Source organism: Ursus arctos, unplaced genomic scaffold, assembly GCF_023065955.2.
Source record: "Ursus arctos isolate Adak ecotype North America unplaced genomic scaffold, UrsArc2.0 scaffold_4, whole genome shotgun sequence".
In the NCBI taxonomy this organism is placed as follows: domain Eukaryota; kingdom Metazoa; phylum Chordata; class Mammalia; order Carnivora; family Ursidae; genus Ursus; species Ursus arctos.
The window spans coordinates 24,600,074-24,723,458 of NW_026623056.1; the positions used below are offsets into that span (position 1 = coordinate 24,600,074).

The 123,385-nt window shown below is 47.8% G+C and overlaps 2 long non-coding RNA genes across 2 annotated transcripts; one reads left to right on the forward strand and one right to left on the reverse strand.

The window, feature by feature from the left end:
* The first annotated feature begins 50,268 nt into the window (after window positions 1-50,268).
* LOC130542658 (uncharacterized) lies at window positions 50,269-61,102 on the forward strand. The gene is made up of 3 exons (XR_008957365.1): window positions 50,269-50,899; window positions 51,008-51,067; window positions 59,065-61,102. It is a non-coding gene; the product is annotated as an uncharacterized LOC130542658 (long non-coding RNA).
* Window positions 61,103-106,723: 45,621 nt separating this feature from the next.
* Window positions 106,724-110,768, reverse strand: LOC130542611 (uncharacterized). Its single transcript, XR_008957283.1, has 3 exons — window positions 110,073-110,768; window positions 108,187-108,308; window positions 106,724-107,122 (listed from the first exon to the last, which is right to left on the reverse strand). It is a non-coding gene; the product is annotated as an uncharacterized LOC130542611 (long non-coding RNA).
* Window positions 110,769-123,385: the final 12,617 nt, after the last annotated feature.

The following is a 123,385-nucleotide window of genomic DNA, read 5'->3' on the forward strand; positions in this document are numbered from 1 at the left end:
GTACACACTGTTAACTTCTTAGTTTTGATAACTGTACCGTGGATTTGCAAGGTGCTAACGTTAGGGAAGCCAGGTGGAGGGCATACAGGACCTCTCTGTAGCATCCTCGCAACCCTTCCGTAACTGTAAAATTCGTTGAAAATAAAAACAAATCATTTGAGATAGGACAGGGGACAGTCCCCAGGTGCTGACCGTGGGGATGGCTGATGTAGGCACATTCGAGAGATATTTAGGAGGTAGAGTGAGGAAAATGGAACCAAATTTGACCACAAGTAGGAGGATGAAGGAGAGGGGTGCTCTGGCCAACAAGGGGCTATGAGGCACGACTCCCTGGGATGGAGAACAGAGAAAGACAGGAGAGCAGACATGCACATGGTGACTTTGAGGTGTTTGTGGGAGACTCGGGTGGAGATGGTCACAGGAACGCTTGGTATGTAGGTCTGGGGCTCAGAAAAGGAGTCAACGCTAAATATAGAGATTTAGGAATCAACAAGAAACAAATGAGCACAACCTGACCAAGAAAGTAATTGAAATAATTGAAGGCAGATGAAATTGTCCTGAAGATGGTGTCTAGCGTGATAAATAAGAAATGGATGGAGGGCGGGATGTTAAAGAAGGAGTTAGACAGAGAAAGAATAAATTGAAAAGAATACCCAAAGAGGAAGAAGGACCACTAGCCAAGTATGATGTGGAAGGCAAGGGAGGAAGAATTTTCAAGAACAAGTTCAACCTTCAGAAAGCTCAAGCAAGATAAGAACAGCAGTGACTGGGTTGTTGACAGCTTTGGTGAGTTCAATCTTTATCTCTCCATGAAATGTTTTGGATAGTGCAGAAACAACATGGAACAATTGGTGAATATTTTTAAGTGCTACTTTGATTAAATAAGTCCTGAATATCAACCAGCCTGACATTATGGAGAAAATATGTGTGATCTTGAGTGTTGGGCAGGCTGAAGTTCAAGTCGTGGCTCTGTCACTTGCTGAGTGACCTTGAGCAAGTTACTTAATGTCTTGAAACTCAGATTTTCCACCTGTAAAATGAAGATGGTAATACGCATCTTTCCCTTTAAGGATTACAGACAGTGCGTGTATGCTCCCACTGTGGTATTTGGCACACAGTGGGTGTTCAACAAATGGCAGGCATTATTATGGGCCCTGTGGTCCTATTCCGGGCTCTGACACATCCTGTGCATCCATGTACTGGGTCTCTAACTACAATGTACTGAAACAAATTGGTCTTTATGACTCTCTCCCAAGCCCAGCCTCTATCAGGCTGTCACCTTCTTAAGGGTGTCTTGTTCAGCTTAGTTTCCCTATCAGCCAACACAGAGCAGACATCCCAGATGGGACCTTCATTCTGCAGGATCAGAAGGAAGCCTGAGAGGTGGACCCGGCCCTAGATATGCCATGGGAAGATTTGCTCTACTGAGATGGCATTGGAAGATAGATACGTACTCACATGGGTCTGCAGGGAGCTGAAGATCATTTTTCAAGCTGTGCCAGCAACCTAATTCTGGAAATCTCCACGAAAGGATGGTGAATCAGGAAAACTGATGAGGATACTTGGCACTAACAAGTTGACTGAGTCATCCAAATTCACACAATATGATTCTATAATTATAGAAAGTAAATCTTTCTGAATAAATAAAAAAAGAAGAAAAGAAAAAGAAGGGGGAAAAAGACATGGAAATCAGGATAAATAGTCTTTAAGAATTGTGGGCAGGTATAAAAAGGAATCTGGAGGAGTAGGGGCTTGAACATCTATGTATGAGAATCTTCAAGTCATTCAAATTGTTCCATGAGAAATATCTCTGAAGCCAAGGGCATTCTAGGTTACCAACAAGTGAGAGTTCAGGATGGCTCATATGCCCATTACATTAATTTCCTAGGGCTTCCAGAACAAATTACCACAAGCTGGGTGGCCTAAAACAACAGAAACTTATTGTCTCACAGTTTTGGAGGCCGGAAGTCTGACATTAAGGTGTCAACAGGATTGATTCCTTCTTGGGGTCTCAAAGAAAAAAATCTGTTCTATGTCTCCCTCCTAGTTTCCGGTAGCTGCTGGCAATCCTTGGCATTCCTTGGCTTTTAGAAGCATTGCTCCAATCTCTACCTCTGTCTTTACATTGGCATATTTCCCTGTGTGTCTCTATGTCCAAATTTTCCTCTTCTTATAAGGACACCCCCCCCCCATGACCCCATCTTAACCTGATTACATCTGCAAGGACCCTATTTCTAAACAAGGTCACATTCACAACTACCAGGGGTGAGGACTTCAACATATCTTTTTGGGGGACACCATTCACCCTGTAAAACTTGCGGGCTGCTCTGCTGCCCTCCCACCCTTGCACACTGTTCCCTAGCCTCTGAGAGCTCTTTGCAGTTCTTTACCTGCTCCATGTTCTCACACCTGTACGACTGCACACGTGCTGGACCTTCAGCCGGGAACATTTTTCTCCACCCCTTCTCTTCCACACGAGCGACTCCCATTATCTTTCAAAACTCAAGGACAGTTTTCCTCTCCTGTGAAGCTTTTCCTCCTTCTGAGCATCTCTCAGAATCAGTTGCTGGATTTTTTGGTGCTCTCTCCAAACCCCTCTGCGTGTCTTGACTGTGACATTGAGCAAAGGTAGACTGTGAGTGACTACTGGCGTGTCTGCTCTTCCCACTAGACGGCAGGTTCTGTGAGGACAGGGACCATAAGTTTTTATCTTTGTAGACGCTGTGGCTGTCACACAGTGGATATCCAGCTATGTAAGGTCAGCCCCTGATAGCCAGCTTTACTCGGTGCTCTGGGGCTTTCTCCGGGTCTGATTGAACAGGACAGCCTGGCCAAGCTAAATGAGCCATTCCTTCTAGCCCAAACCAGCACTTTCCATGGGGTCAAGTGTAGGCTGCCAGTGAATTTCCAACCTGATTTCCTCTGCTTCCAGTCTCCCTGGGAGGTCTTCATGCTGGACCCAGCAGGCCCTGCCCGGTGAGAGCTGGCGAACTGGGCCAGTCACTCCCCCAGTTGCTCTAATGGGGACTGCAAACAGAGGCGGTTGGCCCATGGGTCCCAGTGCCACAATGCAGCATTCAGTGGCCACTGTGGGCTGCCTGTATGTGTGTGTGTGGGCAGCTTGCGGTCCAAGGCCCAGCAAAGTGCCATAAAAATGTCGGGCCTGTGCAAAGGCCAGAGTTCTTTGGGCGTTTTTCTCTCCTTGCTAGCGGTTTTCTTCTTAGTCATCTGTCTCCTTAAAATAGACCCTTCCATTTCTCCCTCTGGGGCTCCTGCTCTCTAATGCTCTTACTGACAAGCACAGCAAAGCAGAGGTCAGAAGAGAAACTGCATAGATATAAATGGCATTTCAGAGCCAAAGAGTTCTCTAGAAAGAACATGTGTCTAGTCCAATCCTTCTTGCCATAGATGGGGAAACTGAGGCCTGAAATGAGAAGAGACTTGCCAAACATCACACAAAAAGCTGTCCAGAGGGAAAAGGATAGAGCCTGATTCACTGACCCCAGCCCAGGGCTCTTTGCCCTCGACCACACTGTCTCCACCTGTCTCCTCCAGGAATGAAGAGTCAAGTTGTGATGCCATTCTATGACAGAACGTGCTATGGAAAGAGTTCACTTGAACCCCTCCTCTGCCTCTGTCCACTTAAAAGGGCACTAACTATTCAAAGAGGCACTGTCCCCATTCAAAGGGACTTCTGCCCAGGACCGAGACAGAGTGGAGACAGTGTTTGCAGTTCAGGGCGGTGGCCATCAGCACAGCATGAACATTGGAGACCACATCTCATGGAGAATTATAGAGGTAAAAATGGATTTGGATGCTGACACCAAATTTAAATGGAGCCAATTTAAACCTCTCATTAAAACAAAAACTGGTTCATTCTTCACCATTCATTTATAAGGCCCAAGTGTTCACTTCAATTAGTGTCTTAAAAATAAAGGGCAGGGGAAGGATACTTAGATTCCTTTGAAACACAAGTCAACAAGAACCAAATTAAACACCAGCTCTCTCAATCTTGGGTGTTGATTCTGTCACCACCTTTCTTTAGCCATTCCCCCCCCCCCAGTCCCCAACACCAGCCCCAGGGCAGCGATAAACAGAAGTTCACATTCCTCAGTCCAGCCGCAAGGGCCCCACCCCGGTCTGCCAGCCACCTGCCCTTATCTGCTTCGACTTCCCTTCTCGCTTCTTGCCTTATTGACACGAATTCCTTCAGCACGCACTGCACCTGCACTGCCCCTTTTTTCTTTGCTTGGAATTCCCTCTCCTCTCTTCCTCCCCCCTCCTCCATCCCCATTGCTTTTGTGTCCAGCTGCCTGAGTTCCAAATCCACTCTCAAGGTCATAAAACAGCACTGCATCTCCCCAGTCTACCGTTTCCTCCAATGAACGTCCAAGGCACTGGATTTGCCTCCCCCGTGGGATGCGCGGATTCCAGCTCCACGGTGGTCGCCCTGTCCACTCCCATGTCCTTCTCTTCACTGCCTAACAACCCTGTACTGAAAGCCTTCATGTGCCAGCCATGCCCCCAGGAGCTCACCCCTTGATGTGGAAGACAGAAGACAGAATTAGAACAGAATAGCCACAACCATGAGATTTTTTTTTTTAAGATTTTATTTATTTATTTGACAGAGATAGAGACAGCCAGCGAGAGAGGGAACACAAGCAGGGGGAGTGGGAGAGGAAGAAACAGGCTCATAGCGGAGGAGCCTGATGTGGGGCTCGATCCCATAACGCCGGGATCACGCCCTGAGCAGAAGGCAGGCGCTTAACCGCTGTGCCACCCAGGCGCCCCTACCATGAGATTTGATATTTATTCTGAAGACAATGGGCAGTCCCTGAAGGCTCTTAAAGAGGCAAAGGGCTGATAGGAACAGATCCACATGGGAAGACTGTTCTTGGAGCGATGCAGAGGACACATTCGGTGAGGGTGGGAGTGTGGGTGTGATGCTAGCGATGGTACCAAAGTGAAGGTTAAAAGGCTAATTAAAAGGTTATTGCAAGAATTCCAGCAAAATATTAAAGCATGCCCCAAGGGAGGAACAGAAGGCATACAGAGGAGGAGAAATGTAGGCTGGAGCTGCCAGGAAGTTGTGGTTGTAGTCAGGGACTCTGTACGTCTAAGACCCCAAGATTTCTAGCTGCGGCTCTTGTGTGGAGGGTGAGGTCAGCCGCCGGTACAGGAACTGTGGGAGCAGGACCGGGTCTGAGGGAAGGGCTGAGAAGGAGACTGGGGGTGAGACATCTGGATGGAGACGGAGACAGTGACATGTATGGATGTGGAGCTGAGGTCCCCAGTAGGCTATGGATACTTATGGGCATATTTTCCCTTCTGGCCCTTGGAGCCAGGCGTGGGGACTGAGAATTACTCCTGTCTGTCTTTCTTTCTCTCTCTCTCTCTTTCCTTCCTTCCTTCCTTCCTTCCTTCCTTCCTTCCTTCCTTCCTTCCCTCCCTCTCTTCCTCCTTTCTTTCTTTCTTTCTTTCTTTCTTTCTTTCTTTCTTTCTTTCTTTCTTTCTTTCTTACAGTAGATTTTCATTTGCTCTGTGAATCAGTGAAGGATTCGAGCCCCCAAATAGATGACATTAGTAAAAAGAAGGCAGCCACATTTACGGGATAGAGTAATGAGTAGGAGTATACTTGTCCCCACGGCCACCCACAGCAGCTGTCTTCCCCTGAGCTGGAGAGGCCCATATTCAGGACACAGGACCACGTGTTGTCAAGTGTTCCCATCAGGCATCCCCACGAGTCTGTGGAAGAAGAATTGGTGGGTGTATTTTGGGTCATGCCTTTGGACAAGTCACTTTCCTTGGCCAGATTTTGGTTTCCTCTACTGTGAACTGGGGAAGATTGGATTGCAGGATCTGGAAAGTCATCTTCACATTGAAGATGCCTCACCCCAGAGATACTGTGAGAAAACACTGATGTAAAGAATGTAAAGAATTATAATCGTGCCTGACATGCCTCATGGCTCACTAAACCAGAAAAGGATGGCAAAAATGACTGTCAAACGTCGCTTACTTAAGACAACCAAGTCTTGGGAGAATGACTCACTGCAGTCTGCTTCTTCTAGAAGAACAGCAGTTAGCATTTGCTTTCCTCCACAAACAGGAGAGGAAGGGACGTCCTCACGTTGGGGATGTCTACGCCTGCAACCGTGACCCATGAACCGTGTCCGCATTTCCTGTAACAACTCACTTGGAGCAGAAAATGCAGAGCTTTTGTAATTGTCGATGCTGGAGGAAGGGGACGGGGATATGGAAAGACTGGAGCTTCAGACAGGGTGGGGTCTTGGTGACAACACCAAATTGATTCCCGGATTCCACCATGAGTGCATATGTCCTCGTGGGGAGACCACGGGACTGAATGCCAGGCATGATTTGGTTTGCAGCCTGGCTCTGCTACCTACTCACGATAGGACATGGGAGAGCCGCTCAAGCCCTCTTTGAGGGTATCTCCTTACCGGTAGAGTGAGAATAGTGACACCAACCCTGGGGAGTGATTATAAGGATGAAATGAGAAAATGTAGGACCTGGCACCAAGGATGAGGTCAGGGATGTTTAGATGCCTCTAGAGTTTTCGAAACATTCATTAATCACCTTCCACTTTTTCAAACCAAGTCCAGGTTGCCAGTGGGAGGATGGGGAGGTGCGGGCAGCTTGGGGTCCTGTGGCTATGGCAGGGGAGGAGGGGATCCCCTTCCTTCCTCTGCACGCAGAAGGGAGTAGGCTTGCTTCCTGCAGTCTTGGGGAGTCCTTTCATATGCCTAGGCTAGTGGATTAGGCAAATGCAGGCCACATTTTGCAAAATAGCATATGTGTCTGGGCTTGTCGAATGAAACTTTTGTAGGAGTGCTTAGCTGGTGAGATGTCGGTGATCTGATGTGCACACTTTTCAACCACAGGTCAATCTGTGGGCAAGAATTAATCCCCACTGCCTGCTCCTTCTTAGCTTCCCGGGGGTGGGGTACCACTTCGAATGACCTGGGGGTTGAACGAAATCCAAGATCTGTTTTCTGTTGTGGAGCATAGCAGGGAGGTGTCTGTGTTGAACTCAAGCCCCCCTGGCATCACCTCAGACTTCTTCCAGTGCCACCAGCAGTTGGGGTGGAGGTGTCAGAATGTGTGTTTGGGGGGCGGAGGCGTGAGGGCAGCTGGGGACTTTGTGTTACTCCAGAGCATGAAAGGACAGGCTGCATCCGGGTTATTCAGGTCAGCATTCATCCACTTATCACCTACTTTGGGTGCTAGACACAGGCAGAGCTGGGGGAGAGGCCATGGGGGTGCTGTGGGGTTTGGCTTCAAGGCACAGAGGCGACCAAGAAAGAGGGGCTCTGTGTGGCTACACTACAGAGCAAAATACAAGCACCCGAAAAGAAGTTTATCCTGCCAATTCTTGCCTGCCCTCCAGGCCACTGGCCCTCACTCTTTCAGCCTCAGGCTTTTAAAGACATTCTAGTCACTTTTCTGGAATATTCCATATGCAAGTCACCTTCGTCTGAAAGGGAAAACAAAGTAAGAGAGATGCCTGAGAGATAAGCAGAGGATAGTCATGCCTTTATTCCTTCTCTCAGAAGCGATTTAGGGGGCTTTGGCACCCCTGAACCTGTCTACTTCTTTGATTTGTCCTTGGCTTTTGTGACCTGGCATGGAGGACGCCTCAGCTGGAGGCTGGCAAATGAAGGATGAATGAATGAATGAATGAATGATACAAAGATGAGCATATCATGGTCCTGCTGCAGAGACACTGGGGGGCAAAAGTCAGAGTCCTCAATCACACAGTCAGCCACCTGCTTGAGCAGTCGGATCGAGGTTTATGCTTCCGAGCGCTGTATTGGCTCTACTCAGAATGAGTCCCATAGTGAGTGAGCCCAGCATCCTATGTGGTGAGACTGGAACCCCAATTATTGAGCTTGCGCTTATCTGGTGGCAAAAATTACCAACAGCACAAACATACCTGCCTTGTAGGTCTCATCGAAGGGTCAGCTGAGAACTGAATGTGCAGACCAGGACGGCCATCTCTGAACTGTTTATCACAGCATTTAAGACCGCACGCTGCCTCCTGCCTCTCCTTTCCTGCTGCTTTTTTTTTTTTTCCTTTTCATCCTGATAAGTGCTCTCTTTAATCCCCATCACCTATTTCCCCCATCCCCACCCCCTTCCTTCTGGTAGCCATCAGCTTGTTCTCTATAGTTAAGAGTCTGTTTCCTGGTTTGCCTCTCTCTCTCTCTTATTTCCCTTTGCTTATTTGTTTTGTTTCTTAAATTCCACATGAGTGAAATCACGTGGTATTTGTCTTTCTTTGACCGACTTATTTCACTTAGCATTATACCCTCTAGCTCCATCTGTGTCATTGCAAAAAGCAAGATTTCATTCTTTTTCGGGGCCAAATAATATTCCATGGTGTGTACATATCACATCTTTTGTATCCATTTATCTATCAGTGGACACTGGGCTGCTTCCATATCTTGGTTATTGTAAATAATGCTGCAGTGAACATAAGGGTGCACGCATCCCTTTGAATTAATGTTTTTGGATTTGGGGCGTAAATACCCAGTAGTGTGATGACTGTATCATAAAGTAGCTCTATTTTTAATTTTCTGGGGAATCTCTGTACTGTTTTCCACAGTGGTCGCACCAGTTTACACTCCCACCAACAGTGCATGAGGGTTCCCCTTTCTCCACATCCTCGCCAACACTTGTTGTTTCTTAGGTTTTTCATTTTAGCCATTCTGACTGGTGTGAGGTGCCTTTCCTGTTTCTTGCCCCATGCTCACTTTGCTCGCCTGCCCTGCAGACCTGCTCCTCGCACACATCCTACCTGATGTCATCATGCTCTTCCCAGCCTCCCACGTATCTCCACCTCCTTGACTTGGCTCATGGCTCTCTGCCTGTTCAAACTTTAGCCTCCTACAGAAGTCCTCACCAGTGAAGTTCTCCCCAACCCCTCCACATGAGATGAATCTTCCTGCTCCGTGTTATGGAGGGTGGTGATGGCTCTTCTGTGAAGGAGAACCTTTGATGTGGGGTAGGGCCCACGAGCCCGTGCTGAGACAGCGCCTGGCGTGGTGGAAAGAGCAGGCTTCTGTGGGGGGCAGCTGATTTGCTGGAGGGCGAGGGGCCTGGGCAAATTATTGAGATGGAAACAAGGTGATGTTAATTCAGAAGCCGGCTCTCTGTGGAGGGAAGCTGCAGGCCAGGATGACGTGAGAGATCTGAGTGCGACAGTGTCCTACTGCCACCTTCCTGCGTGCTTGTCCCCAACTTGCTGCTCATACTGATGGTGAGCTGGGGTTGATTTTCTTCCACAATAGCCAGTGAAGGCTGTGTGGGGCTTGCACAGTACAAGGGGTTGGCCACTCATCTCTTGTTCCCCCCAGCAACATCCACAAGGCAATGTGTGCCCAAATCTCAACACCCTGGCCCAGATATCCAAGTTTGGCTGCAACTGCTCCTTGGCTGGGCCTGGGCCGAGGAGTGGACATGCTTGTGGTGTATGTCGGTGACCACTGGCCAAAGAGTGCACATCCTAGTGGCATGACCCACACTGGAAAGGATGGACCTGGGGAAAGACCTGTACAGACCCTGGAAGGGCTGAGTGGTGTTTTGGCAGAGAATTAGGGTCTCGAATAGGGAGTGCAGGCTCCTTGTAGCCATGGCCCTTGACCTCTGGGACTCCTGCCCTAGGAGATGGGGGCAGCCCTGTAAAGTATAGGACCCTTTGTATAGGTCTGAGGGTGGAATTGCTAGACTCTAGCAGCCTAAGGTGCTAAGTTCCACAGCTGGGCAGGTGAGGCCAGTGAGCCAGGAACGTGGGCCTCCGTCTGATGCTACCTCACTTGCCCAAGGGCAGACAGTGACATTCAGGGGGTACATGTCTGCCCCTCCATGTGGCTCTCTAATAACAGGTGCCTGGGCTTTTTATACTTATTATACTTTTATACTGGCTTTTTATACTCTCACTGGCAACTAGCACTATCCTTCAAGGCCTAAGTATTCAAGGGGTACCTTTAAAAACAGCTTTTGTAAATGCTATGAAAACAACACTGGACTCAGAATAGGACACTCGGGTTCTCTTCCGGCTCTCCCACAACTCACTCTACAGGCTAGACTTATCAGCTCCCTCCTCAGGCCTTACACTTCCCCATCTGTAAAATAAGGGGGTTGGCCCGAACCATTCTCTATCTCCCATTCAGATCGGAAGGGCTGTGATTTCTGACTTCCGAAAGCTCTATTTTTCCTTATCTGACAATCTTTCTCAATCCTGGTTCTCCTTAAAATCACCTAGGAAGCTTTAAAAAAAATACCAGTGCCCAAGCCAGCCCTGCCCCTAGAGGTTCTGATTCAGTTGTTCTGGGGTGGGGCCCAGGCCAAAGCTCCCCCAGAAGATTCGGATGTGCAGCCAAGGTTGCAAACCACTGTTGGAGTTGGACGGGAGTCTCCCCCGCCCACCACCCACACACAGACGAGGAAGAATGTGTCAGGACAGATGCTTGACACAAAAGCAGAGCAGCTGTGAGCAAGGCTAGACGGCCAAGCACAGGCTGGGGGGCTCTCATGGTCATTCCCCAGGAAGACGTGGATAGCTAGAGCCGATGCGCCGGCCTCGCGCTCCTCACCTCCCATCCGTCTTCCCATCCTCCAGCTGAGAGCAGAGGGGGGAGGAGGAGAAGGAGCAGGCAGCTGTCTAATCTAGGGAGATTTTCTCATGGGTGGGGGGAGGCTGCCTCTTGGCTCCCGCCTCCGTCCTCCCGCACAGCTGGAGCTGGAGCAGCCGGAGTGAGAGCCAGGGCTCCAGTCCCAGCTGCTGGCGCTTGTTCTCAGGCTGCGTCCCTGACAGCTGCACACCTCCTGACGTACTGCGGGTGTGCACGTCCACGGGTGAGCGTGTACTCGCCAGCAGGAAAAACAAGACGAAGAGGTGGAATGTAGACCCAGGAGATTACCATTCTTGCTAAGCCTCAAGACGCCCCTTAAGCTTTTCCTGGCCCCCCACTCCCCCTCCAGTCTGTGCAATAGCCCCTCCTCATTGCTCCCCTAAGCCCCGGGTGCTCCCCCTCATTGAGATGTCGTGACAGAAGCAGCTTCAGAAATCACAATCGCTATCATTTATTACGAGTGGCATTGTCCTGGGACGCCTGGGTGGCTCAGGCAGTGAAGCGTCGGCTCTGGGCTCCGGTCATGATCCCAGGGTCCTGGGATCAAGTCCCGCATTGGGCTCCTAGCTCAGCGGGGAGGCTCCTTCTCCCTCTGCCTGCCGCTCCCCCTGTTTGTGCTCTCGCTCTCTCTGACAAATAAATAAATAAAATCTTCCAAAAAAAAAAAAAAGAAAGAGTGGCATTGTCCTAAGTGTCTTATGTCAATGATTCTATTTAACCCTGAAAACAACCCTATGAAGCAAGCAGTTATTATTCCTATCACACAGATGAGCAAACCAAGGAACAGAGAAGTTAATATTCACTCCACAATTGCACAGCTGCCAAGATTTAAAGTCAAAAAGTCTGAGGCCAAAATTTGAGCTCTTTGCCATGTGGCTGTTTCGCTTCCGGTTGGTAATTGATTATGGATGAAGGTCTGTTTAAATAAATGATCTCTTCCAGCTCTGATGCTCTAACAGTGGTATCGCCCACAGTGACATACACTTTATACTTTGATTTTTTGTTGAGTTTGGGGTTCTTCTTAGACTACATAGGCTGACCTTATAAGCCACAGACTCAGAACCACCTGTCATGGCCTCGGTAGAGCTCTGCTTCTAGTAGGACTGTAGGAGAAGCACCTTGAGAGGAGAATGGTCTAGGGCAGCACTGCTCGCACTGGAGCTCAAGGGTGGTGTGGAAGGTAAGGACCTGGACCCTCCCACTTGCAAAGACTTCGGCTCCCTGGAAGCCTGGGTGTGCTGACTGGGTCGTTTTCCCCACAGCAGGGTTAGTTGTGTAGTGCTCCACACGCCGTTGACCTCAGTGATGATTCATGGTGCGCATTTCCAAGATGGCAGGCCAGGACCTGAGTGCAGCTTGTGACCTGCTTCCTGCAAAGCCTTTTGTTGCGGTGTGGTTTTTTTTTTTTTTTTGCTGAGTTTACTTATCTAGTACATGCATGACTGTGGGGAGGGAGCGATCTGCTGAGAGGGGAGTGACGATGAGAAGAGCCAGGATCGTCACCTCATCAGTCCATGTTCCAAAGCAGGGAGTTATCAGATGACAAAGGGTAAACCATTCGCGGCACAATGGCACAGTGCCTCCCCAGCAAGCTCATCTTGTGCTTTTAACGAACTGAAGTCCCTCCTCCTCTTTCTTTAACCATATTTTATTCCCATCTGGTTAGTACTGGTTGTATGGACAAGTCTTTCCATTTTCTCTTACTAGGTTTAAAATTTTCATTTACTGACACACACACAAAATTAAAGTTCTTTACCGGAGAGAGTTGAATCCTGCTTTAGGAAAGTGTTTTTCATGGTGTAAGGCGGTGCTTCTCAAACTTGAATGTACGTAACCGTCTACTGGATGTCTTGTTAAAAATGCAGATTCTGGCTCCAAAGGTCTGAGTGGGGGTCTGGGATTTGCCATTTATTTCTTTGTTTGTTTGATAACAATGTTTTATTTATTTATTTATTTATTTTTTATTATGTTCAGTTAGCCACTGTGTAGTACATCGTTAGTTTCTGATGTAGTGTTCAATGATTCATTAGTTACCATTTTTAACAAGCTTCCAGATAACGCCAGTGCTGCTGGTTCCCAGACCACGTTTTTGTTTTTCTTAGAGAAGGAGGGGAGGCAGAAGGAGAGAGAATTCTAAGCAGGCTCCACGTTCAGCACGGAGCCCGATGCGGGGCTCCATCTCACGACCCTGGGATCATGACCTGAGCTGAAACCAAGAGTCAGACACTCAACTGAATCACCCAGGCTCACCACACTTTCTTTTTTTTAACTATGATATGTATAAAGCACTTCTTTCTTCCAGCTTTATTGATATAAATTGACATATGGCATTGTATAAGTTTAAGGTGTACAATGTGATGATTTGATATATGCATAAGTTGCAAAATGATTGCCACAATAAGGCTAGTTAGCACCTCCATCACCTCACGTAGCTACCTTTTCGTTTTATTATTGTGTGTGTGTGTGGTGAGAACTTCTAAATTCTACTCGGTTAGCAACTTCCAAGTGTACGATACAGTATTGTTCACTGTACTTACCAGGCTGCACATTCGATTCTCAGAACCTACTCATCTTATAATGAAAGTTTGTACCCTTTGACCACCTGTCACCCATTCCCCGCCCACTCCACCCCTGTTAACCATCCATCCATTGTCTGTACCTATGAGTTTGGTTTTTTTAGATTCCACATGTAGGACAAACATTTACAGTATTTGTATTTCTCTGTCTGACTTATGTCACATAGCATAATGCCCTCAAGTTTCACTGTTGTAGAAAATGTCAGGATTTCCATCTTTTTTTAATGATGGGATAATTTTCCATGATATTATCACTCTCACATTTTCTTTATCCGTTCATCTGCCGAGGGACAGTTAGGTTGTTTCGTGTCTTGGCTGTTGTAAGTAACGCTGCAGTGAGCATGGAGGTGCAGACAGAGCTCCTCGAGAGAGTGATTTCATTTGCTTTGGATATATACCCAGAAATGGGATTGCTGGATCAAACCCAGACCACACTTTGAGATGCAAGATTGTGTGTATAGGAATCCCATGGGCATCTTGTTAAGATGCAGATTTTAGTATAGCAGGTCTAAGGTGAAGCCTGAGATTCCGCATTTCTAACAGGCTCTCAGATACGACCCCCCTTTGAGTAGTAAGCACGCGAAGTCCCAGGAACAGAGGGAAGATGAGGGTACCAGGGCACAGCGAGGAAGGGGCGGCTGGTGCGAGATGAGGCTAGAGAAGGGGACGGGGCCATGTGATGCAGAGCTTTGATAGCCATGGCATAGGGCTGTCGCTTCTATTTGTCAGGAAAAGCGGTTGGAGAGTTTTGAGTGGAGGAGAAAGTCTGATTTTCACTGTAAAAGAAGAATAGAGGGGGGTGAGGGAGGAAGGAGAGTAAAAATAGGAAGGAAAAGGAAAGAAGTGGCTATTGAAGTATTAGGGGAGAGGAAAGGGTGGCTGGATTTAGGACTAGCATCCGGGGTGGAGACATGTATATACAGAACTCCCCTGTTTTCACGTTCGGAACCCCTTGAGACTAGGGACTGTGTCATAACCAGTCTCTGTCCTTCCTTTTCCATTCAGCCTTCATAAAAGGTAATACCCCTGCTGTTCTATCGAAACTGACTTCCCAGAGGCCACTGGTGACCTTTGTTGAGTAAAATAATTCCATTTTCAAACTCGCTTCCCGCCCCTATTCAACATTGTACTGGAAGTCCTAACCAGTTCAATAAGGTATGGAAAGGGGGCAAAAAAAAAAAAAAGGCATACGTATTGGAAAGAAAGAAGTAAAACTGTCTTTTGTGAACAAGGTAAACATATGTAGAAAATCCTAAGCAGTCTTCAAAAGAGCTGTTAGAACCAATAAATGAATTTAGCAAGGTCATAGGATATAAGATTAATATACAGAAATCAACTGTAGTTCTATATGCAAGCAAAAGAAAAATCCAAAAAATAAAACTCTAACAATTGTATTCATTGTGGTATAAAAAAACATAGGAATAAATTTATTAAAGATCTTTAAGGCCTGTACACTGAAAACTATGAAAGAGTGCTGAGAAATTAAGAAGATTCCACTAAGCAGAGAAATATGCCATGTTCATGGTTTGGAAGTCTCAATATTGCTAATTAGAAAGAATAATTCCCCCTAAATGAATCTATAGATTCAGTGAAATCCCAGTAAACATCCCAGGAGACTCTTTTGTTGAAACTGATAAACCAATCTTAAAATTTGTTCGGAATACAAATGACCTAGATTAAACAAAATGTTTTTAAAAATTTTTTTAAATTGTGGCAAAATACGCATAACAAAATTCACCATCTTAACAATTTAAGTGTGCAGCTCAGTAGTGTTAAGTATATTCGTACTGTTATATAACCAATTTCCATAACTCTCTTCATTTTGCAAGACTGAAACCCTAGGCCCATCAAACCCCAACTCCCCATCCTCCCTCTCCCCCAGCTTCTGGCGAACACTGTTCTACTTCCTGTCTCTCTGAATTGGACTTCCCTATGTACCTCATGTAAGTGGAATCACACAGTAATTGTCTTTTTGTGACTGGCTTATTTCACTTAAAGGAATGTCCTGAAGATTGCGTTAGAATCTCCTTTTTTTTTTTTTAAGATTTTATTTATTTATTTGATAGAGAGAGAGAGAGACAACCAGTGAGAGAGGGAACACAAGCGGGGGAGTGGGAGAGGAAGAAGCAGGCTCCCAGCGGAGGAGCCTGATGTGGGGCTCGATCCCAGAGCACCGGGATCACGCCCTGAGCCAAAGGCAGACGCTTAACGCCTGCGCCACCCAGGTGCCCCAGAATCTCCTTTTTTAAGGCTGAGTAATATTCCATTACATCTGTATGCCACATTTTCTTTACCCATTCATTAATCAATAGACACTTAGTTTGCTAACCTTTCGGTCATTGTGAATAATGCTGCTATGAACACGGGTGTACAAATGTCTTTTCAAGATCCTACTTTCAGTTTTTTTGAGTATGTAGCCAGAAGCCTCAGTGCTGGATCATCTCTATCTTAATTTTTTGAGGAAAAATCATTCTGTTTCCTCCATAGCATTTGCACCATTTTACATTCCCACTAACGGTATACAGGGTTTCAAGTTCTCTGCGTCCTGGCCAACGCGTCATTGTCTGTTTTGTTTTGTATTGTTTTCATTCTAGTCATCTTAGTGTGAGGTGGTATCTCATTGTGGTTTTGATTTGTCTTTCTCTGATGTTGAACATCTTTTCACGTGTTTATGGGTCATTGTATAGTTTCTTTGGAGAAATGTCTGTTCAAGTCCTTTGTCACAACCCCATTTTTTAAAAGAACACAAAAACCCTTATACTGCACAGCTTTAAGACTTACTATGAAGTTGCAGTAACACAGAGTGGTATTAGATAACAATTCACATAGAGGTGCATGGAACAGGCTTGAGAGTCCAGAAATAGGCCCTTGCTTAAAAGGTCAATTGATTTTGATAAAGGAACCAGGATCATTGAGCAGGAAAAAATGAGTCTCTGGAAGTGCTCTTAACGTAAGTGAGTAGTCCTTTAAAAAAAAAAGATATTAACCTTGATCTTTCCTTATACCACGCACAAAAATTAATTCAAAGAGGATCACAGACCCAAATGTGAGAGCTGAAACCATAAAACATCTAGAAGGAGAGACAGAAGAAAATCTTTGTGACGTTGGGTTAAGCAAAAACTCCTTAGATGGGACACAAGGAATACAAATCACAAAAGGTACTGATTCATTGGACTTCTTCAAAATTTTAAAATTTGCTTGGCCGAAGAAAATGTGAAGGCAGACTCCAGATTGGGAGAAAATATTTGCAAACTATCTGATGTGTTCAGAATGTATAAAGAATTCTTATTACTCAATTAGAAGAAGATAAACAACCCATGTAAAAAATTGGCAAAATATTTGAACAACGACTTCAGCAAGGAAGATGTGTGAATTGCCTAGGAGTACATGAAAAATGCTCAACCTCACTGGTCATCAAATACAGATTAAGTCACAATGAGATACCATCCTATGCCCCCCAGAATAGTTTAAAAAGCCCAATCCCAAGTGTTGATGAAGATGTAGAGAAAATGGAATCTTCATAGTTGCTGGTGGAAATGTGAAGTGGTATAGCCTCTCCGCAGAATAATTTGACTGTTTCTTTTAAAAGTAAACACATGCTTGCCATGCAACCCAGCACTTCCACTCCTAGGTATTTACTCAGGAGAAATGGAAATACGTGTCCTGAAGAGCTGTCAGTGCGCATCCATTGCAGCATTATTCGTGATAATCCCAGGCTGGAAACGGTGCGAATGTCTGACGACTGGCGAATGGAGGAACAGAATGTCGTATATTCTTATAGTGCCTGGTTTCTCTCACCAACATTTTCACCGTTCACCCATGTCATTGCATGTGTCAGGAGTTCCTTTCTTTGTATTGCTTGGTGCTATGCATCGTATGGATACAGCACAGCCTGTCTATCTGTGCCTTTGTTGAAGAGCACGGGGGTTGCGTCCAGTTCAGCAATACTTGAATAAGGCTGCCACAAACTCTCTTTATAATTTTGGGGGGAACATTTTTTATAGTACAAGTTTCAGGGAGCATATTTTTCTTGGGCAAATATCTAGACGTGGCATTCCTTGGTCGTAAGATAGATATTTAACTATAAGAATCTGTCACAGAGTGCTCCAAAGCAGTGGTACCATTGAACCTCCCCCTCCCCCATGAGCAGTGTGTGTGTGAGCCCCTTCCCCCACATTCCCACCAGCATTCGGTGTGGTCGGTCATTTTGAATATAGCCATTCTAGAGAGCTTAAGGTGTCCTCTCATTGGAGTTTTAATAGGCATTTCCCTGATAACTAACAGCGTTGAACGCTCTTTCATCCGCTTAGTGGGCATTCATGTGTCTTCTTTTGCAAAATGGCTGTTCAAGTCTTTTGCTCGTTGTTTTATTGGATCATTTGTCTTTGTGGCTTTCATTGGTTGGATGGCCTTGTTGATTTTTAAATTTTAAAATTTCTCCTTTTAGTCCCCTCCTTTCCAACTTACTACAGCTGGGCTGGTTCAGGCCCTTCCCAAGGCTCCACTAAACCGTTACAGGAGAGTTGTGACTAGTGTTTCTGACACGGGTTCTGCCCCCCTCTCTATTATGTCTTTGATGAAAGGAGGAAAAATCCCTATGAAACAGTCCATGTCGCACCTCCGTTCCCATAACCTATAGGAAAAGATCAGGCACCTTAGAATGATGATAAGGCCCTTAGGATGCGTCCAGGCTGACTTCTCAGCCCACCCCTCCCTGCCAGTCTCCTAATTTGCAGACTAGTAGTGCTAATCACTTGTAATGGCTGCCATGCAGCTTCTCCTTGCTGGGCCTTTGCTCGTGCTGTCCCCTTAACTAGAATCCCCTCCCCACTTCTTCTCGCACCTGCTCTTTTCTCCTAAGAGTCAGGTCGAACGGCAGCTCTCCTGGGAAGCCTCCTGTAAACCCCGGACTGAGGTCCCTCCTCTGCGCTCCCATAGCAACAGGGAGCACATCCAGCGGGGTGGCGCCCAGGCTGTGTGGACACCCGCAGCTTCTGCCACCCCTCTTCTCTGTTCCTCAGTGATTGGGAGGCTGTTCTTGTTATCTCTGAACTCACAACCCCAACCCGTGACAGAAGCTCAGCAAATGCCTGCTGATGGGGGGAAATCAACGGCAATTCATTTATTTCCTAGACAGTGATATCAGGAAAAAGATACACTTTTAACTAAAAAAAGAAAGAGAAAGAAGTGTGTGTATGGAGGCGTAGGCTGGAAGGAGGGGGATCTGAATGGCAGACACCCTCGCTGCTGAGAAGGGCAGAGATGCTGTGCCCACCCTAGGACTGGTGCCGCCTGCCTCACGCTGGAGGGGCTGAAGGTGGCCTGTTCACCTCTGAAAGGAACCTCAGACACTCCACCCCAGGCTGAAGGGTGGCTTGTCAGCCCCAGAGGCCAGGAGGCATCGCATGGGGCGAGGCAGAGGCTTAGAGGGTAAGCCGTAGGTCTGCAGAAAGTTCTGCTTTCCTCCCTTTCCTCTCATCCCTGTGGGCCTTTGTTACTGCCTGCCCCAGCTGTGGGGCCAGGCCTTCCCCTGGGGGCCTGTTCCAGGAGGAATGTAGCTGCCCTGCCGGCTTCAGCGGCTCATTGACTTGGAGTGGGAAGAGGAGCCGCCAAGGCTTTCAGGCCGGAGTGAAGCTTACGGGGTCCCTCCCCTAGGTTCTCGGTTCTTCTCTTCAGCAACTCATCCCGTGGGCTTTGTGTGTCTGCCCGAGGTCCTCCAGGGGTGGGAAGCCCCACCTTCTAGCATGTCCCTTCCACCTGGGGGCGGCCCTGACTAGGAAGGACCCTCCATTTGGAACTCCAGGTGCTTCTCCTGGACTCATCCCCCCCCCCCCCACCGCAGTGCACCCTGGGTCTTCCCAACCACACGCTCCCAGGTATGGGAGGCCAGCTCTCCTGTTCCCCAAGTCTTTTCTTGTCCAGGCCAAAGGTCTTCCAGTCCCACAGATTTCCTCCATGTGACATGATTGCAGGTTCCCTCAGCAACCGCCCTGCGGTTACCATGCCATCTGCAAGCGTTCCTTGGTGTCCAGGGGATCAGGGTCAGACACTGTCCTCACCCTCCCAAGTCCAGCCATCTCACCGAATCAGCTTTTCTGCTTCGGTTTGGTTTTGTTTCCCTTCAGTTGGCCCCGCTCTTGGCAAATAGACACAGGCTATGAGCGTGCTCAGCTGCAGCAGCAGCAGAAAGGGCCACGTCCCACTCAGCTCTGTCGCCCCCGGGGCACCCACGATAGTCCTTGGGAATGGGTGGGGGCTAAGGAAATGTTTGTGGAAGTGCACTGAACTGAGAGAACTGGATGGAAGCTCAGAAGAGACTATCATCACACAGACTATAGTCTATGCAATTGACCAGGTGGGTTTTTTGTCAGGCCCCAGCTCTTGTCACCAACACGGTCACTCCCGAGGTGGAGGAAGGAAGGCAGAGAAGGTCCCTTCAGCTGAGGCACGTCTGTGGAGTGCCCGCTATGGGCCACTTCCTATGCATAGCTTTTCACCATGCTTTCCTGAAGGACAGCTCAGGACCTGCATCTTGCCTTCTTTTTTATTTTTTTTTAAGATTGATTTATTTATTTGAGAGAGAGAGCGCGAGCACACATGGGGGGAGGAGCAGAGCAAGAGAGAGAATCCCACCCAGACTCCACACTGAAGTGAGGAGCTCAACTCAGGGATGGATCTCACGACCCTGAGATCACAACCTGAGTTGAAACCAAGAGTCAGATGCTCAACCGGCCGCACCACCAGGTACCGCACACCTTGCCTTCTTTATCTCCTTCTCGAAACATCTCTCAGGAAAAAAAAAAAAAGTTTAAGTAAATCGGTTTGGAGAACCCATTCTTGGATTTGGGATTCACGCGTATATTGATAGCCCCTCAGAAAGGCAAGGGGTCGGCATCTGCCTCCCTAAGAGGACGAATCCTTTCCCAAGAGATCTGTGGCTTGTCTGACACAGTCCGCAAAACCACCAGTCCAGCACCCCCTGCTCTGGGCTCCAGACCTTGACTTTCTCTTCAAAATAAACTGCCAGGAAGACTAGCAATCCATGGCAGGCCCTCACAACTCGTGGAGGGGAGGAAAGCCTGGCTGTCCCAGTACACGTCCTGAGTCTGAGGTCAGCCACGGGGACTGGGCTTCTGGCATTTACCATCAATCTCCCTGGAGACCTCAGGCCTGGCTGTCCGGAAAGCCCCACATGGCAATCCCCGGATACTGATTAAGGGCACTTGGGTTTCTGGAAGCACTCCAGATCTGAAGAAGGAAAAAAACAAAAAAGAAAAAACAAAAAACATCTCAATGCCAGGAGGAAAACTTCAGAGTCAAAATACTCCTTTATCCACTTACTTTTTAGTCTTTTAAGTTTTGTGGCAAACATGACCTCCTATTTCTGCAAGAGTAACAAAACCTCAAATGCTAAAGGTCCTTGCTCTGAACATCTTTCTTTTCTTTTCTTCTTTTCTTTTTCTTTTTTCTTTTTTCTTTTTTCTTTTTTTCTTCTAGCTTTATGGGGCACTGGGGAAAGTTACTGGGTTTGTATACAGTAGGGCACTGGAGGAAAATCTCTCCAGAAGCCTCACTAAAATGTAACACGGTTGTAAGACAAAAAGCCCATGTGATTTCACGCAGGCCTTCGATGCTAAGGTTTGATTCCAATCCATTCCCTCACCAGAAAGGGATCTTCCTCAGTTTCACAGATCTGGGCAAGTGGGGGACCCCGGGGTCTGCACCGACCAGAATCACTCGGCAGAGAAAAATGCCCTTTGTGACATTCAGGTTACATTTGTCTGGGGTTCCCACACATGTCCCTGGAATCTGGAAGATTAACAGTGAAAATGACCTATTTTAACAGGTGCACACTTGTGTGTAAGTGGAATTTAGCCGAGCGTGGAATTATTTTAACATGGAAATAAGTTGTGGACATTCAGAACATCCCTCTTTTGACCACACAGGAATCAGACACATGGTCAACATTTGAGAGTTTCTCAGGACTGGAAACGGATGTATTGCTTGGATTTTTCCAGAGGAAGCTGCAATATCACAGGGAAATAAACACTAATGTCTACAAAACATGACCGTTCGGACTCAAATTCCTTCTTTAAAGCATGTCCGTTTCCTCAGAGGAGCAGAGAGCAAAAGTTGAAGTTATTAAAACTGTTTAGGGAAGATCATTTCAATGATACCAAACAGTAACAGGTGACAGAGATACACATTTGTCAGCACCGTGCTTTTAAAAGGTGTGGTGGTCAGAGAAAAAAAAGCCCTTTGTGGGTCCAAAGACCATGGTTTCACACTTGTGAGATGCCTGACCTAAGGCAAGACACCGGGCTGCCCTGTGCCTTGACTCTTTGTCCTGTAGAATGGGGGTGGGGAGACTGCCTGCAGCCCCGCTCACGGGTCTTCGGACAGAACAAATGAGCTGACGAACGCAAGGGTGCTCTGTGCGTGTCAGGCACCGTCCACGCGGGTGAGGGCTGTCGTGGCCGCTGGGTCTGTCGCAGCCGCTGGGTCTGTCGCAGCTGTGAACGTGACTTGAAGCTGCAGCGGAAGGAGACAGAGCCGCACAGAAGAAAGCCTGGAGTTCCAGCGGGGTCTCCAGGAGACAATAATTTTTTTTTCAGGGTGACAGCTGTTCTTTTCTGCGACTTGACTTTCCCAAGAATCTGCTCAGGGAATTAGGGTATGGGAACCATCAGAGTAATCACGGCGTGGGTGGAGACACATTTCCTTAATGGGTAAAAAAGTGAAACCTGCCTTTTCAAGAGAGCTGGATGATACCTTTCAAAAGGAGCTTAAAGCGCCCTAAAGGCATGATTTCAACGTCCCCACCTTGCAGAGGAGGAGAATGGACCCGTGCCCCATCTCCCGCACAGGGCTGTGTGTATGGGCGTGTTCAGGTGTGTTTGCACACACACATATATATGCACACACCCATATACACATTTTCTAGGAGCGGGGAAATGTGGTGACCATGTGTCCAGGTTTTCTTTGTCTCTTCTGGTCTCTCTCTCCCTCTCACACGCACACACGCACACGCACACTCCCACACCCCATCTGAGGCTTTGGATAAGGTGGTATCATTCAGAGAGAGCGCTAAGTGTACATATGGAAAGTGGGTATTTGAAGATAGGCTTTAGAAAGGAGTGAGCCATGTTCGAGCAGGGATAATACTTCTGTTTATTTAATGCCTACTGTGTGCTAGGCATAGGAAAAACCAGGTCATCGTGGAACCTTTACAGCAACCCTGGGAGGGAGGTATGTCTCCGTGTGCAAATGAGAAAGCAGAGACTCAGAGAGGCCCCCTGACATGTCCGAGGTCACACAGCCAGCAAGTGGCGACATTGGTAAAGGGCTCTGTTCTGTCTCCTGCAGAATCTGGCCGCTCCCTGGCTGGCCCTGGGTGACAGAGGGAACGGGGGCCAGTGCATGAGTCAGGGATCCCCAGCTGTTCACAAAGAACGAGAAACTGGTTTCTGAGCCCTTATGCCTTTTTGGTTTGTGCTGAGTATGTGCAGTTTTCGTGGGTCTCCTGAATCGGTCGTCTCTCCAAGTCTGTGTTCTGGTTCTCAGGACGACTCAGCCTCCAGTGCCGCACCAGCAACTCGCCAGCCCCTCCGCCTTGTCCCCGCCCTGGCGTGCCAGGTTCCCAGGCTGTGTGCAGGGCCCACAGCAGGGGAATGGCAAAAGGGGCCTCGCTCAGGGGTGAAGCCTGTCGGTCAGGCCCTCAGTCCCTGCAGCAGGGGGCTCCCGGGGTCCTGGCTCTGGCCCCCTGGGGGACACAGGGCCTGCCTAGGCAGAGCGGGCTGCTGAGAGGTCCTCCCGCGGCCTTGTTTACCGTTGCCGAGACTCCCGGGCCTGGCCCTGTCAGCCCAGGCCTGCCCGCAGCCCTGGGAAGTGACGGGGAGGGGGTGGTTTCGGTAGCTGATGAAAGCCACAAAACCAGAACCCAGCACACATGAAAAGGAGGAGAGAAGAAGAGGCACGGGCCCACTGCGGGTGGCAGGCCTGATGGGGCTTGTCCCTCCCTTGCGGAGATGGAGACAAAGAGGGCGTCAGCCCCCAGAATGAGTGAGTGCACCCCTGCAGGGCTGCTCGGAGCAGAGCTCCCAGGCCAGAATCGGTCTGCAAGAAGCATGCCTTTGGCTGTGGGTTCCCAGCCATGTCCCCTGGCAGAGCGGGCTGTTCGCGTCAGCATTCGGGAGTCCCGGGCGCAGAGGAACCGTGAACACTGTGAGCTGAGAGGGAGCTCCATCAATTCCTGTCTAGACTGCAGTTTTGGAATCCAGGCTCCCAAGATGAAAGGGTACATTATGAAGACAGGGCATACAGCGACGATGCCAACAAGACCCACATTCACCTCAAACTATTTACACCTTTCGGCCTCCCTCAGCTCATTGCCTGGCCCACGGCAGGCCACTTCCAAGGTCTGACAGAGCCACTTAATACACCATCCCCGCATGTAGCCCATCACATTTATTTCCACTTTTGCGGGGTCCCGCACCTCACGCTGATTCACCCCCTCCCAACTCCCCTCAAAATTTTCCCTCTTGACTTGGGACCTTAACGACACCAGGAATGCCAAGTAAGGGGCGGTGTTCGTCATAGGCAGGCAGTGAAACCTGGCTGGGGTGAGAGGGTCACCACGTGTCTATTACTAATTCCGTCTCCACCACACCCTTGGTCCCATGCCCGGCACCTTTGTGCGGCGATTACTCAAGGATGTGGGAAGCCACCCGAGAAAGCCTCGGGTTCTCAGAACGGCCAGGCCAGGCTCCTTGGCAACCAGGGCTCACCATCTGCCCAGTCACCCAGGCAGAGCACAGAGGTCAGAGAACTGCCAGGGCAGCCGGTTCCGGCGTTGAAAACCAGCTGTGGGGTTTCAGTCAATCCCGGGGATCGGGTTCTGTCTCTCACCTGGTCTGGTCCAGCAGTCCCCACTGTCCATGGGGTCCCTCGCTGCTTACGGCCTGAGAGCAAGAGGCTGGCTCAAGTCACTTTGTCTTTTGAGGACCCCCCCCCCATCTTTATGAATGAAGATTGGACTGGAAGGATCTTTCAAGATCCCTTCCAGCACAGCCTGCTGGAAAAATAGGCTGTGTGGACTCTGAAATCAGAAACGGGCATGTGCATACCCTGCTCTGCTGTGGGACCACAGACAGGCTCCTCACCTCGCCCACCCTCCACTCCCCACGTGTAGACTAGAGATGAATGACGCCTATGGGCGCATAGGTGTCGCTATTCCTGGCCTGCAGCGGTGCTCACAGCCGCTAACATTCATCGTCTGCTTCCTGAGAGCCAGGCTCTTCTCTCAGTGGTCGGACACACTGACTCAGCTACTGTGGAAGCGAACCTCTGCAGACACAAGCCTGAGGGGCTTGCTTCTTCCCCAAGGCTACGCAGTTACCAGGTACAATGTCTAGGATTCGAACCCAACAGTCAGACCCTAGCTATTACTCTCTCTCCAAGAGGAACCTCGTAAATGTCAGTTTCTTTTCCTTTTCCTTCCCTCCTTTAGCTCTATACATTCTTCAATTTGTGTCCAAAAGTAACGTCCACCTATTCTTCATGTTTTCCCTAGTAACCTCATCCCACACATTCGCCTATGGCTCCTGCTGTTCCCCCCAACCCTCTTTACTTCCGCATCTAGTAGTGTTCCTCTGAGCGGGAACAGCTTGTGCAAATGTCCTGAGGCAGGAGAGAGCCAGGAGGGAAGACTAAGAGAAGGAAGAGGCCAGTGGCTGCCTTAGGGGTGGTCAAGCTTCCTAAGCTGATGGGGCCCAGATACTCTGAGCTTTGAGGACCACATGAAGGAGGTTTTTGGGGTTTTTTTTGTTTTTTGGTTTGTTTTTTTTGTTGTTGTTTGTTTTTTTTTTTTGTTTGTTTGTTTTTTTGTATGCTGTGAGAAATGAGAAACTTTTGAAGCATTTAAAACCAAGGAGTGACATGATCCAGGCTATTTTTTTGAAATGTAATTTTCATCTTGCCAGAAATCTACCCAAGAGCCATCAGTGCCTTCCTATGCCTCTGAGCCCAAGTTTCTCTGCCTCCCATTCCAGATCTCTGCTGAGCATCCAGTGGGGCATGTGTCTGGGTTGGGGTGAGGTGAGGGACTTCCTGGATGGGTGGGAGGTCAAGGTGGTCTGTAAAACCCTTCCATCTGGGCAAGCGCATGGGGCTAAGTCCATCTCAGGCTTCTTTCTCCTCTGGTGCTCAGCCCCTCACCTGTTCTCACCCTCAGGTGGTTGTCCTCCTCCTCCCACAAACCTCCGAACGTTCTTTCCAGCTAAACTTGGAAAGTGTTTTCAACCCATCCTGATGAATTCTGGCCTTCACATCTTCAGAGATCTCTATATTCAACCATCCAGTGCTAACAAAGATGTTTCCTGAATACCTGCTAAGTGCTGGGCACGGTGCTAGACTCTAGAAGGACACATAGTCCTGACTTGAAGACGTGCGCGGTCTGGTGTGTGTGTGGGGGGGGGGGGGTTTAAACTGAGTCAGCAGCTAACACTTCAGAGAGAGGAGGATGCACAGTGGGTGGGAGCTGGCCTTCCACCTGGCAGAGAGATGCAGATCAGCACGGCTGGTCATGCTGGTGTGGGGTGGGGGCATTCGACTGGGCCTCGCAGGCACATCTGGACACTCACACATGAGAGGAAGGACCCTGCAGATGGCGGGAACAGCAGGGCAAAGGCAGGAGGCAGGGCAAGCACTGGTAAGGTGCAGGGAGCTGTGTGAGCATGGAGGGCTCCTGCGAGGAGCCTAAGGGCACTGGGCAGAGTCCTGGAGGGGACGGCACCACTCCTGCTTCAGGCAGAGCTCTCCCGTGGCCTCTAAGCTTCTAAGCCCCTACAAGACAGGGCCTAGCCACCCCTCCTCTTATAAACAGGATCAGCACCTGGAACTGTGATCTGAACAGCACAGATGTTCAGAGATGATGAGAGACTCTCATGGGCTCTGCCTCGTGGGCCCTGTGGGAGGAGAAAGGACATGGGCCAAGAGGTGGTGGCTGGGCCCTTACCTGTTCATCCTCTCTGCCTTGGCCCAGGCCATTCCCACCATCTGTGGTTCTTCACATCCATTCTTCCAAATTCCCACGGTCCAGTTCCAGGGGCTACCCTGCCCTACACCTTCTCAGAATCCCCACCTGGAAGGCACCGCCTCCTCTTTGGAACTTTGGAATTTCTTCAGCACTGTCCCTGCCTCTTCTGCACCCCTGAACACCCCCCCAACACCACACACACACACACACACACACGCATACACACATGCACACACACACACTGTTGTCCATGTATGGCCATTCCTGTCCTTGGGAGCGACAGGTGCTTGAGGCATCCCTGGTGCCTCTTCTCTCCTGACATCCTCCAAGACCCGAACACCACAATCATCATGAATCACTGGCACAAGACACGTGTGCTGCTGAGATAGTGGCTTTAACAAGAGGCCTGACCCCTCCCTGAGCCCCAGGAGCCGCATGCCAGGGGGTGGGGGTGGGGTGGTGCAGCCCTGGGTGGGGCCTGGGACAGCCTCTGGCGTTACCTGGAGCTGCACTCATCTGACTCAGGGCCTACTTGGCAGCCGCCTCCTCTGCCCTCAAGAAATGTCTGTGACTTGATGGCTGAGGGCTGATAAGGGGGGCCGGGGGAGGCTCTGGTCACCTGACTCCTGCCACAATCAAACCTGCAATCTCTCCTCTGAGTCACTCAGGGAGGCACCCCTTCTGCCTTGTGGTTTTTTTTTTTTTTTTTAACCTCTCCCCACGTGCAGTAAAAGCAGCAGGAGCCAAAATACATAGAAGCCAGGGAGCTGGGAGAACTCAGTGGGGCCGTGGGCACGGGGCAAGCGCTTTCTCTATGGGATTTTGGGATATTTGCTTTTTTTCTCTTTGGGGCAGAATCTCCTCACTCCCAATGGGGTGACATGAGTCATATAAACCCATCTCTTTCTGCTGACTTACAAGCACCTCAGCTCCTTCTTTCCTTCCGTCTTGAAATCAGGGCACGTTATCACGGCTTTACAAGACATTTATTGCCCATCTCTGTGCCCAGTGGGGTTTTAGGGTTTACAGAAGAATTACAGCCCCGACCCGCGCGCGGCTCCAGGCACATCAAGGTGCTCAGTGCTTGGAACGGGCTGGCAGCCGCCCTGCAAGGCCGCCCGCCGTGTCTTCCTGTACTCTGCCCACCCATGCCCACCGCCCACCAGGGTTCTGCTCACGCTATTCCCTCCACCTGGCTTCCCCTTCCAGCCTATTTGCTTATGCATCTCTGCTTACCTTTTAAGTCCTAGCCCTAGGTTGGCAGTTCCCAGGACACTGTAACTGCTTCCCCCAGCTAGAATCCCTGCCCCCCCCCACCCCGTGCCTCGCTCTCATCACTGACCTCTGTGCCCCGCCCCTCTTAAGGTACAGGTGGCTTTAGCCAGTGGGGGCGGCTGTCGCCAGGGCTCTCTCCCACACAGAGGATGTGTCAGTGCTGTGCACACAGAGACAAATACCCAGAGGCCAAGGGCCCAGGGTCCTGGTCTAGACGGAAACTGGAGAAGCTTGGGTGACCTTGGGCCCAGGGTCTTCCTCCTCAGCCTCTCTGCAGAATGAAGAGCTTGCCCAGAGCGGGGCTCCCGGTCCCCAACTCCTGGGGCACCTGTCCAAAACACAGACTGCTGGGTTTCTTCCCCAGACTGGTGAAATTGGACTCCCAGAGGGTGTAGCAGAGAATCTGTATTTTTAGAAAGCTTCCCAGGCAGCTCGTACACAGCTCGTCTCGTGCCTGTCTCAAGACTAGGGTTGGAACCACTTGCCCCAGAGGATTGCTGACACGCGACAATCCTGTGTTTTCTTGAATGATTAATTTTTCTCTTCGTTTCGTGTTCCTTGGATTAAACTACAGCAAAACCACCACCAGGAGAACAGTCTGGTGCTTGAATGGGAAAGCTCTGGGTCATGACTGTGCTTTCATGTCTCTCAAAGGGCTGCTGATTTTTGTAGAAATTCCAGGTGTTTGAAAACACGTGACTCCCAGCAACCCCTCTGTCTGTGTCGGCTCAGGCTGCCATAACAGACTGGCTGGCTTCCTCCCTGTCGTGCATTTATTTCTCACAGCTCTGGAGACTGGGGCGTCTGAGATCCAGGTCCCTGAAGATTCAGCTCCTGTTGAGGACCCTCTTCCTGGCCTGCAGATGGCCACCTTCTGGCCGTGTTCTCACATGGCGGAGACAGAGCACCCTCGTATCTCTTCCTCTTACAAAGGCACCAGCCCAATCAGAGTAGGGACCCACCCTGTTGACCTCATTTAAACTTGATCACCTCTTGGGGCACCTGGGTGGCTCAGTCTGTTAAGCGTCTGCCTTCGGCTCAGGTCATGATCTCAGGGTCCTGGGATCCAGCCCTCCTCCCATCAGGCTCCCTGCTCAGTGGGGAGCTTGCTTCTCCCTCTCCCTCTGGTCCTCACCCCCGCTTGTGCTCTCTACCAAATAAATAAATAAAATCTTAAAAAATATATATATAAACGTTATCACCTCCTCACAGGCCCTTATCTCCACACATAGTCACATCGGGGGTTAGGGCTTTAACAGACGAATTGGGGCAGGGAAAGGGCACAAGCATCGTGTCCATGATACCATCTCTGGCTGATGCTTTACAGACAGCTGAGCTGACCGACAAGGCGAATTAGTGCTAGATAAATTCTAGTGCCAATCTTGCCCAAAGAGTTCTCGAGAAATGGCTGCCACTGCCTCCATTTTATGGGTAATTCAGCACTAACAATTTAGAAAGGCCACGGTTGCTTCCTCCCTTGTGGTGGTGTGGGTTCCACTTGATATCAGTGTGCCCCCCCTTCTAGAATTCTGCTGGACACGTGTCAGGGTGGTTCCGGCCGTCTGAACACCCCTTGAACCACCCACTTCTCAAGCAGGATTGCCAACATGTCTACCAGTTCTTTGAACACCTTCATGTCCTCTTAATGGCAATGTCTTTTCAACCTCAGGCAGCTCACGTGGGTTTCTGCTGCTTGCAATTCGGAATTTCGATGGATACGTACATCACACAAGGAATGATTAAGGAATTGTGTGTGTTTGATCTGAAGCAGGGAGGCCTCAGGAGTTGCTGTTTATCTACAGATATCTGAAGGACTGTCATATCGAAGAGAAACAGACTGCTTCTGTGTGGCTCCAGAAAGCAAAACGCGACCCATGAAGAAAGCTTCATGGGGAGAAATATTTCCGCTCAATCCAAGGCAGGACCTTCTGAGCTAGTTCTCAGAAAGTTGAGGCCCAGGGACAAAGTGGGCTTGCTCCCCGTCACAGTTGGGGTTTGTGGAGGCTGGACCTTTTTGTCAGGGATGCCATTTAGAAAGGATCTATCTACTAGTTAAGTTGCCCCTGCTTCTAAGATAGTCTCCATTTTTAATTGCATTTCAGTCCAATCCAGGTGCCATTTTAGTAATCACTCTGCCATAGGAGGAAAGGGAAGGTAAGGAAAAGACAGGAAGAGAACCATCCAGCCTCATGCTTATTAAATTTGTATAATCTCAATTTTCATGATGATAAGAAGAAAAAGTAAACCATGTGCAACGACAAAAACGCGGTTACTATAGAAAAGTCTGAAGTAGAAAAGATATATCCCCTATCTCCCACCACACATTTTGGGTGTCTATTTCTACTTCTGTTTTATCAAGATATACATAATTGAATATATTGAAATACGTTCACATGGCTCACAATACTGAAGTACGTTCACATGGCACAGAATACTGAAGTACGTTCACATGGCACACAATACTGAAGTACGTTCACATGGCACACAATACTGAAGTACGTTCACATGGCTCACAATACTGAAGTACGTTCACATGGCACACAATACTGAAGTACGTTCACATGGCACACAATACTGAAGTACGTTCACATGGCTCACAATACTGAAGTACGTTCACATGGCACACAATACTGAAGTACGTTCACATGGCTCACAATACTGAAGTACGTTCACATGGCTCACAATACTGAAGTACGTTCACATGGCACACAATACTGAAGTACGTTCACATGGCACACAATACTGAAGTACGTTCACATGGCACACAATACTGAAGTACGTTCACATGGCACACAATACTGAAGTACGTTCACATGGCACACAATACTGAAGTACGTTCACATGGCTCACAATACTGAAGTACGTTCACATGGCACACAATACTGAAGTACGTTCACATGGCACACAATACTGAAGTACGTTCACATGGCACACAATACTGAAGTACGTTCACATGGCTCACAATACTGAAGTACGTTCACATGGCACACAATACTGAAGTACGTTCACATGGCACACAATACTGAAGTACGTTCACATGGCTCACAATACTGAAGTACGTTCACATGGCACACAATACTGAAGTACGTTCACATGGCACACAATATTGAAATATATTCACACGCCACACAATTCGTCCATTTCAAATGTACAACTGAATGGTTTTTAGCATATTCTCAGAGTTGTGCAACCACCACCACAATCCAATTTACAATGTTTTCCAACCCTACCCCCCAAACCCTCTACCCTTTAGCTGTGAACCCATTATTTCCTCCACTTCCTCATACTCCCTCAGCTCAGGGAAACCACTAATCTATTTTCTATCTCTATAAATTTGTTTATTCTGGAATTTTCTGTAAATAGAATATTATATAAACATAACACGTGGCCTTTTGCGATCAGCTTTTTTCACTTAGCTTAATGTTTTCACGGTTCATCCATGTTGTAACACGTGTCATTACTTTAATCATCTCTATTGCTGAAAAATAGTCCAGTGTATGAGAATGCCACATTTTCTATCCAGACTTCAGCTGGTGGATATTTGGGTTGTTTCCCCTTTTTGCCTATGATGTATAAGGCTACATGGATATTTACATACACATTTTTGTATGGGCATATGTTTTCATTTCTCTTGGGTACATACCTAGAAATAGAATTTTTTAGGTCCTATGGTAGCTATATTTAAACCTCTCGAGGAATTTCCAGACTGTTTTCCAACATAGTTGTACCATTTACATTCTACCAGCAGTGGATGAGAATTCCAACTTCTCCACAACCTCACCAACACTTACTATTATCAGTCCTTTTTATTCTAGCCATCCTAGGGGCTATAAAGACGCATCTCATGGGGTGCCTGGCTGGCTCAGTCGGTAGGACATGCGACTCTTGACCTTGAGGTTGTAGGTTCGTGGCCCATGTTGAGTGGAGCGGTTAGTTACAAATCTTTTTTTTTAAAAGCATCTTGTGATTTTTATTTGCGTTTCCTGATGGCTAATTTTTTACCTTTTCATGTGCTTATTGGCCATTGTGTATAGTTTTGGAGAAATACGCAGATCTTTTACCCAATTCTCAATTATGTTATTTACCTTCTTATTATTGCGCTTTAAGAATTCTTTATATATTCTAGATATACATCCCATATCAGATATATGAATTGCAAAATTTTCCTCCCATTCTTTTGGTTGTCTTTTTACCTTTTTGATGGTGTCCTTTGAAGTACAAAATATTTTTAATGTTGATGGAGTCCAACTTAATCTATTTTTTTCTTTTGCTGCCGATGCTTTTGGTGTCATATCTAAGAAACCATTGCCTAATCCAAGCTCATGAAGATTTACCCCTATATTTTCTTCTCAGAGTTTTATAGTTTTCACTTTACATTCAAGTCTGTGATCCATTTGGAGTTAATTTTTGTATATGGTATGAGAAATGGGTTCAATTTTCCCACTTACATGTGGATATCCAGTTGTTGAAAATATTATTCTTTTCTCATTGAATTGTTTTGGCACCTGTGTCCAAAGTCAATTGACCATAAATGTGAGGGTTTACTTCTGGACTCTCAATTCTATTCCTTTGATCCATAAGTCTGTCCTTATACCAGTACCACACTGTCTTGGTAGCTGTAGTTTTGTGGTAATCTTTGAAATCAGGAAATGTGAGTCCTCTAATATCTTTCTTTTTCAAGATTGTCTTGACTGCTCTGTCCCTCAAATTTCCATATGAATTTTAGGATCAGCTTATCAATTTCCGCAAAGAATCCAGCTTGGATTTTGAGGGAGTGCATTGAATCAGATCGTTTGGGGGCATATTGTTGTCTCAACAGTAGTAAGTCTTCTGATCTGTGAACATGGGATATCTTTCCATTCATTTACTCTTAAGGTCTTTCAACAATTTTTTTTATAATTTTCAGAATATAAGTTTAGGATTTCTTTTATTAAATCTATTCCTACATATACTATTATTATTATTTTGATGATATTATAATTAAAATGTATTTTAAATTTCATTTCACTGAACTCACTTTTTCTAATAGCTTTTTAGTGATTTCTTAAAATTTTTCCTATGCCAAATCATGTCATCTTCAAATATCTCCAATCTCAGTGCCTTTTATTTTGTTTTCTTGCCTAATTGCCCTGACTAGAACCTCTAATATAATGCCGAGTAGAAGTGGCAAGAGTGGATATCCTTGTCTTCTTCCTGATCTTAGAGGAAAATGATCATTCTTTTACCATTAAGTATAATGTTAGCTGTGAGTTTGTTTTTTTATTTGTTTGTGTGTTTGTTTCATTTTATAGATACCTTTTATGAAATTTGAATTTTATGAAATTTATGAAATAGAAGCCCCCTTCTATTCCTGGGTTTGTTAGGTGTTTGACCATTAATGGTGGGGTGTTAGATTTTGTTGAATGTTTTTTCTGCACCTACTGAGGTGGTTATGTAATTTTTAAAATCTGTTTATGTGGTCCATTACATTAAATGTTTTTTGGACTCTAAATCAACCTTGCATTCCTGGGGTAAGGTAAGTCCCACTTAGTCACGGCATGCAATACTTTTTATAGTTGCTAGATTTGATCTGCTAGTATTTTATTGAGGATTTCTATGTCATAAGAGATACTGGTCTGTAGTTTTCTTTTCTTGCAATTTCTTCATCTCGGTTTGTATCAGAATAGTCCTGACCTCACAAAATTAGTTGGGAAGTTTTCCCTCCTTGTGTTTTCTAGGGCTGCCATAACGAATTACCATAAACTAATCATTTAAAACAACATAGAGTTATTCGTTCACAGTTCCGGAGACCAGAAGTCTGAAATCAAAATGTCAACAGGGTTGTTTCCTTCTAGATGCTCTCAGAGAAAACCCATCTCATGTCCTTCTCATAGCTTCTGACAATTCTTGGTGTTTTCTTGGCTTATAGAAGTATCATTCCAACCTCAGCCTCCGTCTTTAAATGGCCTTCCCCTCCATGCATCTCTGTGTCTTCTTTTTTCCCCTTCTTTTATAAGAATTTTATAAGAACTACTCTAAATCCAGGATGATCTCATCTCAAGATCTTTAACATAATTGTATCTGCAAAGACCCTATTTCCAAACAAAGTCACAGCTACCATACTTTATGGGGCCACTGTTCACCTGTCCCACTGACTACCAATCCTTGCAAGGTCATGTACTCACTCATCTGCTCACTCCTTCAACTGTTACACCAAAGATCACAGGAGGAAATGGGGATATTGTGATAAATTGGCTGGAGTCCTTCCCCTAAAGAGCAGAACTATCTAGCAGGGTATTCCAGAGCACAAAGAACCAAAATATAAAGAAGGGGATGGTAAGAGCCATATGATTTGGACGCAGAAGGACTAGTGGGAGCAACCCAGAGAAGGGATGAGCTTTCAAAGCAGGCGCAGAGTCAGCAAAGGCAGGTGCTAAAAAGCAAGGGCCAGTCAGGGCTTGCTGCAATTGAGTTTGATAGGAATACAGGGGGTATGGATGGGAAGAATGGGCAACAAAGCCAAAGAAGCAGCCACCCAGAGAACTCAGATTCCAACCAGCATAATTCATCTTACTGGGGCTTTTGGCTGTATGTGGAACCCTATATCCATACCTGTAGTGGCCCCAAAACTAGCCTGAAGATCTATGACTCCAGTAGGGATCATCCTGAGCTGATCCTACAACTAGATTATGTGAGCTGACCGTGAATTTCATCCACTTTCTGGGGGGAGGCCTCTGTGGATGATGCCCTAGAGCCCGTCTAGCTCCCTAATCCAGGTTCACGCTAAAGCCAATTCTGAAAATCTCACTTCCCCACCTGACATGAAAGTCCCGATTTTCAGGTTTCATTTCTTTCATACAAATTTGCCTATGACAGAATCTTATCACAACAAAGAGACCTGGACTGCTCCCTGGAGCTCAGTGAATGCGGACGGGAGCATTGTCTCACTTCTAGAAGTCTCAGTGGTCGCAGTTTTGATGAGGACGTACAGTTGCTCCAGAACCCCGTGGGGTCAGGATCCTGTAAGGAGTGGGAGTGGTGGTGGAGGGGATGCAAGATGTGGAGAGTGGAGTGTGGAAAAAAGCATCACCCCAGCGTGTGAAAGATTGAGATTCGAGTGAAAGCGGTGTCACTTCAGCCCACTGGACCTCATCCATGGCCTCTCCCCTCTGCAGAGCCAAGGCGGGGGGGCAAAGAGGAAAACAGATTAATATCATAAAAGCTTCTGGGTCTTCAGCCAAGGAACAGCAAGTCCCAAACAAATGGACACGGGGTTGTTTGAAGGGAAGCATGTCGCAGAAGCGAACAATAAACAGCTGCGTCGAGCCAGCCACGCCACTTCTGCCACGGAAGAACGAGCTCAGGAGCCGATCTCCTGGGAGGAGCCCCCTTCGGTGGAACATTCAGACACACAGGAAGAACACACACTGGTGGGGCCTTCCTCTTGCAGCACCATCTGGGTGAAAAAGAGGTCAGCGTGTGCAGATCGGAAGCAGGAGGTTATGACACGGAACATGGAGGGACTTGCCTCTCCCAAGCCACAGGTTTCCCAGATTCACAGTGAACAGAATAATAGCCTCTGCCCGCCTGCCCCAGCCCTTCTTGTAGTGCCCCTTATCTCATCGAAGTCAGTCTGGGGCCCTCGGCCGGCCAGAGTGCCCTCCTGAAACAGGCCAAGAGAGCACTGCCCTCCCCCGCACCCCGCATCCTACACCCAGGCTAAGCCCTACGTGCCAAAAACAGTGCGTGCTTTGGCCCTGGGAGAACTGAGGGCTGTAGTGGACTAGAGCCAGGAGACTTGACTTCTAGCTCCAGCTCCGCTACTAACATACTTGGTGCTGGAGGACTGTCTTTTAGCATCTCTGAACCTGAATTTTCTCTCTGTAAAATAACGTAGGATTAAATGATACTTGTGCGTGCAAAGCTCCTTAGAGCTCTAGTTCATGGGTCCACTGGCTGCAGCCCACTGGTCAATGCTGTTCACAATCTGCTTTTGTAAATAAAGTTTTATTGGAATACAGCCATCCCCATCATTTACGTATTGTTTATGGCTGCTTTTTCACTACATGGTAGAGTGGGATAGTTGAGACAGATACCAACCGTGTGACCCACAAGCCTAAAATACTCACTATTCAGTCCTTTATAGACAAAGTTTGCCAACCATTGCTTTGGGCCAACACTGTCGTTTTAACAGCAAGGGAACTGGAGGCATGGACAGGGCAAGCAATTTGCCAAAACTCATGCAAGTCAGGGCAGAGGCCGGGACAGCCCCGCTTTCCTGATTCATCACAGCCAAAAAAGTTCTCCTCTGCCTAAAGCTATCTGTTCAATTCTAAATACCGGTGGAAGCTGTGTTGGGGTATAGAGGCCACGGGGACAGAGGGCAGTTCCCAGGGAAGGAGTCAATGGAGTTGGGGCAGAGCCTGGGGACTTCTATGGCAGGGGCGGGTCTGGGGAGTCCGGTGTGACGGGGCTTGATGCGGGTCGGTGTGGGGCTCCCGCACCTCAGGGCCCCCCGCACGGAAGAGCAGAGCCAGGTGGCTCTCCCGGAAAGCAGCAGCATTTCAGGTGGGAAGCAGATGACAGCTGGCCTCTGAGGACATGTTAACCACAGGTCATGCATCTTGGTAAACCTCAGTTGGCTTTTGAACCACAGGGAGACATTTTTTTCTTGCCTCTTTACTCCCTAGCTACTTCCTCCTTCTAGCATTTATTAATCTAGCTGGTTAAACATTGACCCCAAACGCAGACTCCTCTTGTTTCAAGGCCTGTTCTCCGTGTTGGTTTCAGAAAAGAGCTCCCACTAAACAAACCTACTTTTCTTCTCTTTCGTTTCACAGCCAGAGTCAAGTGATAAAGGAGGTAGGGTCAGGGGTGCCGTGTTTGCTAGAAAAGACACACCCCAAAACCTGGGCCCCAGAGGGGAGGAGGCCCTTCGGATGAGGGCTAGCCAGGCTCAGAAAGAAATTCATCAGCTGTAATACACACAAGGCAAAAGCCACTTAATTCAATTAGTGTGAAGGCACATTTTGGAGAAGAGATTTATAAAATGTTAATTTTTCTGACTTCTCCATCACTATACAAAGTATCATATTCCCTGCTTCTAAACACAAATGCTGTTTTGCTTTAATTCTCCCTAGTTAAAAAGGAATGGCTTAGGGAAAGAGAACCATGAAAATGAAGGAGGAAACAGAGACAGTTCTGTGGGAGGGGAGTGGAGAGAGGGTCTGTGGCAGGTGAAGGGATAAGCCTTCTCAACAGAAGGGCCTTAGAGCCAAGCATTAGCCCTGTTGCCATTTTCCTTTGAATTGTTAGAATCCTCTGGAATGCAAGCTCCAGGAAGGTAGGGATTTTACTTCTTCCCTGCTGGGTTTCCAGCACCTAGAATCGTGTCTGGCAGGGGGCAGGTGCTCTAACATTTCCTGAATGAATGAATGAATGAATGAAGGCATGCAAGATTGGTGGTCTTATCGCTGGTCAGTCTCTCAGTGGGTGATGGAGAAGCTATTCCCTGGCTGGGATAGCAGCCACCGTGGCAAACTTCACACAGGAAAGAAGGACTCTCTCCAGAACCATTAAGACAAGCTCCAGAGAAACATCACTCCCAAGGGTAATATTTCCACCAAGCACCCAATGACACCCAGACGATGACCAACTAGCCCTTTTGCTGTGAGTTTCTATCTCTCATTTAAGGGACTACATACTTAAAGGCAGTTACATTTAATATAATAATACCCATTTAATATAATAATGCCTATGTTGTGTCAGGCATTTTGTATACTTTTTCTCACTTAGCCCTCACAATAACCTTGCTAGGTATTTTTACCCCATTTTACAGATGAGAAAAAGAAAGGTTAATGAATTTGCCCAAGTCACATAGAGTTTGGATCAGTCCTAGGCTTGTCTGACCCCAGAGACACTGTCCTTTCCACCAACCACACCTGCCTCTAACGAGCTCTGCGACTTCGAGCAACTCACTTCTCTCTGGGCCTCCATGGCTATATTCTCAAACCCACAGAGTGGAGGAATGTTATTTAGAAGTTTTCCACATGTGGATCTATGAACAGAGGACGTCATTGCTTTTGGGGGGCCGCAACATAATTTTGTTTCTAGAAGTTGAAATAGTAACATCCTTCATTGAGGACAGCTCAAAATGTCTCCTGCCCACTCGGGTTGGGGACAGTCCAGGCTGCCTTGCTAAGTCCTGGTCCCGCTTCCTTTTCTGAGGCAAAGAAAATCCCAGCTGTGTCCCAGGACCAGCCTCGCGCTTCCTGTGGTTCCAGGTCTTCACAATGGCCCCATCTTCCTTTCCCAGTGTGCTGGGCACAGTAAGAATCAGCAGACCCCTTCAGGGGAGCTGGACACAGGGCAGCGTGCTGATGCAGCCTTCCCCATGTTCTGTGAGCACTCGTCTTGGGGCAGCCTCGTGAGCCCCTGCAGACACGATTTCTTCTAAGGTGAGCTGCTGGGGTGAGAAGACAAAAGAGGGGAGGCTTTGGAGGGTAAAACCCTGGGGAGCCAGCTTCATTCCCAGCCGGGCTGGGAGTCCTCATTCCCTTGTTGCCCAACTGAGGAGATAGAGGAAGTTCACCCTCTTAGCACTAAAAGGAAGACGAACAATAATTAAATGAATGGTTTTCAAGCTCTTATTAACTGCAAAATCCAGGGTGTGAAACAAAAGCCTATCCTTCTGGTTAAATCCAGACTAACAGGGCCAGTAGCGTTCTTCTCCCTTCTCCCCAACCTGCCCTGCTTACAGCTGGACTGGAGGGGCCTCCACAGAGCCCTGTTGGAAACTGTCTTAATCTGACCAGAACCCCCGAATTTTCCACCCAGAGTCCTGGAAGGTGAGTCATTTACCAGATTTGACCACCTGGCTGGCGGCAACCCCGAAGCTCACACTCAGGACTGAGCCACTGCCAGCGAGGCCGTTAGGAAAAGGGTCACAGTGGTGCTGGGCCAACACTACAAAGCGCACACGGGGAAGGGCCGGGCCGTTCACCCGGGCGGCCTCGAGAGCAGCCCACACCGAGAACAAGGTCAGGAGCGATGCTGCTCTGCTCTCCTCTGGGGTTTTGAACGTCCAACCCATTCGCTTACCATGATTTCCTTCCTATCCTCACTCGCTTACCGTCACTGCACCTGTTACGGAACTTCATCCAGATGCCCAGGTGCTTGGTGAACCCCCATTTTCTCGAAGTCTACAGTTCTCTCCTGGATGGTTTGTTTTCATACCCACCCCAGCCCCTGGAATCCCTCACTCTGAGCAATCTCCAACCTACCTCCTCAACTCCTTCACTCTCGGGCAGGGCTGGTCCACAGGTGATGACTCCACGCTCCGTCCGCCAGCCCCGGCCTCTCTCCTTGGTTCCCAGTCCGTACCCAGGTGCTGAGTGGGACTGGCCCGTGGGTCCTGGGCCTGAGGTTCCGCTTCTAAAGAAGGAAGCCAAAGATCGGGCACTTGTATTTCTCAAGCTTGACTTCACTGTAGAATCACCCGGACAACTTTGACACCATTAAGAAGCCTGAGTTCTACCATAGACCAATGAAATCAGGGTCCATGGGAATGGAGGGCCAGCAGCGGTACTTCCCTTTAAAAGTAGTTATAATATACGTCAGAAAATATAACAAGTCCTGGCACATTTTCACCGAGTGAAGAGCACATGTCACTACCTACCACCTGCATCGAGGACTAAAAGCAGCACCAGCCACCCAATGCCCCCGCATGTTCCTTCCATTTCTCCTCCCAGGGCAATTCCACTCTTCCAATTTTTAACACCAGATATTGGTTTTGCCTGTTTCTGATTTTTCTAGAAATGGAATCGTGGAATACACACTCTTTGTGTCTGACTTCTTTGGTTCAATGTTTTATTTGTAAGATTCGCCCGTGTTGTTCGGAGGAGCCGTTGTTCATTTATTTTCGTCGCCACAGAGGATTCCACGGTCCGACCATACTCACCATATACATAACGCTTCTCTTCTTGATAAACGTGTAGCTTGTTTGCAGTCTTCAGCTCTTACAAATAACGCTGCTAGAACATTCTTGCATGTGGGTTTGTTTGGGGGTCTGGGGCACATACGTATACACATTTCTGTTGAGTCTAGATCTAGGAGTGGCTTAGCTAAGATGTGCATACGATCGGCTTCAATGGATGACCGCAAACACTTTCTAAAGTAATTGCACCACACTCATGTTTGCAAAAGCTTCTCAGGTGATTCTGGACGATGGCTAGTGTTGACAACGCTGTCTAAGGCTGACTAAGGGGTGACGAAACCAGCTCTGCTGACAACCATTGCCCTGAAACCCCTCCTTCATCTGAAGACTGACGAGGGGAGGTGGGGAGGGCATCCTTGTTCCAGGGGGAGCCTTGTCCTTCTCTGCCCTGTGGGGAAGGAAGGAACTACGTCCAACTCTGAGGCCAGGTGAGGTGGGGTCTTTCCTGGAGATCGGTGTGTCTTCGGGCAAGGAGGACTGACACCTCAGTCCCTGAGAGTTCAACCTGCAGGCCCAGGCTGACACCACCATCCAAATGGCAAGAGAATTCTTGGGACTGCATAACGCATATCCCCCGAAGGAAAGGTTCTGTGGGAGCATAGAGACAGTGCCCACTTCTTGTCTGGCCTGGCAGGACGGTGAGTCTGTGCCTGTTAAGAGAAGGACAGACACCTCAGCCCAGTTTCGGGCAGTCTTCTGAGCATTGGTGCCATTCCTGCTGCTCCCAGTGAGCAAACACAGAGCACTGCAAGGACAGGAGCCATAGGGTTGCCCAACAGCTGCCAAGTGAGGGAGCTGGGGGTGCAGACTGCCAGCAGGGCCCTGGTCTGAGGGGTGCTCGGTAACAGGAGGGACCCACATGAGGCCGAATAACATATTCACCCTTCCTAGAGAGATGGCCATCTAGCTGGAGGCCACCAGCAGCTCAAAGAACCAGAGTGGGGTCAAGGACGACTCCCTACCATGAGGCCAGAAGCACAAAATGACCTTCACCTCCCTTGACCGTCCTTCCGGCTCCATTTCATAAAGACAGGGAAGCCCAGGACAGGAAGAGGAGGACAGCAAGAACTGCTTTGCACCTTCCCACACGAATCCCTCAGCGGGGAAGGATAGCCTGCACCTGGGGGGCAGGCAAGCTCTGAACCAGACGGGAGACTGAGGAGTTAAAGGAAGTTCAACCGCAATTCTTTTTATTCAGATAAAATTCATGTAACATAAAATTCACCATTTTAAGCATTTTAAAGTGTACGAGTCAGTGGCTTTTAGTACATTCACTTGACTGAGATTTAATTAACTGAAAATGATGAAGTCTGTCCAAGACGCCTTTAAGGGCTAAGAGGAGAAGCAGGGATTTTCCCCTGACTGATCAGAGGGAATGAAGAACAATTTTACGACAATCCTATGAACCTTTATTAGCACTGAGCGTCTCCATTCATATATCCCACAGGCCGCTCAAACGCATCACGCCCCAGTATGAACGCATACCTTGCTCCTCTCCTCACCCCTCAGGGAGAAAATAAAAGAAATCAGCATCTTTACCATGTCCAAGTCCTGGAAATCCCCCAGATTCTTTCGCCCAGACTCTTGTCAGCCACAAAGTCTGCACAGTCTGCTGCCTACACGCCTCGCTGCCTCACCCTCGCCCCTCGGCCCCCTCTGTGGCAGCCTTTGCTTGCAGCGTGGCTGTCCCTCCCCGGGACTGTGGCAGTAGCCTCCTCTCTGACTGGGCCCCTTCTGCAGCAGCAGGCAGAGCCCCACAGACTCTGCCCCGAAAGCCTTACACGCCTGGCGCCACCTTGTCACCCAGGTGTCACAATACACGTGCCTTCCGTGGCAAGTCCTTGCCTGACCTCAGGCACACATCAGCACGGCTTGATGCTTTCATTCTACTTGTTTCTTCGTTTTCACACTGCTTCTCACCGTCTCCAACAACACCAGTTTACTTTCTTACTGGTTTATTCTCAATCTCCACCCTTCGCCCCTAAAATATAAGCTGCGTGAGAGCAGAGACCTCGCCTGCCTTATTCCCCACGACGTCCCCTGCCTCGAGAGCTGCCCCACCCAGTACAAAAGCCACAAGCCACAGGTGTGTGGTGAGCTTTCAAAATGTAGCTAGTCCGAGTTCAGATGAGCTCTGAGAGTAAAATATACGCCAATTTCAAAGCCAAAGAACAAATTAATGTAAAGTATCCCAGTAAATTTTTATACTGATTACCGTTGAAATGACCATCCTTGGGAACTATTGGGTTCCATAAAAGAGATTATTATAAGATTAATTCCACCTGTTACTTTTATCTGATTTTACATATTGCTACTAGAAATTAAAAATTACAGACACGGTTCCCAGTGAATTTCTTCTGGACGTCACCGCTCTAGAGCATTACCGGCCCAACGACTAGGCAGAACCTCAGTGAACATTTGTTGAATGAAAGGAGGAAGCCAAAGTGATCTAAGAGCAAATCTCATCATGTAACCCACCTGCTAAAAGTCCTTGATTGGCTCCCCATTTTGGGAAGGACCAGATTTCTGCTTTATGACCCGGCATATGAGGCTGTCATGTCAGGACCTGCTTCTCCCACTGGTTTTTACTACCTGCTCTTCTCCATCCAGGATATACTATCTTTTTGTGCCCGAGTCTCCCTCCGTTGGGCCACCCCTCCTCCACCGTGTCAACTGGTAAGCTCCCAGGCACTTTTCAAGGTGCAAATCAATGTCATCCTTTCAGAAAATCCTTACTCTGTAGGCAGAAGCCCCTCATCTCCTGGCAGAACGACCAGTCCACTGTGAGGCTCATTCTTCCTGGGTTGGATCCCATCAGCTCACTGCCTCATGCCTGCATCCTCACAGCAGATCGGGGCTCCCTGAAGGTGAGAAGGGTTGTGTCCTGTTTGTTTCATTCTTCAAAACTAGCATGGTCTATGGGTTGACTGGGTTCAGCTGCTGTGTGGTTCTTCCTCAGGGTCTGGTTAGAGTCGGGTGGAAGCCAGCACTTGGGTCATCTGAAGACTTGTCTGGGCTGGGTGTCCAAGATGGCTTCTTCATCCCCCCTGCTTGGTGCCTCAACGGGGTTGGCTGAAAGACGTGGTGCCGGGCTAGGCAGTCCTCTCCAGGTGACTAGTACAGGAGTCCTCATAGCATGATGATCTCAGGACAACTGGACCTCTTGCATGTCGAGACCTTGCTCAGAGTGAGTGTTCCCAGAGACCCAGGCCGCAACTGCAAGGCTTTCTCTAACCTGCAGCAGAAGTCAAGCAACATCATCTGTGTATGCAATTGCCCACAGGTGAGCCCCAGGGCAGTGTCGATTCAAGAGGAAATTTCTCCAGGACTTGGGTGTGTGAGGTTCATTTGGAGACCATCTTTAGGGACCAACTGCCACATGTCTAATCTGAAACTTAAACCAGGAAAGACAAAGGAAACTCAGATATCTTAAGAATCTCTGGGAACAACACAGGACAAAAATAAATAGTTAATGAAATATATATATATATATTTTTTTTTTTAAACAAAATACTTTCAATAGGGCTTTGGGCCTCAACTGTTTATCATATTCGGCACCATATACCACACAAGTCATCAGGGTAGACCTCTAACACTTTGGAGCAAACGTGTGAATCCCTACGAAAGCCAGGACACTTAAGAGTATTAGAGAATGGCCAAAATTATCTGGAGAAATCTATAGGAAACTTTTGCTTAATGGTGAGGCAGCACTTACAGCGTTTGGTACAGAGTATAAGAATGTTCAACTCTATTATTCACAGCAACAAAAAATTAGGACGGAACCTTGGTACCCATTGTAACCATCCGGTGGACCATTATACAAGCCTTCAACACTGCTTGATGAATTTTCATGGCAAAGTGCATAGGACACAAAGAGAAAAACTCATATGCAAAATGGTGCATAAAATATTCCAGTTATGTTTAAATACTTACCTGCATAGAAAAAAGACTAGAAAGGTATTCATCAAATTTTCAGCCATGAATATAGCTGCCCAGCAGAATCATGGGAAGTGTTTGAAAGCTTTCCTCTTTGTGCTTTTCATACTCCGTGGTGCACGTACTATTTTTGTAAGCAGAAAAAAAATGTAAGAGTAAAATGAAACTCCACTGGGAAGGTGGGGCTGCATCATGGCTCCGAGGTACCCCACGTGCCTTTCCTGCAGCTCTTGCAGGGATCGTATAACCATCCCTGGGAATTATACCGGTGTGATCCCTGAGGCCTTAGCAGCTCCTACCTCAGAGCCCTATGGTTGCACATGTTTCTTAGGGTGTTAGACGATAAGATTAAACCTATAGAATGGCAGACTTTACAAGCACTTTCCTGTATCCTCTCCGAGCCTCGCAGGAGCCTGATGACCGAAGCAAGCCCAATCTCAGGATCACCATTTGACCCATGAGAAAACAGGGGGTCAGCAGGGTAAGGTCACACACAAACCCAGGGGCACACTGACAGTCAGGATTCAAAACCAGGTCTTCAGGCTTTATGCCTGGGGCCCTGGCTGCCCAATCGGGGTCCCTTTTCTACCTGAAATGTACACTCCCGTCCTGTGATAAAATTCCAGCCACAATTTCAGCCTTCTGAGGCCACATATGCTAAGACGAATCTCTCGTCCTCCTTTCTGTATTCCAAGGATCGTAAAGGCAGCTCTGGTGTCTCCTCTGAGTCATGCACAGCTTCCGTTCTGTCTGTTCTTCTTCAAGCGCCATTGTTTGGGGTCCATGCACCATTTTCGGATCTTAGAATTTCAGAACTGGAAAAGATCTTTAAAGGTCATCTGGCCTAAGCAGCCTCTGCCAGCCTCTTACAGACACCATCTCATCTGAAAGCTATGTCCCTCCACAGTATTCCCAAGGGGGTGCATGGGGCTGGGACAGGGCGATAAGATGCCCTTTCCCCTACTGAGCCACCAGACATCCGCCAGCTTACCTTCATTCAGAGGGGAATGTCGAGGCTGCAGAGTGCAAGGCAGAGTGACTCAGCCTCCTAACAGGGACATGGCACACAATGGAAAGATCTGAGGCTTCCAAAAGGAAAGAAAACCAAAGGCCAAGACAACTCACACACAGAGAAAGCCAGCTTAGAATAAATCCCACGGGCCAAGAAGAAACCCATGGGAAAAAAAAAAAAATCTCCCTCCTGAGAGAGCTCTATTGTGTGTGCTCTGGGTCAAAAGAGCCTCACTGTGCAAAGGGGCTCCCCCACCTGCTGGGACTCTCCAGAATGACTTCTTTTTCTTCTGTCTGGGTTCAGCAAACTTCCTGCTTCCTCTCTCCCAGGCCAGTGAGCCCCTTCTGCACCGGTCAGTGAGGGCAATGGGGCTTGCCAGCCACGGTGGCAGCTCGCCGGGCCCTGGCACGACGTTACTTGGTAAATACCACAGCTTTGATAATTTCTTGCTTCACTAGTCTCTTGGGATTCTTTCCATCTGCATTGAGAAAAAGAAGCTGCACTTCCCTATGCCCACAAATTCAGATGCTTTTATTCTGTGGAGGACTGGTATAGATGGCCGCCGATTTCTAACAGCAATCCTCTGAGGTAATATATTTTAAACGGGTGGCAAGCAAAATTTTTAAAAAGGGAAGTCCTTCCCCACCCTCCTCCCACATCCATGAAATCTTTGTTAATATAGACATTGAAAAAGCAAAACTTCCTTCAGATTGAAATGGAAACACTTTATGCTGGCATCCCTTTTGACCAAAATGGCTTATACACATGAAAAACTATGAAGCACAAAAATCCTACAGCTGTTTTCTCCTCCAGATAAAATCCTTTTGTGTTAATAAATGTTCTTTCATCATGTCCAATATTAGGGAGCTTGCAGAGGGATCCGCTGAGGTCATATCCCTTTGTTTCTGGGATTCCCTGAAATCATGTCATGCATGGAAAGTAATTCTCATGAGATAATGTGTATCAAAGAACTGTACACGCCAGTCCTCAGTCCACCCCACCGATGTCAGAGCCCCTCGCAGGCTGTCTTGAATCCACTGCGTGCCAGGCTGCTGGATGCTAAGAATTTGCATGACATTCTCATGTAATTGCCCCAACAGCTGCGTGAGAGAGACACGATCCCCATGTTCAACTGGTGAAGCCAAGTTAAGAGAGGTCAAGAAATCTGTCCAAGGTCATGGAGCTAGTTGATAGGAAAGCAGGACAGAAAGGCTCCTGAGTCCTGCTCGGCCAGGTGGTCACTCAGCCCTGCTCCAACCCCACGCTGATCAGAAACTCATTGCCCAAGGCAACCCATTCCAGTTTGAGGCTGCTTCGGTCATTCTAGAGAGTTCTCCCTTGTCCTGAGCTGAAGCCTCCCTCCTTGTAACAACGTAAGAGTGATTCCGCCCCTGAGGCAGGAGCCAGAGCTGCCGAGGAGGATGTTACCCGAAGGGCATTCTAGGAAATGGAGGCTGGACCCACCTAACTGGGAAGTACTGCTTCCCAACTCCGAGTCAGGAGAAGTTGAGGCTGGCAGGCGAGGAAGTGTTATCTCAGGGCAGTGTCGTGCCAAGCCCACAGCTTCCGCACTGCCAAGGAGGAGGAACTATTGGGGGATGGTTAGTACAGGAGGGGAAGCCAAGAGTGGACCTGACCCCCCACACCACAGGCTCCTTCACAGGAAGACTGTCGACTCAGGGGGCAGACACACACGGTTAGCTGCAGGCCCAGGGTCCCACTCTGCATCTGTCTGCAACCATTTCCAGGTTCTCGGATGGCAGCGGCCTGGAAATACGGACCCACAGAGGTCATAATTCTAGAAAGGCTGTGCAAAGGCCTCACCAAGTTCCCCAGCCACGTATGCACTCTGCCTGCACAGCTCTTTGTGGTTATCTCTTTACCACATTGTCTCAGAGCGAGCTGTTTGCTTTAGTCTCTCTTCTAGCTGGCGACCTTGCGGTGCGGGGGGAGCAATCTAGGGCTCGCGGGCGAAAGCTGTCCCACCATCTGCTTTTGTAAATAAAGTTTCATCGAAACACAGTCACACCCGTTCATGTGTGTATTGGCTGTGGCCACTTTCTCTACAGTTGCAGAGTTGAGCAGTTGTGGCAGAGACCGCGTGGACCACAAAGCCTAAAAGAGTCACTATTTGCCCTTTTCCAGAAAAAGTTTGCCACCTGTTCCAGAGAGCAAGGGGAGGGTCTTGTTCATCTCCGTATTCCGTGCGGTAAGTGATAAGTGATAGCCATCATTTCTTCAGATGCAACATAGCCATGATCCCTTTGTCACAGAGAGATAGTGAAATAGAAGGGAGATATCCTATCTAGGGGCAACATATGTAATCCGCCCCGTACAGAGCCTGGCATAGGACAGGTCCTCAAGACATGCGTAGTGAGTCAGTGAAGGAAGCACAAGGTCCATCCACCCAAAATGAAATGATGGATGTGAAAGCACTTCACAAACCATGAAATGCCCTCTGAGAGCCTGGTGGGTTATCATCATGGTTGTCCAATGCAGAAACGTTCTGGAGCAAAGCCTGCCCTCCACTGTGGCTTCCCGGATCCTGATTTTATGAGTAAACTCTCAAAAACAGTCTTAATTTAGCCTGATTCTTGTTCTTACGTAGCTCCTCTCCAGCTGCCTCTCTTGACATGTCCCTCGCAGCCCTGATCCTTAGGTTAGATACAGAGTTTCTTAAATAAGAGCTACCAAATATTGACAGCTGGGGTGATTTTGTACTGGACCAGACTGGCTAAGTTTTGACAACATTTCCTAGATTTACCTTCTTTGTATGCCCCTCCTTCCAGTTGGCCCTACCACTAGAATAAGAGAAACTGGCATGAGGTTTGGAAGGCAGAGTGAGGGAACAATCATTCCAGTTGCACGTCTTTGTGGGACCTCCTTGCCACCATGGCTCACATCCGCTGTTCTGCTCGCTCACCCCCTTGCCGTGGAGAAGTAGCCCATTCTGCAGCCCCGCCAGCTCCTGCTGAGTCCTGGGTCAGACATGTGGGCAGTTCCATGGAGGGTGGGATGCGCGTCTTTGGTAGGCCACCCCCACTGGCCGGGTTAGATGTGGTGAGAGACAGTCGTGGGTCCCAAGTTGTCCTTGCTCGGTCCCCTTTCAGAGCCAGCTTGTCTTCATGACTGGTTGCCCTGCACCGACTTCAGAAACAACCAGGAGACACAGAGGCAAGAGTCTCCCCCAAAGTTCTTCACCAGTTGCCTTTTGCCATCCCTGATTAGTAACTTTTCTTTTCCAGACCTTTTCTTCCACTGCTTCTCTCACAATGATGTTAAGTCTAACCCCTATAAGAAATCCTTCATCTTGTATCATTGAGAGTGGCCCTGCTTCCCCAGTCAAGACATGAGGAAGGAATCCAAAGGATGGGTTCTCTGAATCGGTTCTGGAATGGTTTTCTAGAAAGTTTTCTAGAATCTCTGGTCTAATTATAGTTAAAGGCATTCATGATCCTGATGCCCGTGACAAAGGGGACACTGGCAGTCCATGGTATGCAGTGACAAAGCAGCTACTTAAATTATCACCTATAATACCTGTAAGTGCCTATAGAAAGCAAGGCTTTGGATGACCAAGCAGTTGTTACCATAGAACATTTTAGTGAAAATAAGGAGGGAAAAGGGATTGGTAGGTAGCTTCTAGGTGTGCTGGAGAACTTGGGGAAGGAAATTATGATCTTAGGACTGTAAGTCTCCAGCTTAAGGTCTGGCTAAGGAAACCCATAGCTCCTATGGCTACAGGGCCAAGATTTCTCGAAATCAAATTCACAGTCTAATCTTAGGCTGAATAATGCAAATTGAAATCATGACCTCACAGGATCTCTTTTGTTACAGTTAGCATACTGACTAGGAAGAAGTAAGACTCTGAAGACTGGGATATGGGGAGAGTCAGATGAAGCTGAGGGGCTTGAACTCAGAATTTTGCTGAGCCTTCTTTGCTAAGAGTAGCAGTCCCTCTTCCCTAAATGAAGAGCTCAGTCTCCCCTCTTCGGAAGAAACTTTCACTGCGCCTGAACCAGGATCAAGGACCTAACATGCCTGGCAGGAAACTACTGATTCTCCTCAGGACCTGTTCCCACCACTCTTACTGCTTCTAGACTGACACCTAGGGTTTTAGCAGGCCCCAGGTTTATGAATTACAGTGTGATCCATGTGAAAATGTCATAGAAAAACAAAAGAATTGCCAAGTTTTGCCAATTTATATTCATAGAAACCTGAGGAACATGTTTAGAAATGGATCTTGTTGGTGTTGAATCAGGGTGGAAGGAATAGACTGCTGCAATCTGTTGTAGGCAATATAGGTATCCGGAGCAGAGCTTCTGGATTCACTGCGTTACTTCGAGTAGCTTAGAGTGGCTCTAACAGTTTGCTCGGCTTATTGAAATAAAACCTACATCCAGTGGTGGCTGGCACCCAGTGCAATTGAAATACTAGAACTTTCTTGTTATAATATAAAGGAAGGTAGCCAAAGGCTTACGGAAGTCAGAATTTTGAAGTAGATGTACTATGTGAGACCTACTTACCCACCTTCTAATCGTGTCCACAGGAGGGTCCAGAGGACATTCCCTTCAGCAAGGCTGTGTGATATGGTATGCATACTACAAGAAGGGAACAGCCAATACCTTTGAAAAACCCGTGGTAGCTAATTACTGTAGACCAGGAATCACGTTGGTATTGCTACCATTGAAATGGGTTCCACAAATTCATGGCAATGATGGGCTGCCCACGTGACAGAGACCAAGTGTCAGACACTTAATCACCAGAGACAAGGGGGTTACCATAAGGGACACAGAGCAAAAGCATTGGTCAGAATGGTTTGACCTGCACAGAGCACTTTGGCATTGGTTACTTGATCATGGTGTCCTGAAAACTGAAACTGATGGGTGGCCAAGTCTTATTTGATTTATATAAATTGAAAGCTCTAGTTCTGGTGAATAGAGATGACTTGATCACAGTAGAGAATCATGGTAGCCTCAGTCGATTCCCAGACTTGAGCCTTTTCTCGGTCCCATAGCCATTTGAATGAAAAAGAGAGGGGATCTCATAAGGAAAGAGCTACTACTCAGCCCCAAATTTATACAGTCAATATTTTTTCTAGCTTTCTACAAAAGCGCCTGAGGGCATTCACTAGTGTGAGTTTGTACTGGGGAAAGGGAAACTACCATACTTTTCAGGAATTACTGAGCATTGTCTTTGAGCTGACACTAATTTCAAGAGACTGAAAATGGCGCTGTGGTCCACAGTTAGAAGGGGGGCTTATGAAGGTCAAGTGATGGACGGGTTTTAGCTCAAGCCCATCTCACAGTGGGTTTAGTGTGTGGTTATACCCTGTGGTCATTCCCCCAGCTCCAGAACTGATCACCCAGGACTAGACATCCCCAGAAACTGGTGAAGTCTCCACCCTGCTTTCCTTTCTTATGGCGTAAGGGCTATTATGGTAGGACACGTCAAGTGCAAGCCAGAAGAATCATCTTGACCGATAAGAGTTTCAATTTAAAAAAGTACCACATTCCTGGAGACGTGGCAGAAATTAGTGCCACCGTCATCATGAACTTGAAAGATGCAGAGAGGGTGGATCCCATTTAACTTGCTTATTTGGCCTGGTAAGTGGATCTTGGAGACTCAAACTGGGTTATCATAACCTTAACAGGTGGCAATTCCAACTGAAGCTCCTTTTCCAGATGTGGTTTGGTCACTGAAGAAAATCAGCACAATCTCTGGCCTGCTATTGATCCGGCAAATGTTTGGTGCGCGCTCGCCCTCTCCCCCCCCCCCTTAATAAAGACCAGCAGAAGCAGTTTGCTTTCAGTTAGCAGGCCTAGAAATACACCTTTGCGGTCCTGCCAAAGGGCTATCTTCACCCCCCCACCCCCAGTCTGCTGTTAGAATCCAATTCCAGGGACCCTGCTAGCCTCTCCCTCCCACAGGATGTCACACAGGCCTCCTCTTCTGATGAGGTCATGCTAATCGGTCCTGGTGGGCAGGATACAGCAGCGACTCTGAATACCTTGGTCAGACAAATGCAAGCAGATGCAGGAAAAGGAGTCTCACACAAAATCAGGGGCCCGCTATTTTGGCAGAATTGCTCAGAGCCCCCTGAGCAGGACACGTTGAGGTTCTCTGTCCAAAGTGAAGGAGAAGTTGCAGCATCTGGTCTCTCTTACCACTGAGGAAATGGCAGAATGCCCAGTGAACCTCTGGCCTGGGAGCAACTGTGCTTTATTGGGGCAAACTACTTCAACTCATTTATTGAGTAACCCGAAAGGCTGCCACTTTGGAGCAGGGTCCAGAAAATGAGAAGACTTTGCAACAGATCCAGCCTGCCAAGCAAGCTGCTCCGCCACCTGAATGGAACATATGACTCAGCAGATTCATTTGTGCTAGAAGCATCTATGGTACATAAAGAAGCTCTGTGGGACCTTTAGCAGGGCCTTATAGGTAAGTCATAAAGCAGAGCGTTGGGATTTGAATGCAAACCTATGCTATGATCTGCAGATAATTATTCTCCCTTTAAGAAGGCTTCTCCCTTGCTCTTGGGCCTCACAGAGATGGAATGTCTTCCACGGGCCACCAAGGTACCGTGAAACCTGAGCCGACCATTCTGAGGTGAGTTTTGTCCTTGTGAGTTCATGTGTCCTTGCTCTCTTCTGCTTTATGCCCAACCTGTCCTCCCAGCTGCCTTTCCTGCTGACCTACATCAACTTCAGGCCACCATCAAATGCTGAGCCTTACAGAGGCTTCTTTACCAGGGTCCCGCTCTGGTCCCTGCATGGGTGACTTTGCTCTGATCTTCCTTCTGTCTCCTTTCAGGTTGTCACTGCTCCAGCTTCCACCGTAATTGTGATGGGCAAATTCCTGTAACAGGTCCTTTATTCTATATCACTCACAGTGGTTCTGTTTTCCTCATCAAACCCAAACTGGTATAACTTCCAATTATGTCCATGATTGTGTTTACTCGCATAACGGCTCAGCCTGACAGATTTAATTTCCTGAGTTTTCCCAGTAAAAAGACTGCAAACTGAACAGTTGGCCAAGGTTCTCATTCCATGAGCACTAGAAGCAGATCCCACTCATGTCCTCAGCTCCTTCCAGAACTGTACCACATTGCCGCCTTTGGTGCCTGGGAGGAGCGCAAGGTCTCTGCCAAGCTGCGCCAGGTCTCTCCAGCTTTGGATGCCTGGTCTAAGTTGTTTTCATAGGCTCTTTGGTCAATCCGGCCAATAAAATGTTGGGATTTGTCCAATCGAGTGATCCCTTCTCTTTGTTGAGGTTAATATCGAATATTAAAACACAATTCAAATTTAAATGTTAAAACACAATTTAAATATTAAAACACATATTTAAATTATGAAGTATTTCAAATACCTGGAAATGTCCAGAAAATAGCACAGCAGACATCCTTGTACTCAACATCCCAAATTGCCATATTTGCTTCAGTTCAATTTTATTTCATATCCTAAAAAATATATAAACTGAAAAAAAATGGTTATTTCAGCATTGTTTACAAATATCCACCAATATAGAAATGGAGAAGTAAATGTGGATGTTCAAATGCAAATAAATACAGACCATAAATGTATATGGTCATTCAAATTAAGAAGCTAGATCAGTATTTGGAGGGGAAAAGACCAATTGCAGGTGAAAAAGAACACTGTAAGAGTAATTATGTACATTTTTAGAACCGATGGCCCCATACCGGTATATGGTTCTGAAACCTTAAACTCTTTCCCAGAGCTGCTCCCCCAGGGCCTCTACTCTGCCTCAGTGTACCCTTGATGCTCTCCATCCTCACCTCCATTTCTATGTCAAAGACTTTCCAGAAATACCATTTTATCTGCTGACCTTTCCACCTCTGTGGCACTAGCCCTCTCCTGCATTCAGCCTGCTTATGTAACTCCATTCAGTGATTTAGAATAATCATTTGCATGTTAAAGCATGATTACGGGTCTTGCCCTGAAAAAGTCACTCATTGTACTTACTTACAAATATTACCTTTCTTTAGACCTGAAATTGGTCAGGTAGCACACCAGCCTCCAGTTATTTGTCTGGATACCCCTCAAACCTCCTTTAGTCATCAAAAGACCTAAAAAAGATAGGCAAAACCAGGTTTGGATGAGTATGCAGCAAGGTGGGAAGTCTTGGGCCCTGCTGTTGAGAGTGTAGACTGGTGGAACTACTCTGGGAGACTTTATTGAAAATGAAGCTATGCCTACTTTTTAAGACCCAGCAATTCGACTTTCAGGAAAATCCCAACAGAAATGTATGCACATGGATAAGAATGTTCCTAGCAGTACCATTCGGAATAGTCCCCAAAAAGAACAACACAAATCCCCATCAAAAGGCAAATGGAGGGCACGTCGGAGGCTTAGTCGGTTAAGTCTCTGCCTTCAGTTCAGGTCATGATCCCAGAGTCCTGGGATCAAGCCCCATGTGGGGCTCCTCGCTCAGCAGGGAGTCTGCTTCTCCCTCTCCCTCTCCCTCTACTCCTCTCCCGGCTTGTGCTCTGCTACCTCTCGCTCCCTCTCTCTCTCAAATAAATAAATAAAATCTTTAAAAAAAAAGTCAAATGGATAAGTAAATCATGGTATATCTTTATAGAGTGGTGGTAAAAATATGCAAACTACAGGCTTATAACCCGCATGGGTGGTGGTGTTCCCAATGTTGAGAAAAGCAAGCCAGACACGAAAGAGTACATGCATATAACTCCATTGTATGGAGGTTAAAGAACATCAAAATAAAACCCTGGTGTTTAGAGACTAGAGGTGCAAACTTAGGTGGTAGGAAGAGAGAAACACAGGGAGGTAGTGGCCATAGAAGTCAAGACGAAAGTTATTTTTGGTGGAAAAGGTGAAACAGGAAGGGGTGCTGGAGTGCTGACAGTGATCTGTCACTTGACCTGAGTGGTGGTTATGCAAATACTTATTTTACAATGGTTTCTTTTGCTGGTATGTTTCATGAACTTTTTCTGTATGTATGTTGTTTAATGATTTTTAGAACCCTACATATCATAACACTCTTATAATTTTACAGTCAGAATGCAAAGGATGATTTGCAAGATTTTCTTGGTGAAACCTCAAATTCTCCGATGCCGTTCTGGCAGTGATTTCCCCAGAGAACTTCCATTTTCTGCCCAAGAAATAACACTTTCTTAGACCTCCTCATTTAAAAAAATAAAAGGCTTTTTTTTTTTTTTTTTTGCAAAGAAGATTTCATCACTTAACAGAATCGTCACATGTGTTACCATATGTGGAGAGGAGAAATGGGCAGGGAGCCCCACCCTCACGTGCAAAGTAAGGCACCAAGAACACTGTCTTCACAGCGAACCCTGTTTAAATGCCAAGTCACAGACCCTTGAGGACCCCGGGGAATAACTGATACCAAAAAGTGCTAGGCCTGTCAGTGGCAGCCACCAGATTTACTGTGTGATTTGTCCATTCCCTTTTACAGAAGAGGAAACTGAGGCACAGAGAAGTTGGTCAATTTCCTATCTAGGAAATTGAAAACCCAAATATTGGACAGAGGCCCCCTGACTCGAGAGCCTGGGAGAGGAACCACCAACCTCCCACCATCCCCCAACCATTGTCTGAATTGGGGATCTGCACGTATTTGGGAATCTTTAAATCCTCCCTCTCCCCATGGTCAAAAATCCATTTTTTTTCCAAAATATCTTTTGATTCTGTCCTTGACTTTTCATTTCTGCAGCCTAACATTGGCTGACCTCATTCCTCACCTGGTTTGTTACAAAAACCTTCTACCTGTTTTCTCTCTCTCCGAATCCTGCAAGTTCTCTGTGCGCTGTCCCCTGCCTGCCTGGCCGAGGCCAGCCCCTCACCATGACTTAGAGCTCCCTGCATGACCTGGCCCCTGCCTTTTCTTCAAGTCTCATCTCCTATTCATCTCTTTTCATGTCTATCTGCTAGTGACCCCAGGTTTACTAAACCCCAAGCACCAGGACATTCCAACCACAGTGCTTGTCTCTGACAGCCTCACCCCTCCCCCTCCCCCATCTCTCTAGTCCCATTCATCTTCCCAGACACAGTGCAAGTTCCAGCTCCTCTGGGAAGCATTCCCTGATGATGTCCGGCCAGAACCTGTCTCCCCCATCTCTCTGAATCTCTCTTGTCATCTTTCTCAGCGTCTGCCCTGGCTGATATTTGCACAGCTGTCACCCTGACTAGACTGTCAACTCTTGAGAACTGGGACTGTGTCTTATTTACCTTCTGATCCCCAAAGTCTGGCATCGAGCCTGACATATACTAGCTATTCGATTAGTGTAAATGGATTTGTATCACTCAGTTAAGTCCATACCCTGTGGTGAGGAGTTCCATGGCACTATGACATTCTCTTATCCCGACCTTCTAGCCTGGTTCCTCCCAGAGCAAAACGGCTAAAGCAGCAGGTGAGTGGAGTGCTCGCTTCGGCTGCACATATACTAAAATTGGAACAATACAGAAGGTGAATGGAGTCCTTCTCCCGCCAAAAGGAGACAACTGATAGTGGAACAGCACAGAGGACTATTCATTTGGGGTGCAAGGCTGGCTGGGTGCCCACCTGAAATAGACTCTCCCTGCCCCAGTCTGGGACTCCAAAGACTCCGCCAAGGTGAATCAGGACAAGGAGAAGTGGAAAATTCCTCATTCACATTTCACTGAGAAACTTGAACCAGAAATCAGTGTTTCAGACCCAGCCCGTCTTGTTTTCACAGACGGGAGTCCCTGATCTCCAGTATGCCCTGAAAGGAGCTGTAGCAGGAACAGCACAAGGCTGCCGTGAAGACTTTCATGTGGCTTTCACTGCTAGAAAAACACCCTCTCCCTCTGGAAGCCTGCAGAACACAGATTCATTGAGAATCTGGCTTTTCTTCCGGGCGGGGTAGGGGGACTATTTTTCAAGGGAAAGCACATGCATAATTGCTGGGGAAATATACATGTTTAATTTCCTTTAAGCCCTTGAAGCTTTCTTCCTTAAATAAATCACCCTGCGTGATCCTGTGACCTGAGACCTGGAAGTGGTTTTGTCCTGGCCTCAAGCCATGGCCTCCAGAGAGAAGGACTCTGTCCCTTTTGGACGCTCACATGAATACACACGATTCTGCCTTGTTCTTACCCAAATGGGCTGGCCAGATGGAGTGGCTAGAGTCTATTATCTGTAGGACTTTTCAAGAGCTGAGCAGGACCCGGCAACCTGCCTGCCTTGTAAATTACAAGGCACAGGAAACAACCATGTTGAGGGAGATAACGAGGTCTGCAAGCTTAGCAAAGGGATGACGTGTCAGCCTTGGAGAAGAACAGCCCCGGAGCTGGCAGGGACGGTAGGAATTGTCTTTAACAAACCTCTCAATTTACAGGGCACGTCACAGACGTCCACACAGGAAAATCCTGTCCCCAAAGTTTCCCAAGGACTGCCTGTGTCAGATCACCTGAGGAACTGGTCCCAAATGCCACTCCTGGCCCATCCTGGACTCAGAGTCTTGGGGATTCCCCCAGGAACCAGGGCCTCAACCAGCTTCCCGGGTGATTTCCATGTGCCTGGCCGTTTAGGAAGCCCTGCTGAGCCCTCCAGCCTTTCTGCTCCAACACAGGCAGGATCTTACAGGTCTCGGCTGCTCTCTTCATCTGACTCTGTTTGCCTGTCCCTCCATCCATCATCAGTCCATCCTGGGCTCTCTTGCCTCCAGACAGCCTTTCTCCTCCACACCCCAGCTCTGTCCTCCCATCTAGGGCTCCTGGCATCCCAAGCTACCAACATTCCCCCCGTCTAACACCAGGAGTTTTCTAGCTGAACGAGGCCCCAGAGAGGATCTAATGCTGTCTACTCCTCCCCTGTCCCCCAGGCAGACATGATCCTTCCTCTGGTTCCCCTTGTGGATGTAGTGATGACATTACTCTTGGAAGCGATGGCACCTGCCGCTTCCGGAAGCCGGAAGCACTGTGTGGTCTCAAGGGAGGTTTGTAAGATGATAAAGTCTTTTGCAGTTCAAGGCTTATTATAAATTGAGTCCTTGGATTATTTAAAGAGAAACAACCATTTTGCCAAATGTCTCTATAGACTTCTGTGTGTATGGTTTAGAACTTTGCTAAATTCATGTGGCGACGCTTTTGTTTTTCTAATATGTTCCATCCACCCACCCACTTCCAGCCATCAGACATTAATTTAAGGAAAGGTCATTTTAAAATTCCTTCATGCATGAGTGATATTTACTTAAAGGCAGGCCTGTCTAGCCTTAAAGGAGGCACAGAAAGGGGATGGAAGCACATCTCTGTCATCCTGGGCCACATTCCTGCTCCCCCTCTTTACAGCTATTGGGCCTGAAGAACTTTGCCTAGAGCTTCGATCTTCTCATCGGAAAGGGGACCGCCATATCCCCCTCCTCACCATGCCTGATGCTGACACATGGTGCACGTCCCTCTCTCGGTCCCTAACTTCACAAACTGCTATTTTAGATCCACTCTTCTTGGTAACGAGAGGGCCCTTTTGAAAAACAAACTGTACATTGCTAAAGAGAGAAGAAGAGTTTCGGGGTCATTACCATTGAAATGACCATATCTCAAATACGGACTTCAGATGCAGCCAGTCATGGTGCCACCTTAAGAAGGATAGGCACCCAATTACCTGATTTGGACTAGATAACATCCAAGGTCCTTCCGCTCTCATGATGCTGTGATAACAGGTTTGCTTTGGCATGCAAGGCCCCTCATAATCACAATCGAACTTGTCTTACTGACTCATCTAACATTATTTCTTTCAATCCCATAATTCTTCCAAACCATGATGTTTGCCATGTGCCATAAATGTCCTGCCCCTTCCTGCCACCAGACTGCTGATTCTTGTACTTTCCATTTCTCCTTCTTCTTTCTCACATGAAATCCCACCCATCCTTGAAGGCACTCTGCCGTCCAGTCTCTTCTGCTTCCCCAGCTGTAGTTCACCCCTCCAGCCTTCCATCTGCGCTTCTCTTAGGGTGCTAATATTAAATTCCCCTGTGTTCTAGGAGTGTGGGTACACACTTTTCCAGACTGGGGATTCTTTGAGGGAAGACAGTGTGTCTCAACTTTTCTCCGAAGGCCCCCAGCACCTGCTGAATAGAAGTTGTTCATTGGATTGAGTCAAAGAACTCCAAGGATCAGTGTCACATACACTAAGTCTTTGAGTATTTTTCTTACTTAGGCCATGTTGGCAACAAGGATCAGGGACCCTGTCAAATAATCTCAAGTGAAAAGAGAAATTTCTGAAAGGATACAGGAAACTGTCACTGACCTCCAAGGTCAGGAAGGGAGTAGCACTGTCTGGGTCACGAGGGAAGAGAAGAGTCTCCTCTCTATGTCCTTCAAGGGCTCCAGGATCTCTTGTCTCTAACTCTTCATGTCATGTCAACTCTATTCCCCTCTCGGTAGACCGGACCCCTCTGTAAGACTCTTATTTTTCTCTCTTGCATAATTTAGGACTGCCTGTGACTTCCACTTTGTCACACACAGTACTAGCTACTGTCCTGATCGCTCAGGGTCTTTCAGCTCAAGCATATTCTTAACTTGAATCTCTATGCCTCTTAGTTCAAATTCTTTCAAGAAAGAAGCTAATTGGCTTGGCCCAGACTGTCACCCAATGTCACATGTCCATCCCTGGGTCAAGGAGTTGATGAAGAGCTTTGGTACATGATACCAATATGACGTCCCAGGTCCCACACTTTCAATAAGAAAGTCGTTCGGGGAAAGGTTGCCTTGCTTCCCAATGACAGATCATGGGTTAAACTATCATCCCTAAATGCATCTAGTCCAACAACGGCTATAAAAAGCAATGAAGGTTATAGAGACTACACTATATCTTCAATGTAGACCTACGAGTCCAAGTGTTGGCTGTTCTCCAGCGGTTTCACGGGAGGCCCTCGGATGCTGCTAAATACGGGAGCTGAGGGCTACTTTCAGGTTGGCTTGCTCTTCCTTAGAACCTTCCACTTGTACTTGTGTTTCTTTTCCAAGAGACACATGAATGTGTCAGACCTGCCTACATGGATATTTCTGGTCTGCTCTCCCAGTAGCCAGTCAGCAGAAGTGACGCTGGAGTTGACAAGATGAAGAACCAGGGAAAGGGAAGAGAGTGGAGACCCAGGGTGAGGATCCAAGGAGCCAGGCGCGTACTCACTGAGTCGTGAGGAGGACATTGGAAGAGGATTGCGTGTCAGTTAAAGCTGATTCAGGCTGACGCCTCCCACTGATGCTTGGGCACTGTTTTTGCATTCCTTCCAGAGCACTCCCGTCAGCATAAGCCATGCCATAGTATCTCCCATCCTAAGACAATCCCTCATTGACCCCTTTCATCCCTCTCCAGCTTCCACCCCCATTTCCTATTTAACTGATGAGAGTTCCCAAATTCACACTCCCTCTGCCCACATTGCCCACAGAATATGAGGGTCACTTCTTTGCCAAGAGATCGAGGAGGCCCGGAGGTTGGTGCTTTATAGGAACTTCCAAGATCGAGTTTACAAACTGCTGCATCTGCTCTTACTGTCTTTTTGGCGTCAGCACTGAAAGACTAACTTAAAGCCAAGGGCGGTGGGGAGCCTGTGATGATCTGCTTCACCTTCTCCTCTCTTCTTCAATCTTTAGGAGACCTTACCCACCCTTCAAGCCTTCATTTGAACGTCTCCTCGATTATGAAGCTTCCCTGACTTCACAGCCAAAACAAACTTCTCACTCCTCTGGACTCCAGTATCCCCTTATTTCTAGCAGGAAGGCAACACTCTTCATGCCCTACCTGGGTCTCCCTGACAAACCTGGGTGCTTCCTGGGGGCAAGAACCTTACCGCCTCCCTCTTGATGGTGCTTGACACACATCAGCCTCTGAGGATTGGTTGAAGGAAGACCTGGGTTTTTTTTTTTTTTTACTTACTCCTTGTGGGATATTAAGTAAGCCTCAATCCCCCTAAAGCTGAGTACAGCTCATGTCTGAAACAGGGGCAGAAATGTTCTTCGCCCTGCTTACTCAAATCCAGGGAGACCGATGATGCTGAAAGCTTTGCAAATCCTAAAAAACTGCAGGAATGTGTGCAGGTGATTCTCAATGCCCACCGCGTTGTTCTCAGGGACAGCCTGCTGGCCTGACCTAAGACATAACATCATTACACCCATGCTTGTTTCTGTTTCAAAGGTCTAACCATACACTGGAGTTGGCTTTGACCCTGCATACTGTTGCAGATACACCTGCCAGATGCTGGGTGGGTGCCTCCTCCATCCAGAGTACTAACCTCACAGTGGCACCTGTAGGTTCACATGAGATGCCTAAAAGTTGCAAAAGGAGGGACAGAATTAGAGCCATTTTCTTAGGCTTCCTGTAGGGTTTGTTTTAGTACCCACCCACAGGGCACTGGTGTGTGAAGCAATTTCCTTTCCCAAGCCATTCATTCATTCATTCACTCACTCACTCACTCACTCCTTCAGGACCCGCCCTCCCGTAAACAAGCAGGAATCCCAGAGTAAGGAGTGGTTAGCGCACTGACAAGGCTTTGCAAATGTTCTCAGGGGAGTGTGGAGGAGAAGCCCCCATGTCCGACTCCAGGGAGGAGCTTCCTATGGAAGGCGACACCTGAGCTGGCTCTTGAAGGAAAGGATTAACCAGATGCCCTGGAGAATGGAGAGAGCTTCCTGGCAGTAGGAACGGCTCATGCAAAACCTGGAGGTGAACAAGAACAAGGTGTGTTCAGGGAAAAGTGAGTTGCTCCAGGTAGCTGGAGTGTAGAGTACAAGTGGTGTGTGGGCAGAGAGAGAGAAAGCCAGACCGGGAAGGGTGTTAGGAGCCCTGGCTTAGGAACTGTGCAGAAAGATGCCTGAAATGCCACTGGGAAAACCTGCTGGGGGGCACTTAGCCTGCAAAGGAACCGGCTCTGGGCTCCCAGTCCAGTGCTCTTTCTCTCCTTCACTACTCCTTAAGTGCCCCTAGCCCGCTGCCTCTGGCCACCGACCAGCCAGAGCCTTGGCCTGGGGGCTGAGTGGCAGGACCCAAAGCCCCCAGCCGAGCAGGGCCTGGGGAGATGGCTTCTCTTGCGCCCAAAGACCCGCCAGGAGGCTGGCACCCCACGCCGCTTCCCTAGCCATCGGGCCCTTCCCTTCCGTGGTTAATTTTCACTTTTCAGAAAGATGTGTTCGTTTAGGGGACCAGGAGGAATGCCTGATGGGGACCACATGCCTCCCCCACAGCGGCCGCTTTGATTTGTGCCCAGGGGAGGCTGCAAACATCTTGCCGGCCCCACCAGCCGCTGGCTTTGTGAGGCCCTGGGCTGAGCTGGGCTGGCCTCGTGTGCGGGGAGCCCTCCTGCCACATGAAAGGCACACCGCGGGTCCCCTTCCCTGAGGGGCGATGCTGGAGAGCGGCCACCGCGCCCCCTCCCCCACGCGGCAGGCACACTTGGCTTCCAGCAAGGGGCCTGGGGCCACACAAAGGAAATGGCAAGATCGTGAGTCACGCAGGGGCTCTGCCGCCGCCTGGGCTGCGGGCCCACAACAGGACCTTTGTGCCACGCTCCGGGAGATGAGCAGGACGGGCCGCAGGCAGGCACACATTTCAGGGCGCTGAGTAATGCTTGGGACAGGGGAGGAATCTCCGCCGGAAGCAGGACCGACTTCTGGGCGCCCTTCTCTCTCCAAAACCACGGGGGGCGGGGGGCTCATCTGTCACACTGCTTGTCCCCTGTGAGGCTGCATCCTGTTTTAGCAGAGGTCTATCTCCTCACGGAGGTGTGAGGGGTTAGAGACCTGGGTCGTATCAGTTCAGCTCCCCAGTCCTACCCTAGCCCCTTACACAGTGTTCGGTTTGGGGGATGGAGAGAGGGATGGGTGGATGGATGGATGGACGGACGGACGGGATAACTCATCCACACAAATACAGCGTGTGAGGAACTGGCCCCATACCGTCATTTTGAAATGAGGAAATGGAAGCCCAGAGATGGGAATGGACTAGAGCCAGGGGGCACAGTGAGCAGGAGACCACTCTAGAATGTGGCTGCACGCTGCCAGGCCTGTCCTGCTCCGCTGCAGAGCTGCTGTTGTGTGGCTCAGGCAGCCCCTGGCGGGGTGTGACTGACGAGTGGGCAGAGGTCAGGGGAGAACCCACAGCGTGGCTAAGACAGCCGGGGACGGCAAGGTCAGGTTGTAGGGAATAACCAGCAAGTGAGGGAGAGAAACCAGAGGAATAGGAGCCGGGGTTCCAGACCTTAAAGTGACCACAATCTCTTAGCCCAGGAAGTTCATAGGGAAAGAATCAGCGTTTATGGAGCACCTAGTATACGCCAGGCGGGGATATTTAATCTTTGTACAACGCTGAGAGAGGCATGGCTACAGATGGAGAAGGTGACTGGGGCCCAGTCTCTGTGGGACAGTCAGTTGCCAGCTCCATCAGGGTCTCAGGAGTGGCAGTGATTTGCTGGGCCACCGTGTGACAGGATGGTGTTCTTAACCTGGCAGGCCTAGAAATTCCATATTTTTGGTGCCCTCGGAAGGGGTCAGTGTCTCAGGACTAGCTCTCATAAACTCACACTCACAGTTTGACATTTTACCAGGAGGCTGGGGTGCCAATGGTTTGAGTTTGTCTCCCTCTGAGAAGGTGGGCCCTGGGACACGGCAAATTGTGTGGGGACAACGATGCAGAACCAGCGGTTTAGACACCAGCCAGGGAGCTCTGCTCACTGAGGGCCCTCGTTTCCATGGCAGGGTGGTCTGCCATGGGCCGCACATCTGAACGCCTGAGGCTGGGCATGCCCAGGCCAACGTGTATAGACGTGGCCTTCCTTCCTCCATGGCCTTTTCTTTCTTAACCCCCATGCCAGCCACACACGCCATGCTCCTTGCTTACAATAATCTTCTTTCAGCTCAAACCAAAACAACAGACCGGTCGAAAACTTCAGACCAACAGAGACAGCCACTCTCTGGAGACCACACCCTGGATGCCCTGATGAGATTCAGAGAGTCCAGAAGTCCTTGGCCTTCTCTTGACAGACCACAGCTTAGGGCAGATGCTGTCCACACGTGGCAAGAATCATCCCCCACCTCTGGCATTTTCTAAATCCTTTACCAAAGCTGACTTGATGAGGGCACTGGGCTCCCACTCTCCCGAAACTTCCTAAATTATTCAGTTTAAAGATGAGGAGTTTAGAAGAACTTCAGTCACTTGCCCAAAGTCACATAGCCAAAACTTGATGGCACCAAGATCCAAACCCCCTCTATTACGTACACTTCCCCTTACGACGATTAACAAGGCCCACAGAGCTAATAAGGGCTCCTGGTTGCGGAAGGCTTGCTAGGTGCCAGGAGTATGTGCTCAGTGGGCACGTTACATATGCTTACATAATGCTCGCAGCAACACAAGGACACTGCTCTCGTCTTCGTTTTATAGGTAAGGGTTGACGGGCAGAAAGGTAAAGAAACTTGGCCCAGCCACAGGGGCACACGGCTACCAAATTCAGGAGCCAGGTTTCAAACCAGTCTGTCTACCTCTCTACCAAGCTCTGAGCCATCCCCACTCCGTGGCAGAGCAAAGCCCAACTTCTGTAAGAACTCACCCCCCACGGTGCCCCCCGGGGTGCCGCACTGGGGAGAAGCAGTCTGCTTTCTGAGTGGGGAGAGGGAGTAGCCACAGCCCTACCGTGGGCTTACCAAAGTCCAGAGGCACACCCTCAGCCTTGTCAGTGTAGGGATTAGGTTTGTATCAGTTTCCCAGAGAGGAACAGGTTCAGGCAGTCTGACTTAGGATGACTCAGCCTCCCAGGGTCTGAGCCAAACCTAACTCATTGATTCACCTGTGAGATACCCCGGCCAGGAGGTTGTGGGTAAAAGCCTGGCTGTGCAGAGAGACGCAGCTGGGTCCGAAACTCCGTTCAGCACTTCCGAGCCCTGAGACTCTGGACATGTTACTCACCGTCTTTGAATCCTAGTTTCGGCCTCAGAAAATGGGGGAAATATTGCCAACCTCGCACATGACAGTGGCTGAAGCAGAGAGTGTCTGTAAAATGCTTAGTACTGTGATTGACACTTCGTAGGAGCTCCCTGAGCCGGAACACTCCTAATTTTCACTATTATTGTTTGAAAACTGGGCTTGGCCCCCTGATAAACTCCCCCCAACACACACACCTCAGTGGGCAGGTCACATCGTAAAAAACAAATCTCGGCCCAGAAGGTTGTTAGGTGAACGCGGGTGAGAGGGTGGGGCCTGAGCTCTCAACCTGAGAGCGGGCTGAGGTGCCCCCCACCCTGCCCTCCCACCCCCGGGGTATTTCTGTTTGAACACCCACCCAGTGCTGGTTGGGACTCAGCCCTGTCTACTCACGGACAGAACTGCTCCTCATGACAGAAGCTCCTTTCTCAGTATTTCCTATGCCCTGGAAAACAGCCGGATGCCACCCTATCATCGCAGCCCCGGGTGGGTCAACTCTTGTACCCCCTCCAGGGCCCTGGCCAGATGCACCTCTATTCGTGAGGCCTTCCCAGCTCCCCCGGGCAAAGGAAGATCAACCACACGCTGATCCTGCAACAGGGGCATTCCAGGTACTGGGACATTAACAGTGGAGAACACACAGGCCGCTCTTCCCTTTCTGGAGCTTGGAGTCTAGGGGGACAGTAGTCAAAGCAAAGAAACAGGCCAAATCTTTATAGCTTCTGGTAATTACGAAGAAGAAAATAACGAGCGTGATTGATAGACATGAACTCTGGGGGTGATGAGGTGGTCAGGCAAGGGCTTTCTGGGGAACTGGCATTTACCCTGAGGTTGGAAGGGTGAGATGGAGTGAGCTTTGCCAAGATCTAGGAACAGAGGGTTCCCAGCATAAGGAACAGCTTTTCCCCTCCCAAGGAGGGAAAGAATTTGGTGTGTTTCTCATTGATCAGAAAATCAGGCTGGAGCAGATGGAAGGGGTGGGAGGAGGCATGGCAATGCGACAGAGGCAGCGAGGCCTTGCTCCTCTGTGCCCCCAGGGGGATGTGTGATAGATGGTGAGAGTAAGATTTGCCATTCATTGAGCATCTACTCTGTGCCAGGCAGTGTGTAGCCATTTTCCACACACTCTCTGGCTTAATCCTCACTCTTCCTGCCACCCCAGACACGACACAATATCCCTCTCCGTGCTCTCGCTCCCATCGTTCTGTATTGTCAGTATTTCTCTCTGCAGCTTTGTTTCCCTGACCACTCCCTCAGCCTCCTTCCCCCAGGAGACCGGAAGCTCCTCTGTCAGCCATCTTGGGACCCCAGCCGCTAGCACGAGAGCAGAGCACCGCCATGTCTGCGGGGTTTCCAGCATAGCTTGAGCAGTCACGGTTTGCGAGGGTCTGTAGCAAACACGGTTATGTTTCAGGTGAAACTTTGTTTGCATCTTGCTGTGACGATTTAAGAAACCTTAGCTGCATCAGTAGCATGCTCCGAGGTCTTACTTAGGTCAGCTAGTTCCGGGATACTCTACACAAGGGGCGGAGCGCACCTGCCTGCCCCTTGTTGGAGTAGGGTGGTCCAAATAGGCCCTAGGGACCACACTGCAGAGGGCAGAAATGAGTCTGTACCATTCAGCTCACCATCACTGGGCACCTGCTATGTCTAGACCCTGTGGCAGACATTCTATGCCCTGTGCGCCCAGTCACTACATTGCAGGGCTGACCGTGCACAACACTACATGGGAGGGCCAAGTGGCACAGTGACAGGGAGGGGATGGACACAGCAGGAGCCAGAGCACAGCAGGCCTGGAATGCCTGGCCAACAGCATGCGAGTCACGGAAGAGGAGGGAACCTAAAATGGGGTTTTCATTTTTAATTCTTTCGAAAGCAGGAAGTTGTAAATAGTTCTATCTTGAAAGGGCCATTCTGGGAGAAAGTGAAGAAAACAACGGACAAAGGGCTTGGAATAATAAGCACGAATTGTGTCAAGAGGAAGGCGTTTGTGGGGCTCGAAGCAGCTCACTTCGTCCACAGCGTGAGCAAGCCCAGGGCTGCGAGAGAGGGAGGCAGCAGAGCGACGTGCAGAGGAGCAGGTGGCAGGAGGGCAGGGGGCGAGACTGGGGCTGTGGAGACATCAGTCTGGGGCGAGCTGACTGATGTCCCCACAGCCCCAGTCTCCAGAAACAGGAGACAACTGAGATGTCATGGACAATGGGAAAATACTGGCCTTGAGTTAGAATCGGGTTCCAATCCAGTCTTTGTCACGAATTAGCTGTGCAACTTGGAGCAAGGCCCTTCATTCTCTGAGCCTGCTTTATCAACTGAACAATGGGGGTGACAACCCACAGGTCTTGGGCTGCAGTAGATAGGAAGACTGCGAAGGCACGTCTTGAATCTGAGAATGCAGGCCCTTTCTCCAGGTGGTCCGCTGGTCGGTTTATAGAACAGATGCTTCTACCTGCAAAATCAATGACGTGCTTTTCGGTCTGACTTGGGGGCAATTTTGAAAAAGAACAACTAACTTTCTGAAAGCCACCCTCACATAAAAGAGGGAGAAGGGAGACAAGCACAAGGACCCAGAGGATAGAGGTTACACCTCAGGAAGACTGAGAGAGAAACACTCCGCTGACCATTGTTTCCTCTTGCTTCACAAGCATGCGAGGCCATGAGAGCTCCACAGTAATGGTGAGAGCTGCTGTCCTAGCCCGGCTTCCCACAACAAGCAGGTCCGCACCGTGAGCGGCTCGTTTATCTGGGGACGTGATGCCAAGGAACAGGAGTGAGAAGCTGGGGAGAGTAACCAGGGAAGCGGGAGAGCCCATCCAAGGGTCAATTACTGACGGAGTGGGTCCAGTGGAAAGCCAGCACTCCAAACTGGAGATCCCCACCGAGCTCGGAAGTGCGTACTTATTGACCACGGGCTCTCACTGTTCACAAGTTGGCCCGTGGGTTGTTAACTCCCTCCTACTTCCAGGTTTCCACAAGTGTCAGGAGCCAAAATAGGTTCCCTCAGGCACCCCACATGAGGGTGGCAGAGAAGCCCTGGGCAGAAAGCAAGAGAAATGAGGTGCTGGCGGAGTAGCTGGAGGCCAGGATCTGGCTAGAATGAAAAGGTGGGCTGCAAGGTGCCCCATTCACTAGGTTAGAGAGGTCAACTCTTAGCAAGCAATGATGGACCCACCCATCAAACCCGGACTCCCAAGGCATAGACAGCGAACCGGTCGAATTTTGTGTCTAATATTTTTAGAAGATTCCAGAAAGATAATTTTCTTAGAAAGGAGGACAGAATGGAAGAAAAGGAAGGAAGGAAAGAAGGAAAGAAGGAGGGAGGGAGGAAGGGAGGGAGGGAGGGAAGAAAACTGCCAGACTTTCAGGCAGATGCAAATTCTCCATCTTCTTCCTTTTTTTAAAAAACAAACTATAGTTTTCTTTTTGTATAACTACAAAGCTAATTCATGCCTATAGTAAAATATTCAAACACTTAAAACAGAATATACAATAAGTAACTTTTTCTCCTATCCCACATCTCAGTCTCTCTCCCCAAAGGCAGTTACTGTTAAGAGTTGCTTGTGTATTGTTCCAGAAATATTTTATGCATAAGTGCACATATCTTGATTTCCGTTTAAAATCACAATTTAAAACATGCACACTGTGGACCTTGCTGTTTTCATCCCCCCCCCCCCCACTTTCAAGGGTTGCTTCCTATGAACATATGTAAATCTAGCTCATTTAAAAACATTCCTTCCTAGTTCTCCATCGGAAAGACTTTCACAGTTTACCGAACTAGTCGTCTTCTGATGGACAGGTAGTGGGTTTGGCTTGTTTTTTTTTTTCCCCATTTGTTTTTCTCATTGGTGACAATGACCTGTTGAATATTCCATGTCTTTCTCTGTCCACATGTGTAAGAATATTTGAAGAATACATTTCTACAAGTGGAAGTAAAAAAAAAAAAAGGCAAGAAAAGAAAAAAGAAACGCACCATTAAACTTCTAGTAGAGACTGCCGCGTTGCTCTTGAAGGATTCCTGCAGATTTATCCTTCTGTCCCGGAGAGGAGACAGTCTGCTGGCGTCTCCACGTCCTCAGTGCTGTGTGATGTTTATAAATCTAGTAGGAAAAAAATGAATCTCCTTGTTATTTTAATTTGCATCTGTTTAATTATGAGTGATGGTCAACATCTCATCATGCATTGGTAAGCCAGTTTTCTGTCTCTCGGACACTGTTTAAGAGACGAGAGAGCGGACGTCCGCCCGCCCTGCATATAGGCTGTGCCTGCATGGATCGCAATTCATCTGAAGCCAGCGCTGAATCTGAGGCCGGGCTTGTACCAGATGTGGGGGTGACGCCGGGGGGCGAAGACGGCAGCGCCCCTGCTTGCAACACTTACTAAAGTCGTGGTGGGAGGCCCCCACAGACCCTGGCGATTGACATAATGTGCTTCGTGTCACAAGGGGAACGAGAAGGTGCCATACAGCGGAGGCCGGGCCTCTGACCTGCCTGCCGCCCCTTTCCAAGTCAGGAGGGGGACTTAAAAGCTGCAGAGACAAAGGGGATGGGGCCCAGGGTTCTCAGTAGGAGGCAGCGGGACTGCATGGTGGAAGCCCCCAGGGGACAGGTGCATTGCCAGGGTGAGAATGGGGGGCGGCTGCTGGGGGTGAAGAAGGGACAGAAGCACCAGCCCAGCGTGTCTGCGGGGGACTGAGCTGAACCCAGCCTTTCAGTGCTGCCTTCAGGGCAGCGCCTGGCTGGTGTGACCAAGCCGGCCACGCTTGGGGGCCAAGGCCACACTGCAGGACTGCTTATTAACTGCGCTGAGGGTGTGGCATTCTAGCTTCAGGGCAATTGGGGACAGTGAGGGTTTCCCACAGGACAGTGGTATGTTCGGAGTTCCTTTTCTCAAGGGTTAGTGCTGTAGAGTCTGGATATAATTTGAAGGGGGCGGGGCAGGGACCATGTGGCGAGGCTGGAGCGAGCCACACAAGCTGGGGTCGGGGGCGGTGCGCAGTACCACCCAGGGAAAATGGTGGTGCCTCACACTGAATCGGAATACTGACGAGGGAGGCAGAGGCTATGGACAGACTCGAGAACTACTTCGGCAGTAAAATCAGCAGGATGTAGCAGCTGACGTGCTAAGGGCCTGGGGTGGGTGGTGCTCCTGTTTTCTGAGCCTGGCGGGGGGGCTGTCAGGGTGGCCGTCTGGGGGGGCACAGGGAGGACACCAGGGGCCTGAGAGATATCCACGTGGTCCCCTGCAGGAGGCCTTCTGGTATCTGGATCTGCAGTTCTGGTAAAATGTGGGGTAACTTAACCTTAGAAATGCTAACTGAAGTCACTGGAGTGGATAGGAGCATCCAAGGCTGTAGAAGAATTCTGAGCCATTCTGCCTGGGCACCAACGCCAAGTGCTGGGGTGCCCCTTACACAGACACCCAAGGTTCTCACACCTGCTCGAGGCCACCCTGCTATGCGGAACCCCCCATCACTCCGCTTGGGGTCGAAGCCTCTGTGCCAGGATGGCCCCCCTCAAGGGACTCCCTTGTCACCTGGCATAGGCCTGACATCCCATGTGGGGCCTCCCTTCTACAAGGAGACCTTCCTCAGCACACTTGGGCTCTGACACATGGGGCCACCCTCCCACGTGGACGCCGTCCTCACTCCCCGTGGGCCCGACCCTCACAGTGGGCCACACTCCCTGTGTGAACATCCTCCTCACTCCTGCTCAGGGCCACCAGGGCCCCTCCCCATTCAGGGGCAGAGGCCTACCTTGTTCCACCTCCCCAGAATTTTCTAAAAAGGAAGGGAAAAGGAGAGCTAATTCTCTCAGACAGTGACTCGATCCCATCCTTCTCCTTTGTTCACACCTCCTCCATTCTCTGGCAACTCCAACATCCCCTGGGATTGCTGAATCCTCCAGGCCAGCAGAGTCCTGGCTGCGTCCCACTGGGGCTCCCCGCCTCCTATCTCATTCCTGTGCCATTGGTGATGGTCTGGAGCTCTCCCAGTGCTGAAGCCTCGTGGTTCTGCTGGAAAATGTGAGCGAGCGCTTCTGCTCACCACTCTGCTTCTTCACGCCGTGCCCGAGAAGTCTCCAAGCACTGCCGCTTGGGCTCAGCGTCTTAGTTGGGAGTCAAACACTGTTGCAGGGTGTTCTTCGAGCAGCCCTCCTTGCACTGTCTCCCCCATCGGAGTTGATGACAAATACCATGATGCATGTGGGGTTCCCTCCCCTCTTCCAGCTCGGACTCTGTACTACCCCCAGATCAAGTTTGCAATGGCCTGATTCCTGTCCTCGTTTTAATCTCCCAGAGGGCTGCTCAGGCCCTGGCAACAACAGACTTCCAGGTGTCCGTTGCCACACACTCTAGACATTTCTAAACCCCAGCCACGGGCACAGCTTGAGCTCACACCAGACCCACTTTAATTATCTGAGCATTCTGTTTCATAGGCTGTCTCTCCCCCCTCAACGTGCTCCATGGACAGGGGGTCCTTGTTTCGTTACCCGGCCATCCATGAAGACCCCTGAAATAGTGAGGGGTGAGGAGTGGGAAAGGCTCATGGCAGAGACAGACAAGGGGCCTGTCTGTTGAGATGTGAGTCCCCTGAGCGACCTGAAGGACAGCCTGGAGTGATTTTCCCTCCCACTTACCTTAGCCCTTCGCCAGCCTGGAGGAAATGAGAATCTGCTTTCTCATTTTATGATGAGTGAAGGAAGAATTCAATAAAGGAACATTGAAACAACCCACAATCGGGTAATTCATCTAGGGAGAGAGTCTTCGCAGACCATGGCTACGTCTCCTTCTGGGAAGGTGGGGCAAGCCCATTAGGAAAATGTACAGAAGCAACCAGACGATGTCTTGGAGAAGCTGTCATTGGCCTGGATAACCCAATCCTGCTTTTCTTTTCACCATCCCTTTTAATTCCTGGATTCTAACAGAGAGGGCTGTTTGTACAACAGAAGTGATGGTGAGAGAAGGAGCTCACCCCGTTCATGGGAGAGCAGAGGGAAAGCGCCCACTGCAGAGGAAGCGAGGCGAGGCCCTGGCCCACAATGATGGTAACGGAGAGATGGAGAGTGTGACCCAATGTATCCTCAGCGCGTCCTCCAACAGCCTCCACCCCCTTAAAGGATCCTTGGGCCCTGTTGCGAGTCCTGGGGAGGACTTATCTCGCTCAGGGACAATCCTACTCTCCGTTAAACCAGTGGCCCTCTGTCCCCAGGGAGCCGCTGCCACACTAGGCACTAAAGCCCTGGTCCAAGGAGTATAGGACAGTGGGGAAGAAGAGGGGAGCCTCTGTTCTCAGGCATCCATCTGTGGGAGACTGCAGAGCGCTTGCATTCTCGGGCAGTAGTGGCGGGTAGGACGAGGCACACAGACACGAGTACCTTCTTCCTCTCACCACGTCATTACCCACGCCCCCAGCGCTAGCCCAGAGGCTCGTCGGCAGTGACTAGTTCTCTATGCTGGGCAGAGGAGGGCCGCTTAGCCATCTGCAACTAGTGCGCACTTGAAATGTGGCCTCCGTGGCTGATGAGCAGCGTTTTCATTTTCCTTTCATTCTGATTAATTTCTGTCTACATTTACATAGCCACATGGGGCTAATGGCTACAACATGGGGTAGCGAGCCCGGGACCAGGCGCTGCTCTGCTGGACGCCAGCATCTCGCTCAGGCATCACCAATGAGAGCCTGAATTCCTTGGGGGCGTCAAAAGGGTGGTTTGTGAAGGAGCAGAGAACACCCCTCTCCCAGCATCATGCTCTGTTACAGGGGTCCCCTCTGCCTTTTCGAAAAACTGGCTCTTTGTGTTTAATTACAGCTCCTGACTTCCCGCTGGGCCAGTGTGGCCAACAGGCTCTGGGATTGGGATGCAGCTTCCAGAGACCCGTGACTAAAGCTTCGTTACTGGGCAGGCTGCTCAGCCCCATCCCCTTTGCTCAGCAGGCTTCCCCTCCCAAGTATCCCCCGCATCCCCTCGGCTCCCTGTTACTACCCTGTTATTCACTAGTTTCTTCCCTCTAGAAGCTCACAGACTCCCGAGAAGACACAGAAATGGTCTGCTTGGAAGAAGTAGAGATAAACCGGCTGAGGAGACAAGGGTAGCAATGGAGCAAGCAATTTTCTCTGGAGCCATAGTTGGCAGCACAGCCCCACCTGTGTCGGCTGGGAGCTTGGAAATACAGCTCCTGGGCGCCCAGACTGTTGAAGCAGGAATTCCAGGGGCGGACCGGGCAATCTGTGGTTTCACAAGCCCTGGGCCCCCGCGGAGCCCTCTCAAGCGTGAGAAGTGCTGGGTGGTGGGTGGGGGACAGGAAATAGGGCCAACTTCTCAGAACAGCCGGGACAGCTTGCCCTGGGGCCTGTAGAGAGTGACAGGGTGGCTGTCGGGGAAGGAGGGCATGCCCAGGCAGGGGACCCACACTGCGTCCCGCACCCGGTGCCAAGGCCGCAGCCCTCCTGATGTATGTCAATCATCTGGCCGCAGCCCTCCTGATGCATGTCAGTCATCTGGCTGCAGCCCTCCTGATGCATGTCAGTCATCTGGCATCATCATTTGACTGATGTTACATTGTTCAGAGTACACGGCAAAGAATTCCTTAGAGTTAAATAAATCTGCTTTCTGTTTTTAGAAGTGTTCTTGGTTGGTCTTGAGTTTGTGTTCTGAATTTAAGGATGATCTTTAGACTAACTTTTGAAAGTTTACAAAGTTTACCTGACAAACTCATCCAGGCTCTTATCCTGTGACTCCTTCCAAGAAAGCATGCAGCTTTTAACGCAAAGCTCCCCAAAGATGCATGGCTAACATACCACTTACTTAAAAACACTCTTCTCTTGGACTAATTTTATTACTCTATCGACTTTATTTCCCCTGTGGTTCATCTACCTACCCTCTTCCTCCCAAACCCCACATATTTTCTGGCTTTGAACAAGGACACCAGGTAACCAACTTGTTAAAACTGTACAAAGTTAAGGATGAAGTCTAAGCAGGAGACTTTCTCCCTTAACGCGTACTTTCATGCATGGGCGCTGCTCTGAAATTGCATGGTTTAGTGAAAAAAAGCAGAGGTTTACAGTCAGACAAATTAAGGCTCAATCCTAGCCCTACCTCTTACTAGCTGGCCATTAAACCCTAAGTCTGCCTTTCCTGGGCTATAAGACGGGGCTAAGGATGCATCGCGGGGGTTCAGTGAAATAATCATGTGTGAAGTCTCTGGCACTTAATAAACACTTACTGTTTGTTTCTACCTTTCTCTCCCTCTTCGGTGGAATGCGAAGCTCTCGGGCTCTGAACCAGACTGACCCGCGTCCAGCACAACAATGTATTGGCAGTGTGACCCTGGGTCACTTACTGAACTTCCTCATCTCATATTCTCATCCTTAGGATGGGGGTGGTAAAAATAAGTCCTCCCTCATAGAGCTGTAAGGATTAAAAATCTTGAAACACACGGGCACCTGGGTGACACAGTTGGTTAAGCGTCTGGCACTTGGTTTCAGCTCAGGGTCATGGTCTCAGGGTCATGATCTCAGAGTCGTGAGATCAAGCCCCACGCTAGGCTCCATGCTCAGCATGGATTCTGTTTGAGATTCTCTCTCTCCCTCTCCCTCTGTCCCTCCTGCTTGTGTTCTCTCTCCCTCTAAAAATAAATAAATAAATCTTTTTAAAAAATCTCGATACATGCAAAGTTCATGGAAGAGTGCCTGGGATGCAGTAAACACTCAGCATAGAGAGGCTAGTGTTGGTGATGTCATTGTTCCACACAGTTCTCCACTGAGGGGGGACCTGCAGAGAGGCCAGCCTTTCAGAACGCCATCAGCTTCTAAGCACCACATAACTGTTTCCATGAAATAAAGACTCATGTTCCCTCCAGAACATTCTTACCATTCCTTTTTTTTTTTTTTTTCATTTTGTGTTTATGGGCCTTGATGGTTCGCCGGATTAATATCACATGACAGCCATTCTGCTACCAGTCTATGAGATGATTTGGAGAAAATATTTTTTTTTAGAGAGAGGCAACCAGATTGACCAACTGCTCGATTCTCCCACTTCGTTCCCTGAAAGATTTAGGATGACAAAGCTGAAGACTCTAATTTTATGTCAATCCAGTGTTTTCTTTTTAGGTTTTTATCTGTAATCCCTCAAAAAACTGAGTCAAGTCACTGAACTAAATAAACCCAACTTTATTTGAGCAGTTCTGTAGGTATCGATGCTGTTCAGAAGGAAACCCTGCTTTTACACTGGGGGATGGGCTGTTTTGACAGAGAAGTGTACGGGGTTTAGACAGTCCTGCTTAGAGATTCTTGTATTACTTCTCTTACCCGGGGTTGAAATCCAAGAAGCTCTCTGCAGAGGTGAATATTCTCCAATAATGAGATTGTGCTCCCAGGAATGGGAGGAATTCCAGTCCCTCTTGCCTCCTTTTCTATTACTTAATCCCAACCTCGTTTTTTCTCCCTCTACCAAAGCGAGTCCCCTAACTGTGGCTTGCTCATGTCTTGCCTCTTCGTGGGGCACAGATGGTCACAATTCCAGATTCATCCACTCCTGCAGGACCCTTCCCGGGACAAACCCATTTGCCCAAACCCACCTGCTCTGCCCCAGGTATCTGCTCAACACTACCTGACCGTCTTTGAGTGACTCATCCTTAATACCCATAAAATATCTTATCGATCTTTTCTAAACAGAATTCTCTATTGGTGGTTCTCAACTCTGCCTGCTCATTAGAATAACCCGAGGGGCTCTTAATAAATGCAGACACCAGGCTCCACCACCACATAGGTCGAATCAGATCCTCCAAAGGTAAGGTCGAAGCATCAGTATTTTTCAAAGCTTCCGAAGTTCAGCCAGGGCTGAGACACTCCTCCGAATGGATGGAGCCTAAGTGAGCCCTAGTGGCTCCGAACTGGACGTAGAACCCATGTCATATGACTCCTTACCCTCAGGTGTAATTGACATATGATAGACTGCATGTATTTAAAGCATACAACATGATGAGTTGGGACATATGTATACACGTGTGAAACCACCAGAATCAAGATTATGAACATATCCATTACTTCTGCAAGTATCCATGTGCTCCTTTGTAAATCACTGCCTCCTCCTTTACCCCACCCCAGAGTCTCCGGGGGCTCTGTCACCAAAGATTAGTTTGTATGTCCTAGAATTCTATTTTATTTATTTTATTTTATTTTATTCTTCGTTTTTTTTTTTAAGATTTAATTTTAAGTAATCTCTACACCCAACATGGGGCTTGAACTCACAATGCAGATATCAACAGTCGTGTGCTCTCCTGACTGAGCCAGCCAGATGCCCCTAGAATTTTATATAAATGGAATCATCCAGTATGTAGTTTGGTTTTTTTCCTGGCTTCTTTACTCAGCATAATTATTTGAGATCATCCACGTTATTAATGGATATCAATAGCTCATTTTTAAAATTTCTATATATCATTCCATTGTATATTTATCCCACAATTTTTTACCCAATCATCCCGTTGATGGACATTTGAGCTGTTTCCGGTTCTTGGTTATTACAAACAGAGCTGCTCTGAACGTTCTTGCGCAAGTGTTCGTCTGAACGTGTACTTCCAGTTCTCTTTGCTGGGAATGGGAACAACTGGGATCAAATGAGAGGTGTTTGATTTTTAAAAATAAACTGCCAAACTACTTTTTTTAAATAAACTATCTTTTCCGAAGTAGTTGCACCATTTTGCGTTCCCACCAGCAGTATTTGAGAGCTCTAATCAATTGCTCCCACATTCTTGCCAATACCTGGTTTGGCCAATCTTTTTAATTTTAGCCATTCCAGTGGGAGACTGATTTTATTTTGCATTTCTCTAGTAACTAGTGGTGTTGAGCATTTTTTCCATGTGCTTACCTGCCATCCATTTATCTTCTTTGGTAAAACGTCTATTCAAATCTTTCATCCATTTTTTCATTGTCTTCTTATCACTGAGTTTGTAGGAGTTCTTTATATATTCTGGGTATAAGCCCTTTATCAGATATACATTCTGCAAAAATATCTTCAACTCTGTAGCTTGCATTTGTGAGTTTGGAACAGTGGCTTGTTTTTTGAATAGCAAAAGTTATGATTTTGATGAGATCCGAGTTATTGTTTAATTTTTATGGCTCATGTTTTTTGTATCAGATTTAGGAAAGCTTTGCCAAACCTAAGATCACTAAGATTTTTCTTCTGTGTTTTCTTCTAAAAGTTCTGTAGCTTTATCTATTACATTTAGGTCTATGATTGAGGAGAGATGAAAAGGCTGAGACTCGTGTGTTTGTGACTTGGCCAAGGTGATATGGTGAGTCAGACCCCAAACTGTCCCTATTGTCACATGACTCCTTGTCCTGAGCACTTACTTTTTATTTACTTTTGGACTTAATTATAGAATTGAGTTTATCATATTCTTAATTAATATGTGCATCATCACCAACAGTCTGAGACAGACTCCTATTTTTTATTAGGTTTTTGTTATTTTTATAGCATTGGTTATTTCTTGTCTTTGAGCCCAAGCCCTTAATTTTATAATTTGCTCCATAATATTGGGGCTAAGCCTCTAAATTCATTTCCTAGCCTTCTTTGATAATTGGCTTTCTGGCAATTTCTGCCAATGGGACATACTGGTTGGAGAAAAGAAGGCAGGAGGAACAAAAGAGCTCCCTTCCAGTTTTCCAGCTCTGCTCAGCACCCCATCCCCTCTCCCACCCCCAGCAGCTGAGGAAAACCACAGCTCCAGCTCCAGCTGCCCTCAGCATCCCCAGAGCCAGCCATCAACACAGGCTGTGTCCCTACCCCAGAGCTCTGAGCGCTACACCTGCACACCAGCCATGGGGTTCCTTCCTTTGAACTCCTAGGTCTGGTAACACCCTCTCATCCCTTTTGTCTACCAGCCTTAGATGTGATGGGTTTTCTCTGCAGTTACAGTATCTCAGGGCCTTCTTTCTCATTTCTCCACCTTCCAATTCCTCTTGGAATCAATCCCCTGTATTAAATCCTCTCTATTGAAAACATCTAGAGTGGTTCCTATTTTCATGACTGGACACTGATTGATACATTGTCTCTACTTCTTGCTGCTACATAGCCACCTCATCTTGTTATATATCTTTGGACGTGAATGAATCCTCATAAAATATAGGGGGTTTTTTTTCTGTTACAATTTTAGAGGAACGTTATTATGCTATATATCTCATTCTGTTTCTTTTCTTTCACCCAAACCCATGTTGCTCAGATCTACTCAGGCTGGTATTTTGCTTCCAGGTCACTATTTCTGATTATTGCATAATATTCCATGCTGTGCACCCACCCGGTTTCATGTATCCATCCCCCTGGAGATGGTTTCTGAGATCAGCCCAAACTCCCGGCTGTGGTATGTAGCTTGGACTTATGTGAGCATTTCTCTCTTTTTTTTTAATTTAAATTCAATTAATTAACATATAATGTATTAGTAGTTTCAGAGGTAGAGTTCAGTGATTCATCAGTTGCATATAACACCCAGTGCTCATCACATCATGTGCCCTCCTTAAAGTGCATCACGCAGTTACCCCATCCCCCCACCACCTCCCCTCCAGCAGCCCTCAGTTTGTTTCCTATGATTAAGAGTCTCTTATGTGAGCTTTTCTATGGCATTTAGCCCTGGAGTGAGAGCCGGCCAGACATCAAATGCTTTCTTCAGTTAAGTACATATTGTATATTAATGGCTACACATGGGATGCTGGTGAGTGCCTGTTTCCTCCCATCTTCACCAGTATTTATGACCTGATACTCTCATTTTTGCAAATTTCATGTACAGAAATACAATTTTGCAATTTCACTTTACATTTCTTTTTCAGTGAGGTTGGGATCTCTGTGTACTTGCTAGTCTTAAATCTTCCCCTGTGTCACTTGCCTACACATAGTCTTTGACCTTTTTCCCATTTTTTCTCTATGTTTTCCTGTCAGTCTTCAGGAGTTCCTTGTCTAGTCTATTTACTTGCATTAGTTTGAGGCATTGCAAAGACCTTCTCTTCATCTGCTGTGCCTCTTTAATCTTTATTTCATGTATCCTTTGTTGAACACAAAACATGAATATTGTTATAGCCAATTCATCAATATTTGGCCCTAAGGTTTGTATTCTTGAATTCTTTTTTAAGAGTCCTTCTCACCCCAAGGTCACAAGTATATTCTCTTATCTTTTCCTTTATAGCTTCTCTTATAGCTTCATATTTTCCCTTTCCCATGTTTAATCCACCTGAAATCCACCTTTTACATAGTATAAGGTAGAGATACTAACTTTATTTTTCTTCAAAAAGGGACCCATATTCCCAACACCATGTGATCTCTTTGCATTTTATCTGTAGATAAAATAGCCTTCCTCTTTGTGATAAAATAAACCTCCACGATAATCGAGGTAAATTCATGATTTTTCTCGATGTTTTAAGTGAGGTCCGAGGAAACTAAAACCATAAAAAATAAGAAAGGGAGATGGTCCTGTGGTCCCAGACCCCCTCCCTAGCTGGTTCCTTCCCTCCCATACAACTCTCCCCACATCTCACTACCCCCACCAAGGTTCTTGACTCTTGCCAAACATATTTCTGGTTGTCTCCTCAGGTTTCTCCCTCCTGAAGAGTTGCCTTCACACACGCCACCTCTGTGGAATGCCCCTGCTAGGCCACTTCCTTCTTCCCTGTGCCACAGTCGTGGGAATCTCCGCAGACCCAACCCTTTCAATGCTTCATTAACCCGGAAGTCTGCACTTGGCCCTGAACATCCTGGGCTCATTAAACTCAGGGTGTGTGCCTGTGTGTGTGTGTGTGTGTGTGTGTGTGTGTGTGTGTGTGTGGTCATAAGTATCTCCTGCTTTTCATACTTTACAAAACCCTTTCACATGCTCGCTCATGAATCCTATACAGCAGGCTAAGCAGAAAAATGTTTCTCGCCTTTACAGATGAGGAAACTGAGGCTCAAAGAGTTTAAATCTCTTAAAGTTTAGGGAATTTGCTTAAGCCATGCTGCAAGAATAAGGAATGCCTGGGACCAGCTCTTCTGGTTCTAAGTCCAGGAATCACTTAACCGACCATGCCCTTTCTTAGCATGGGCACAGAGTCTATCCCCACGATTAGATGGATCAGGGTTTGAGCCTCCAGAAATCCTTTGTCTCAACTAGTCCAAATGAACTGCACAGAAGCTATTGCACTCGGAGCCCGGTCTTGCACTCCTGCCTTTTTGCTTGGGGCACTTACACTCAGCCTAGCCACAGAGCATGAGCCCTCTTGTAATACTGTGTTCATCCTTGTCAGAGCATTGATCACAATTACAATCAAATTGCTCCTGTGCTATTATATCTAACATCTGTCTCCCCTCAAGTTCTGTGTCTTGTTCATAACTGTATTTTCAATGCCAACAGATATTTAAATATCTGTTAAACATATGAATGAATGAATGAATGAATGAATGAATGAATGAATGAATGTTTCCTGTGGCTTCTCAGCCACTGCCTGGGTTCCTGGGCTAAATGAACCAAGCACCCATATTAGCAATGCTGACACACATCTGACTTCAAGCTCTTCTACCAACCAGGACTCTTATGACAGTATATCCCTTCCAGGTGGGCACCTGCATTTGTCATACACCTTTAGGCTCAGCCAGAAGTCTAACCAATGGCCGATCCTACAACCAGGACATTTCCTCCAGCCCAGGTTCTGCCTCATCCCTGCCTGCTCACCCTTGCTGGCCCCGCCTCCCCCAACTCTGCTTCCCAGTACACCCTGTGTCCAAGGCCTCTCAAATCAGAATCCTCTGTGGTCCCTTCTAGAACCCAGCTTCATGGTCTGCACAAAACAGACTCTCAATAGATGACAACAAATAATAAGCTCTTTATTCATCTTGGCAGCCAGATTTCTAATCTGTCTCATAGATATGAATGGAAAACATAGCTGATTGGTAAGTAGGAAAAAATGTTTCCCACTTCCAGTAATGGGCCTACCCCCACCAATGTTCAAAAATGTCAGCCATCAGAGAACAACACACCAGTGGTAAACAATATCTCTTGAATGATTCCTCTAGAAAGAAATGTGGCTCCAAGCACTCCATAGGATGTGAGCCTGGTCAAGAGAACTTCTAGAATATTCTTCCGGAGCACCCAGCTCCTGCCTAGGTGAGCTTTCTATTAGACAGGGCTACCGAATACTGAGACACTGAGACATGTACAGGAAGACACATGACACACACTCACACGTACACACGCACACACACATGCACACACACAGAATTAATTTAGAATGGCAAGGTGGTTTGCGACATAGGTTTTGGAGTCAGAACAGAGTGCAAATTCTGCCCCTAACATTTTCTAAGTAGTTTATCTAAGGCAAATTACTTTTCTGACTTTGTTTCCTCATGTACAAACTGGGATAATACTTCCCAAATTTGTTGCAAGGATTACAAGAGATAGATAAAGCTCTAGGAATATGGTAAGAGGCAAAGAAGTAGTGGCAGTTCGGAGCATCAGAACTGGCTTTTTAATACTTCAGACCCGAGTATGTAGATGTTGGGATGACGCCTAACAGAGACGACAGGGGAGGGATCTGGGGAAAGGCAAGCTCGGAGCTGGGTTTGGGGGAAGGGGAAGAAACTGGCTTGGAAGAGAGAAGTGAAGACAGTGGGTGTTGGAGGTGGGAGTGAGGGCCCATGACATGGTGAGGAGCGGGCTCAGTGGCAGCCCCGGCTCTAGCTGTGGTCACCGCTGAATAGTTCCAGGGGGCAGTCTTGCATTGCCTCCAGATCTTATACAATTACTTACTTAAAAAAAAAAAAAAATCCTTTGCACTAAAGTAGCCCTGGAAATCCTGCCCAGCAGCCTGTGAGGCTCTGGGGGGTGCCAAGCTGACTCATGAAGATACCCTGCCTTTGAGCACACCCTCCAGTCCAGCCATCATCTCATCCTGCTCGGGGCTCCACGGGACAAAGCTCGTTAGTGAGGCCAGTGAGCAGCAGATAGCTCTAAGGTTCACGGGGAAAAGCAGTTCTCATCTCGTCCCTTGTCTTTTAATTTTAATAAGCCAGAGGAAATCTTTCTGTGTCCCAAAGTCTTGCTTGCTTGGGGACAGATAATATCTAAAGACTTGCTCTTCCAAATGTGGTCCATAAATCAGTAGTATCAGTGTCTCCTGGGAGCTGATTCCAGGGTCCTACTCCAGACCTACTGAGTATGAATCTCAGCGGGGTGGGGAAGGGGGGGCTGTTCCCAAGACTTGGTGTTTTTAACAAGCTCTCCAGGTGATTCTCATGCCCACAGAATTTAAGAAGCACTAATTCAGGCACAGGTTGGACACATCAGCCTCTCCGGAGCTCACTTGTATCACCCATAGCTGCTTTTCACCATGTGATTAGGAGAAAGTCTATTTCTATTCAAGGGCACAGGAAGTTCACTCTGAAACCCAGCTGCCAAAGCCTTCGTTCCAAAATATAGAAGAGTTTGAAAGAATTCCACTGTGGATCAGGGAAGAATAGTCATAATATAAATTGAGCTTTAGAAATGTAGATGTTTGGCCTGATCCACTATCTCAGAATTCTCTAATTGAAAGCAAGAGAAATGGAAATACACCATCTCAAACACAAAAAGAAGTTAGTAGAAGACACAGGACTATAGAATCAAAATCCAAACAATCGGTCTAGAATGGCCAGGACTGAGGCAGGCCCCAGGAAGCGGGAACTCAGGGACAGTCTGGATAGGGAGCTGTTGCAGGGATTAAGTGACCTCAGTGGCTTTCTGGAGCTGCCATCTGTCCCTCCAAGATGCAAATTCCCAAGAGGTTCTCTGATTGGCCGGGGCACAGCCACATGCCACTTCCTGGCAAGTGGAAGGCAGGACTCCTGCGCTGATGACCCCAAGAGCGCAATGTGATGGATGCTGGACGGTTCCTCCAAGCTCAGTCAGGTCCGGCTCCCAGACATGAGTAGGGGGGGAAGCGGACTGGCAAAACAGCAGATGCGCCCTGCCTCCCAGCCTGGCCGGGTGTGATGGGACATCAGCAGGAGCAATCCAGATGTGTAAACCTTAGGAGAGATGAAAGAAAATATGAACGTCCTCCTAGGGAGGCTGGGGGAGTTCAAAAGCTAGGAAAACAGAGTGGAGACAATAGCATGATTAGGGTAGTTGTGAAGGTCAAAGAGAATGACCTTCGGGAATGACGTCAAGAAGCCCAGCTCCTGGAAGCTGGCAAAGGCAGATGAGCTGTGTGCTCCTAAGGAAGAGGGAGGGAGGCACAAGTTCAAAGACGCATCTGGGGGTGACAACCACAGAGAATGCCTGCGTTCCTGTTAGAGCCCCCGTCCGGACCAACACACGTCGTAATCTGAGCACCTGGTAAGAGAGGACATCACTCCTCTGAACAAAGGTGTGGTGGTCCTGGAGCGGGGTGGCCAGGGGGCATGGAAGGAGGCCTGTCGGCTACATGTAGGCTCTAGGTGTGTGCAGCGAGACAGCAAGGACACAAAAATGGCAACCTTACTTACCAGCATGTTCTAGAAACCACACCCGGCACTGCCAGTGTGCAAAGGCTTACAGACCTTGATATTTTTGAACAGAAATGTTGAATATTTCAACTTCTATCATCAGATAAAAGCTGACCACAGCTATTGAAACCCAATTAAAGGCACTAGAAAATATGTAAAAAGAAAAACTGCTAGCGTTTAACGAGCACCTGCTATGTGACAGGCGTATGACTAAACACTTAATATTATCTCGTTTAATCCCCGAAACAACCTTAAGACCTCTGTTTTGCAAATAAGATTTTAGGTGACTTGTACTTGGTTACGCAGATAATACATGGCAAAGCCAGGTTTGTGTCAGACAGGTTAAACTCCAAAGCCTATACTAAATATTACATTAGCAAAGTCTTTACTATTATTCAACTTACTAGCAAATTGAATCATACACATTTCTACAAGACACCATCAGAAATAAAGCTTTTATAACACTGAATGCATATATATTATTGTACAACTAAATAGATGAGGAAGAACTAGTATCTCTCTGTGGTATTTAATTTTTATACATAGTAGGTACTTAAGGTATGCGGCAGACATTTTATACATAGTTGTTTAATGACTAAGCATTCATAGAGATATGTATGGTTAGAGGGACAAACTATATACGGTTCTTTTATATTCTTATTTCTTTTCAGCCGGCCAAATCTAAAGAGAACCCATCAAAAATTATACACTTCTAATACACGTGGCCAACAGTGGCATCAAACACCATGAAAATCTGAAACTTCTCTAAGAAGAATCTTGAACTGTTTCCATACCGAATAAGGCAGGGCTAATGGCTTCGTGTTTATCATACACTTACTCCCATGAAGCAAAGTGAGGGCCCTCTACCCGGACCAGCCAACTCGACCCCTGCCCCAGGCCGCTTGAAATAATGAGACCAAGGCTCTGCAGTTCACCCACTGTGAGCATTTATTTCCTGAGGCCACCACGCCCTGTCACAAAGTCAACGGGAGCCAACCCTTGAGGTTCTGAAGTCCTTCCAGGGGATGTGGGGGGCAGGGTGTGCAACAAAGAGCAGCGACAGACCCAAGGCTGTGGAAAGTCCTTTCGGGGTGGGGTGGCGGGATGTTAGTAACGGTTTTCCTCCAGTGGGGCCATCCTTTGGCAGAAAATCGAGGTAGTCGGTCTCTCTGAAATCTTCTAGAACACCGGGACCCACAACCCAGAGGTCGACAGCCTAAGTGCTAGGCACAAGGTGCTCCCCAGAGTGCCCTTGCCCTGCTTGGCTGGGCCAGGAAGGAAGCCCCAACAAGGATCACACCGCTGGGCGGCATTTTTCCGCATTTCCTTCCCCGCCAGAATGCTGACGTTCCAATTCGATATTTGCAAGCTGACGTGTCCCGCCTCGGCCCACGCCCTGGGGATCTCCTCTCTTCGCCCCCTCCATCCACCCGCACAGAGTCGCTTCCCAGGGGTACATCCACGTGCCCCCCCGGCCCTCCCCCCTCTGTGTTTAGAAACCACAGTCTCTGCACACGATTTCATCGAGCTGCTGATGCCAGGGCTTAGCATTGGGCTTTATATTCGGCTGGCGCTGAAGAAATACCTAGGAAAATGCTAAATAAAACAAACAGTATAGCTGTATAGGAGAATTTGGCATCCCTAATTTAGGGACTGTTGGTGGCTTATACCTGGAGGTGCAGATAAACATCTGCTTTTTAATGCCCACCACGGATTAGAAGCACGCAAGCAAAGTTTCTGGCACCTAGTAGGTTAAATAACTATTTACTGAATGAATGAATAAATTCCCTGAAGAATGCATGCAAGGAAAGGAAGTTTCTAACATGCATTTCATCAGCCCTCTGATGAAGAGGAGACGACAAACTCTATTTCACCCTAAAATCCACTCAAGATCCACAATCCCACAGGCTGCACGAATAAATAAAAGCCTTGTATGTATCACTCCAGTGTCATCGTACTATATTATCAGAAAATCAGTTATCTTCACTTGACTTTTAAAATTATTGAATTTTTTCAAAGAAGAGGCCCCATTCACAGGAAACTTGGGACTAGAACTTAACTGCCAACAAATGTACTTTAATGCTGTCCTTGAAGATTGCAAAAGTCAGACTACTTTCTAAGGTCTGGCTTTTCTTTCATGAGGAAGATGTGCAAATCAGGAATTAAAACGGTAAAGTCGGACCCCCTCGTCTGGAAGCACGGCCTCTCTGATTTTTAATAGGCCTCTTTTCCATTTGGTTTGAAATAAAGTGGCCCCAATTATTTTAGAATCCTTTAAAGGAAAAGATATCCATAAATTAAGCTACAGACCTCTCCTGATTTCCCAGAGAAATTAAATTCTTACCTTAAATGACTTAAGTCGCATTGCGCACAAGCAGACAAAACCTTCTGCAGGGTTACAAAAGACGGGCACAGCAGCACGGAATTTTGGAGCTAAAAAGATAAATAGAAATAGATATAAACACACACCCCACTAGCAAAATTCAATAGTAAGATCAAAGCTAAACTTTCTCCTTCACAGAGCTCCTGTTAAGATTTTTTTTCCCCTCTTCTGCACCATAATCTGAGTCTCGGATACTTTCGTTCCTATTCAACCTCAGATCAAACAGCTCACACACATCTGCTGGGGTGGGTTTTGTTGTTTTTTTTAAGGCATTCAATAATTGATGGGGGTGAGGGGAGAAGAGAAGTTTGAACATCAACATAAAGGCAACAGCAAAATACCCCATCACGCTCCTTCTGCCCACGGAAATGAGGGGCCCGGGGGGAGATGGGTGCGAGTGAAGATATGAATGTTTGTACCAAGGTAACCCCGACATGTTCCAAAGAAAGAGTTTTCTCAAAATACATGCCCTATCATTTAAAATTATCTTTTCTTTTTAAATAGAGAATAGCACCTTATTTCATCTCTTTCCAAATGGAGTCCCGCCCCGCTGGTTGTGAGAGCCGTGAGGTCAGAGGCCTGGCCTTGGGAAGTCTGCAGGCTCACACGGGAGCTGGGCGTGTACGTCTGTACAAGTGAGCAGAATATGGCCACTAGTCCACAGGGATCTTTTGTGAAGGTGAGGGCAAGGAATGCTGGATTACCACTAGGGAGCGGAGAAGGCTTCTTGGAGGAGGGGGCATTCAAAGAGGGCTTTGGAGGGTACATAGGGTCTTGCTGGAGAAGCTGATGGGACATGTCCCCGGCAGAGGGACTGGTAGGATCCAAGTGGTCCTGATAAAGGACAGGCATGTTCAGGGTCCGGGGTAACTGGGGTGCAGGCTCTGGGACTGGGGAAGGCCATGGAGGCCGGTGAAAATTCTGAAGGTGGGATGGAGGGTCAAGGACCCCATATATGATGATTTATTTTTACTTACAAATATTCCTCATTTCATCTTTCCTCTAGGCCCCGTTACTCCCTCCCCACCCATCCCGAATATGACCCTTCTGTCCTTCAGATAGCAAGATTCAGCAGCATGGTAGGTCCTCTGTTAGAAACGACACAGCCTCAGAAGACCAGTGTCCAAGGACGAGACATCAACACAACCTGACCTTACCGAGCCTAAACGCACCCCAAAAGGCAAGACTTCATAGTCCGCTCTTCTGCTGCCTTCTCTGGGACACAGTTTCTCCTCCCAAACCCATGAGCCTCTGCTGTTTGAGGGGCACCCTCCTGGTTTCTCTGCCCCTCTTACAGCCCACAGTCTTAGTCAGGTTAAGTGATGTTAGCTGCTGAAACCACCCCCAGATCTCAGGGGCTTAACAGGATAAAAGTTGATTTCAGACTCAGGCAAAGTCCCAAGCGGGTCAGCAGCTCTCCTGAACGACCCTGCCTCAGCCTTAGGGACTTGGGCTCCTTCTACCTGCCGCTCCACTGCGGTGAGAACTTCAGCAAACTGCTTCCCTTCTACAGGCTTCAGATTCATTTAGGAGGTGATGCTAATAGTTCCTGCCCACCTCCCTGACAGGACCATTGTGACTGCCAAATGCTTAGTAAACAATCCTTGTCGTTTGAAGCAATTCACATATATTAAATTCTTCCCATGCAAAGGCCCTGTGCTGTGTGTTATAAGCATTATTTCATTTAATCCTGGTAACAGCACGGTCACAAAAGTCCTCCCACTGCTATTAGAAGGCTAAATGGGTTTGTTTTTGCATTTGTATAACATCATTGTAAAAGAATATTCTTTGAACATATCAAGCATCCTCCCACCCCAGCTCCCAGTACTTGCTAATCCCTCTACTGGGAATGCTCCGGCCCAGGTATGAGCATGGCTTATGCTCTCCCTCCACTCAAGTCTGGATGCTCTCCCACTCAAGCCTTAGAGGGTGTCTCTACCCACTCCATCCGAAATACCACCCCTGTCCCAACATCCTTTTTTAACCCCCCCCCCCGTTTGATTGTTTCTTATAGCGTCTTAACCCCCTGACATCCGGGAATTTACATGAGTATTTACTGCTGGCATCCCACAACTAGACTGTGAGCCCCATGAAAGCAGGGACTTTGCTTGAAACCTTCACTTCGGTATCTCCAGTGCCTAAAATAGGGCTTAGCACATAGTAGGTGCTCAATGAATACTTGTTGAGCCAATGTGATCCACTCCTTATTTTGTGCTGCAAATTAATGGGGGGAAATGGTCCTTTGTTTCTTGACTTTTCTTCTTCTGCAAAGGAGCTGTATCAAAATACAACCACAGTATTTCAAGAGCTCGGAGTCTGAAACATTGACCCCCTTCAGGCTTAGGGGAAAGAAATCTACCAGCTGCGACCTGTCAGTTCTCTCCTGGTGAAAGCTTAGAGGGGGAGCACGCTCTCTTCCAGCCAAGTCCCAGGCATCTGGGTCGCCTGTGCAAGCCTTAATCAAGTTATCATATCTAGCCCCTGTCTCCTGGATCCCGTCACTTCTGAATGAGAAAAAATTTGCAGACAAATTTCTAGCAGCAGGAAATCGGTGCTCTCCTGCGAGGCTGCCTGAAAAGCACCTGCAGCATCAGCAGAAGCCCTCCTGCTCCTGCTGGGATGCGGCTCCAAGCCTCTGGCTTCCGGACTGGGGGGTTCTCCGCTCATTCCCTTCCAACCTCCCTGCCCCTTGGAAACACTGCGCTGGTACCGGTACTGCCCTGGGCCAGGTCCAGGAGGACCGGAAGCCCACGTCCAGGCCAGTGATGTCTCCTTAATGTGCTTTCCTGAGTTGCTCTGGTCAAAGGAGAGGGTTCTGCCCGGAGATCAAGAAACCCACCACCAGCAAAACCTGCCCTCCTCATTGTTCCCAGGCTAAGGGGCATTTGATTAAGTACCAGGAAAGTTCACTTTAACTTACAAAAACACACCAAAAAATCAGCTCTTCCAGAAAGGAAGGGCTGTGCTGGCCTCTGGGCTTTATATGGGTCCAACCCTTTTCACTTTTTAGCAAAACCTGCGAGAAAGAAACAAAAAACACTTCGCCCCTTCATCAGAAAGGAGATTTTTTCCCCCCTAGGAGAGAGAGTTTTGCTGGAGAATAGGAGCCGGGAGGATAAAGATATTGGCAGAGCTTAATGCCATAAATCTGATTAATTTACCTTGTGACACTCTCAACAAAAAAGTTAAGGGTCAGAGTCTTGCCTGCGAAGTGACCTTTCGCCTGCTGCCAAGGCGGTCACAATGGGGGCCTGAGCCGCCTTTCACAGCTACCTGCTGCTTCCTACAATGAGATTGGCCACGGTTTTCAACATGATGGAGGACACCTCTCGAGCAAGCGGCCTTTGTTCTTTCTGCCTGTGGAGGGGAAAGCGTCCAGGTCACCTTCACCTTCCAGCATTCAAATAGGACCAGACAAGAGCTTGTATCTCTGAGACAGAGAGGACGGAAGCCGAAATAGAGAGTTTTCTCGATGACTCATTGTGTGAACATATATTGAATAACTTGCAGAATATACAAAGACAAATAAGTCTTGGTCCTTGCCCTCAGGGAACACGGGGACTGTGTCACTCATGAAAATGGGATACAATCAACGCCTTCCAGATGGGAGGGCCTCGATGCACGTTCGAGGGACGAATGATGAGTGATCTATGAGAGCGCGTTGTGCAGAGGACGGCCCCGCAAGAGCCGGAGTCTGGAATCCCCAGATGGAGGAAACTCACAGAATGATCTTCACATCCGTCTCTTAAATTACGCCAATACCCATGAGGAGTGGAAAGTCAGGTGGCCCTCCTTCTCACACTTACGTGAAAGCCGTCTCAGACCGAGCAAGATCTCAGGAGGCAGTCAGAGCCTCCAGCGGGCCTGGCTGGGGCAGCTCTTTCTGGGAGCGTGCGGCCCGCGGAGCACGCTTGCAGAGACACCCCTGTTCCTGCATGTTGCCACTTGGCGTTGCCAGCAGCGCTGGCCACTCGCTAGTTTTACGTTTCGTCTCGGCTTTAGCAGAATGTATTAATAGAGGGGAACATCTGGCAGAATGGCATAACGAAATGGGAACCAGACGCTCCGTCAAGCGCCACTGAGAGCTGTTTATCCGTGGAATTAACCTTTTGTTCAACATTTGTTTTGTGGTGGGGTTGTGCTGTGTTTTTAAATTCGCGTTTCTCCCAGTCTCTTCGAAAGACACCCAATTTTTGCTGATTCAGTGCTTCTCGAGCCTGGCAGAAGGCTATTCTGAACATCTGAGAGCCATGGAGGCTGGAAAGCCCTGCAGGGGGCCGTTGAATCTGGCCCCCTGTAGATTTACGAAGCCACAGAGGGGCCCAGGTGGGCTCCGGTGAGAATCCCAGGCAGGCCCAACTCCAACTGCATGCTGAAATTGTGTCTAGACAGGAGGCTAGGCACACTCACCTTCCAAATTCACTTTGAAACAGCTTCAAGTGTAAAAGGAATTTATTGCTGCAGAAAGGTCCCCAGCATGCAGGCAAAACACCAGGAAGCAGTCAGGAAGAAAGAAGGGAAGGAAGGCGGGCCAGAGGGAAAAAAGGAAGGGAAGACAGGCAGGGAAGAAGGCAGGCAGGGAGGGATGGGGGAAAGGAAGGAAGAGAGGAAGGGTGGGAGAGGAGGGAGGAGCACTCACTGGAGGGTACGCACCCCAAATTAGCAGGGAGCCCGGGGTTCCCCCATGCCTACCTGGTCTCCTGCTGACATTGGTGATAGAAACCCTTTCTGGGGACACTGACCATCAGGCAGGTTGTCCCCGATGGCTCAGCTCCAAGAAGGAACAACAAATCCTTACATGTCAGACTAGAGGCAGCCCCTTAGGGATCACCTAACAGTAGACGCAGCCCAAAAGGAGGTTGTTCTTTTCCCGGGGTTCACGTGGAAGTCCAAGGCATAGAACAGATCGATGTGAACTGGCTGGGAGTGAAGCAGGAGTAGGAGGTGACCGGGAGCCCGCTCCCTGAGACATTTCTTCCACCCTCCCCACCAGGCGACACGTGGGCCCGGGTAGCCCCCATTTTCTGACTCTACAGAAGAGGAATGGAGGTTTCTTCCATTATAGGAGCAGCCAAAGGAAACAAGCTCGGGGCTGCGGGTCCTCTCCTCCGCGGGCACATATCCCCAGCTGGCGGACACGCACTGCATGCGGCTGACACATTCTAAAACCACCTCAAGCCCCAGATTCAGCCGACCAGACTTCAGCTGGGCGCCATATGTCTGCCGTCTCAGAGACTCCATTTTACACTGAAAATATAAACATCACAATAAGGGAAAAGCTAAATTCATTCAATGCTTATTCAATGAAGGGTTTATTTGTGATTTATTATTTTGTTTTTAAATATGAAAGTAAAGAGAACAACAAAACAACAGATCACATATTCTCCAAGCAATTCACATGGCCTGATGCCAGTGTTGGGCCTATCTTAAACAGGATAGGCTTGACATGTTGAAAGATATATTTCAATAGAGAAATCAATGAAAGAACTTGATACAATCTGAACAGATGAATAATGTGAAGCAAAAGAAGTTCCCTGGCTCTTAGAAAACATTGTTTTGGAAGATTATCCAGACTTGCAATTTAATACCAGATGTTGGCATCTGGAAAGACCCTGATTTGACATTTTGGCAGGAGAAATGAAGAAAACAGAAATGGCAGTTAAAAAAAAAATTGGCAGAAAAGATTGTTGCAATAGCCCAGGGGAGCAGTCCCGGGATGTCAGAAAGCATGAGTTTCTCACCCACGACACTCGAGTGATGTCAAGGGCAGCCTGGGCCTTGGAAGGTTCCGGAAGGATATCTGCCGGTGAGAAGAAGGAAGATTCTTTGGTGAGCCTCATAAGACAGTCGGGGGTGGGGGAAGCAGGCCAGAGAGTAAGGCCAGTGCCTGTGATGTGGCCGCAGGGCCCAGAGGAAATGGCTCTCCAAACCTGCTATTACAGCCATGTGGTCGGGCCCTGCCTGACGGCGAGGCGCTGGCAGAGGACACGGGCAGCTGGCCGACCCAGCCATCAGCACCAGCGGGAACAGGCAGCAGGTCTCCCAAGCTCTGGATTCCAGGACACACCACTGCAAACTAGCTCTGGCAGAGTCCTGGGCTCACACACCCTCTTCTCCAGCCAGATAGAGTATTGATATTATACTGTAGCTAAAAAGTCCATTCAAAAAACTGTTTTTTGGGGTATAATTTCCATGCAGTGAAATACTCAGATCTTAAGCGTTTGATCAGGTTTGACAAATAGATACACCCATGCCCCATATCCTGGTCAAGACACGGAACATTTCTATCACCCCAGAAATTTCCCTCATGCCCCTTGCCAACCCGTGCCCCTCCACATACACAGAACAGAAAGCAACCACTGATCTCATTTCTGCCACCACTGGTCCGAGTCGCTTCTGTAGAACTGTGTAGAAATGGCACCCCACCCCATGCCCTACCCTGTGTCTGGCTTCCTTCACTCAGAAGATGCTTGACATTCATGATGCTGTTGCCTGTATCACTGGGTCATGCCTTTGTTTTCTTTCTGAGCAGTATTCCATTGTAGGGCTGTACCACAAATAATTCTTGTCTATCCATTCGCCTGTTGTTGGACATTGGGATGTACTCAGTTTTTAGCTATCATGGACAAAACTGCTATGAGCAGTTGTGCGGACATATGAGTTCATCCTTCTAGAGCAGATTCCAAGCAGTGGAATTGGTGGACCATAGGATGCATATATGTTTGATTTTTTAAGAAACTGATGAACAGAGTCCCATGGAGTGGCTTTTTAGAAGTTCAGGTGGAAAGTGTGAATAGCACGGTGGTCCCGTGCCTCGGGGGTGTGTGAATGAATGCACTGCTACAGCCTGTAGCAGTGGCCGGGGGCATGCTAGCCTGGGAGTGCGGACATCTGAGCCATGTGTCTGCTGAAGTGTGTGGGTCTTGGTGTCCTCATTGGTTGAGTGAGGCTGTTGAACAGATGCCACCCAAGGATATTTCTAGCTCCATTCTGACATAACGAATCTTCCATTTTATCACGTCCTAGGAAGCAAAACAGAAATATATTAGGAATTATTCTCTTTGAAAACCAGTATCTGATTTGTAACCTCATAGAGTGACTAGACTTGTCATCTAACAATTTCGGGCCCTGGATCCGTTCATGATACTTTCACATGCAAGAGCAGAAAATCCCATTCAAACTGGCTGAACCAACAATGAGGAGTTATTAGCTCATGGACTTGAAACAAGCCCAGAAGGAGAGGCCAAGGGTCAGGCATGGAACGACCAAGGTTTCCACTCCTGTTCTCTGCTATTCTCTTGGTTTTGTTCTCCTTCCTATGATGGCTTCACCCTTCATTTGAATAACAAGATGGTAGCGGTTCCAGGCCTTCCTGCTACACACAACAGAAGAAAAACTATCCTTTCTAATGGGATATCCTCTTCTAGAAATTCCTTGAAAATTTCCCCTCATGTCTTGTGGGCCTGCACTAGATTACATGCCTTTTCCTGACCAAGCTCTGGGGGAAGGATATTGCCATGAGATTATTGACGTAGGCCTCGAGTTCTGGGCCAGTGCTGCATTAGACTTCTCAGCCCCACTAACAAAGCTGGCATGAAACCAGTTTCCCCTAAAGCATGAGACTGTGTGGAGATGGAATAGGCATGCCCCAAAAAAGGGTGTGTGTGTGAATATTTAGCAGGCAACCGGCATCCACACAGAGCTCTGGTATAGGACTGTACCACCTGGCCCTTACCCGGGGCTAACGGAATCATATGGGATCACCCAGAAGACCCAGAATCAGAGGCAATTTGGGAATTGTGGTAGATGAAGTGTGGTCACGAATACTTTGTGGCTTCTCCTATCAAATGGTGGAGTCTTTCGCCGTCCCTTGAACCTGGGCAACAGACTAGGGCAGAAGCAATATTGTGCTCCGTCCCCCAGGCCTGCAGTGTCTCCCGTTCACTTGCAACACTCCCCACACCATACGCAGAAACCTGGGCTCGATGAGTGAATGATAAGAAACCACAGAGAGATGAATTCCAGCGGACAGCCAGCACCAAGGCCCCAGATACGTGAGTGAGCCGTCACAGGGCCTCCTGTTTCAGGCACGCTGTCAAAGACTACAGTCGATGAGTGACTCAGGGCCCAGCTGAGCTCAATCAATCAATAGAATCATGAGAAAGAATAAATCGTTGTTGTTTTAAGCCACTACGTTTGGAATGGTTTATTATATAACAATACGTACCTGAGTCAGGAAGGGCCTTTAAAACTTTCCGTCTCTCCAGTGGGTGATTGTCCACTGAGCTTGTTAGGTACACTCACTCTTTGCTGAGGTACGAGGCACTCCTTCCATTTGTGGTGAGCTCGAGGAGAATATTTTTCTACTGTGGAGGCAGACGCAGACTCCTGATGCTTCCATCCCTCAGCCTTAGCTCCTTGCTGCAAATTCAACCCCTCAACTCTACAGAAGCATTTCGGCCATCTGGTCACCTCATCTAGCCACAAAAGATCATCCTTCTCAGGCTCCGCAGTCCTTTTCTATTGCTGACAGAATGGAGGCCAGTGGGCCTAGAGGGCCAGGGGAGGTAGGAGTATGTGGCAATGACTAGATGATGCCTTGAGGGTATCCTGAAACCCTGGAGCCAGAACATCCCCCAGGCAGGGGCTGGCCAGACCTGTGCAAGTACCAGCCAACCTGATTGCTAGAAAGGTGGGCTTCTGGAGAAGACAGTTTGCTGGGCTGCTGGAAGCCAAATGGGGCCTAAAGAAGAGGGTGGCAGGGTACCTGAGGGGGAGGACTTGGGGCCCAGGGACTGGTTCTGTGGGGGGGGGGGAGGGGAGTAGGGGTGATGGGGAGAGAATAGGAGATATTGGGCCCCAAACCAGATCATCAGGGGGTGTGCAAAGCTGAAGAAATAGGCAGGCAAAAGGATCCAGAACTGGGACAGCAAGAAGGGTAGGGCTGGTACCAGCTGGCTGCTGCAGGCAGGCCCATGGTGCATCAGCCTGGCGCGGCAGACAGGCCCTGCGTATTCCATGCCCTGGAGGGGCTGGTCCATGGACAGGGTGGGAGAGTCCACCTGCTTAACAGCATCCTCAAGCTGGCTCTGGCCCTCTTGCCCTCCCTGCTGCCTTGCTGCGGGAGTCCTGGACTACTGGCAAGCAAGCCTCAAGTGTCCCGGCAGAGAAGTAACAAGTGGCTCTTGGCCCTAGGCACAAAGGGTGCTCGCTGAGTACGGGAGCCTACCCCAGCAGCCCTCAGTTGCCAGAGAACAGAGCCACATTTCTTTCTTCTCTTTACGCTATGAAGCATACCTGAGCACAGAGTTTTCAGGAGGCCTTAATAAATATTTGTCATGAGAAATTCGCTGCAGTCAAACAGAACCTGCGTGTTGACGCTCTTGGGTGAGATTACTTCAAGCCACTCCTCAGCTGCCCCAGCTTCTCAGAAACCTCTGGCAGTCAGGCCCCCAGCCCCACCTCTGTGGGCCTCAGCAGCTGAGGGGCAGCTCCTGGGCGCCTCCCCCCCACCCCCGGACTGGCACGTGGCGGGTGCTCTGTTGAGGGCACAATGTGTCATAGGTGGAGGCAATGGAACGTGTGTCTAGCACCTGACTTCTACAGCGGACTCCCCTGCCCCTGAGGCCCTGTTTCAGGGTAGTGCGGGGAGGCTCCTCCCAAAGCCCCAGGCCAGACCACAGGCTCCGGAGCCCAGAAGGCCCACAGCTGTGGAGAAGGCAGGTAAACCCTGCTGTTCTGTGGGGAGACCAATGCCTTCCTCAGGGCATGGGTGTGTGTGGGGGGGTTCTCCACAAGGAGCTTCCTGGGGGAACACAATGGTGTGAGGAATAATGGTGCCTGAGCTGACTGTGGGGGAGGAAGGAGACCAGCCAGACGGAGGAATATGGGCCCTTGAACTAAGTGCCATCCACTTTCCCTCCTTCAGCCATTCTCATAAGAACACTAGGCCTTAACTTTTCTTGGTTAGCCCATCATAATATCACAAGCTACTGCTCACAAACTCTCCCTCTCCCCACACCTTTAGGGTGTATTCCTGAGGTTTTTACACTTTTCCCCTCACAAATGATTTTTATCTCCACACCCCTGGGTCTGGAAATGAGAAAATAAATTAACAAGCGATTACAGAATAAATGCCACCCCCCCTTCCTTTAGAAATCATTGGGAATCTTTCATGGAAATTACAGGAAGGCATGCAGCTTAAAATGTAATGAGCACAACAAGGATGAAGGCAGACAAGCCTGGGAGCTCTCAGCTCTGCATGGGTGAGGCACTTGTGAACGACTGGGGACCGAGGTTAGTGAGGCCACTACTCCCACCATTTGCCTTGACATAGAAAGATGCCTTTAATAGAGATATGGGGAGGGGTGCCTGGGTGGCTCAGTTGGTCAGGCACCCGACCTTTGATTTCACCTCAGGTCATGATCTCAGGGTCAAGGGATCCAGACGTCTCGGGCCCACCCCCACCCCCACTCCCTCCCTCTTGTTGGGCTCCATGCTCAGCACAGAGTCTGGCCCAGATTCTCTCTCCCTCTCCTTCCTCCCCTCTCCCCCAATAAATAAATAAATAAATAAATAAATAAATAAATAAATATTTTTTTCTTTTTTAATAGAGATACAGTGAGCAGAGAGGAAGCTTTCACCTGGGATGAAACTATTATTTTGTAAACTAATGCTAAGACAGGCCATCCCACAGTATGGGGGGGGGGGGTCCTTTATGGCATCAGAATGCTGCATTACCAAATCTAAATACAGTTTTTGATAACAACAAAGAAAAAAAAGAAGCCTCTTCCAGGGAACCCAAAATCGCTCCTATGAAGAAACTGAGGCCTGGAGTTCCTAAGCGATTTATCCAGAATCAAAGACATCTATTGTCCCAGCTTTTCAGACCACAGAACCACCAGGCTTCCAATCAGAAGGCATTAAAGTCCAATTCGTTTGTCTCAGGCAAAGACAGGGCTGAGCGCGACCCCGGAGCCAGGAAGTCAGAGGGTGGTCACTGCATCTAACTGTTTGCACGTCAGCCCCACCAAATGTGCAGCGCGATAAGAGTTAAATCAGACAAGTCCCAGAGAGCTCAGATCTGTGCGTGCAGAGGTCCATGTGAACCTCCAGGGAGAAAGGTCCTTCGGACGTGTTCCTGCTCTTATCTTGATGGCAGGGGTATTCAGTGCCCTTTGTGTAACCCCCAAAGCCATGAGTCTGTCGGCAAAGTTTGCAAAGGCTGTCTCCGGGCTGGGCTGTAGCCATCGCAAGCGCCTTTGCAAAGATTAGGCTGTTTGATAAATAGATAAACTTGGAGCTAGAAGGGACTTTAGAATTTGCCCAACTTGGCCCTCTACACTTTTATTCTTAAACAAAGGAGGAAGTTGCAGCTCAGAAAGGACGCAAGAATCCCCCAAGGACACACAACGACCCACGGGCGGAGGCGCCAGGATGAGGCCGCAAGCCTGGGCCCCTGCCTAGCACAGCCTCTCCTGGGGGGCAGGGTGGGGGCGGAGGCTGGCCTCTCAAAAGGCCCCCAGAACTCTCCTTCGATCCACCCCCGCCCCCCCCCCCCCCCCGCCTTCTTCCTCCGCCCACTCTCAGCCCCTGTCCTGCCCCGACTGCGTGAGAACTGGGGGCGCGAGCATACTGCTGCCTGCTCTGTCGGTCAGCCGGCCACGTCCTGGGCAGTTGACGACATTCTCTTTTCACACTTAGGTAGGGAAAAAAAAGAAGTTGCTCAAGCAGCACCAGTGGAAGGATCACCGGGGACGCTTGCTGAAGTCCAATCCCTTAGGCCCCATCCCAGGGGAGGGGCTTGGGGGACCTCATTTCTCCAAGCACTTCCGGTGACTGTTGGACGAGGAAGTCTGGGAAGCCTTCCCCGGAACAGACTGGCTAGCGGAGCTTCGGCTGGGTCTCCTCAGCATTGGCACTCAAGGCTCTTCATTGTGAGGCCTCAAGCAGCCTTCGCGGCCTGATTTCCTGGGTTTCTGCCCCTCATATTCCTGCGCGTCAGCCTCCCTGAACTTTGTGGCGTTTCATAAAATGGCATGCAGGTAGTGAGAGCTACCGTCACCCCGTGCCCCCAAAGCACCACACAAGCACCATCCGGTTGCAGGCCCCGCCCACAAAGATGGCGCCACGGTCCTCATTTAACCGTGAAGACTCTGACAGACGTGAAGGTGGTACCTCCTCAGAGGGCACAGAGCCCAAAGCCCTCCTTCCCAGTCACCTCACGGCTCCATCTCCAGGAACACAGCCTTTGCTTTTCTCTTACGTATCTTTGTTAACGCCATTTCCTCTACAAAACTGACATTCCCCGTGCCTGTCATCTCTGTTTGATAATGCCTGTTCATCTGTCCCAGCCAGCATGGCCTTCCTCTGCCCCTTCCCAGGTACCTCTGACTTTGGGCCTTGTACTGGAGGTGATCCCGGGCACCTTCTGCAGGGGCCCCTTGCTTAGGCCGTGCCTGGGAGACTACAGGGGATTCCTATTTGGTCTCAACCCTTGTTCCACACAGCAACAGGGGTGAGAGTTGTAAAGAGCTGTCAGGTTATGTCACACCAACGTTCATATGCTCCGGTGGCTCTCCATCTCCCTGAGGGTCGACCCCCTCCCAGTAGCCTCTGCTCAGTGACGGCGTCTGACCTCATCCCTACTTCTCTCCTCCTTGCTCACTCTACCCCAGCGCACTGGCCTTCCACAGCTCCTCCAAGATGCCGTGCACACTCCTGCCTTGGGAATTGCTGTTCTGTCTTCATAGAAAGCCCCAGGGAGTCACATGACTCACTCCCTTACTGCCTCTGAGTTTCTGCTTGATGTCACTTGATCACAGAGGCCCTCCCTAACTATCCAATATAGAAAGATAACTCCTACAGGCCCGCACAAGGAGGACGGCCGAGGCCCAAAGAGGGAAGTCGCCCCAGGTCACACGTGAGCCAGAGGCAGTCCAGCCTGGAACCTGGATCCGTCCACTGCTCATCCATCTCGTTGCTGCTGATCTCTGTGACTAGGAGGTCCCAGCCCCCATTCTTCTTAATGCGTGGATTTACCCAATTTCTGCCACTCACAGTGCTGTGATCACAGGCAGAGAGTCTCTTGTCAAAACCTTAATTTCCTTAAACATAGTGGGGAGGGAGCAGAGGGAAACAAAGAGCATGGATATAGTTAGCCTCCCATATCTCTCTTAATTCAAGAATCAATCTTTGATGAAGGATTAAGCTTTGCTGCCAGATACCCAACCCCTGGACAGATCTGTGTTGTGTGGGGGCTAAAACAAGTGGAATTTTGAGGCCCTCTATCAGAAGAAGAATACTAAAGATTGCCAATAAGAAATTAGGTACAAACGTGGATACTTATTAAGAAAGCTGGTAAATACCATAGACGCTCAAAATCCTAAAGAAACTTTGCATTTTTAGTAACTGTTTATAATATAATTATATATCTACATTTTTTTAACCTACCTTTTTTACTAACTACCTTTTGATCGCATCTTAATTAATAATCACGTTCAATAGACAAAATAGAAGAGAATTCACTCTTTCCTCAAACATGCTTGACTGGAGCTTCTTTATAATTATCGAATGCATGAAACTCATGATTTCTCACTGAATATACTTGTTTTTTATAGCACCCCTATAGGCCTACATCTATAGACACAGAATTGTGATGAATTCTATTTCACACACGTCTCATTTTAAAAGAAAAAACATATGATGCCTTTGTAATGATAAGTAATGCTTTAATTTAGTATCTTCCTGACAGGAGAGAATGTGTTTTTACTGGACATCATTGAAATGGAATCTTCTATTTCCCATTGTACACATGGTGATTAGACACACTTTCTGCAGGCTGGCCTTTAGGCCCATACCTGGCAAACCCTGCTTCTCCTCCTCAGCCCTCCAAGTGTTTACTTTATTGATTGGACCTTTGGTCTGCAGCTCTGTGTCCTGACAGCAGGTGAGTTGGCACAGTAGTGAAAGCGTTCCTGAACGTCATCTTTATATCAGAAAGGCTAGAAATAACTTCCCTGCACACAGGACAGCACATCACAGATGCATCCCATGAAGCCCAAACAGAGGTCACCCCAGCTCAAAGTCCTCTTAGCTAGAGCGTGCAATTGCTGCGGGACCAACTTCAATGCCATTCAACAGCCCTGTGGGTAAGACGAAAGAAAAATCAGAATGGAAATAGTGTTCTTAACCAATTGTGGTTAGAATATCTGATTTGTTCAAGTTTCACAAGGACAAATGGCAATGAGAACACCTTGGAAGAGCCTGTGCCCATGAGAAGCTTAAAATTCATTAGCCTCCGTGACTTCACCTCTGCCCTTGAAGCAAAGGACTGCCCACCCCACCTACCTTTGTGAGACGAATCTAGCCAGTTTAGCCGGGGACTTACATCCAGGGAGAAGCAGCTTCTGTGGCCCCACATTAGTACATTTCCCTCAGTTATAGAACAAAACCTTGAGGAGCTCAAATACAAAGACTACGCAGAGTCCTGCTTGGAATATTTTGGCCTTGTATTTCATTCTCAAAGTACTCCACCATCATTGACAATCCTTATGACATTCTTGCAAGGCAGGTGGGTGGCAAGGATCGTTCTTTATGGCGCTGAAGCCGTGGTTCAAACAGGACCAACATCTAGCAAATTGAATATAACCACTAAGTTATAAAGAAAAACACAAACATTGAAATTGTCACTTTGGGTATGTTTTCTGCGTACCCGAAATACCACCTGATGCTTTGTCTAATTGGGGGATACAACTTAATAGCAGTATTTTCACTGGGTCGGTGGCAACTACTTCTAGAAAAGGCAAATTTTTCAAGCAATTACATTTCATTGGCTACCTCCCTAATATATCTCTTTTTATCGTCTCAAAGGGATTACAGAAGATGAAAGAGTGTGATTTTTCCATTTATGGAGTGCTCTGCTGTTTCTGTTGGCCAAGAGCTCGTTGATACACATCTGAAGATAAATAGTTAATAAAGGTGTTTGGATTGCAACATCTGTTGCCATTCTTGGAAGCAGGGACTTAATTGCAGACTAGAGCATCAAATCTTCAGAGGGTTTGTAAGACAGAGATTGATTGGGGTCACCAGGTTACCCAGAAGTAAAATCCCAATCCTTATCTTTAAAATGCAGTGTCCAATTGATTCTCTCTGGATCATTACACACAGCACACGGAGGTAACGCCAGGGAGAGGAGCAGTCAAACATTTTCCATTTCAAAATACTTTTAGAAGAAACTGGAATGGTGTCTTGATTTTGGTGAAGAGTCCTGAAGCGAAGCACCAGTCTTCTCTTCCATCTGAGAGATAGAAGCATCAGCATGACGTTAAGGAACACGTCCCGCCTGTACATTCGATGGAGAGCCACTGCCCTGAGGGCCCTGCGTGCTTTCTACCTTAGAGCCCAGAACACAGAGGCCAACTCTGTGCATCCAGAGGCAGCAGGGAGAAACTGCAGCCTGTAAATCAAAGGTCTCCCTGCCTTTAGCAATCTATAAAGTCAGAAGAATAAACGAGATGCTTGCAGGATGAAGATGCAGTCAACATGGGGAGTGAGAGGCGTTTCTCCGTCTGACTCAGGAGAAATGAGCTCTAATCGGACTGCACCTCGCAGTAACCATGTGACCTTGAGCAGGTCACCTTCCTCTCTGGGGCACCATGGCTCCATATTTAAAATGACGGAGGGGACCAAATAATTGCCAACATTTTTCTCAGAATTTGACCTTGAAAGCCTGTTATCTTTCATTGACTTGGTAACCTATTCTGGGTCTTAGCTGAATACCTGTCCTGGAACTGTGGCCCCTACATTTCAGGACCCATCTCCCCAAAGGCAGAGGCCGTTGGCAGAGGAGGCCTAAGACCTGGTCGGAGCTACCAGGGACCAAAGGAGCAAGGGACATGTTCTCCAGCTCCGAGTCTTACAGTAATGATCAGTGGTTCCTAAAGGAAACCAGTAAACGTATCTCTAGAATTTCTTTGCCAGATCTCAGAAAATGCTAGAGAAGTGGTGGCATCAACAGAAGACAAAATACTACTTCACCCATGAGAGGTTTAGGAACTGGACTTGCAGCTTCCTGGCGAACTTTAATTTCACTAGATTGTCCTTTTTGACAGACATGAGGATGACAAGTCAAATGTGAAAGCTAATTCCTAGGACCCAGAACACCAGAGAAGACAGTTAGAGGACACTGTTCAACTGTAGTAGTTGAAGAAGCGAACAGTATCCATGGAAGCGTCTTCTCGGAAAGAAAGGTGGGAGAAAATACTGGGGTAACTTCAGTGCCGTGTTTTATATGCTCAGAAACGAAGAAACACTGGGGGTGGTGGGCGTCCACTGTTCGCCTTCTCTTTGTGACACATAAAAAGTCAGCCTGTACTAGTTGGGATTCCAGAGGCCAAAAAATATCATAAAGGGCTTCCCTGAAGAACTCTGCCGGGCTCAAGGTTAATTACCCTTTCTTATTAGAACGAAACTATTTTAAATTCATTTCTATTTCACAACGGTCAAGGCAGGAATTTAGTATCTTGTTACAAGGATCACAAAATGCAGTACTTTATGTAAAAATAGTACAACAAAAAAGTTAAGCAGTTCTGTCACAAAGCATACTGAACATATTTGTGATATAGCTGTAATAGTCCCCTTTTATAAATTACTGATTTTTTTTAATTTGGAAAATATCCATTTGGAATTATTACAAAATTCTTTAATCCAATGCTGCTCCAGCCTTAACAAACCACTTGGGAAGAGAAAAAAAAAAAATGAAACGTATTCACAGTACAGCTCTTTGCTCCTTTACACACATACACGCACGCACACACACACACACACACCCATTCAGATTCCTCAACTATTCAAATTTCTCTGGTCTTCTCTGATCACCTCATGAGTCTGTTGCCTTAATTAGCTCCTGCACATTCTCAGAGGCTGGGGAGAGCTGGAGATCGCTTGTTTCCATTTAAAGGCTAGGATGCTTTCTGCCGTGTGGTTATCTAGTAATATATTGATGCTGAATTGCATTGTAACCCAAGAAAGAGGAGACTCATACCAACGAGGCGGCTTGACTTTAGCTCCCTTTTCCTTTCTTCCCGGCCAGGGTGCTTCAGGCTGGCCCAGAACGACGTTCAGCATATCGTGCCAAACAGCCAGAGAATGGACTCCTTAGTCCTTGTGCTAATCCTCCTCTTTACTAAATAAGCAAGTCAAGCTTTGGGGGTAGGAGTGGGAGGAAAATTATATAATTTGAGTTAATTGGTTTGGGGCTACCCAAAGCCCCAGCTGTCTTGAAGGGAATTGTTTGGTCTTCAAGACCCAATTAAAGACATTCAGCTGATGTAAAATAGATTTTATTCCTTTTTTCAAGTCATTGTCAAGAGACCCAGACTCCATTCCATACCAAAAAATACCCTTTAATCACAGCCTCCCCAAACGCAACCCGAAAACATGTCTGGAAATAGGTATATCAACAGGCATGGGAGACTATAAAGGCATGCTAATTAACCAGTTTATTTTACAAGTTCAGGACTGGAATCTCTAGTGATAAGACAGGAACTCCTTCCGACAACCCTTCAGGTACTATAAAATGTGCTTTAGCTAATCAGATTGTTTGAACTAATGGCCCAGCCTCTATCTTTTTTCCCTACATAGGGATTGGCTGGACAGATTTGAGAAACTCATGTATGGCCTTTCTAGATCTGAGGCAAAACCACCTGTGACTTCCATTTGACTGATCGATGTGTAAGGCGTGGCCACGGCAACATGAACTCGCAAACAACAGCGCTGGGAGTTGCCAGGTATTCAGACACAGCAAGAATGGTCGCATGTGAAAGCGATCTGAGATGTGCTGGCTTTTTATTTCAGCAGCTTAAACAAATGATGCCGAAAGGGGATTCTGTGGTAACAACAAAAATCATTTCTTTCATAAGGTCCTCGCAACCCAGAAAGAAATGAGAAACAAGAATTATAAAGTGTAGAAGTTTACAGAGTCGCCCCTTGATCCAGTAGTTGTCCTATTCAAGTAGGTCCTGAGAGAGCGCCGTGTCCATAGCACTGGAAAGGAAACAGAAGTAAGACCAAGTCCTCGTCCTCCAAGAACCTGGAGTCATACAGGGGTGGGAGCGGATGAGGGAGTTACGGAAACACGTGGCAAAGTTGAGAAGAACAAAGGACGGGTGCACATGCAAGGGGGGATAAGAGGCAGAAGGGACCTCATCTCGTTAGCGATTTTATAAACAAAGCAATGGGCAAGATGGGTCTTGAAACCTCTAAGTGATTCCAGCAGAGGAATCATAGTTTCAAGGCTCCTTGAACATCATTTTCTGGAGAGGTTGTCCCAAAAGGAGGGAAGAAAGGGATGAAGACGGAAAGGTCTGAGGGGAAAGTCTGGAAAACATTGAGCAATGTCATTGAAATGCAACCAAGAGCACTCTCGGGGAACAGATGGAGGCTGAGTTTGAAGGCCTAGGTCAGGTGTCGATCCAAGGCCTTGACTGCCGGAGGAGAAATCTTTACTTAATCTCAAAAGCAGTGGGGAGCCATCTAAGGATCTGAGCTGAGAAGTAGTGGGATCAAGACAGTGCTTTCACGCAGGAGGCCCTGAGATTGGTGGGCTGCGTGGGGAGAAGCAATGAGGGCTTGAGTACAAATGAAATCTCTGTCCTGAAGACCAAACCCAGAGTGTGGAGAGCATGAGCCCAATATGGGTAAAAAGAATCTATCCAGTAGGAAGCCGAGGCATGCTGTCTTCTGCAGCCGCCCAAAGAACGGACTCTGAAATAAGATGCTTTCTTGAGAAGGGGCATTTATTCGAGAGCCATGATGGAGCACCTGGTGTGTGCTGGGCATTGTCCTGGCATCGGGGATAGGTAGTGAACGAAACAGACCCAGACCCCTGCCTCCTGAAGGAAGTAATTAACGCTCCCAGGCCCTCCGAGTCCCCTTCATAAAGAGCAGAGTTGATGGGCAGTTTCTAAATAAGGCCTTCCACAAGCACAGCCCTGCTTCCAGAAGCCTGTGGCTGCTAAGCGGTCACGTAGATTAGAAAATACCAACACTGCAACATGTCTCCATGAAAGCGGGACCCTCAAGGAGGCACAACTTTACACAACTCCCCCACAGAGAGTCAGGACACAAAGGACGATGTAAGGTGGAGAGGCATCCCTCAAAAGCCAGAGGGGGTCCTCGGCCAGAAGTAGAAAGAGCCAGACTAGCAGCACGTGAAATCAAGGGCCTGCACTTACTCGAAGAAATAAGAGGGAATCAGCAGAAAGCAGCACAGGAAAGGAAGGACAGAGTGTGGCAGTGTGGCAGTGTTCGAGAGCTCTGGCTACAGACAGCTCCCCCAAACCTCATGTCCTACAGAATGGCGCCCTCAGACACAAGCAGTCGTCTCACGGCCCTCGCTTGCCAGGAAACTGCTACGGGGCAAGCAGCTGGTTTCGGTTGGCTTCCTTGGGGCGCCGGCCTACAAGGAAATGGTTGCCTGGCCATGAGTTTCCAGGGCCCAGGAAAGGTCAGTTCCACCTGGTAAATGCACGAATTGACGTTCTCTCTTACACCCCAACTGCCGGTAAGACAGTCTCTGTGAGCCAGATCCTCTCAGAAGTCCGACAGTGACTGGCCCCTGGAATGGGGGACTTCACCTTCTAGGGGTCACCGTACACCAGGCACTGTGGTGACACTCGGTATATGCGGCTTCCCGCTGATGCTCGGTGACCTGCCGCCGGTGAGCCGTAGAGCGGGGCCACGAGCCCAGGTCTTCCAACTTCTGGCTGCGCTGCGCGGGGATCCAGCAAGCCCCCCGGGGTTCTTCGCTGTCGCTCCTTCTCAGCACTACTGACGTGCAGTCCACACCGGGGGCGGGGGTGTGCTTCAGTGTCCTTCCCTCCCACTGTCAGCTCATCTTAGCAGAAGTATTTCACCTCACCAGCGTCAAAGACCCCCTGCACGGACATACGTCATGTGATCCTTGTTAGAATCCCCCGGAAGGCAGGGCAGGGGACACGGAGAGTCAGGGGGCCTGGCTGGCATGAGAGAGACCTGCCTCCAAAGTCATGTCTTCTGACTCCTACCTGGGGGCTTCTTCCGACGGTTCTTTCGGAATAGGGCCTCTTGCTCTTGTCAGCACAGATATGCTGGTAACGCTGGTCCTCACGGAGCACTCCGCATGGAGCAGGTGCTCAGGGAGACATTCTGGGACTAAACGAACGACATCAGACCAGCCATCTGCCCACATGTCCTGTCTGAGTCTGACCCTAACCTCAAGGGACAGTGTAGGACCGTGGAAGGGGGCCTGGGCGAGCAGACCATAAGAAGCATAAAGTCTAGTGCTCATTTAAGGCCGTGCTGGCCCGGACTTTTTTAGAAGCAGGTCGCATGTATTGTTGCATTTAGATCTTACGGCAGCCCTTGCCGCAAGTACTTCCGGCAGGAGGCACTACCCCTGTTCCCATTTTACAGATACGGAGCAGTGAGCACGGGAAGCTCTGTAGTGTGCCCAAGGCCACTGGATCAGTAAGCTGCGGAACCAGAATCCGGTTCCAGAGCCCTCTCATAATCACACTGCCCCTCAGACAGGTGGCTTCCTCCTGCCCCAAGAAACCACTTTCTTCCAAGCGTCCCTTTAGAGGCCTTCTGTGGGTCTCAGTCGCCCCATCTGAGAAGTGAGGGGCTTGAACTCCACCCTCGGTAACTGCCTCGGATTCTCTAACAGATCCCAGCTGACTTCCTTTGGAACACAGCCCACGGGAAATACCTTCCACACCCACCTCGCTTTCTATTTATGTCTTTTTAGTATTTTGTTCAGAAACAGTTTCAATATCTGAAAACCCTCAGGAAACTGAGCAGGAATTCCACCCCCAATGCCTCTGGCTCCTAAGAAAGATGTAGAGTGACCCCAGACGGGACCTGCTGAGATTATTGGGTCCTTAGGGGGCGCCAGGAGCAGGGACAGAGCCACCTCTGAGGGGTCCTAACCCTAGAGGAGTAGCACTGAAGGCTGGGCTCTAATCCTCCTCAAGGGAGTGGGGGCCCGCGGGAAGCGGGGACCACAGCCTGAGTGCCCCGTCCAGCTCCCCTTCTCTTTTCACTCTTCCCACCCTTTTGTCTATTGACCCTGTCGAGCAACCGGGAAGACTAAATTCTAAACAGCTTTTGTTGTTTCTGCTCGTTCATTGCCTCTAAGTCAAAGGAATGGAATTCAAAGCCCATCCAGAAGGCGTCCATCTTCCAGAAAGTCCAACAAGTACAGTGGGTTACAGATGCAGATAGCACTCGTTTGCCAACACTTGATGGAATAAGGGCACACTTGGATGACATACCAGCAGCAAAGCCATACACCCAGTGGGCTTCATGTGGAGTAGCGCCTGTCTCGTGGGGAGGCAGCCTCAGAAGCCTAGGCAGGAGGCTGTTTTATTAGGGGCAGCCTCACACACCTGCATGTGGTTCCGGACCATGGCCTGGAGCAAAGGCTGGAGAGAAACAGAACCCTTGAGATAAAAGAAGACCCTGGGCCAGGCATACAGACATTCATTCTTCCAAAAAGATTTACTGAGAGCCTACCCCTTGCCAAGTGCTGTTCCAGGTCCTGGTATGAAAGAAGCAGCTAGACATCTTTACCTTTACTGAGCTTACAGATTAGTAGGTGAGTTAGACAACTAAAAAAATGTGTACCAGCAGGTAGTGAGAGGGGCTATGGAGGGAAATAAAACAAGATAAAATAGAGAAAGAGAGAAAGAGGGGCGATGTTTTAGATTGGGTGGTTGGGGGAGGTGACATCTGAATAGACTAAGGAGGGGAGTGGTACAAGCATCTGGGATAGACTGTTCCAGGTGGAGGGACTAGCAGGTGCAAAGCTGTGAGGCAGGAGTGCGCTCGGCATGACTGAGAACCAGCGAGAAGTCTGCTGTTGGTGGCTGGAATGAGTGGGGGAGAATTTAGGAAATTAGGAAAAGCTAACCCCAGACCTTCTCTTCCTAGGAAGAGGTGAGAGCAAAGCATTGAATGTTAGTCTCCTGGAGGCTGTTGTGGGCAGCTGCTGTTGCTAAAACCTTTGAGCTCCTTGACTAAACTGTACTTCGATAAAGGAGCAAACTACTGTTCATTCAACTACTATTTGCTAGATGCTCATCGTCAGCTCCCAGGAGACCTTCTACACCCAAACCAAGTCAGTCCTGTTCTCCAAAGGCCATTTGATCTGTGCTATATGACAGAATTGGTGTTTTCCTTCTGGTCAATCTGCAAAGAATAAATGTCTCAGCAGTGGTGTGCCAGTAAAGCTTTAACAACTGGATCTCTGGGGGAAAGATAGATAAGTAGATAGATGATAGATAGATAGATAGATAGATAGATAGATAGATAGATAGATAGATAGACAATTTGTTATAAATTTTACTGCTATAAGAACATGTAGCACATAATTTAAAAATAACACCATACACAGTACTATTTATTGTAAATTTCATACAGCCACTCGAGGCTCACAAAATGCTTCCATTCATTGCTGCTGAAATCTTGAAAAAGCAGCCTATCTATGGTTGACAAGCAAGTGTAGTTCTGACGGGACTGAGGCTCACAAAATGCTTCCATTCATTGCTGCTGAAATCTTGAAAAAGCAGCCAATCTATGGTTGACAAGCAAGTGTAGTTCTGACGGGACTGTTGGCTGATACTTTCATTTAAATTAGTAAGTAAGACAAAAGTGAAAAAGACATGCAGGGACTTCCCTTTTCCATTAGTGATGCGAGAGGCTTCTTTGCTGAGTTGGGTAATCGTTTTTGAACACTGGAAGGGGATGCCTCGGCTAGCTGTGCTATTCACGACGTAATGGCTCTAGACGGAACACGCTTTTAAACTTCGTCTGAATTATTAATATTTCTTCATCGCTTTCTTGAGTCTAGAGGTCAACAAACAATAAATCACTCCCTGATATCTGGTGTTTGCCCATTTTCATGGCGCAAATATACCATGACTAATTTCGACCTCCCAACACGACATCACTGGAGGCAGAATTGGGAAAAGAAGGACAGTCATGCACCATTCATTATCTAACCTCCTCCTCTAGCGTGTAGACGCACACGTATGAATGACCTCGGGGGCGTGGGCAATGGTACAATACAGTAAAATGAGTAGGAAATAATGAGTATTGAGTGTGTGTTTAGTTTTAAAATATAATTTATTTAATTGTAAAGTCATCTCATTTCATTTTAATAATGGTTCTATTTAACAAATGGCTAACAACATTCCTAAAAATTTGACCATTGACTCTCTGGGCTGGTTAAGAGCCAGCCCAAGCACACCCGTGAGTCTTAGTGATGTCTGGCCCTGTCTTCACAGCTGGCTTTGAAGTTTCAAGGTCTTTGCCCCTCTTCCACCCTTTCTACAGGAACTGGTGTGAAATAGACGACTATCCCAGAGGTCTTAATACTGAGAGGGGCCACGATACCTCGTGAAGGCACCAGAGCCTGCCCGCTCATGCAGGGAATACTCAGGTTCCGGCCTATTGCTCCCGGATGTGTGAGCACAGCATACCAGTGCTGGAATGGATTTGAGGGGTCACCTGAGTCCAGCCACCCGTCTCATGCCTTCTCTTTGTACTCCATGATAATCCACTATTAAGTCTATTAACAAAAATAGAATACCACCCTGGTATTTTGAAAGGAATTACAGGACTTAGCGAGCCACATACTCTGAATTTCATTTGCCAAGGCTCTCCGTGCAGTGTCTTCTGTGCCGCTGGTCTGGGTATTTAGAGGATAACACACGGCAAAGCTAGTAAGAATATATCATGGAGTCTGTCTCACCCTGAACCCCTGGCTTGGGGAACTATACTAGCCACACCTATAAGGAGACCTACACATATTTTTTTTCTAACACTTGTACGCTCCCCCAAACTCCCATGCCATGCCACGCCTCTGAGCTGAGGCTGTCCCTCCGAGAGTTCCCTTCTCCTCTTTGTACCTGTGAAATCAAGGCCCAGGTCCACCAAGATCCTTCTAGTTCTTCTCAGGAGGTCCTAGCTGCTCTGAACTGCCATGGCTCTTGATGCCTCCAGCATTCTGATGGAATGATGCCACGTTTTGCTGCGAATGATAAGTATTGATGAGTTCCTAGAAGGCAGAGATCATACCATCTTCATCTCTGGACCTGGCTCTCGGGGTGCCCCCCACAGTGAGATAAATGACTCGACTAGCCTTCCCAGCCTCAGGGAAGGAGTCACAGGGATGTGTTTCTTGGATGTAGCCGTGACTCAGAGGACGTGCCGAGCTGTGCCATCAGCACACGACAAGCACACCAGCTTATCCCTTCTGTTCTCTCAGCAGAGCCCAGCTTTAAAAATCACTTGAAGGAAACCTGGATTGCTTGAAGTTTCTAGAAGAGTATAATTCACCTTTGGACCACAGTTGCTGTCCAAAGGGACACACTCCATTGCCTGAATTTGCCTCCCACTGACTTCAGGTGCACTCCCAGCTGCCCGAGAGACGGTACAGCAGCAGGTGAACTCCCAGCTGCCCGCGAGACGGTACAGCGGGCGGCACTGGGCTGTGCACAGGACTAGGAACTGAGGTTTCCCAGGGATGCAGGTCAATCACAGCAATAAGGCAAAGCCCAGAGTTTCTGCTCATGTCAGTAGGAGGCACCAGAACTGTGAGTCCAGGATCATAAACCCTGCAGGAAGGTATAGCCTGGCTCCATCATTTGCCAACTGTATGACCTCGGGCAAGTTACTTAACCTCTCCAGCCTCAGCCCCCTCACACAGAGTGGGAATGGTAAGCATACCGATCTCATAAGGCTATTGTGAGAATGAGATGAGTTCAAAAGTGCTTAGAACAATGCCTGGATTAAAGTCAATATTCAGTAAATGGTAGTTAGTATTCATCGTAACAATACTAACAACAGCTATTACTAGAGGAAAACATTTCTATTGGCCTCTTCGGTTGGGGAGAGGAGGAGGGGAGGAGCGGGCAGGCTGATGAGGGCAGGAGGGTGAGAGCCAGTGGAAGAGAAGGAGCACCAGCTGAGAGTGTGGGGTATGGTCTCTAGGCCCGGCTCTATCATGATTCCATGCTGTGACCTCCCCTCTCTGGACTGCTGTGTCTTCATTGCCGGGGCCCCAGTCCGCTTTACCGAATCAGGCTCTGAGCCTGCAGAGCCCAGAAGATGGTTTGCAATTTAAGCTTTCTTGCTGAGTCTGATGGATCCAGTCCGTGTTTAGGAGCCATTAGATTCAATTAAAGGCCCCAGTTCAGGGCCTTTGCACTTGCTGTGCCCTCTGCTTAGAAAGCTCTTCCCAGAAATGTTTCTTTGTCTCATGCTCTCATCCAGGTCACTGCATCAATGTTACCTCGCAGAGATCTTACCATTCACCGCATGTGACGCTGTGTCCTTTGAATTACCACCCGAACTCCTACCCTGCTTTCTTTTTCCCCATCACACTTCTCTCTCCACAACTTGATCCTCACTAGAATGTAAATTCCATGAAGGCAGACAGGATTTTGTCTATGAGTACAACCTAGCACCTCTGGAATAACACCCGGTATGGAACTGGCACTCAGTAAATTCGTTCTGAATTAATAAATGAATGGACTGGGTGACTAGGAATGCATCGACTTTGCCTCTGCTTGCAAGTCAGACGCTGGAGCAAACAGAGCAGTAAGATAAGCAGTCAGTCTGCTCAGCAGCTGGGAAACCCTCTCAGTGTGCTCGCCCTGAGGACCCCAGGATCATGGGACATGCTTTTGGTCCACTCAAGGCAATCCCCCCAGACAGAGGTTGGGAAAACCAGCCGACATCCTCAGTGCTGTGTTTTGGGGTTTCATTGCACTCACATTTTCCATGGGCTTACCTTTAGGGAGGATGCTGACAAACTTTGCAGCCATTGTTTATGGAGAGATGGAGAAGCATTTCCAATCTGTGTTCTAGAACAATGTACCCCGACAGACATGATGTCATTTGGTTTTAAAAAGGTGTTTGAGCTGGAAAATGTTTCCAAAAGTATAAGGAGGGGTTATAAATGACTAACAAAAGTTACATATGTGGGTTATTGTCTTAAAAATGCAGTAATATGTGAAATACTTCTGAAGGTAAGACTTTAGAGGCTAACGTTATACTTCCAGATTGCTCAGGCTTTAAAAAATAAATCCGTGGTTGAGTCCATCTGCTTTAAAGGAAAAAGTCTCTTTTCCTGTAACACCTTCTTGTTTGCATAGTAAGGATGTGAGACCCAGACACGTGGTCTACCGGAGAGCTATAGGTTATCTACTTAAATTGGCTTTACCCAAAATATTCAGCCTAAATATCCCAACAGCAGCCTTGATTTTGACTGACTTGCCAAACCCAAAAGCTCTCTTTTTTCCTTCTGAGTAGTATTTTTCCAAAACTTTGGGGAAATCAATAAAAAGTCAGATAATCCATGAACCTAAAGAGCATGTGTTTCCAATATTAGTCAATATTTGATGAAGGAGTTCCACTAATCAATTAAGCTTGGGAAACATGGAGCGAGTGAAAATTTTCAACAGAATGGTCCGTCTTGAATATGTTCACGTATGTGTGACCCTCCAGGAGGAAAAATCAGAGACCACATTTCCCTCGACGTATTTGATCACACATTATATACACATTACCGTATCTTACGGAGCCAGCATTTCTCAGAACACAACTTGAGAAATGCCAGCCTAGACAGGACTCGTAAGGACTGGGTTGACATTTTAGAAACTACGATATGTTTTGTTTGTTCTTTTCTTTGAAGAAGTTAAAAGACAGGTATCAGAAGAATCACCCAGTGATTTTTCTGAACTCTTCAAAATATGATTTTTACCCTGTGCTAAGCACATGAGAACCAAAGGAGATAAATGCTTTGACAAATGTATGTATGGGTACAATTCCATGTGGCGCCATGATGGAGCAGACTGGTGATCGATGTGCCTTCTCACCGTAAGTAATGATTAAACAGGATGAAAAATACGAAGCAACTCTTTTCAGGCATTAAGCAATAGACCGTGGGACTGTGAGCCTTGAGAGAAGGGGAACACGTGAAGGGAATCCCACACACAGCCTGGCTTTCTGCGAGGGGCCAGTTACTAGATACTCATGCACAGGGGTGGAGTACAAGCGGAGTGTGACGAGCACGCTTCGTTGAGGAGGCAGAGATAGGAACTGGGGAATGCAGAAGTCTCTGGAACTTGCAGAACAAAGCACCAGCGAAGAGGTAGCTGGGCAGGAAGGGTGCCAAACTTTTATACTGGGAGTGCCTCTGGCTTCTTGGCCGACACAGGACAAAGCTCCACTGGGCCTATCAGAGAACACATTTGATGGGAATGAGATCTGAAGAGAGACACCAGAGGTCCTTAATGTTGAGAGACTTTGGAGTTCCAGCCAAGCAACGTGAAGAGACAGCTTGGTGAGCACCTCGTGCATTCATGGGAGATTCCAGAAATTCCGCACCTTCAGAGAAAGGACCATGCCTAGAATAAGGACCATGCCCCAAACACAAACCTGAAATAGACTCACCCTAACAAATCCTTAACACAAGCCTCCACAAGATTGAGGGGTTTTGTTTTGTTTTGTTTTGTATTTTATAGATTTTATTTATTTATTTGGCAGGGCCTGGTGGAGAAGCAGAGGGGAGAAGCCCAGAGCCTGGGTCAGGGCTCGAACTCAGGACCCTAAGATCATGACCTGAGCTGAAATCAAGAGTCAGATACTTAACCAACTGAGCCACCCAGGTGCCCCAAGATTGAGGTTTTTATATGTGCTTATATAAATATAAAATTTAAATATAATAAATCAATATAAATATGTATATTTGTTTTGATAGATAGATATGGATTCACTTTAAGGAACTGGCTCTGGGGTCATGGAATTGTGAAGCCCAGCAAGTCCAAACTGTTTAAGGCAGACCAGCAAGCTGGAAACTGGCAGGAATTGATGCTTCGGTCTTGTTGCGGAATTTCTTCTCTGGGAAACCAGTTTTGCTCTTAAGGTCTTCAACTAATTGAATGAGGCCCACCCATGTTATCAAGGGTAATTTCCTTTAAAGTCAACTAATTGCAGATGTTAACTATATCCACGAAATACCTTCACAACAACACTTATGTTACTGTTTGATTGTATAACTGAGTACTATAGCCCAGCCAAGCTGACACGTAAAATTAACCATTGCACCATCGTAACACTGACAAAAATGTTACAAGAAAATAAAACTACAGATCAGTATCCTTTATAAACATAGATGCAAAGCTGCTTACCAGATATGATCAAATTAAATGTAGCATTATAGAAAAAGGAGAACACTTTATGACTAAGCAAGGTTTATCTCAGGAATACAAGGTTAATTTAGCATTCAAAAAATAATCAATATAATTTACCACATCAATAGAATTACAGAGAACTACCATAGGATCATCTCAAAAATAAAGAAAATGAATTTGACAAAATTAAACACCTATTTATGATTTTAAAAATCTCTCAGACAACTAGTAATAAAATATCTGATAAAGAACCTTTGAGGAATCCACAGCCAGTATCATACTTAATAGTGGATTATTGGAGACTTTCCCTCTAAGATCAGGAACAAGGCAAGAAAGTGAGCTCTTACCACTTCTATTTAGCACTGTACCAGACATCCTGACCACTGCAGTGAGGTGAAATAAAAAGTATAAAGATTGGAAAGAAAGAAGTAAAACTTGCTTTATTTGTAGATGACATGTAGATGTATATAGAAAATCCTAAGGAATCTATTAAGCCACAGGTAAAACTAATTAGGGAATTTAGCAACATAGCAAGCTACAAGCTAAATATACAAATAACAGCTCTATTTCTTTCTTTCTTTTTTTTAGCTCTCTTTCTATATACTAAAAACAAACAATTAGAAAATAAAAATTTTAAAAACACCATTTACAACGGCACCAAAATACATGAAACATTTAGGAATAAGTTTGCCTAAAGATATGCAAGACCTCTATATTAAAAAATTATACAATATTACTATAAAAAATAAAGGAAAACAAATAAACAGGAAGATGTACCACGTTCATTAATTAAAAGGCTTGATATTGTTAAGATGTCAATTCTCCCTCTCCCAAAATTGATCTACAGATTCAATCAAATCAAATCCCAATCAGATCTCAACAAACCTTTTTGTAGAAATTGACAAGTTGATTCTAAAATTTACATAAAAATGCAAAGGACCAGAGGGTCCAAAATCATCTTTAAAAAAGAAGAGCAATATTGGAGAACCCACAGAATCTGATTTCAAGATGTGTTAAAAATCTATAATAATCAGCAGCCTGGGTGGCTCAGTTGGCTGAGTGTCCAACTCTTAATTTCAGCTCAAGTCATGATCTCAGTGTTGTGAGATCAAACCCTGCATTGGGCTCCACACCTGGAGCCTGCTTAAGATTCTCTCTCCCTCTCCCTTTCCTTCTCCCTCTCTCCCTCTCTAAAAACAAACAAAAAACAAAACAAAACAAAAAACAGAGTTCAGAAATAGAGCCACACATGTACCATCAATTGATCTATGACAAAGGCATCAGAGCAATCAGTGAGGAGAGGAAAGTCTTCCTCAAATGGTGCTGGAATTACTGGATAAATGCTTGGAAAAAACAAACCTCGGTCCTTAGCTCACACCATACAGAAAAAATTAACTGAGATGAATTATAGGGTTAATCACAAAGCTAAAATTACACAGCTGCTGGAAGCATAGAGGAAGGTCTTCACAGCCTTGCGTTAGGCAAAGATTTCATAGATAGGGAAAAAAAGCATGAATCATAGGAGCACCTGGTGGCTCAGTTGATGAAGCATCTGCCTTCCGCTCAGGTCATGATCTCCAGGTCCTGGGATCAAGCCCCACATCAAGCCCCACATCAAGCCATAGAGCCCCGCATGGAGCCCCGCATGGGCTCCTTGCTCAGTGGGGAGTCTGCTTCTTCTTCTCCCTCTGCCTCTGCCCCTCCCCCTGCTCATGCTCACTCTCTCTGTCTCTGTTTCTCTCACTCTCAAATAAATAAATAAAAAAAATTTTTTAAAGCATGAATCATAAAAGAGAAACTGGAAAAATTAGGCTTCACTGAAATAAACTTTTGCTCACGAAAAAGACACCATTAAGAGTATAAAAATGAAAGCCATGGATAAAGAAAAAATATTTGCTATTAGAAGAAAATTTTATCCAGACTATATAAAGAATACCTACAAATGAGTAAGACTAACCAATTAATAATGAGAAAAAGATTCAAACAGAAGCTTCATAAAAGAAGATACACAAATGGTAATAATCACATGAAAAAGCGTTTGCCATCACTGGTCATCAGAGAAATGCAGATTACAGCCAAAATGAGATTACCACTCTATTCCTACTAGAACAGCTAATGTTAAAAAGACTGACAACACCATATGTTTGTAAGAAGGTGGAACTACTGAAACCCTCTTACATTGCATTTGAAAGCATAAGATGGTATAACCACTTTAGAAAACTGTTTGGCATTTTTTCTTATAAAGTTCCAAATACAGCTATCCTATGACTCCGCAATTCCACTCCTCGGTAATTGCCCAAGAGAAGTAAAAACATACGCTCAACCCAAAGTCTTATACAAGCATGGTTACGGTAGTTTTATTCATAATAGCCTTAAAGTGGAAACAACCCCTATGATATCATTTATACGGAACACCAGAACAGGCAAAATGAATCTAAGTAATAAAAATCAAAACAGCGATTGCCTGGTGGGTGGTTATTGACCGAATGGGGCAGAAGACTTCTGTGGGGATGGAAATATTGTACTCCTTGATCGATGTGTGGGTTAGCAGGGTGCGCTACGTCCATTAGACACTTAAGATCGGTACATCTCACTGCATGCACATTTCATCTCAATAATGTACAAAGGGGAGGGGAAGGAGGAAGGAATGAGATGGTAGAGAAAAACAGAAGAAAATTAAATTATCCTGTACTTGCAAGCATGCACACACGAACACACAGAGACCATACAAATATGAATAAGTACGCTCATTGGGAAGAGGGCCAATGTTGCACAGAGCGCCATATACTTTAGAGCCGTTTCAACAGATATCTTCACATCTCATTATCAGAGAGTTCTTTCCTCTATTCATTTTTTTTTCTCTCCCGGGTTTTCTTACCAAATACCCACACATGTTTGAAAAGAGAGGGAACAGAAACACTAATTCTGAATTTCACACTTACCAGAATTTCAGACAAATTGTTCGTTGTTGACGTTTTGAGATTTCATTTCCTGCCACGATTCTCTTCAGGAAAGGAAACCAGAAAGGAAATGAGTCAGCTCCTCCCAGGCCTCCCAAATCTGGCCACCTGATTTGAATCTAGTGTTTGATTGATAGCAGAAAAAAATATTTTTCAAGAATACGAGCTAGTTATTATTTTTGTTCTCAGCGCTTGAATTGACTTGATCCCACCTTCCCCTCAGGGCCAACCAAGTGATATTCCGCACAATACATCTCGCTTCATTACTGGAGTGTCCTGGTCACATTAAAATGTAACCACATGGAAATGAATTTCCCCCTTTTCACATTTCTGTCCTTGGTTTCCATGGAAGAGGGCTAATTACCTTTTTAATAGCCCTAATTGATGGGCTTACAGATCATATCTTTCAGTCCCCACTTGTGTGTGTGCTGAGGGTGGGGGTGGCCAGTGCTCCTTTTCTCTTGACCCCTCAGCTCACTCTTCCTTATTGGAAGGAGGGTTGCTGGATCATGAAAGGACGCTGCCTTGTGTTTCTCTGTTTGCAAGACTACCTGCAGCCCATTGTGGGCTGACCAGGAAGCCTCGCTTTGTCTTGGCCAATTGACACAGCTGCACACTCAGTAAATAGACTCAGATGTTGAGCTTTTGTTTGAAGGATCTTTTCAGATTAATGCAGAGAGAATTAGTTTTTAAAACTTAAGCCGGAGCCAGGATGAGTAGAATGGAGCTGTGAGCCATTGAATTCACGTCCACAAAATGAGACCCACTGTCTTACAGGGTGTTTATCCCCTGTTCCTTTTGGAGGTAGCACTGAGGGGAGAGGCTCCCACTCAGACCATTGTGAGGAGAAGATCTGACCAGTGATTACACGGGCTCCAGCTTCGTTCTCTGAGGGGACAGAGCTCCGCCCTGGTTAAGTAAATGCAATTCCTGCAAAACAGTGAACGACAATTGATTGGGGTTTTCTTATTCCCAGACCACAAGAGGTTCTGAAAAATAATATAAGAAGATCCATGGCCTATGACAAAGACAATTAGGGCAACAGTCTGGACTGAGCGCTGAGTAGCATCTCAGAGCCTTCAGATTTCACTGGCTGCACCACCCAATCTAGCCCTCACCCGTGGGCTTGTTCCCAACCATTCCCTGCTGGGACACAAGAATCAGACATAGCTCCCAAAGGATGGCTGCTCTCTTGAGGACGGGACCATACCGTGGTGTCCACCATTTCACTTAGGGCAGGTTGGAGTCTTAGTCACAATTTTGTGACTAGAAACTATAGTATTGGGCTGCCTGGATGGCTCAGCTGGTTAAGTGGCCAACTCTTGATTTCGGCTCAGGTCATGATCTCAGGGTCGTGAGATCGAGCCCCACACTGGGCTCCCCGCTCAGTGGGGAGTCTGCTTGTCTCCCTCTCCCTCTCCATCTGCCCCTCCCCCCCACTTGAGGTCTCTCTCTTTCTCTGAAATAAATAAATAAATCTTTTTAAAAAAAGAAACTATACTATTCTTTGCTTTTGAGACTTACAGACTCATTTTTCTCAAGCTACAAACTGGCGTTTATTGCTCCTCTTTGCTAACAGTTCTGTGTATTTAGGGAGGCCATTTGATGTTGTAAAAAGAAACTTGACTCTGACTCATGCAGATCCGAATTCAAATCCTACCTCTGTTTCTTACTAGCTGTGAGATCTTAGGCAAGTCACTGCTCTGAGCACAGATCTCCTCACCATGATAATTGAGATATGATTAGTTATCTCACAGTGTTGTTGGGGATTAAAAGATTTTTCTCATACGTATGTGAACATGAGAAGCACATTTCCTAGAGTATTGTAGAACACCCAGGGTGTTACCACTTCCTTTCTAGATCTCTGCTTTCCAAATATTTTTTTTAAGTAACTAGAAAGGATACCAAATGGGGACACCTGGGTGGCTCAGTCAGTTAAGTGTCTACCTTCGGCTCAGGTCACGATCCCGGGGTCCTGGGATCGAACCCCACGTCAAGTTCGTTGCTGGGCGGGGAGCCTACTTCTCCCTCTCCCTCTGCCTGCTGTGCCCCCTGCTTGTGCTCTCTCTCTCTGTGTCAAATGGATAAATAAGATCTTTTAAAAACAAAATACAATACAATACAATACAATACAATAAAAATGATACCAGATGGAAAAAGCACTTAGTGAATTATAAAGTATGCAAACGAAGCAACGTTTCTTCATTATACTAAACATGTGCTAAATCCTAAAAACTGGCTGTTGGTGGGCATTCCCACCGCTGACCTTGTCGAACACCCCCTTTCCCTCCTCCGGCTCCAGTGTCCGAGTGACTGTTGCTCACCACTACAGACGCACACCCATGCCACCACCTCCCCCTCTCCCCACATACACACTCACCAAGCTAAAATAGAACTGCTGACAAAGCAGAAGAGGTGAATCAGAAAGACACAGAGAGCCAGGGCCGTCCCAGAGGAAAATAGACATCAGCATTCGGAAAAGGTGGCAAGGTCATAGATGAAGTGCATACAGGCCGTATGTAACATATTTCCCAAAAGGGAATGGCCTCTTCCTGGCTCCATGCTAGAAGATCTAAAGAAAATGCTTGTTCCTCCTTTGCTTTATGGAGACACTTGCATTCTGGATTCCCTGTCAGTTCTCCACACAGTACCTTTTCTTGACCACTAGCTCTGATGGCCCCCCCAAAAGACAACGAGAGGATTAGACTCTATGACCATAAGGAGCCGTCCTGAGCCAAGCCTCCAGGATTCTGATTCCCTGGCAGCTTCCTAAAAGGAAGGATGTGAGGGCAGAAATGTGGGATCGAACTGTCTCTAATAATCAGGAGCAAAGCTGACAGGCTGAGACCACATCACAGAGACCTGCATCAACCCCTCAGTTACGTCCGTCGTCCAGTTTGGACCAGCATGGCCCTTCGACTCTAAAAAATTAACCCTGGAAGAGAAACCTATGCCTTGGAAAATAAAAAGAGAAATTGTGGTTGAGCTTAACATTCTGAAATATATCCCCAAACTACACTCTCGTGTCACTGTCTTTTGTGACTTAGAGAAAAAGAGAAGCTTCTCACTCTGCTGAGTGACTCTGCAGGGGGCAGAATTGGAAGGAAGGCATCCCATCTCATAGAGCCTTGGGCTAATCACCAAACCTCTCTGAGCCTCAGTTCCCTCCTCTGTAAAATGGGGATGGAATTCCTCCCCATGGATTCTTTTATCCCACGACGGGAACGACACCACAAAGAAACAGGGTTGGTGATGCATTTTCTGTCTGTGCCAACTCCTTGCTACAGAGCAGAGGAAAAAAGATTCTCTTGCCTTGCACAGGCCAGACGGTTGTTGAACAGTTAACCTTGGAAATGCGGGTGCTTCCCAGCATGCTCACGCTGGAGCCAGCACCAAGAACTTTGATGTCCAGTGCTCAGGGAAGAGAAGACTGGAACAGAATGGAATAAAGAAAGCACATCTTGATGAACTAAAAAGGACGAATAATCCAGAGCACTCACCAGGAAGGCAGAGGGAGCCTTGCCAACAGCACACATCATCTGCCTTGCTTAAATAAGACACTTAAGGAGCACTGAGATGAGAGTCCAGAGGCCGAGCCCTGATTCTATCTCTTCCACTTGGAGCATCAGGCTCCTCATCTGTCAGGAAAAGGAGCCGGAACCCATGGTTTCTTAAAGGGCCCATCTATTTCCGATGTGCTGAGTTGCCAGAGAAATCAGCTTAGTACTCATTCTCCTCATCCAGGGCTTTGAGCCCGATTTCAGAAACAAAGAATTATGAAATCAGAGACTCCGAGGAGCTACCTTTGGCTTGGAGACTTTTGGCCGTCAAGCTGAGTTTCTAAATTACATTCAGTTGGCCATGTGCCAAATTCCTGCTTGGCTCGATCTGCCTAGAGGTAGGCAAGGGTAGCTTTGCTTGGAGCCCATGGATTAAGGACTAGAAGAGGCTACACTTGTGTTTCCTCTGCCCGTGGGAAGACTCCACAGAGGGGCAAAATTCTGAGCTGAGTCTTAAGAGATGAGTGGGAGAGGCACTGGTGGTTGAACATTCTAGAAGTCAACAGCTCCACAACTCTAGTGCTGTACACATTAGGCTGTGTCACATGGACATTCGTCTCATGTTCATACAGAGGATGAGTAGGACGGCTATCCACCCATCACTTACATTTTTGAGCTGACTGGGTCTCTGCCATTTTCAACATTTGGCTTCAAAAATCCCCTCCGGGCAGCCAGACGGGGCAAAGAGCATGGAGAGAGCCCTTGTCACTGCCCCCTGATCCATGTCAAAATGGAGCTGGAAAATGTAGTCAAGATATGTGCCCAAGGACCGTACAACAAAACATGGATTCTAGGGAATTGCCTGCTAGTCCTGCCACAGTCTGGTCCATTCCTCAGGCCCTGATCCTTCTGGATAGATCAGAAAGAAAAGTAGCCAGAGGCCCAGGCAAAACAGAAGAGAGGAGAAGGAAGTTTCTGGGACCTGGGAGCAGGATTCTGGGGGCAGACAGGCAGGTTGACCCAAGCCCATTTCATTTTGGTAAGCCAATTTCCCTCCGATGGGGTAAAGAGGCCTGGAACCCCACAGTGAAGAGGGCCTCCATATCTCTCCCGCTGATTATGGGAAAGAGAGGGAATGCGACAAGGCTGTGCCACAGACCAGCCATGGGGCCTCCCAGGGCGAAGCTTGGAAACCCCCTGGCTTTCCCTGGCATCGCCCTTAGCCCTTGATCCCTCCTCCTGCCCTGGTTCCAGACCCTTTTTCTGGGCAGGCTCCAGAGGCCAGGCTGTCGCATGGCCTGACACGTGGGCTCAGTGCCCAGCCTGTGGGCCACTTTGGGTTCAAGTTACTGCTGCGAGCTGATTCGGGAGCCCTGCCGGCCCTATGGCTCTGATGGGGTTTCGCCGTCCCGCCTGCCCTCCTTGGCTGGGTGCCTGGCAGAGCAGCACGGCGTGGCCCCAGGCTATCTGCTTTCACCAAGTAGAGGCCCTCCTCTCTGAATGGAAGAGAATCTGGAGGTGAGGAAGTGAGGACTGGGCTCCCCAGTCTATCGAGCCTGAGAACCCATCCGACGCCAAAGCCATCTGCTTTCCGCCAACTTTCCCAAGGAAGAGAGACAAGATAAAGGGCAGACAGAATTAACACCGAACAACTTGTTAACGATTTTATTGCAGGTTAAATAAAATGTCTCAAATAAAACTACAGGAGACCTTCTTTACCCTTACTGGGCTGTAAATATGTATTAACTCAATTACTCTCAGCAATTAAGGCCTAGTTTGGGAACAGTGACCTGAGACAAAAAAGACATTATCATCCTGGGAAATGAATCCAGAATAAAAGGAATTTCTTCCACCTTAGCTAATGAGCAGCTGTATAGGGATGGAAATGAAGGCCTTTGCCTGGGGATTGCTTTTGACAGTTCATAGGGGAGGGGAGAAAAGGTTGCCTCTCTGTAAAGCTCTTGGAAGCACATTAGGGACATTGTTACAATGCAAATGAGGAAGACCGTTGTGTTTGGGTGGTTTATGGGTTTAGTAAAAGGAGTAACATTTCAATTAGTGGGGAAGGAATGAGAACCGGCCTCAAAGAGGCTTAATTGGCAACTTGGCTTTCCCAGGGGACTTTGAAGTAGATGGAAGGTTTGCAGAGGTGGGTGGAGGACAGCGCAAGGAGAAGCCCTGGGCTGTGGGGGTCAGAGGGCAGATGGGGTGCTCACGAGGTAAAACCCACCACTACCCAAAGCCCAGCCCCAACCGAGTGTGGCTTTAGCCTTCAAGGCTTCTAACGACGACGACAACAGGACCTTTCCCTCTCTCGAGCAGGCTGTCTCCAAGAAACCACCTCGCTGTTAAGGACTGCAGCCCTAACCTCACCAGTGTGGAATTTCTTTCTCCTTCTCAAGAGTCCCTTTTGCTAGGTCTCTAGGATCAGCCCAGAAAACTGGGGAATTCAACTCCTAATTGCTGTGAGTTATGGGTGGGGGGATGCAATATTGCATACAAATGTGCAGTGTGTGTGTGTGTGTGTGTGTGTGTGTGTGTGTGTGTTCAAGGATAAAGGGTCTGAACATTCATATACAACCTCCCCGTAAGGCAAGGGATTAAACAGGTGATTTTTCAAAGTAGACCCTCTCAGATTTTGCAAGTTGCCAAAGGCCTCCCAGCTGCACTCTCAGGATGCTGTCTCTCTTTGCACTTACAGGGGCATGACGACTTCCGCAGGGTAGATGACATTCAGGAATTCTCCAATCTTCATACTTCCTGACCAATTTGAGGTTTCATTTCTCAATCTAGTCATTCAGAGGACCCGGTAAATTTTTTTAACATGGAAAAACCCTCCAAAGGAAATAGTAAGATAACATGCCAAGATAATTGTTTGTAATGAAGTCTGGTCGAAAATTCAACTAACCCTGTGTTTTAGTTGAAAGATAGCAATCTGACCAGGGGTTTGGAGAGCCATCCAAACCAAGCCTCCTAAGTGGTGTGCTGGTCTTTCTGAGCTTGGGGGAAAGAAAAAACAGAATGAAGAACTTCCAAGGGACCCCACGATTCCCATGGTTCTCTTGATGTTGACTTTGGAGAGGGCAAGTCTGACTCCCTGCCATGTGTGCATCTGTGGATGTGGACTGGGTTTTGCACGAGTCTTACCAATGTGCCCTGAACTGGAAGGCTCAGTAACCTTCCATTTGAAGCAATCAGTCCCAACACACAGGACCCTGGGCCAGGCTTTCTCCCTCTGTCCTCCCCTCTCCCGTGGGTGGCTTCTCCTGGAACACTGGCTCATATCTCTGGAGCCTGTGGTTTGGGAATTGCTATTAGCCAACTACAACAGAGCCTGGAGAGTTTACTTCGGGTCTAAAATGGGAACCGGACCCACCCTCTGAGTAATGCTCATCCCCTCGGTAGGTTCCGGCTAACAGTCTGCTACTTTACAATGGGGACAGAAGGAAAATGGCGCGTGTGTGCACCTGCCACATTCCTGCATGGTGGGCAAGCTGGGCCCCCTAGCAGCCTCTGTGGCACATGCCATCCCCGTGCCACTGTGGGAGCACTCAGCACAACTCCTGAGTCCTGTCGTTGAGAGGACAGGAAGCCGGTTATTCATGTTATGAGGCTCTTCAGGCCCTAGAAGGTATTATTGACCACACATTTGAGGACAGGCAGAATCCATTTTAAATGCTATCATACATCCTAATACACAATCATAATAGTACCCTGACCGATAGATGCATGACACCCATGCCCGACTGAGGCCCAGATCAGTGAAGAGACTTACCCAGCTACCATCAGGGAGTGACAGGCACAGCGGAGCACCCAGCCTAGGTGGTGCGACCAAGGCTGGTCCTCCCTTGCAATGATGCTGAGTTTCAGCTTCCACTTCCCAGGGGATTTCTGCCTCAGCCCATGTGGAAATGAGTTTGTAAAACCTTGCAAAGGAAGAGAGCAAAAGGAAGCCCGTCAACATTTGCCCCAAATCTTGCTAGAATGGATCATCAGGACATCATTACGTGCTCTCACATTGCTGATGGAGTATTTTGCCTGCTCCCTCCTTCTTCCAACTCCTTTATTATCATCAAAGCTGCTTCAGAGGTGCTTTGGTTCATGTCCAGGAGGAAATTCAAATCCTAGACCATTAATTTCAAAATGCACTTTTCAGGGTCCAAAATATCCCCCTCCCCGATGTCATGCAACCTAGAAGAGCAAAATGGTAGAGTCTATAACCTTGTTTTTATGATGAGAAAATTGGTCTACTTGAAGTGAAATAATTTGCCCAAAGCCATACTCCTCAAACGTGGGTCATGCAGACCTAGAATCTGGGTCCTCCAGCAGCGGGCAGCTTCCCAGCCTCCAGCTGGAAACAACCCGGCTTGGCACATGCCTCGTTATTGACTCGTCCCCTTTGGGGGACAGTTGCCCTTTGGGAAATCAGCATTCCTTTGAAACATGAGA